The sequence below is a fragment of the Accipiter gentilis genome, chromosome 13 (genome assembly GCF_929443795.1).
Source record: "Accipiter gentilis chromosome 13, bAccGen1.1, whole genome shotgun sequence".
In the NCBI taxonomy this organism is placed as follows: Eukaryota; Metazoa; Chordata; class Aves; order Accipitriformes; family Accipitridae; genus Astur; species Astur gentilis.
In genome coordinates, this window is record NC_064892.1 from 2,829,178 (window position 1) to 2,969,987 (window position 140,810).

At 41.9% G+C, this 140,810-nt stretch overlaps 5 protein-coding genes across 10 annotated transcripts; 1 reads left to right on the plus strand and 4 right to left on the minus strand.

Moving 5' to 3' along the window:
- Positions 1-36,842: 36,842 nt before the first annotated feature.
- On the minus strand, positions 36,843-55,931 carry LOC126045076 (protein-lysine methyltransferase METTL21E-like). The gene is made up of 7 exons (XM_049815661.1): positions 55,444-55,931; positions 54,144-54,174; positions 53,354-53,462; positions 52,380-52,461; positions 41,840-42,003; positions 39,183-39,300; positions 36,843-38,291 (listed from the first exon to the last, which is right to left on the minus strand). The coding sequence occupies exons 1-7, from the start codon at positions 55,547-55,549 to the stop codon at positions 37,867-37,869; spliced, it is 1,035 nt and encodes a 344-aa protein (XP_049671618.1). The 5' UTR covers positions 55,550-55,931; the 3' UTR covers positions 36,843-37,866.
- An 84-nt stretch (positions 55,932-56,015) lies between these two features.
- ERCC5 (ERCC excision repair 5, endonuclease) lies at positions 56,016-73,065 on the minus strand. Its single transcript, XM_049815687.1, has 16 exons — positions 72,764-73,065; positions 72,478-72,598; positions 71,678-71,853; positions 71,058-71,173; positions 70,871-70,963; positions 70,006-70,066; positions 68,937-69,080; positions 67,228-67,435; positions 66,003-66,953; positions 65,364-65,596; positions 63,802-63,921; positions 61,865-62,078; positions 60,029-60,173; positions 59,010-59,212; positions 58,013-58,095; positions 56,016-56,683 (listed from the first exon to the last, which is right to left on the minus strand). The coding sequence occupies exons 2-16, from the start codon at positions 72,563-72,565 to the stop codon at positions 56,126-56,128; spliced, it is 3,393 nt and encodes a 1,130-aa protein (XP_049671644.1). The 5' UTR covers positions 72,566-72,598; positions 72,764-73,065; the 3' UTR covers positions 56,016-56,125.
- A 1,785-nt stretch (positions 73,066-74,850) lies between these two features.
- Positions 74,851-92,645, minus strand: BIVM (basic, immunoglobulin-like variable motif containing). Of its 3 annotated transcripts, none has more exons than XM_049815689.1 (11): positions 92,538-92,645; positions 90,766-91,369; positions 89,146-89,272; positions 88,152-88,247; positions 87,958-88,062; positions 86,014-86,108; positions 84,569-84,701; positions 82,246-82,317; positions 81,288-81,371; positions 77,835-77,931; positions 74,851-76,361 (listed from the first exon to the last, which is right to left on the minus strand). In XM_049815689.1, exons 2-11 carry the CDS (start codon positions 91,253-91,255, stop codon positions 76,071-76,073), a joined length of 1,590 nt encoding a protein of 529 aa, XP_049671646.1. In that variant the 5' UTR covers positions 91,256-91,369; positions 92,538-92,645; the 3' UTR covers positions 74,851-76,070. The 3 variants fall into 3 exon arrangements, with proteins under 3 accessions (XP_049671646.1, XP_049671645.1, XP_049671647.1); XM_049815688.1 differs by having other exon boundaries at positions 91,849-92,612; XM_049815690.1 differs by lacking the exon at positions 82,246-82,317 and having other exon boundaries at positions 91,849-92,612.
- Positions 92,646-95,285: 2,640 nt separating this feature from the next.
- On the plus strand, positions 95,286-107,051 carry POGLUT2 (protein O-glucosyltransferase 2). 4 transcript variants are annotated; one of them, XM_049815676.1, is made up of 10 exons: positions 95,286-95,405; positions 97,732-97,937; positions 98,354-98,559; positions 99,319-99,396; positions 103,176-103,348; positions 104,338-104,575; positions 105,160-105,369; positions 105,738-105,827; positions 106,370-106,474; positions 106,691-107,050. In XM_049815676.1, exons 2-10 carry the CDS (start codon positions 97,856-97,858, stop codon positions 106,706-106,708), a joined length of 1,200 nt encoding a protein of 399 aa, XP_049671633.1. In that variant the 5' UTR covers positions 95,286-95,405; positions 97,732-97,855; the 3' UTR covers positions 106,709-107,050. The 4 variants fall into 4 exon arrangements, with proteins under 4 accessions (XP_049671633.1, XP_049671634.1, XP_049671631.1 ...); XM_049815677.1 differs by having other exon boundaries at positions 97,766-97,937; XM_049815674.1 differs by lacking the exon at positions 95,286-95,405 and adding an exon at positions 95,416-95,639 and having other exon boundaries at positions 106,691-107,051.
- A 59-nt stretch (positions 107,052-107,110) lies between these two features.
- On the minus strand, positions 107,111-115,332 carry TEX30 (testis expressed 30). The gene is made up of 5 exons (XM_049815681.1): positions 115,300-115,332; positions 113,002-113,232; positions 111,493-111,544; positions 109,775-110,016; positions 107,111-108,585 (listed from the first exon to the last, which is right to left on the minus strand). The coding sequence occupies exons 1-5, from the start codon at positions 115,315-115,317 to the stop codon at positions 108,412-108,414; spliced, it is 717 nt and encodes a 238-aa protein (XP_049671638.1). The 5' UTR covers positions 115,318-115,332; the 3' UTR covers positions 107,111-108,411.
- Positions 115,333-140,810: the final 25,478 nt, after the last annotated feature.

A 140,810-nucleotide genomic window follows, 5' to 3' on the forward strand; every position in this document is an offset into this window, starting at 1 on the left:
GTTTGTGTCCAAAGGCCTCTCAACAGAGACACCAAGACCTCTGAGCTTTTTCAAAATCACCTGCAACTGATCATATATGACAGACATCTTTTGGTCTTACTCTCCCCAAAAAAACATTTGTTAGACAGATAAAGGCACACGTTTTCATCTTAACTGCATCCTTACAACAAGACTGTACAATCTTCCATATGTGCAATTAACAGAAGAATTTGGCCCATTGCTTTCTGCCAATTTTAATGATGATCCTTGACCTGTAACAATCCTAATAAAACTATCATCTCATGAATTGTGTAAGGATATTCCCAAGAACAAAACAGCAAAATATTGCCAGACATACTTTATTGTATGTTATAAAATGAGTGAGAAAGAATTTACTAAACTACCGCAGCTCATCATAATCTTATCTGCTTAGACAGCTGGCACTGCTTTTCCTTAGAAACAGCAACGAAAAGCAGTGAGGAGCACAGAGATAAATTCTTCACTGGGTGATTTCCTTTGCAAATCTGTATTAAACTCAAAATTTTGAAACCTGGATATCTGAAATCAAGGGCTCACATCAATATGTAAGCCTCCTTGAGGAAGCGACCTGGTTTTTAAATTATATTGAGCATCCACAGCTTCTGTTGGTTTCTCTGAGCAGAAGTTAGGCACTTATCACTGATTTTGGTGCACAGTGCACATGTTAAACATATCTGAAAATCAGAACACTTATACCTAGAAGCATAAACTTTTGCCCCGAGATAACAAAACCATTATTGACAGGTACATAGTATAATTTCTGTCACATTGCTAATAATCTGCAGAGCACGAATAGTGATGTTACAAGTCCCCCACTACAGAGGGATTCCTCCTACTTTCTTTCTTCTAATTTGTCCTATAATCATTTCCCAAGGCAAAGCCTCTTTTTTTTTTTTCCTGGACCTTATTTCAAGATAAGTCATATATGGAAGACACCATCATCCTTTTCCTATGATCGCTATTGCATTTGGGGGGTTTGGGTTTAGGGTTTTTTTTAGTGGAAATTAAGTAGATCAGCAACCAAGATGGAGAAGATGTAAAAATGAACACAACATTTTTTTAAAAGAAATTGAATAAATGTATGATATCTAGGTAAAGAACTCCAACAGTTCTTGTTTTTGGTAAGAATTTTCTGTTGCATTGGTTGTTAAGAAATTTATCATCACTTACTACCACTGAAATTCTATGGCTTTCTTACAATCCTCACTTTTTTGTTCTCTACCAAATTCCTCCTGCACCTGACTGTACATTTCCCACAAGAAGCTGTGCTGGCGCTTCCTTGGTCTTGCATTCCCAGCAGCCAGAGGGACACTTTGTTACCTTTGCCAAAGCATTCTCTCTGCGCACAAGAAAAAGAGGGACAATGTCATTGCTGGTTGTGTTCAGCTGTTCCCACTCCCTTCTACAGCAGTGTCCCCTTCCTTCCACTACACTTAGCAAGGCTACAGCATGTAACCTTAAAGTAGAGGAAACAGTAGTTTTTTTCTTAGGAGGTGCCAGCAGATTCATTTTTAAAGCTCACATTTTCTCTCTCTTCAAAAAGAAGATGACTGGGCAGCATTCTCATCAAAGCATTTTCCTGACCCACGCTTCTTTTTATAACTTCTACAGGGCTAATTGTCTCTGTCTCAGAAGGCTTTCAAGGTGTCAGTACTGAAGTTTTTATCTTTCTGCCCATAAGCCTTAGAACTGGTGATCCTAATAAATCATCCTGAATTGTGCTGCAGTACTCTCAGAATGCTATATATAGTTCTTTTGAAACTTCCAGGACATTTTTAAGTCAAGTTCATTGTACTGAATTGTTTAATAACCAGTTTAGCTTTTCATACTGTACCCTTGAAACAAGTCCAAATGATCTTTCAAAATAATCTCCCAAATTAGTTACCTAGCTATTACAAATTCACCAAGGATTTTCTACGAAGCACAATGCAATGTACAATGTGCAAACACGTACTCTTGAATGCCTTGGAAAACACCTAATTCTATAAGACTTTGCAGATAATCTGCACCAGTCTTGAACTAAGAACAAACAGAATTCCTAAATTATTTCATTCATTGTTATATTTTTTTGTTATTTTATTTATTAAAAAAACAAAACAAAACAAAACAAAAAAAAAAAAAACAACCAAAAAACTTTCAGCTTGATTAGAATCATGTATGTATTGCAGGAGTAAAACATCTTTGTCCTTTTCTTCAGATGAAAATAAGAGTTATATTTAGACTTTCTGACCTCATACTTAACACTTTGCACAGAATCCTCTCTTAATTTTACCCATATAGTCCAAAAAAGTTGTTAAGCTTGGAAATTTTGGGGACTTTTCTGCTGGTCATTCATCTGGAGTAACATTCTTAAGCTTTTACATGATGAGTTCATTTTTCATTTCCAGTTTAAGACTTTCAAAATCATTTCTAGGAATTATTATTCCTTGCACCTTACTTTCTTCAAATCCTTTTTTTCACAGCTCTTGAATTTTACTATTACCAGGTATCTTTAAAATTCTATGTCCACTGCAAGAAACTTTGTGTCTAGTCTGCATTTCTTATTAAATGAAGTAACTGGGTTTTGAAGCCTAGAAGGCTCGGAGATATTTTTTAATAGTTGGTACAATATGAATTGTGAGGGCTTATGGTCTTCTTGTACTCTAGCTCTTCCTTCATGTCTCTTTTTGCCTATGAATAGTTTAATAATGAAAAAACCCACAGAAGCAAAAACAAGCATCAGAATAAATCCCATAAATTATTTGAGTCTAATTCCACTGTTCTTCTGTCACTAAAAACCTTTACCACTCAACTACTGGTTGAGCGGTACTGCTCATGATGGTACATTGTCACCATGAAAACCACTAGTAGTTTTTAAAAATACGCCGATCCTATATAAATAGGCTTTTACACATGTAAATGCAAGTCGAACGTTCAAAGAGCAACAAATAGCGACATCAATTTATGCAATTTAGATAACAGATTTGAAATTTCTGGCTGCAAGTCTAAAAAATGTTACCAGAATAAGACAGGCAGAGGAAGGAGCAAAAAGATAAATAAACAATTAAAAGGGAGAACTCCACCACTTGCTCTTCTCAGAGTGAAAGCATCTATCCGAAAGAAAGGCCATCACCACCTTCCTGCAAGGGTGGGATGAAGGCTGCGTGCCGGCTCTGGGCACCAAAAATCGGGGTCTGTGGCTCCCGGGGACCCCGCGCCCTCCTCCGTCCCATCCAGAGGTGTTGGATGACACCAGACGTCCGTGTCGGACCTCTGCACCATCGCTTTGCCCAATGACCTGTGGAAGGACAGAGAGGAAAGCCCCAAGGGACTTTGGGGTGAGGAGCTCGCCCCAAGCTCGCAGCAGGGTGGGCAGGGGGTGCCTCCAGAGACTGCTGTCACCCAGGAACCCACCGGGTGTTCCTGAGGGAACCGCTGAACTGTGAGTAGCACCTTTTATGGTTCTTAATTGTCAGGGAAGCAAAGAATTGCTTTTTCATGGTGCAGCGACATTTTGAAAGAAAAAAATGCATCGATTGCCACGTTCCCGCATCCCAGCCAAGAGCATGGGTCTGAATTAGCACAGTCCTGGCCCACTAAATAAGAGCATTTTAGCTTCTTTTGATTCCCAGTCTCGCATAAACTTTCCATTCTCTCTAGCGTGTTCTGGCACTTACCCACTTTTTGTGTTTTCTCCCATGCCTTGATATTTGCTGCTGTCCTATCAGGTGTGATGCGAAGATGTTTGCATATAACTCGGTGCAGCAGGTTGGCTTTCCCATAAACCTTCTTCCTTCATGCTCTTTCCCAAAATTGAATACATAGGATGTCCTTAAATACTAGTGAGACTGACATTATTTACACTAGTGTAAATAATGAATGCTAGTACTCAGAAGAAAGTTGTAGTACTAAACCATTTTTAACTTCATAAGACTTTCATGAAAGTATATTCACTTTCAAATAAAATACAAAAAAGTTGAAGACTAACCTTTAATGTACTATTAGTACATACGTTTATGTGCCAAAAAAAAGGAAAATCAGATAGCGGTATTAATGCAGAAAAAACATGCCAGATTTAATCTTGATCTCCTACTGGTATGAAAGAGAAGCCTATGTAACTATGTTTAAAACTGAAACCTTCAGCTGCTATACCTCTATCTCACAGTAATTGTAACAGTTTATGTCATCCCCCAAAATATTCCATGTCATAAAGATGACTAGATGTAGCCATCTGGTTTTCTACAAAAAAGAGGGCAAAGTGATTACAATAGGCTGGAGTTTCATTCGGTGGGTATTGCCGCTCCTTTTAAAACTTGTACAGGGATGCATGAAGCATCAGATACTGGCAAAACAGGCACGGTACAAACAATTACCTTGTCATTCTGGAAAATCAATGACCAACAACAAACACGGTGGAGCCTTTCCCACTACCTGCTTTTAAGCCCTCACTTAGCATTTCCAACTAAGCCTGGTTTCCCTAAGCTCCCTATACGCTCCCTATATGGGGAGGTAAAGGTATTGCCACATTGAAGCTCGCCCAGTTTCACCCCAGAGCCCTGGTCGGTGGGAGAAATACCTGCATTGCTGATGGACGCAGGCTTTGATTTGTACGTGCCAAGTGGCTCCCTTGCTGAGGAAACAAGCCATGGCGAGATACCATGAGACAGCTGTGTTCCTCTATGCAGTCACAGAGCACTCAAAATTATATTTCTGCTTTAAATCACCCCCTTAAGTAGCCTCTCTCTCTCTAAAAGGAGTTTATATTTAGACTAAGAGGGAGACTACTTCCTAAGCTAGGCTGAGTACCTAAAGTTTTAGTACCCAAAGTTAGAAAGTGTGAACTATCGCTGAGTTTCTAGAGATGTTTTCAGAGCCCACTCAGAAATTATAGAGAGAAAGTATAGAATTAATCTGAAGCTTCATTTCACGAACTTATTCTTTACTTATTATTACTTCTTCCTCTCATGGATGCATGAAAAAAAGGGATAAATTTTGGAGTAAATGTCTGCCGTTCACTTTAAGGATATGTTGTCAAGCTAATCATTACGTGAGTTCCAGCAATACTCCTGCATTGTACTATTCTGATTTCATCAACTCCTAACTCTATAAAATCAAAAAGGGATAAAGTTCAAGATAATCACTGATAAATGAGTACTGCATCGTGAAATAAAACACTACTATAGCTACTGTCCATTGGAATTTAGAGAATCTAGAGGTCATAACTGCCCAAGGTTTACATTCCCAAATACATTGCAGGCATTGCCTTTGATTCAAATAAAACGCTTAGGGACCGTGTCAGTTTGTACTATTCACAGCGGTGAGTAGTTAAAAAGCATGAGAATCTTAATTTAGCCTCACTGCACATCAGGTAGTTACGAGCACAGCACCCCAGTACCCTAACCTCATCCAAAAGTGCTTTATATGAGCTACTTAAAAAGAACGGTCCTACCTCATTTGTTGGCTTTCACACCCATGAGATCTGGAACTTGATGCATCAGCCCCTGGGATGAAAACTAACATTTTGTTGGGGTGATGCGTTTAGACACAGCTGATGCCTGGGTCAGCTTGGAGCAGAACAAGGGAAGAGGAGACAGGCTCTGGGTTCCTGGGTAACCACGGTGCAGGTATATTAGCATACAACGAGAGGAACTAACAAGGACCCTGTAATATTATGGTATTTCCAAATTAGTAAGAATAGGAGAAGATCGTTTTTGCATAAGGCTTAAATGAGATGATCTGGAGTTTCTAGGGAAGTCATCCTCCTGCCTATTGACCATGGACCTTAACGAAGAAGCTGCTAGGTCTAGAAGCAAGCTTCAAAGCTCCTTCAAATTAAAAACTCGGACTTTGGATTAGATCTGAGGTTTTACAGAAAGCCATACAGAGTGTCCAAGGCATCTCTGATTTGCTGAGGAGTCAGGAGTCCAAGTTTTCATTTGGACTGTGGTAAGCAGCAACCTTAGCATGTCAGAAATGTTTCTCTTCCTATAGGGCCTTCATATTCCTTCTTGTGGCTTTCTTGACTTTTACTTTGAACCCAGATACTCAGACAGTAAGTTTTGGGTAATAAGACAGACAGGTCTATGCTTGAGCTCCAACTCTTCTTTCGCCCCTGTAGTTTTTTATTACCACAGTAAGAACACCTAACTGTAACTGATGCCTATCAGACACTCACTGGTAGCCAATTCAGAGGTCTGTGACCCATACAAATTGTAAATCTGGCTATAGTGAATATTAACTTGCCTTGATTATGAATATAAGCACTAAAATCATATAACCGGCAACAGTATTTAAGCGTTTTGTAACATGGCGATGGCACAGCCAGACACAATATACAACCATTTTACCTCAAGTACACCAGCAAGATCACCCCAGGGACAAAGACAGACGGGGGTTGTTGCATGTAGGATGAATAGGTGACAAAAAGCTGCTAGACAAGGGACAAGATAAGCACAAGGGACAGCAAGTAGGCAGGACATCCAAATACACAAGAAGGACGACTGGCAAAATCAAAACCAAGATAAATGGTATCAGGAACAGAGAAGACTCCTTTGTGGGGGGGAGAGAGGGGGCAACGATAGAAAAATACAAGGCATAAGCAAGGTAAATTGTAGAAGACAAGCCCGCTTCAGCCCTGACAACTGTCATGGAGAGCTTTCAAGCCTGATCACTTCAACCTTGGTGACGAAGGACCATCAGCGACCGTAGCCATACACGCTAACTACACGGCATCAGCTCCCTGATATAGCGTACTCACAGCTAATTCAGGATAAGGGCTAAAGACTAACAGGTTTGTATACAAAACGGTGATGATGAATACTGTGTAAGATTTAGCCATTGTTGAGAAGTATGATGTTAATTAATTAATTTAGTAAAGTTAAGTTTTAATGCTTAAAGCTGGCCCAATTTTTCAGTCTTCTAACTAAACACTCCTGTCATTGTGATGTTTAATTCCCTAATGGATATCTGTTCATTTGCAATGCTGTCTTTGCCTTTGGCTTTATCCTATTCCATGAAGTAGGCAGGAGTGTTACCACTAAACTAAATGGAAGCAGAGCCAGAGTGAGATTGCTCTCTAGTATGTTAGGTAACATTCATTTTTTTCTTCACTTTAGCCACCTTCTCTCTCTCACACACACATACTGATTCTCATGCCTCTTTTTTCCTCACTTTTGAAAAGGATGTTCTTTTTCTGTCACTCAAGTGAAAAAAACTTCTCCATTTCTCTTTCTTTTTATTTTTTTTGTGAACATTTCTTCTTCATGAAAGACTGCAAAGGAGCCACCCATACACACGAGTATATTGATGTCTTTTGTTTAGCCACAGAGCCCGTAGAAACAGGTAAGTGGAGTGCAAGCCCCAGCCAAGATGTCTAAACCAGCAGAGATGAATCACACCGTGAAAGCAGCAATTTCTCTTCATTAACTGGAGAGGGAGTCCAGGCATTTAACTTTGAGGTGATTCAAGTCAGCAAAACAAGTGCTGCCCAGAGCAAACAACTGATGAACATTGCTTCATAATGCTGTCAGGAGTTCAAGGCCCCTGTTTAAGTGCAGGATAATGCAGGAACTGGAGTGAACTGCGGAGGCTTATGATGGATCTCTTCATTTTCTCCCCACGCTTCTTGCTTCCAGGAAATACTGGAGACTTGAGCTTTGGAGTCCTCACATAATTGGTGCTGGAAAATATGAGACACTGAGAGTGATAGATTGCATAACACTGATGATAGCGTGAAACAAAATTATTTCCTGTTGGGTGAAAATGCCCTGATATCTTGTATGCAACAAAAATTGATCGGGCCATATGATCTTTCTATCATCGCTACAGAAATGGCATCCGAATTGCTTTGAGACTGCTCTGCTTTCATTACAAAGAGATTTGTCTATTGTAACAAAAACACACGTCTTCGTAGCAGAAGGATCTAAACTTCCTAGTAGGGTTGTATATTGCCTCCTCTAATTATATTTTTGTAGCTTGCCACAAAACCACATTTCACCTGACTTGAGAAACTAAGGATTTCAGCAAGATTCAATCCTTTTTTAGCTCTAAAGATGTAGAAACATATATCTAGCTGAGAAAAGCAGTAAACAGTACAGCATTTGTGTACCTGATAAACAGTAAGTAGGTGAACTAATTTCTTTTATTCTCCTTCAGCAGCATAATGACATAACAAATGTGGTATATGGTTTCCACTGAAATGCTAAACCATCTCATATTTCATGACCCTCAACTCTGCATAAAGTATGCTCTATAAAACAAGCTTTTGCTGATACACACATCTAGAAGTGTAATGAAATGAAATTCTACACTGTATGCTCAGTTCTCTCCTCAAGGAAAATGACAAATTTTGATGCAGTAAGGGACAACACTGGAATGGTGCAACATTTATCTACTTAAAGTAGACTCAAAACAGAAAAGCTACATGTATGCCTACCTCAGCAGAAAAGACAGGGCCAGAAGCAAATAACTTTTGGGACTGATCAAAAGCACCTAGAGCAGTAAGTATTGCCGTAAAGTACCTACTCGGAAAAACTAGAACTCAGGCGTAGTGAGATTCATCCTCACCTGATTTTTTCCAACGTCTACAGTCTACATCTAAGCTAGTCATCCCAAGTGCCTAGTTAGCAGATGTATTTTCAGATACGGTTTGTCCAATCTATGCTTGACATCTTATTTAGGATGCGAGATGCTTGTTCCTCCCTTGTTTAGCCTAGTGATGCTTGTTGCTCCCTGTTGCCTATAGAGGAGGTTGACCTGAGGAACCCAGCCATAGACATCTCCACGGTACACGTGTGTACCTGCTCCCCTCATGACGCTCAATTTAAGTCACTCTGTGTGTTTTGATTCATCATTCTTGCCTTCTCACAGGCAGTATTCTTGAAATTATGCAAAGCACAGTTTGGGAAGACATTTCATCTTGGGTCATTGGTGACAATTTGCCAGTGACGCAGTCTGTCAGTGCAGAGTGGTTTACAGGACCACAGATCTCATCTTTACATGCACTGCCCTCCAAGGATAGTGGAGGACCTGGAGCTCAGTGATGCTTACCATATCTTCACCCAAAGTGAAGTTCAGCATAACCATAAAACTATCCCGCCCTCTTTGGTGTTACCACAGTGCTAAAATTAGTGCTGAGTTTCATCTTAGTAAACGTGTAAATATTTATACACACATCCTCAGCATTTTTATCACATCTGAAATTTTCTCTAAATGGCTTTTAGGTCACTTTTAAATACAATATTGCATTTCAAGGGCTGTCTCATATTAGAAATACATTAGCAAACAATTTGAGTGCTGTCCCTGTTCCACTGGTACTAGGTGAGAATTGATCTATTAATACACAATACACTAAGCCCAATTTAACTTTTAATTTGCCTTGTTCCTTAACAGGTAGAAGACCACTCTGGAAGTGCCCACTAATTGATGCATTTTATACTCACCAACAAAGACAAGAAGGCATATGAATAAGAGACTTTTCAATTTCTAGAATTAGAGCTAACGCCTCAGAGCTTCCAACCTCTGAGAGTTGGTTTGTAGATCTGAAGCTCACGATTCACCTCCATCCTAGGTACTACTAGGTACCTCATAGTACTTACTAGGTACTGCTAGTTGCTACTTACTAGTGGTACTACCTGGGTACTACTTACTGCCGGTAAGAACTGCAGAAAACTGGGGGAGGCAACGTTACATTGGATCAGAGAGCTGGAAGATAAGTGGCATTTTGCAAGGGCAGAAGAAATTGCTCTGACAGGACTCTGGGAAGGGTCTGATGACCATATGAAGTCATCAAGTCTGAAGAACAGCAGTGGAGGACATTTTGTTTGGGAATGGTGTCCTCTTTTTGCAGAGGGTACTCTATCGAGTTCTTCAGGGGGACTGGCGTCAGAGTAAAGCCTGGGACAAGAAAGTATGGCTTGCTAGGATGAAAATTCCAACACACAAGAGAGAAGTGAGACAGAAGAAAGAACACCTCAGCAGTCATTATCTCTTCCCTTTTATGCACTCTGCGTGGACTTTTTCTGTGTTCAACTTTTTCTTTTCCTGGCTTTTTTTTTTTTTTTTTAATGAAAAGACTATGAACTGAAGCTTCTGTCTGCATTTAGCTAGCATTACAGTGTCTACCAAGAGGGAATGGAGTACCAAAAGTTAATTTATCATTGGCCCAAGGTTTCTTCCCCTGTTGTATGCAGTGGACTGACCTTTCACAGAAGCTTACTTGACTTGTGCCTGGCCTGTTGTTACCACCTCCTTGATTTTCTAGTTTTTCTTGCTGCTGTTGTATTTTTCACCACATTTCTGGTTCCAGCAGCAGGCTCACCCTCCACATTAAATTCACAAGCAGTACCTTAGCGCTCAGAAGGGTAAAGCATGAACATCGGGTTGTTAGATAAAGTCAATAAATGCTTGCTGTTCAGCAGCATAGGGCAGCCACGTAGGCAGAACCTCAGTGGGTAATGTCTACTGTAACACCCTTCATCTTGGGATCATGTCAGGCCAGGGCAAGGCTCAGCCCCCAGAACACTGCGGTCGTGAGGATGCTGCTTGCTAGAGCACAGGAGAAGGTTTCCTTTGCCAGGACACTGGTAAAGGACCATTAGTTTGCACGTACCTCTCAATCATCGTGCAATCAGACTATAACCGCGCCACACGTTCAAGTTGGCCAGTAACACCAAAGTCACAGATAATTGTGTCTTAAGGACAACAGCACGATCAAAGTGCTTAAACAGAAATATGTTGATATCATGGGCCACCATGAAACAGCTCCCATGCAGAGCGCACTAACTCGGTCTAGCTCCAGTTAAAGGATGGCTTCAGGGCCCAATTTAGCAAGCTGGCACTAGCTCAGAGTTGCCTGAATGTTACCTTTTCAGTGCTAATTTATCCCAGCCACATGCTTGAAGACAAGGGGGTTAAAGTGTCAAAAGCCAGGGAACTTACAAATAATTTTGTAAATGTCATTGTAATGCAGACGTTTAAATATCTGACTATTCTTTAGCTATGACAACCTTCAAATAGCTAGTTCAACTTTGCACCAAACTGAGTTTTAGTGTCCATAATTTTGTATATAAATGTCTGTATGTCTATTTTACATTTCCGGTTATTTATATGTACTAATAATAAATCCATTATAAAAATAATTCAAAACACAGGGCAATTTCACAAGTGATGGTTAGGTGTCTCTTAATGATAAAATATCAACTGCATCAAAATTAATAAGGAAATTGTGAATATACAGTAATAAACAGATGTGTACATCAAAGTTAGAAGCTGATAGACTAGAAATTATTGAATATCTAAAATTAAAATGCTGAAGTTGGATCAGCTAAATAACGAGAAACTGATTGACTCAATTAACTCAGAGGAAATGAGTTCAGCAGTATAGAAATAAGCAACCAGGTCGATGGGTATCAAGTAGAATATTTTATAGATTTTTTGAGTAAGCGAGCAGTCTTTCAGATGAGGAGTATATCATGGAGTAATGCACGGCCAATGAGATGAACATCTACATCTGTGATTTGTAAGATGAGTAAGCTAGAACCTCATTCAGAGTGACAGTTGTCCTGTTTAATTCATTAATCATGCATCAAAATCCTATCAGGTAGCTTAAAACAGGTCACAGATACACTAATTCATAGAGATCAGGTTGATTTCCTCCACGGCCAATTTATGGCTGATAATTTGTGTAAATTATCTAATTTAATACAGCGAGTAAATAAATTAAGCACCCCCTCTACAGCAAACCCTGTTGATACACAGAAAGCCTTTAAAAGGCAATTTACTTAAGTTCCCAAATTAATTGAATATCCAAGGTCTCTTACTAAGACTTTGTTACTATATTTTAATGTCACTGCATCTGCTTTTTCTAGCATTTGCCAATGCATGCAGCGAAGGCAGGAGGAGAGCATTCGGCCCTCCCTCCTTAGACATTTGTCTTGCAGCTAGAGAGGATCAGCAGTGAGGGAAGCAGTCCTTCCCCCCTGGACTCGTCCTTTATTCCCTGTGCAGCTAATGGGGAGAATTAGGTGCTTTTTCGAGCTTCGGCTGTCCTGGCTGCTCAGGCTGAGCTGTCTCGGGTTACCCCTGCCTTTTGTGCGTGGAGTTGGAAAGCTCTGCAATGACTGCTGCTCGTTATTTCGCACAGAGACACGTTCCCAGGGATGGAGCCGTGCTCTGCACCAATCCTTGTCAAAACAAGCCAGCAAAACAATGCCCCTGAAAAATGTGCTGTCATCCTGACATTTGCTTTCCGGAGAGGAAAAAAAAAAAAAAAAAAAAGGGAAAGGGAGTGAAAACAAACAGCTGGACTCGCAAACCTGTAGAAGGAGGCAGCACGTCTTGTGGCCAGCAGCCCGGCGGCTACAGCAGCCACGTAAGGGATACTTGGGTCCCACATAACGGGTCGCCCTGCTCCGGGAGAGATTCCCAATGACCAAGCTGTGGGCTGCTCTTGACGGTGTTGTAATCCCTCCCGTTGATGCCTCTCTGCCTTGTGTAATATTCTGAAATACTCAAAGCAGAACGGGAATGGCTCAGTAAGAGGGAAACTTAAGCCCCGGTCCCCTCTCTAAACCAGGTATTTCTTGTCTTACATTTACAAAGGCAGCGGTGTCAGCAGAAAGGGTTGAGGAAACATTGGCGGAGGACCCTTGTGTTCACCCCGCGTCCCTGGGGAGGACAAGAAGAAACAATCTTTAGGCAGGGGAAGAAGGTGAACCCTTGTCCACAGCACCATCCTGAGCGAGGCAGAGGGGCAGCCCCAGCACAGCCCCGTGTCCAGCAAGCCGACATCTGCTTAGAGGGAGCAAGTCATTAAAAACAAACCAGCAGCAAAGAGCAGCAGTGTTAAGTGGTACGATGACAGCTTCGTTCCACCAGACAACCCACCATCGTCATGGACTAGTGGGCTTCTAATGAGGATTTGAGGAATAAAGAGAATAAGGCTTTGAATGACTATCAGCAGGCAAACTGCAGGGTTATGAGGAAGAAGAGGGAGAACGTTTCTCCTCCTCTGGCAATGTGGTGTCCCTCCCCTTTTTGCTTGTGTCAGTACGAGAACCTCACCCAGCAGACAAATGTGGGAACAACCGTTTCAAAAAAGATTAAACTCCTCTGACTTTTCCTTACAGCTTGCTGTCACTTTTGTGTAACCCGGTCTTTTGGCAAAACTGAGACAAATATCATGAATTATTTTCAGCCACCTTGAAACGGTGGGGGTTTTTTTTTGTAAATATGTTATTCAGAGAAAAACACTTTGCCTGGGTCTAATCAGAAACTAATTAGAATCAGCATATGCTTTTCTGCACAGTTACCGTGTCATCTGGAACAGCTAGATGTACAAACCCAGATCTAATCAAACTGAGATGCTTAGCGTTCGGAGCATTATCATCTGAAGAGTCTTCTGCAGTCGACAGAAAAAGAAATAGCAGCATGATTCAACTTACCTCGTATCTTGAACCATCCTCTGAAAATGATTAGTGCTCCCCCTTGATTATAGAGGGGGTCCGGGAGTGTGATTTCATTGCCTGAGCACTGGTAGCCAGCTCTATTTCGGATGCCCCCGAGTACCCACCTGGCCTACACCTGCCCTTTTGGAAGAGCACAGACCTCTCGTAAGTCCTGTGGCATATCTGCCAGGCCCAGGCAGATGTCTCAGGTACCCTGGAGAATCCCAAATGGCCCCTATGAGTTGCACCGCAGCCACTTCTGCGCGCTTCAGGTAGGACCTGAAGTCATATCAGGAGAGCCCGGGCTGCGGGGATGCTGCTGTAGCCACGAGTGATGCTGCTGTAGCCACAAGTGAAGCAAAAGCTGAAGCCGCGACCCGGCGAAGGGAGAGCCGAGGAGGGAAGGAGCTGCCGCAGAGCCAGCCCTAAGCGCGGAGCTCCGTTTGCTCTCGAGCGAGGCACTGCTGTCTTATGGGGGGATCGTTCAGACGCCGTCCTTATAAAGGTTACGTGTCAAACTCTTTGCCTGAACCCGCTCCCAACGTATATGAAGCCATGAAGACATCATGCACATGTACGTGCAAATCTCACTTTTCTGCAGCGTTTTTTATTCTACACCTATGGACATTATCATAGTTATACAAATTACATTTAGAGAGACAAGCAACCGAAGCAGAAGCCAGAATTTGCAGAACTGCAATCTTTGGTCACCACAGAAGTCTTGTGTCTCAAATTTTCTTGCCCATTTGATGAACTTCCCAGTTGTCCTTTTGGTGTTTTCCTTTGGATAGAGCTAAATATTTTCCTGTATCATAAAAAAAATTCTTCAGTTTTATCATTAATCATAGAACTGTGACATTCATTTGAAACAATTCATTTTATGGCAACACACTAGGCTTTTAAAAGGAGATATGAGACGTTTTCCATCTTGTGAGGATCAATGTGGTTGTACAACCAAGAGAAATTTCAGTCCATTTTTCAAACCATCTGAAGTCCCATGTATTGAAGAAAAATCATTCAGCAAATACAGTTTCAATTCAAGCCGTAATTTATGGTTCTGTATGACTGCAATGATATTTGTAACACTGGCCACCAAAGTTTATCACCAAGACTTTGCCAAGCAAAATGCAACAGTATCCCATCCTAATTGCAGGTTTTCATTTAAACAAATGTGTAAGATAGGACAGATTATTTGCCCGACTGAAAACTGTTCACCTGATTTACGCTCAGTAGATAATGATGTACAGTTGAACACGTTAAACCACTGAACGATTTCAAAGCCTACAGTCAACAGCCCCATCCTGCTGCAACACAATCCGACTTCAAGAGTCTAAAGCAGGTTCCTGAGCTGGAAACCTAGGCTGTCTGCAGAGAGAAGCAGCATCTGAACTCTTTCCCTAGACTGTCTATGCTGATTCTTAATTTCGGCACCTATAGTAGGTACCTACAGTCAGATCCTGGAATAACCCCTACTTTGTGTAATTCTGAGGCTGAGCGAGAGGTGGATGGAGTGTTAGTACTGAAATACCTGTAGGAAATGGCTGGAGGGCTTCAAACAAGCAAGAATAGCAATAATTTAAAAGCATATAGTATGTCACTTAAGCATGCCAGGTTATAAAAACCCAAGATGCAGAGATCTTTCAAACCCTTTATCAAGACCAACCAAGATTGACAAGGAATTAAGAAGATGGACTTCAAAGGATTTCATTCATTTGTTTTATGAAAATATACGACTGGTTTGGTCTTCTACATTCAGGAATACCAAAACACCACCCAGGCATCCTGTTTAAAACAACAACATTATTCAAGAAATGCTCCAGCATGTACTACTTGTTAGAACCACTGCGGAGCTGATGAAGGTGAGCGTGCTTTGATCACAAGGCACACGGAAGATCGTCTGTGCGTGATACTGACCAGGCACAGTCTGTGGAATTGGCCAAAGACCAATGGGTTTGTGGAGGTCCAGTCATTTCAACCTTCAGCATGTGATAAGAGAAAGAGCTGCAGTGCACAACTGGTCGTAAACAACAGAACCACCGCTGGTAGGCTAAGAAAGAGAGTCACCCTTGGTAAGGATGAGGAAGAGAGACACTCTTGAGAAATCTCAGAAAGAGCAGCACTGTTGGAGGCCAAAAAAGAGGACATGATGTAAATCCTTGAAGGTGTCAGACTATAATCTGAAAAAAGAAAGGGTTTGCAGATATTCTTTGCATGTGCACCCACAAATCATCCAAGCACATTGGACAGAAGCCCAGCTCCACACCCCTCCAGGGCCTTGGCTAGCCACCAAGAAGCACTGTGGGCAACTGGATCGGGTTAACTGCAGAGGCTAAGAGAAAGTATGAGTGAATGTATCAGTGTCTGCTTGCGATGAAGTTTGAGCCAACCAGAACACCCATGCTCTTCCCCGTGCAACAGCCACACCTAAATAAGACAAGCCAAATATTACATATTCACCTGCTGAAATGTACGTATATAAAAATATATGTACTTAAAATATAACTGTATAAGATACCTTAATTTTCAGCTAGAGTATTTGTGCACCATGACATGAGATGGCCTGAGTAGATTTAGCTTTGTCTTTGTAAATGCTTGTAAAATTTTTCTAAAACTTGTCCCTCAGACAAACAAAAACTTAAAGAGAAGAAAGCAAGGTCAATCCAAAGCTAACAAGAGCACAGCAAAAAATCCTTTGAACAGACCTTAAAGCTGAATGATACGCTAGAGCTACTTACTAGTGAGATATGCAGTGCGTGCACTTGATGGCAATAATAATGCTGTTATCAACACGGAAACGCTGGGTTTAAACTTAATCTTTTCCCTGATAAACTCTCCCTTCATCCAGCCCAAGGATTTATAGCCTAGACTGCTAACAGTATTTCAGACTCAAACTCAGGACCAAACCGTGTATCCGTTTGTCCCATTTCTGAAAGGATTGGAAGACAGCACATTTTTGAGTGCAAATACTTAAAAGTCGAGACTTTTAAGTAGTCTCTGCTACTCTAGAAGCCAAGTCACAGAGCTGGCAGATCGGCGGAGGCCCGTGGGGAGCACGCAGTGAGGATGAACCCAGGGGCTCAGCACCACGCCATGCCAACGGCGCGGTCCCCGAGGCAGCAAAAGTGGGGGCAGCAGTACCCACCAGGCTGCAGCAAAGCGGGGGCATAAAAGTAATAAACAGATCCCTTGTGGTCGCACAATGGCTATAGGATTGCAAGGAAAATAAAAGTCTTGTGGTAAGAAGGCCAAGAATGACCCTTTATCTCTTGCTTTCAGCAGGATATGAAAAGCCTTTTTGCTCTTCCTTAAGATGTATGTTTATTTCTAAAATCACGGATAATAAATATATTTATGTTTCAAATTTTTAGTGTTGCAAAATTTTTGGCTAAAGGATCAGTAATTATTGTAAGCAGTCATAGAAAAGTCATTTTACTTTTGCTGATAGAGGACACATTCCAAACAGCTGAAATCAGAAGTGTGGGGTTTGTACACATCCTTTTCAGTAGCTTGTCCATCATTTCACAGCTTTCCTGGACTTACTGAAGTGATAGCTTCCTGTGACCAAAGCTGGTGATTGGCATGGGGTGACAAAAGTCTAAGTATGAGGTGAGCCAGAGCTATGGCAGGAGAAATGGAGGGAGAGAGACAACCCTGCTTTCCACAAACGGAGAGAGTCAGTCATCGAGGGATCAGTCAGTCTCATGCAATGGCCATTAATGCCTCAATATATGCTTTGCACAGAAGTACATGGGTACATGGAGTTTTCTCTAATGTCCAGGAAAAGAAATGGCGGTGCCTTTCTGGTCTACTACTTTTGACTAGCCTGTGATGAGGAGGAAAATTAGTATTAGAGCACAAAATTCATTTTCTGATGGTAAGAGCAGAATGTACAAATCATCACTTGGGTTTTGTTGTGGATTTGCCAGTAGTAACATTTGGGTTGCAACATACAGCTTTATAACACAACAAACTATATTTTGTACGGTATCTTTTATTGAAGAGGAGGCGAGGAAAAGAGTGTTTCAGTGCGGTTTGACCACCAGGGATGGCTTTTATCCTTCAGATGTTATAAGCGGGGTCTCCTTTTAGTACATTCCTGTCCACTAGCAAGCAATTAGGATGTGTTCATTGGAATAAAAAGAGTTTTCCAAAGAGAATTTTGCTCTCTGCGACATTTAATTTGCTTTGCTTCAAAACAGCAGCTGTCATGTGTTACCATCCACATAACTTGGTGCAGGACAGTCCTAGGGCACCAAGGAGGAATTTGGACCCCGCAGCTGGGGACAGCAAACCCTAGACTTATGTCAGCTGCCCAGAGTCCATCAGTAACAGGGTGAAGGGGGGAAGGATCAGTGCCTTCGTTCTGTATCACTGCCTGGCAGCTTGAGCACTTGCCCAAGGTGTGGGATATTTTTTCTCCAGGCCAAAGGGTTCAGAGGCGTATCCTCCCTGTTCTTCTAGTTAAATGAAAAAACTGAGCATTATCCCGCACTAATGCTTCTGGAGAGAACTTCCCCTGAAGTAGAGATAGCAGGAGTAATGTCACATCTCTTAAAAGAGCCCCCTGAAGTATACAGTATAAATCTATGCAAATATAAATATAATAAAAATCTCATGGAGCCGTTATGGACAGGTCAACAGATGTAACGATTCTTGTATAAACCGAAGAGACTTTCACCGTTACTCTCAAATTTGTCATTATACAATGCCTGCAGATATATGCGTAGAATTTTCAATATGCCTTTTCAAATTAAGGCAGAATCCCTGCTGCACCCAGTGCCAGTGATCCCAGTATTAATTACTGTTGCGCTAAGACAGAAAGCATCACGTCCCCTTCTGCTTACGCACACCTGCACAAGAAGAGGCATTGCCGCTACGAGCGGTAGCGGTAGGTAGCGAAAAGACAAACGAAGGCAGCAAACACGTGGGACCAAGAAGCACAAGAAAAGAAAGAGGTCCTTTTTTGACAAGTGACATGTTCTGCAACCAGAGCTTTAGAGAGACAATTTTTGTCCCAGAACCCCATCTTTCCAGATGCTTTTTTGCCCCTCTTCCACCCTGGGGAAGGGAGACCTTCTTCCCCATCTGCCTATGCTTCCTTTTGACCACGTTTTGCCACGGTCCTAGCCATGTACATGCTTAAAGAGTGTTTTCAGAAGAGATTTGGCACCAAGGATTACCTTTTAAAAGGTAATCTTTACAAGCAAAATAGGCAGCATGGGAGATAAAATTTGCTTAATGTCATGTCTTTCACAAAATAATATGTTTCAGAAAAATACCAGCAACATCCCCATTCAAGCCTATTCTTTTGGGGGGTTATAACCCTCCATGCTTTCTTGTTTTGTTTTGTTTTGTTTTGTTTTTTCCAGGGGGGGCAGAACCAACACAAAATTTAATAGAGCATAGTTTAGTTTTGTTTCAAGTGTGTAGTCCTAACAAGAGCCCATCATAAGCACTTCTCATTCCAGTTCCCCTTATAGGAATACCCTTGACACTCCCCATAGCAGCACATTAAAAACAAGCTAGGCAAGCACTATATGTGAACAACAGAGCGCTGTTTCTACATTGTAAAGCACCGAGGGATTCCTTACAACAAGGCTTAACATTGGAAACTGTTTATAAGGGTTCTTCATTTTCCCCTTTTTATTAAAAAATAATATACCTTAACGCATACATTGGGACTGCTAAGGAGAATAAAATTAAGCATTTGCACAAGCAGTCACAAAAGCAAGACCTCAGACTGTGAAGTCCTTGGACACATGCTCCTGATGCCCCTGCTAAGGCTAGCCTGCATTTTCTGATGCCAACCACAGCAAAACAAGAACTTACAGTAGGAATAAATGGCAAACACTGGAAGGATGGATTAATAGCTCTGTGGCACTTTGAAGTCTAGATCCAGGAGTGAAAATGAAGTGCAGTTAAACGCCGAGTATCATGAAAGTCACCAGACATAATTCTTTCCCAGTTCTCTTCAAAAGTGCGTTTAGAAGTTGAAGTGGGGAATTAACTTCAGACTGGAGGTCTGTATTTAGACCTAGCAAGAAATCATTGAAAAGAAAGAATGGCAACCCTGAGACACAAATGAAATGAGCTGCCAAGCAGATTTTTCACAGTCATAATTATTTTTGAAATCTCACAGCTTGCTTTTCTCCAAGTAGAAAGCAATTCTCCTCACTATTCTCTTTCATGACAACTTGGGCATCAGCTCTCTCAAAACTGATTTTCACTTGCAGTGGTATTGTTAATTATTATAATGAGATAGGCAAGAATCTAAGGTTTTAAAAAAAACCAAACCAAAACCAGATACGGTGCCTCATTGTCTATTTAATTAGAACACAATAAAGTGTAGAATTTATCCTTTTTAATGTTTTGCAGGCAATTTTCACACATGTGGTAAGTCTGTTAGAAATTTCATGCATAGTTAGGTTTAAAGCTTCCCTGATGTTTGTCAGATACAGCTGAAGCAGAGATTTTTGTGTTGTAGATATAATTAGGTGGCATATTGCCATGAGTTTCCCTTTCCCCCCCTTCTTTTTGCAACTCAGATGTCAGAGCAGATTATTGATCAGCTGTAAGATGTAAGGGGCCAGTTATAGGGAAAAAAAAAAAAAAAAGGCTAAATTATCATTAGTTTTTCATTGAAATTTGCACGTCTCTGAGGCATATTCTCATCTTGATGGACTGTCTCCCCCCAACTCCGCTCCTGTTGCTCTCTTATGCTAAGGCAGCTTGTCATTAAAATGTTCTCACCTGGGAAATACTCGCTTGATTCAATCACGGTCTTGGTGACCGCGTGTCCTCCTCACGAGAACTATCACCCCGGTTGGGCTTTTCTGATTCTCCTGATGACAGAGAAGCCAAGAACTGAAAGAAAGAGAAATACATCTGTACAGTGTTGGAGATCTGGTCCACTGCCACGCTAAACTGAGAGCCAAAGTCTGCATGGGCAGGAGCTGCCGGCGCTGCCTGGGTACAGGCGAAGGGCACCCCACGGCGAGAGGAGACCATGAGGTCCTCACCACCCCGGCGAGCTGCCCACCCGAAAGAATCACAGAATCATTTAGGTTGGAAAAGACCTTTAAGATCCAACCGTCAACACAACACCACCACGCCCACTAAACCATGTCCTGAAGTGCCTCGTCTACATGTTTTTTGGACACCTCCAGGGATGGTGACTCCACCGCTTCCCTGGGCAGCCTGTTCCAGGCAAAAGAGCAGGCAAAGCTTTTGGGCACCGATGGGCACCTTCTGCTGGCCAATGCTCTCACAGCTACTTGTCGGAGATCTCGTAGACCTTGTTGGAGAAATTGAATCTCCCTTTCTTTCTCTCCTTCTGCATAGCTTTTCCAACCCAAGGGCAGGAGGAAGCGGTAGGGTGCTTGGGAAACGTTCTGCTGCCGTTTCCAACCGTGGCCACGCTCTGGGGACTTGGACGAGAGATGGGGTGGGGTGTCTGAACTTGCCGTGTCAGTTCCCTTCACTGCCCACGGCGAGGAACACGACTCCTCTCATCCTTAGGTAGGCATTTAAAGCAGGACAGGTGAGCTGCATTTTCAAGTGTCTATTTTAAGGCGTTCAGGAAGTCTGTTATCTAGCAGAAAATGCAGAAGATGACAACATAAGTGTCTGAAACTATGCAAGATAAATCCCAGTCCAGAGTCCAGAGATAGTGATCTAACCTTTTCCTGCACACACTGTACAACTGTTTTGGGAAATATTCATTCATCAGTACCTCCCATAATGGCAGACACAAAATGGAAGTGAAAAATAATATACCTTTGCTTTCATTTTAAACCCCTTTGCTGTGTTGTTTAAAGCTTTTGTTCTTTCATGCAGAAGCTGAATTTCCCCTGGTGGTATAATTCTTTAAACTGCCCACTCAGCAGGGGAATTTTTAATTTCTTTTAATATCTAAATATGAAAATCTAAATGCTTCTTAATAAAAAAATCATATTGTATATTATATAATTATTCCTTTATGAAGCTAATTGCATCTATAATGTTAAATAATAATAATTCCCTTAGTAATATACACATTTCTGATTCCCAGCTCAGCATACAATTCCTTCAGCAATTCTGGTTGCATCTCAATCACGTGGAGAGTTACAGTATTGATAATTTGAAGATTTCAGCAGAGCTAAATCAAACCCTCACAATCTCGAGACTTGTCTAAAAAGCAAAAGTGTTGGCTCTTCTTGTTTTCTGCTTTTGAGCATATTGACTCAGACTTGAACTCCTTCGAGTCGTACTGGGCCAAGTGAACGCCTACCTGCCTCCTTTCTTTGCAGTACCCATTCCTCTGGTGTGTCTGTACTGACCAAATATCATACCTACTTTGCAAGGTGAAGGGCAGTGGCAAGTAAATGCTGAGAAAAAAAATCTTACCGCAAAGTTATGCGAGGTTTAAGCAGTTACAGTATGACAACACCACCACCTCCCTGAGCCACAGCTGTTATTTCCTTCTCTGAACACGAACAGACTAATGATTTTCCTCCTCACCTATTTCTTCATACCTCTGCGGCTTGCCAGTGACTCCCGTAACATTTCTAACATTACAGCCTTCTTGCTTTCGGTCTCCTGCCGAACAGCATGTCAGTAGGTGGCAGCCCATGGCTCATTAAGGCAGTTCTGCGGTGCTAAATTCATAGCCGAGTCTGGATTTACAGCTTTTTCAGTGGACAATTTATTATTTTAATGCCTTTTTCCACCGTCTGTTATACTGGGAATGATGGAGACTAGCAGTAATGTGTCTAAATCCAAATTTTACTGCAAATTGCCCAACTTTATGTTCTCTAAACTGTGGCCCACAGTCAGACGTTATTATTCACCATGTGCAATGTGTAGTGAAAGATGGGCTGGATATGTATGATCATGTGTTACTGTAGTATCTACCATGGGGAAGTGAGAATAGCAGTCCACGATACGGCCCTCAGCAATTTTTTAACAGAACATGGAAAGATGTCTTTTGTTTGTTTTGGAGAAGGAATAAAAATAAAAGATGAAATTGCTTTGTGATCTTTTAATTCCAAGAGAGGACTTTTCAGAAGCATGGCCAAAATTGTGCACGTTGCAACCAAAATCCCAACAGCCAGAAACAAGCCCTGCTCATTGCCCGCCTTCGGTGACTGAAGAACACACAGCTCCATGAGCAACCAGAGGAAAAGCCTCCATTGCCCATGCAAGATAAGTTGAGCAGGGAAGAGAGCTTCAACCAAAGCAGTGGTACACATGACATAAGCACATGAATGATTGCATGTAGGTGTCCATCTGTACCCTCTTTCTGGGTCTTTGTCACACCCACTGCCACACGGCCAAATTTTGCCAAGCTGAGCGACAATGATGTGTCTTCACTGGTGGATAGCTCAGACTGGACAAACTGTTCATTTGGGGGTGTTGGTTGCTTTGCTTTTTTTTTTTTTTTTAATTTATAATGTGCAAGTTGCCGCAGAGGATGGCCACATCTCCGAACTCCCAACAGAAACAAGTTCCAGCAGAGCAAGGTCCAAATGCAACAGAGCATTTGCTGGCTGGGAAAAAGCCCAGACCCTCAGGCCAGCCCCAGCAGGCAGGGAGAAGGGGGAGGACAGCTTATGCCACGGCTGTCAGGTATATGTCAAACGTATGGTTACAGGTCAAGCAGTGGTCCTGGAAAAACAGAGGGAGGAATTGGTAAACAGACTGGAAATACTGGAGTGCCTGAGAGAAGGCAGATGTCATAGCACCCGGCAAGAAAAACCCTATCTGACTGATAGGAAAACAGAGGCAGGAGCACAGAGGCTTGCCCAAAATCACTTAGGCAGTTACAGATAATTAGCGAAGGTACGTTGCCCTGAGTTTGGTCCTGCTTCCCCCAGAGATGCTGATGTGGTATCGAGGACAGACTGATGGATAATGTCTTTCAGATGCCAGGTCTTCTGTTTAAAGCATGGCTGGTTTTTTTAGAGTTGTCAGCCACACTTTCTAATCAGGAGCTAGAGAGCTGATTTTCCAAATTACGCTGGAGGTCAGGATCAGATATTAACTTTTCTTAAAAATTTCCCTTTGAGAAGTTGTCCTACAGTGAAATCCTTCCTGAAAATCCCTTGGAAACTACCTTCTTTTCCTCTGAAATCCTTCTCCCTGTCTGATATTCCAAATGAATGGTAGGAAAAGAATGTAAACACAAAACATTTTGAAAACTAACAAGTTGGCTGACGAGTTGGTAAGTGCATGATTTCCATTTTCTTTCCGAAAAGGAATGAAAGCGGTTTCTCAATAGCGAGCAGGGGCACCAGCACTCACCCCCCTCAGGACCCTCCCTTCTGCACATGTCCCCCAGACCCCTGCACAGACATGGTCCCCCTCGATCACTGCTGCTCCTGTCTGGGCTTCCTTCTCCCTTTTTCTCCAGGGAAACCCAGTTAGAGCATCCAGACCCAGCCTGCCCTCCGCATCCAGCCCGGAGCCCTTTTCCAGGCGCCTCTTGGCAAACCTGGGGCCACCGCTCTCTCCTTGTCTCTGATGGGACTCAAAGGTAGGCTCGCGCGGTGGAAGGAAAAATGCAGCCCCAATTAAGGTCTCTTCCCACACTTGACTTTCAAAGAAACAAACCCAGAAGGCCAGTAAATCAGATCAAATTTCAAAGTCAGCATTTTAAACTTCTCCAGTTTCTGCCAGCTGGAAGCAGCAGAGCACACACCTTGACCCTCACACGGTGGCCTTTGTACCAGCCTCTCCCTTCTGTCTATAATCCTGTCAAGACAAGCCTTGTGACAGGCAAGGATTTAGTAACCCCTTTGTGCCGGAGGGTCCGTACATCTCGTGACACCGTTGCCCAGCAATGACACCAGCCGTGAGCCTATTCCCCTGTTTTCCCGTTTTCCCCAGATGTCTTCATAGGCATTTTTACGCTGGGTCTCTTTTTTTTGTGCCTGGGACACATGCAGTGAAACTGTCCTGGAACAGCATTTCTTAATCCTCCTTCAAACTCCAGCTCAGGACTCAATTCTAATGACGTATTGATCGCATTTACGCACGTGGCGAAGTCAAATATGTCAATATTAATGTCCTAACAGCTCCTTAGACGAGCGAGAGGTGCTGTGTGAGTCCGTGAAGACACCGAACGACTCTAACAGATAAGATCAGCCTTAAAAATATATGGCCTAAGTGGCAATACTCCTAAGGGAGGGGCTGATGGGACACTCGTCAAGACCCCATTCACAATCATTTCGAGCATCTCTAACAGGAAACAAAGAGGCTCTTTTTTGGACATTCTCTCACCAAGGAAAGCGAGGCAACACAATGAGTTGAAATGGAAACATTGAAATCGCGAGCCCCTTCCAAATTTGTTGCCTTTTTATCGAGACGTGCTGTGACACAGACATAAAACCAGTAGCCGCGGTGCACCGACAGGCATATTTTACGTACCTACCCCACGTACCTTGCAGGGCTGCTGTTCTCTGCAGGTGCCCATTACACGTGTGACACGCTGACTGCACGCGGGCTAAGTAAAGATGCAGGCAGATGAATCCTTAGGCTTCTGTTCCACGATTTGGTCATCTTATCTTAATCTATAACATTCTTGTCTTCCAAACCTACTAGCCACACATTGCATTATCAGTATCCAGACGGGTGCAGGAGGGTTATCTGCATAAACTATCAGATGGCAATACACATAATGAACAACCAACACTTAAGCAGGCATGAATTCTCTATTAAACTGGCTTGTTACCACCTCCCTCAGAGAAAGCAATGCGGGCGACCCTGGCTTCTCTCTGCAATGCATCACATTTGCCACCTTTTCTGCCATTTGGTTTGCCAGCTTGCCTCATTTACAACAAGCCTCTCCATGGGGAAACAGGCGGATTGTTCCGTGCCAAGTTTCTTACGCTGCTGATAGCACATCTTACTCATCACCGGGCACGGCTGTCACCTAAAGGTGAGTCCTTCTGTACCGGGGAGGTGTCAGCCCTCGTCGACTCATGTGCTTTCTTCTGCGCAGCTCAAAGGAGGCAGAGGGGGAATCCCCTTGGAGCTAAATTATAGAAGGAAACGGAGGCTTGCACCTTGGGTAGGATGAACCCTGACCTCAGTGCTTGGAGGAGATGTGGATCTACTGGACCAGAACCTCATTTTCCCCTCACATGTGCTTTTCATATGCTGGGGTTTTTTTAGCTAAAGGCTTTTTTGAGGCAAGATCTATGTCTTCCTATAAGACATCTCCAAGGAGCAGCTGTTAGAGCACAAGAGACAGGAAGCTTCACAAGAACGTAACCGATTCTGTGTGTTTTTTAAAGTTTTTACATTCTCCAACCCCATTCTTATGCATCATTTGAAGTCAGGGGACATAGCTATGCCTGAGCATGAGCATATGCTAAAGCACTTTGCTGCAGGAAAGCACTTTCTGTACTACTGCCAAAATTTCATCCTTCCCAAGCTGGCTTTAAACTGGCTGGCTCAACAGCTGATGGCAGGACTGCTGCAGCAGCAAGGAGCTCAGGATAAAGGCCAGAAAGTCTAACCCCCTTTTCAGATAGGTTTTGCAGCCTTCCTTGCTGTCGCTGCTATACACGCAGCAGGTAACAAGTTTATGCCAAGGCAGTTCAGTGACACAGCAGCTGTAGGCGGTTGTAGCCACGCTTGCTTGTGCATCGATAACCAGGAGTAATGAGAGCTGGTTTGGGGTCCTGCCCCAAAATCCTGGGTGCCGTAGGGCTTGCTGTGGCTGAAAACATCACGTGCTTGCTGGAAGGCAGATGTGGCACTTCGCTGCCTGGAGAGGACAGAGAAGGACAAAGGCGCGATTCCAAGAAATTACAAAAAAACAATAATCTGTATTTCCTACATCCTCATGGTTTAGGTCTCCCAAAGAGGTGGCCAGCCAAGGGAAGCAAAGGAATCAGAAAAGAGTCACATGAGGCTGGAAATACTTCTTGATAAGAAAATCCCTTCCCTATGTAAAGATGAGAGGATGGGCACTAGCCTTGTGCCTCCTCTCTCAGACCGAGCACTTGAAAGCTTCACAGCATGTAGAAAAGGAGCGTGTGGGAAGTGGACTCCTACGCTATTTGCTCAAAATAAATCCTAAACATGCACAATTTAAAAAAATATGTACAAAATATGTCACATTTTGCAATAGGATTTTATTGGGTTTATCCCACAGTTTTCACACCATAAATACAGAAATTCCCAGAATGCTCAGTCTTTAAACCTTTCTCTAGTCAGTTGTTCATCAATAGGTTTTTTGGTTTTTTTTGTTTTTGTTTTTTTTTTTTTGTAGAGCTACAGTGACCTCCAGTGGCCACCATGAGCCTTTCACACTTCTAAACTTATTTTGGGAAAGGTAAAACTATCCCTGATTATTATCTATGTGTGACGGGTGGGTCTGGAAAGGGAGACAGAAATTGAATCCGTGTGTTTCTGGATCAAAGCTGAAGACTAACGAACTATGTTATCTCGAATTAAGTAACAAGAGAGAAGTTTAAAGAATTCATTGTCTGGCCATTTCTTTAGTTGGTATGCCTTTAATTAAACAAGGCTTGTTCATGAATCTATAAATCCTTCTGGTAGCGTCTCTGCATTTCGAGTTTAGTGGAACAAATTTCACGTTTCTTTATCAAACATGAAAACATCACAAGTTATTTTTAAAAAAGTCAAATATTGTAAAATATGGAAAAGTGAAATTCAAGTTAGAAGAATTAACAGCTAATGAGTGACAGAAGAAGAATGCAGAAATGTGTACACTAAGCAGCTATACACTTTCTGATACTGCAGTTCAACAACTTCATGTATTTCAGCTTCTGATGAGCGCAACAGCTTCGTCCAGGTGATAAACCTTCCCCATGCTGGACTGCTGAACTTCCGTGGGAGAAGGGATGTAATGGTGTAGTCCCTTATATAGTCCACAGTACGGCAAATCCTATTTGGTTAACGGCCCCTGCCACGTACTACGTGCACACACTTTGCCAAGCCAGTAAGTTCAACCTCCTCAAACTTGGCTTGAGATGGGAGCTACCAACTTATCCAGCACTAATTTTTGTAGGTGGCACTCTTCATTATGGTTTCCAAGCTACTAAAATACTATCAGGCTAATGGTTTTCAAGGACCTATGCCAGTACAGCCAGTAGTCTGTCTGCTAAAGGCAAAAATGAAAAAAGTGTGGTCTTAAGATGAGATCAAGTCATGGAAAAGCATCTCTAACTGATCCTTTTCAATGTGGTGCTACTGAGTTCACATACGTAGTCACAAGCAGAAGTAGCACAATTTTTTTTCTCTCTTCTGCAATACCTGTAGGGAGATCCACAGGCTCCCCCCTCCCCTCCACAGAAGTACCTGCAGCCATAAAAGCATTGTTTCATGTCCCTCCACCTCAACACCAGATTTCCAGGAAATCCTTCTGGGCCTTGATAGGACAAGTATCAAGAGTACGTACTGAGATTACATCTTTACAAGGGGTAAATATTACTTCTTTCTGCTTCAAGAGCTTGCCTACAGGTTCATTCACTGTGCAGGTGAGTCCCAGCATCGCACACCCCTGAGAGATGAGGGAGGTCTTTGTTGAAGAACGGACTGAAGGACAAATGCAACAGAGGCAGCATCAAACTGACACGTTCCGGTAATATCACAAAGCCCCTTGTAGCAGCCCATGAATGCCAAAATGGGAGGCAGTTAAGTAGCTTAAACAGTGACAGAGTCCACTTCTAATTCTCACAACTGGTTTTCCAAGGATCTTGTCCCACCTTTGCATCAAAACAGCCAGTCCTCGAGATCTTTCAGCTGTAGACAGGTACAACCAGGGTCTTCCTGAACAGTCTTATTCTCCCATTAGGAAAAGCCCACCTTACACCCAACGCTTGCAAGAGGTTATCACAACCTTTCCATTCACCATTCAGCCCCATCACAGCTGTGCTCTTGGCTTTGGGAAAATATACTGGTGACAGATGTAGCCACTGTTCAATGTACTGGTGTCCTGTAAGGATGGATCCCTGACCACTGGGAGGGAAGGCTTAGACTGTGCTGGTGCTGTGCATCTCCATTGACACAAGGTGGCCCTGAACATGCAAAAAAGATGGCACAATTCCCGTTTCTTACTTTCCGGAGCTTCAGCACATTTATATGGGTATCACATTTCACAGGAGAGCACAAGCTGTTAGCCGGTTGGAAAGAACTTTCTGGCTGAAGGAAGAGACACCTGCCACTGTCAACCTGGATGGCAAGGAACAGCAGAAGGGTGACATGAACTCCAAATACTGCGACAAGATCAAGCGAGACTTCTTGCACACCAAGGGAGGTATTGCCCTCCTGTTGCAGAGAGCCCTCGTAAGAAGAATCCCTGTAAAAATAGATGGGAGAACAGGGGTTTGGATTCAGCAGAGACACAAATGGCATTGTGCAACCTTGGGATGCTATGCCAAGTGTAGCATTTCACTGTGATAATTAGTTCTCAAGCATAGGAATACCTAGATGCTTGCACTCCAAAAAAACTGTATCACAGAAGATCAGAAAGAGGGACAGAGGAGAGGAGAGGAGAGGAGAGGAGAGAGGAGTTCACAACTCAATCTCTTAAAGAGCTTGCTTTGACCCAAATTACCTGTTGCTCAGGCAACACACCATTTTCAGTCTTTGTGGGAACCTCCTGGCTTTGGGAAGACAAAGATAAGGAAGCATAAAAGACCTGAGGTGGTCTAGGGATCAGGTCAGCTGAAGTAAAATAAGGATGTCTGGAGATACAAATGTTGAGTGGAAGTTTTCTGTGGAGCACAAGCTTTCCTCTTGTGAAAACTAAATGGGTTGCTTACTGAAAAATGAGTCGTTAGCTTCACACATTTTGGAAGACTGGAAGGATCCAGCCAAGAAAATTCAAGTATTACAGTAGGAGCAAATATGTAGACTGAAGGTGTTGGCTGCATCTAATGGGGCTTGCAGCACCACATGTAGTACTAGTTAATCAGCAGTTGCCATATATGCAAAGCCTATATGTAATGCAGTGAAAGCCTCACAAACATCACTAAGTAGTCAAAACACTTGTCTGTATGCTGGGAAAAAAAGCAGAACTGTGTTGATGTCAGAAACATCAACTGCCAAATGTACGTCAGGTTTCAAAGATGCTTTAACAACAGAATTGTTGGTACGTGCATCTTTGGAACGGCCGCAACTTCAAGGGATGATCTATTTTATATGAATAAGGAATCTGCAGCTCCTGTGGTGATCTGGTACTTCGCTTATGGATCGCAGCAGACTGAACTCCCTCTAATATCAGGGGCTTCTCTCTAAGCGCTGTGTCACCTGCAGAGAAGGTGCTTTGGGAAGAAAAGACTAATTATCAAAGGAACTGGTTAAGTAAATTCTTTTAAGGACCAAGAGAAATCTAACAAATAAAAACAAGGTGAAATTAAGTTCTCCTAACTTACATGCTTGACTTAGGCATTACTGAAAAATGGGCACTAGACTGAAAACAAGTATTGAATAAAGCTGGGCCATTTTACAGAGCTCAGTGTTAATTTCCGTATGATTTCTTATCTCTGCAACCTTCTGCACAGCTTTTTCAACAGATATTTTCCCACTGCATTTTCTTAACTGGAATTTGCTGGGACTTTTCTAACAAAGTTAGCCTATGGTATAAAACGCTGGTTTTGCAGAACATAGCAGTTTCAGCAAGCACACTTTAACCGAAATAATTTTTTTGCCTACCATGCTGCTAGGAAAACCAGATTTTGAAAGGCAAAGAGTCTCTATTCACCGTGTAGGCTGAGCCAAAGTCTTTTAGGCATCTGTGCTAGAGTTTTGGGTACCACCCATCTTGGGAGACAGGGCACTAACAGGGCTCCTCGGACATTCACTCTCACCACCCAGAGCCCAGATGACTCTCTGAAACTGTGAGGCTTTTCATCTTGATTCAGACCAAAACTCTCCCCAAAAACTTCCTTTCTGTGATGAAAGACTCCAATATGGAAAGAGGCAGACTGTGCTTATGGAGTGCACTTTAAAATATTTTTACAGTCATCCATATCAGGCAGAAATGGGCAAGCAAGTATTATTTCTGCTTGTAGTCTCTGATCCTCTAAATCAGACTTACCATCTATCTCCATCTCTGTCTTCCCATTGTAAATCAAAGCAACACTGTCCAAGATTCAATAACCTGGAATGGAGCCATGTGTCTTTCTTACCTTTTACAGCAGGACAACAGCAGAGCCTTCCAGGGTTTCACTGTCAGGTCATCGGGACCATGGTTTTTGATTGTTCAGGCCACTTGGGGAACATTGCTAACAATTTTCTCTTGAGAGATCAGTAGAAGAAATCATAAGACAACATGTGTTCCAAACAAAGATGGTGTCTGCCATCAAGAAATCTGTTCAGTTGCCCAGCGTGCCCATACACTTCCACCAATTAATACAGGAGTCCTAATGCTACTGTAAGCTGATTGACTCCTGGCAGGAACACAGCCAATATCTAATGACCCTTTTACTCTGCTGCCAAGGCCGAGCACCTCGGAGTGCAACAGCCGTTGCCGCACACATGAGTGTAATAATCACGGGCATCACGAGAGCAACAACATTTTCTGTTTTCATGAACTGCTTGCAAGCCTGAAAGGAATATGAGTAGAGTCAATAACACAGAGGATAGAAGGCCTATAGCTAATTTGTAATAATAATAATAATAATAATAATAATAATCTGATAATATATAATCTGGGTCATCCAATAATGCAATACTCTGATACTAGAGATTAATCATCTCTAACCATCGATGAATAATGTTCTGTAGAAAACTCATCTAATTATGGAGCTCCTAGAACATGAGCGCTCAGGATTTCAGTGCATTTGGACTTTATGTCTGGACAGCGACTAAGAGCCTGCAGCATCCCTTAAGTAATCCTGATTTACTTGTCTCTCAATTTCCAATTACCGTGCTTCCTCAGAGACAGTAATAGAGTCACATTGGTATATTTTAGAGCCTTTTCTTTCAGACAAATAGCACAACTGCAGTGCTGTCATCTCCAGGTCTTTCAGAAGGACAGGAAGAAAGGCCAAAGACGAGGGGGGATTTGCACTCTATGTGAGGAAGAGGTTCAAATGCCTGGCACCCTGCTATCGATGAGGCAATGGGCTAGCCAAAAGCTCATGCAGAAGATCAGAGGGGAGACCAACAGGGACATCTGCTACAGACAATCTGGTAGAGACAAGGTAGTAGGCAAGTCTTCTTTAAACAGTCTGAGGAACCATCGGGATCATGGTCCCTGGTTCTCACGAAGGACTTTAACCAACCTTGATGTATGTTGGAAGGACAACTTGCAACACTGCAAGCAATTCAGGAGGTTTCTGGAGTGCCTTGGGGTCATTTGTTTTTGATGCAGATGCTGGACTGGCCAGATAGGGAAAGTGCTCTGCTGAATCTGCTACTCATAAATAATGGTCAGCGATACGATAGCCTGTGGCTGCACTGACTACAGCAACCCTGAGATGGTGGTTGAAGATTCAGAGAAAAGTGAAGAGGCAAGTAGCAAAATAAAGATGTTAGATATCAAGAGAGGAAACTTGCAGTCTGCTCAAGGAACCAGTAGATGGGATCTCATTGTGGACTGCCCTGAAAAGCAAAGGGGCCAAGAGGCTGACTGATCTTCAGGAACAACCTCCTCAAAGAAGATAGGTCTATCCCATCACGCATAAAGTTGAGCAAGCTCTGCAGAAAACTAGCATGTATGAAAAGGGATATATCCTGACTGAGCTAAAACGGAAAAAAAGGAAGTACCCAGAAAGTGGTGGAGTTAGAAAAGCCAAGGCTCAGCTGGATTAGAAGATACAGACGTAAAGGGTTTTATAGGTACATCAACAGGAAAAGGAAGACCATAGAAAATGTGACTCCACTGCTGAACGGGCCAGGAAACTGAATGATAAAGGACATGAAAAAGGCTGAGCTAATCCCTTCCTTCTTCGCCTTGGTCTTTACTGGCAAGGTCAGCTCTCAGGATCTCCACCTCCCTCTGTTCAGTGACAGGATTTGGTGAAATAGGTAGTAGTAGGGTAGGACAATCAAGGTGGGGCCCACTTACGTAAACCGAGCATACAGAAGTCCATGGCACGGGGCAGAATGCTTCTGAGGATGCCAAGGGAGCTGGCTGATGCCACTCTAAGATTGCAGTAAGGACCTAAAAAAACTGTTAGCTATGACTGTTCCTGTGGATAAGCAGAGCACAATGGATATAATTTGCTTTTTCTTTGATAAATTTTATCACATTTTTTCCTATAGAGGCTTTGTAGCTCCATTGTAGAGAGGCGGAGGGGATGAATGGACTACGAAGTGGTTAAAAAACTGAGTGGACCATGAGATTCAAAAGGTAGTGAGCAAAAGTTCAAAGCCCAGCTAGCAGCCTGCAGGAGCGATGCAGATGACCTCAGGGCAGGGACTGATTAAACGTTTCCATCGGTGACCTGGACAACGGATTAAATACCTTGAAATGAAATGCTGTTAAGACACCAAACTGGGGTAAGGGCAGAGATGCTCAGATGGACTTTGACAGGCTGAAGGAATAGGCTACCAAAATCCACGTGAAGTCCAACAGAAGAACACCAAGCAATAGCACAGGCCATGAGCTGACTAGTGGAGCCACTAGTAAAAGGGATTTTAATAAACTACAGAGAATGAGGACTGAAATGGTTAAGGGGCTGGAGGAAGCAGAGGCTGAGAGTACTGGGTTGGTTTGGTCTGAAGGGAAGCTTAGGGTTGGATCTAATGGCCGTCTTCTACTACCCAACGAGAAGGTTCTGGAGATGAAACCAGAGGTGCACTGCAAAATGACAAAAGACAGATGCCCAGTTGCAGCAAGAGAAATTCCAGCTGGATATGGGGGCGAGACTGAAATTAACAGGCTGCTCAGATACGTTGTGGAATCTCCTTTCTTGGAGACTTTCATATACCAACTGGAGAATCTGAGCAATCTGTTCAGCCTTTGAATCTGACCAGGATCTGAGCAGGAGGTAGGACTAGGTAACCTTCAGAGGTGCCTTCCAACCTGAACAATTCTGAAATCCCACAGTAGCCAACGCAGTCTGTGTATTGTATGGTTGGTTGGCATAACTATGTGAAAGGGAAATTTGAGATTTTATTCTTGCCTGTTGCTGAGTGCTTATACTCTTAGGCATTTTATAATTTATTTACAGAGTGGCATGGAAATTTCTTTTTTTCTAATGAGATACTAAAATTAATTTAAATTTTTCCTTAATGTGAGCAAACTCAAACAAGATAGAGCACAGGAAATGTTATTTTTACTGTGAAGGAACTTCAGTACTGGACCCTCCACTGTGACTGAGGTTAAACCACTTGACATTTAGCTCAGTTCCCTCTTTGCTTTACACCTGTGTAACAGTATTTCCCTGACATCACAGAGCTATTATAAGAATGAACATATCCATTTCTGAAGTACAGCAGTGGAGCAATGACATCTTGACAGCATCTATCAGTCTTTCTTTCTCACTGAAGTTATCCGAGATCACCTCATGGTTACCAGTGCAGTATCGGTGGCTATGAGTGGGCAAAAATCCTGCACCTTTCAGGTCAAAGGGTGTTAGCTGAACCTGGGTCTTCTAAACCTAATCAAGCTTCAGGATCCTCTGTTGTTTGGTAAATGTACTATTTCTTCAGATGACTGCGTCGCCTGTGCTGACGTACTCAACGGATCTTTAATGGTAATCACCATTAAGGAGGACACGTGTGAGAGCTAGTCTTCTTTGCTCACCTAACACTGACTTGTGCTTAATAGCTAATATAAGTTGTTCATCATTCAACTGCCATTTGTGCCACAAGTAGTTATTGGAGTATTTTTTGGCAGTTGCATTTCTTAGGCCGGGCCTCCGCTACTGCTTCTAAATGAAAATGAAGTTTGCACAGTAGATCTGCACTGTCATTTGAATGCTTTTTCTAAATGTTCAGCAGCTACGGCTTTTTCTTACAGCTGTTAAAAGATGCAAAAGCCCAAATTGGTGGGTTTAATAATGCAGATGAAACCAAATCACTCAGAGCTGCAACATCACAATTCAACAAGACAGGGCCAAAATCTTGATATGACCATTTGGAAACCATACAGTGTTGAAGTGTTTGTTACTTTAATTCTGAGAAGGAAAAGCAATGATTTGTAAAAGACCTTGACGGAGATATTGTATAATAAGCAGCAAACTAAACCACTGTAATAATTTTACATATACTTTATACAAGAAGAACCCTTCCTGAAAACATACTGTTTGTGGAAAATCTAACAAGCTCTGTCAAGTTAGTTAAATATATTTTTGCTCAATAAATTATTTTTATGTTGGAATACGGAAAATCCAAGGAATTGATTGAATCCATACCATACAACCCAATTTCTCTCTTCAATGAGTCTGATTACCATAACACTGTAAGACACTGTAAAAGCCTACCAGCTTAGGCAGCCTCTCTGACATTCCTCATAGGTGGAGCTCTTTCACCCACAACTTTAACTGACCGTTTTTTCGCTCCGCCTTTCACAAACTACAGATACAAATGCCATGTGCATGAGCAACATAATGCAATGAATGACAACTTGGGTCTTTATTTGAAATATTAGAAGAAAGAATAAGTGATTATTAAAATTATGACTGACTTCAGGAGTCAGTAATACTTGACATTCGTGTGAGACATGTTCTTAAAGAGCAGAAATAAACTCCGTAGGCAAATGCCACATACAACCTCACCCTCCACTGGGCACGGCTAATAACCTGCCCATCATACCAGAGGACAAAAGGTGGCTGTACAATAGAGCAGCCAGTCACTGGAGCGTTCCCAGGCAGCTTCACACAGCGGTGCTAGACAAGACTTGTGAGAAAGAGGACTAATGTTACGTTACAGTAAATATTAACAAGCTGTTGGGCCTGAAGGGCCCAATCCTGAATACATTCTGCAAACACGTCTCCTGCTGACTTCAGCAGGAGCTCAGCAGGGGACAGCCTGCAGCTTAAATAGGAGGGCTAATCAGCAGAACTGCTATTTAAAAGTGATCGCACTTAACTACTTTGCTGTAGTGTTCCTTTTCCTCTTTAGCCTTCATCACTTTGGGGTTCACAAGACTTTTTGCTGTTACCTGTTAATTACAGTGTCAATCCATTTATCCATGAAACATTTGTAAACAGAGATGCTCTTTGGGATGCAAGGATTAGAGTTTCAATTGCAGTGGATTTGACGGTTGCAAGCGAGTTAGGAGGAAGGAAGCAGGGAGAGGAAATCTAGAAATGGCACAGATCCATGTTTGTTCCTTTACTCACTTAAACTGAACTATTTCTATTACAGTGTGGAAAAAAATATTTCCATTCTGTATGTATGTTTTTCTACAGCTGTAATGATGTAAGGACATAAGCATAATAACATCTGTAAGTAGAGGCAATACCCGTACCAGCTGTCATAGAGGCTAATTTTCTCGCTATACTGGTCGATCCAATAAAAGATGGTACCTCTACCTACAAACCTTGTCACAGGAAAACAACTGATGAGGATCAGAAGATGTTCATTAATAATCTCCAAGCCAAAATCTCACATGTGATCTCCCAGCAGGAGAGCCTGAAAGTAGAGTCAATGTACTGGGCTTCCTTTCTTCTCATTTTGCTGTCCTGGGCTAAAACATACGGATTGCTCTAGCATTATCACAGAGTCATCCTCCACGGCTCACCAAGGATGCCCCCCTTACAGTCAGTAGCAAGAAAGATGGTCTATGCTTGTGCTATGTTTCCTAACCCTGTCTGAAGTCAGTCTCACTGTTGCTACCTCTTCTCTTTCTCCTCCTCCATCTCACCTTCTCCCTACAGCTACCTTTTCTCTGCAGTCCTCCCTCCAATTCCAGATCCCTCCTGCCACATCCTCATCCGTCCTCCCCCAAAATCCTCTTCACCACCTCCTTTCACACATAGGATCCCCAGCTCCCACTGGGAAAGCTTGGCAGCTCAGACTCTCCTCTCTGCAACACTTCATCTCTAACGCTCGGCACCTTTGTCCCAAGAAAACCAAATGTACGGCTGGGAGTAAAAGTACATTTCAGTTACACCAGTCATTTATCATAGTTCTGCCCCATACTTGTGCCAGGCAGCAGAGTAAGTAACACGCATCTGTCCTAAGAAGAGGTACAAGCACTACTATGTTCTGGAAGTAATCTCAAAAAAAAAGCTCAACTCTGACAATAAAACTGACAATTTCCTGACAAAAAAACTCCTGGAGAGAATACAAACAGGAGCTAAAAAGTTAAAGACTGACAGGTCCCAGAGCCCTCATTTGGCTAGAGCAATGGCCTGCTACAGCAGGGGTGGTAAAGCTCTGCCTGGATATCAGTCCATGAGCTGGGTTTTCTTCTCTAGCCTGCAAGGGACTTGAAGGTCTCTCATGCTCAATTACAAACAGAATCATAAAAAATGAGGTGTGCAAAGAATCATTTTATTAATCTTCCCAAGAGAAAGTTCTCTGATAGCCTTTCATGGACATTAATCCGACCACTGAAAACAGGAACACGCAGTACTGAGCAGCTAGGAGAAAAGTATTTTGTTTGCCCATACTACAAAACCAAAAAAAACATCTAAGCCTGCCCATGCCTCAGCCAGTCAGGCTGGCTTAGTCTTCTACCTCCAGCCACCACCAGCTGGCAGTGCAAAACTCCTCTCTTGATGGCCACTGTCGTTCTTCCATTGTTGTTCCCTGAGGTCCAGATAACCGTCTATTTTTGGAGGGGCAAACCTCCAAGAATGTAAGGTCTTTGCAAAGGGCAGCTGGTGATACGCTGTACTTTTCTTATCCAAGACCTTTGTTCAAGCAACAAAGCATTTAAGTCCCTCTTGCCTCATGTGTGCGGCTGTCTGTTGAAGAATCCCTGAATCTAAATAAGAAATGGAAGGCAAAGAAAGCATAATCATTAAATCAAAGGGTAACTAATATATTCTGTCACTTTATTATGACAGTCTATTTCCCAGGGAGGGGGCAGGTCAGCTAATTTAATGTCCTATAAAGTGTATTCAAAGGAAGGATTTACATGACAGTGAGAATGGGGAAAGATCAGATTTAACACCACAACTTTTAAATACAAAGATTTATCACAGTCTTAGGTTTTAAACGATTGGTTGATCTTATAAGATACCATTCAAGGCTGCAGTTGAAAGCTATTGGATATATTCATTACACGACCCATAACAATAATGGTAAGACTTGTGAAAGTTATCAGTGTTGTCAGCTTAGCACATAAAAGTCAAGAAAACGTCAAAGATACATTTCTTCTGTGTATAAAACTATCAGCAAGTTGAATTTAGGAATTTATTAGGGATGCACTAGGAATCTGATGTTTTGTTTTAGCTATCTCTTAAAATGTCATTCATGCAGGTGTTAGCAACTACTAACATGGAAATTATTAAAAAGAGAACAAGCTGCAGAACAGCTGAAACTGTCACCTCCCTGTATCTCTCTTTCAGACTGCCAGTTTGGAAGGTCTGGCTTTCATCTTGCCTTTCCTCATTGCCTTATACAACGTTATGTTCAAACTGGGGAAATTAGAAATCACCTCTAAGTCAAACAGCGTCTGAAATCTGCCCACGAATTGGTTCTCCTTGTCCAACCTAAACTTCATAGCCCACAGAATAACAGTGTCATTCTCACACAAGTGATCAAAAGTTAGGAGGAGTTCATCCAAGAAGGGATGGTGGTAAACTACATCAGCAGCCATAATGTAGTCAAAGTGACAGGAAGACCTAGGGAAGTTCTTTTCCAGATCAATTCCCCAAGATAATTCCTTAACACGAGGCTGGTGCTTGCATTTCAGCTTTGTATTTTGGAGAACATTGTGCTGAAGGTTTCCCAGCAGTTCTGGCAAATCAGTGGCAGTCACAAGTGCACCTGTGACAGGGAAAAAACAAACGTCATCTTTGAATATACTTCAAGACTTGAGTAAAAGTCCATTCACAAAAGCCACTGCACAAGGAACCGATTTTACCAGGTAGCTCTCACTGAGGGGAACAGAACAATGTAAATGCTCCCAACAGCTCTTAGCCATTGTGCTTAAAATAAATATTTGCTTCCCAGCAGTTCTACTCTATAGATTGCCATCTAAATGCAGCTGGGGATGGGTGGAGAAATCAGATATTTACTGCATCTTGATATCATATTGGTTAAAAGTACAAAGAGTGACTAGGGATTGAAGAATACCAGTTACTGACTCCAAGAAGTCAGCATGAGATTTAAGCATTGCCTCTGGTTCTTCCCTTTTCACGTAGGAAGAAGCGCTCTCAGACTATAGAAAGCTAAAATTGTGTTAAAATGCAGAAGTCACTGATCTGGAGAAAACACAACAGCGTCTATAGCAGAAAAAACAAGTTGCTGATCAATTGCTGAAAGAAAATGCTGAGCACAAATGGAAAGAAAGTGACCTGGCATCCAAGAGCTGTTTGGTCACTGGAAGGTGATGCATTGGTCATACCTACAACTGGTTTCAACTGGTTCCCACTGACATCCTGAGAGGCCACTAGTTCCTTATTTTGGTCCTCTGTTTAACACTGTTAATGACAACATCGTCTATTGGGACCTCCTTTATTGCATCAATACACTCACAGCTTTACAGAAAGAAAAAAAAGGAAGAGGTTTCTGAACAAGCCTGTTGGAATTTACATTTTCTTTCTCTTAGAAGCTTTCAAACAACAGTCTTTTAGAAGAACTGAACCACTTCCTTTGTCCTCCAGTATTCATCTGAGAGATGTTTCCAAGAGCATAAGAGCAATGGCATGTACTCACCCAGTAAACTGGCTACTATGGAGACCAACCCAGTTCCAGCTCCAATTTCAATCACATTTTTGTCAACCAAATTGTACTGTTTAGAATTAGTTTCCAAAAAATAACACAGAACAAGAGCCTGTAGGGGAGGGAATCCATGAACATACTGAACAAATGACATAAATCTCTTCACTAAATATGCACTGTCATTTAAAAGCATGCAAAAAAATTCTTGTCTGTTCAAAAATTCATGTCTGTTCAAATGAGCAATATTAATTCAAGTGCTGTCCCTAAAGGATCACAGTTCACCATGATCTTTGAGCTCTATAGGCTGACAACATAAATGCCACAACATGCCTCAATATAGGCTTGCAAAGCATTACAGCGAGAAGGAACAACTGCAATTATCTAATCTGTCATGCTGCATAACATGAGCTATAAAATTCCAGTCAGCAATTCCTGCTTATAACTGCACTTACTTCTGGTTGAGTTAAAATGTGTCCTTCACAAAGACATCTTGATATAAGGACTGCTTGTGAGAGAAAATCCACAACACCCCTTGTTAAACTCTTCCAATAGTCAATTACTTCTAACAATAATTAATGACCACAATGATTCAAAAGGGACCAATATATTTACCCCTTTTCTTCCCGTTCAGTTTTTCAGTTACTATGTGCTTACCTTGTTAAGCTTAGCAAACTTTTATAGCAAACAAAGCCACAAAGAGCCCTCTAAAACAGACTCTTTATATATGCATTTATAAACTCTGATCAAGAAGCTTCTTCAGCTTTTCTACCCTGTCTCGTACCGACCAGTGAGTTCTTGTTCACTGTTGAAATAGAAATTACTGATTTTATTTCTCTGGCAAAGATAGTTTCCAGCTTGTCTCCCACGTTTTTTCCCATATTTTGATAATTACATAGTATCCACTGAGAAATATGTATGATGGTTGCCACATCTTTTAGCAATACAGATGAGCATTTGGAAAGGCAATTATTAGTGGCTTAGTCTGGCGTAGTACAATTACGCTCTTAGTTTTGCTTTTAACCAATTAAGAAGTACAAGGAAAGGAACAGAAGGACTGTTGACCAATGTTAACATGCTAGCAATTCAAACAAAGGTTTTGCCTTCTACCTCTCAATTCAGAGCAAAAAGAGTAGGGTCTTTTATGCAAACTTCCATATACCTCAAAATCAACAAAGCTTTGATAAAGAAGTAAGTCTGTGAGCACCAGGACTAATTAAAGCCAGGTTCCTAAAGATTGTGTCTGATGTTTCACTGACATTTAAAAACATGATATTAAGATTTTCTGTTATATATATTTCTGTAATTTCTTCCCTCAGAGTTTTCCCATATTCTGTTGTAGAAACTGGCTGGCAGGATCAAAATTTCTGTGGGTTAAATTAGGAAAACTTTGAAATCTGCCTTCCTTTCCATGAAACATGCAGAAACTTTATTTTCCTTAAAGTTTCTGCCCTCTCGACAAATTTGGCTGACGTTTTTCGGAAGAGTTCAAATACTGCTGGATGGAACAGGAAGGGAGAACACGAAGAGACACAGACAGAAGGGTTGGCTTCCTTCCACAGCAAAACTGGCTAAACCCTTCCAGGGGAAAAAAAAAAAAAGTACAGCCCATGATTTTGTAAGAATAATTGGCCATCAGCCAACCTTTCCTTGAAGACGTGCACTGAGGCCACTAAGAGATATAGCATAAATGACTTGTCCAGGTCTGCTAAGACAAGGAAAAAAGTTTGGAGTTCAAAACAGCAGAGTATGCTAACTCTCCTCAGCTGAACTATGGCCTATTTGGCTATGTTCTATGGCTGAACTTCTTAAAAATAGTATGATCCTAGGAGGCTGATACTGTTGGGACAGAAATGGAGCCTCCTGGATTTTAGTCTTCTCCCTCCCATAGGGGCTCCTGGAGACGGTTCTGTTTCAGGGATGTTCTCTGACTGCCGCAACTGTCAATGGTGCATCGTGGCACCTCCCTGAACACAGTGGTTTCTTTCACTCTTAACTATTTCAAAACAGTCAGTTAGCTGCATTGCACAGATTCCAAACCTTGAAGAAGGCTCTTTGTATCATGGGTATATTGATGGTTCTTATATCAAGAGCCAAGGACAACAATTCTCTCCCACTAGATTTCTGGCTGTTTAAGAAACTGAAAGCTCCAGCTGAACCTTTTCCCATGTCTGCATATTTACAAGGTAGATTTGTTTCTCACATGAGCAGGTTGAGTAGCTTCCATGAGTGCTAATACCTTGTGAGCTTATATCACAGCTGTTTCTGCAACCTGGATCTGCCTGCTATACAGCCGTCTGTATTTTAAAATGTACAGAAATGTAATCGACTCAAGACTACCGTATATCCTTCAAGATATGCTTGTAATTGGCCGATAGGATCAAAAGTTACTGGTAAGTGAGGAGGGGACACAAGATCATAGATCTTGTGTGACAGGGGCACAAACAAGAAATACCATTTAAGCTTTGAGAACCAGGAATCCATACAAAATCAGGCTAAATTCAGCTTTGGGATTTGCAGAACGGAGACAGAGAAGCACAGAATGTTTTCCTTTGGTTTAGAACACACAACAAAACATATTTATAATGCAAAACAAATTAAAGTGCTAGCAGACTCCAAAACTAAAAAATAACAATGCTGCATAAATATTGTACCGATGGCCAGACGACTGCCCCGTAACAATCAGTGGCTTCTGTAATTCGTATTTCATGGCCAGCAAAGTGAAAGCCTTCCCAGGGTTTATGAGTTATAAGAGGAGGAAAAAAACGCCTTCTCATGATTTCTGCAACTATCTGTTCATCATCATCTTCTTTCCCCCCTGGAAGCAAAAGTATAAAAGGTCAAAGAGGCTGAGTGGACTGATAATGAAACAACCAATTTATATTGAAAAGCTGATTTGGAAGCAAGAATGTGAATTATGTCTGTGAATAAAAATACATTTCACCATTAATGGTTAGCATGATACATGGGATCCTGAATTCTAATTGAAGTTTTCAGTTTATGATGAAATAATTTCCTGTTTTGCTGAAGAAGCCAAGTTCATAAAAAGTAAAGAAGTGGAACGTTACCATATATTGCTTTCCATTTCAGCAATCCAAAAGAAATTTTTTAACTTCTTTTTCCCTTCAAGAGCAGCTGCCCTAGTATAGACACTCACGGCCTTACGTGTCCAGATTTTTTATTATTTTCCATATCTTTTACTGTTCACTTTCCCCACATTACGGTTCTTTTTGACAGTAAACAAAAGGAGCCACAGTATCATTTATAAGTCTGTCACAAAACTTGTGAAACAGATCCTAGCAACACAAATTATGACAGACAGGAGCGAAAGCACTAGTGTTGTCAGGAAAGCTTATCCACCCACCCCAACAGAGCCCTGTCAGAGAGATTCTTTCCAGTTGGCTTGATATCCTGAATGCCATCCCCGTTGCTAAGCAAAGGATATTTATGATAGCTAACATAATCCCAGATAACTCTTCTAACAGGAGAAGACTCGTTCTTTTTTAGCTGAATACCAAGCCAGTTTCAGTTTTGCTATCATCACACAAAGCAGCACCAAAATGTTACAAAAAAAAAATATGTAAGTAAAGCTGCCCAGAGCATTTTCTTAGCGAAGTCTAGAATCATTCCAAGTTTTCACAGGAAATTTGCTTTCACAGCCAACTACGATGTCTTGGCAAATTAGCTAAAGCAAAACATGTTTACAAGCTAGACCTCCTAGAAAGCATGCTAGATATTTAGATAACTGGGTTACCATCTTGTCCAAAGCAGAGCTTCTGTATCAAGCCTGCAGTTACCATCAAAATCACAGATACCAAGATCAGGATCTGCATGGAAACTGCAGGCCCAATGGCTATTAAAAATGAAAACATTTGTGTTTTCATCAGCATAAAACACATTGCTCTACCGAAGATTCTTCAAGTCTTCTTCCCCCTCAAATCACTGCTGTCACAGGACATGACAGCCTCAAGCGTTGTCATTTGCTCTGCCCTAACCTATTGACAAAGTCTCTCTCCCTTCCTTGTGATAGAACCACCAAGGAACAAAAGCAGGGATGAACAAAGAAAAAGATAATACCAAACAAAAACACATCAGGAAGATGCTCAGGCTCATTAGCCAGTGCTTTAAGTTTGCAACTCAAATTACTCTAAGCATCAGAGGAAACCAGAGAATAGCAACAAACAAGGAAAAAAACACAAAAATGTTCATGTTCAATCTTAGTGTGTTGACACTAAGACATAATCTAAAAGTAAAAAAAACAAAACAAACAAAAAAACCCCCACAACAAAAAACAACTAACCGACTCGCTGTACTCCAACAATTTATTGGGGGGGGAGGAGAGGGAACGAACCCTAATCGTGGCCTACAGCAAAATTAGAAATAATGTAATGCATATACTACTGGGAAAAAATATAAACAGTATAATTTTATAAAAGTAACTTAAATAAAATAGTCAACATTGAAACTATAATATTTTAAGATGTTAGGAAATAAGTAGTATGTGGCAGCCCAGTACACCTTCTGCAAGCCTCCAATGTTAAGTTGAGAGAAAACACATGCGTCACTGTGCCTGCAAGCAGGGAACTCTGCAAAACATGAGTTAAGTGCCAGAGAAATACTGCTCCAGGGCAAAATTAATCTTTTCTTATGAAAGAATTAATATGAAGCTGTCTTATTACACATATCATAAGTGTATTTAATATATCATCCTGTTTCCACACATACCAGATACAGCCTGCTTTTAATCTTCTTTGATTGCTTAGAGCAGTCTGAGCTTGTTCTGTGATCAGTACTAGCTGTGGAAGTAAAAAGCTATTCCTTCTATTACCTCCCAATTGCAACCATTTTTCTTGATTCTTCCTCCCTTGACATCTGTTTGGGATCCAATTTTATTGAGAAGCCGTAACTTACTAAGTCTTAACTTAAAAAGTTTCTGCCAGAAGATCTATAAAACTTCAGCAGTATTATAGCTACCCCTCTAGTACTCTATAAACATTTCCCACTTATTCCCTACATTATCAGCAATCTTTCTACTTAAGGCTTGCATAGCAGCTACACTAACAGAGTTTGTAGGCCACTGCTCCCTACCTGAGCTAAACTGTCCACACCCCTGAAAGAAGAAACCCAAATCTGCTGATTAATAACACTACATAAATCTTTGGCCATCTTATCCCTTAAGTAATCCTCCAGGTAGGTTATCTGCAGAAGTTTACATATTTTTTGTATTTTTGTCTTCCCCTTAAGAAGATCTTACTAGTGTGGAGAATCAAAAAGAGCATATGTTTCATCAGAGACATCATATGGTAGACAGGCTTCAACACCCTAATGGGAAATTTTATCAGGACCAGGATGCTAATGATTCTGACGAAGAGCGCTAACAAAACAAGGAGTGCAGACTTTTAGCCAGATTTGCTTACGTACATACAAGTTTCCCCTCATACTGCAAAAGGCACTTTTCTATTTTCTGCTTTATATCTTTCAGAATAACTAACTTCTGGTGGGACTGCAAAAAAGGCAAGAAGTTAATTTTTCTGTAACTGCCTTCAGAGCAGTCAGAACAGAAAAATAATGAACTAGCGGGAAATCTTTCAAGCAACAAGAGAATTGTTATCAGAGTAAGCAAAATCCAAGTGAGATGAAGTCTTTTAATACCTGCAAACATTGAGAAAGTTTTGTTGGTACTTTGACCAAACTAGTTTCTTGACAACAGATGTAAAAAGCTGATAGGAAGTTACTCTCCTGGAAGTGTTTATCTCTGTATTCGTCCATAGTTTCTTGCTCAGGAAGAAAAAATAATCTTGGAATTATGACTCAAGGAATGGATTTTAATGACATTTTAAAACAACAAGAGCTGACTCATCAGTAGAATAGCATCAGACAAGAGAAGAGGAGGCTTGACTGACCTGGCTTTCAATTCCTGGAAGAATGTAGGTGCCTAATGGGCATTTCCAGCAGTAGCACTCGAGCACCTACGCTAAAACTGTTAGAACTTAAAGGTCTGCTAGGACTGGTTCCTCCCCTCTTCATTTGCCTGGCTTTGACCAGGTGGGTTTGCCCTCACTCCTCTTCTGTGATTTGGAGAGGCATGGAAATGGTATATACATAGAATGACTTTCCTCAGTCTATTCATCTCTTTGCATGAGCATGTATACGCAGAACCCACTGGAGTTTCAGGTGCTGGAACCTTATTTACATTCAGATGGCACAGTCTGATCCTGTTCAGGCAACATATGAAAACTGAGACAATTTTTGTTGGTGAAACAGATAGTGCTCCTTTGGTCTTGAACTTGTGTTCACAAAGAAGTTCCCAGCCATAGATGCCCCAAAGTCTTCTTGAAACAGAGTTTGAATGTCTTTAAGTTTAAGAATTTCTGCTTAATATCTTAATTTCTTACAGCGTTCTTTGAAATATTTCAGGTAAAGGATTGTTTATCATAAAAGTCTAACGTCTCTGGAGCACATTCTTTGAACTCCCTTGATTTTAACTTAATATCAGGGCTGAGGGAGAAAAGTTGCATACTGCTGACACATCTTACACTATATCAACCACATTATTAAGAAAACAGCGTAAACATCATTCTCAAAGGAAAAGCAATCATCGTTATTACAACTGAAATGCGAACATAGTTTTCCAAAGAGACATACTAAATCATGTGGAAGACTGGAGTTGTGAAGTCAGTGGCAGGTTAGTTACAGAAACGCATGTCAAGCTGCAAAATCTTGCATAGGGAACCAGAGGCTTTTGCTGACACATTCAAACGTCAAACAGAATGTTTTATATTAGAACAAAACCTAAAGAAAGAAAAGGACGTGAGTTCTGCTGAGGCAGAGTTGAAGTCCTTCAAGTGGGGAAGGGAAGGCAGAAGGAAAATAACAGGAGATAGACTAGGTCAGAATGGACCAAGTTGCAAACTGCAGCATCTTTTTCTCTATCAATGAAGCAAATCACATGAATGGGCCTTAGGCTATCTTCATCTGCACACTTTTTGCTTAGAATCAGTAGAAATAGTACCTGTTTTGAAACATGCTACATGATCAGCTTTTCCCTTTACACCAATTGTCACATAAAATCATGCTTGGGAGCATACAGCTCCATCAGGAAACGGTAGCCTGAAAATTCAGTTGGGTATCTTCCATCAATTAATAGCATATGTTAAAACTCTCACTACATAACTAATGATACTACCTACATTAATGCATTCTCCACTGAATAAAAAGGGAACAGAGCCAGGCACTGTCAAACAGCACTTAAAATGCAGGAAAAGCAGCAAAGACAAGAGGGATGAATTAAAATTAATTTTTTTTAAAAAAATAGATACCATTATCTAGATACCTGAATTAAAATGTGGCTAAAAAAAGGAAGTAAAATGACCCTTCTGCATGAAAGCTGTGAAGAATATACTAACAGTCAATATCTCCATTTTCAGACTCATTCACAAATAGCACACAGAGTAACAAAGCATTCTCCAAGTACTTTGCTAATGGATTAGGACAGCATTAATTCAGAAACAATAGTTTCACCCAATGATTCATCAAAACAACCTACAGGGGAAAAATTACAGATTAGTCTCTTTCAAGTGCTGGCCTGACCCTACTTAATCTCTTGAGGTCAAATGGTGTCACAGCCCAAGGTGATAAGGAAATAAGACCCAGCTGCCTTCTGCTTCTCTCCTGCTTTGATGGATACTCTCCAACTGGCAAAAGGAATGAAATCCAAGCCTTCGGCACGGACTTGACCTGACAAAGTTCAGGCCTACAGCAACATATTCTCCCTTCTTCAGAAGCAGCATACTCTCACCTGTAGAATTTAGATTTACAATTTACCATTTAGACTTGTACTTACAAATATTTTAAGAACCATGTATCAACAGCTGTGAAAACATACATGGTTCCTCTAAGACTTCTCAGCAATTGCTTCTGAGTCTGATAATACAGGAGGACTACCTATACTGACATTACTGATTGAGTAATGCATGAGAGAAAGTTCCAAGAATTCATGATAGCCAGGACTCTTCAGATCTCCTCATTCTGGACACACAGAACTGAAATCATCCAAAGTAAAGATTCAAGGTGTGATTTATATATATCAAAGTAAAGATTCAATATGTATTTTATATATAATATACATTACATATATTATATACACACACACACATATATATATTAAAAAATTACCTATCTATATACCCCAACATCAAGAAGATACCTACAGAAAGGTCAGTAAGGGAACAGATCTGCAAGCAGTTCTTTAACTGTAAGAGATGACTGGAGAAGCGTTACATTACTAGACTGACAGGAATCATCAGAAGGTAGCCCTGTGAATCCATCAGGGTATTTCTAATGGTTCATAAGTTTACCCCAAATCTACAGGAGGTCCCAATTCTAAGGGACTCTGGAGTCTCACAGTTTCTACTGAGCTACTAACATTTCAGGATCAGAGCCCTGGTCTTGCAAGCATTACAGATGGCTCCATGGAAACATACACAATCCTGAATCACAGAAGAGTCCACAAATTCCAGGTGGTATCACTTTAGTACCTTTATTTCATTCCACTAATTTCTATTTCATTCCATTCGATTCCAACTTAAGGACCCTTAAAGGAAGAGGTTAGGATGGAAATCTAATCATGCCCTTGACTTTCCAGAAGTCAGATGTAACCTACACCTTTCTAAGAATATAAAGCAAAGTACTGTTCCAGTACTTATCTAAACTACACGGTTAATTTTTCCTTACTTCATCCCTACCTACAAAGAGGGAAATGATCATGTAACTGAGCGTAGACATTCTAGTACGCTCACTACAAGCTCAACCTGCTGAAGTGACGGCAATGACAAGGTATATTATATTGATTAATCTGAGATACTACGTCAGGGTAATATAACGCTTGAAACTTTATATTTTGAAATGCAGAAATACAAAACTGCCACCCACGAGCAGCCTCTTCTCAGCCAAGAGACAAGATGCACTTAGCCCGGAGCATCAGGAGACAAGAACAGGAGAGGGGTATGCTCACAATATCCAGTCTATGTATTTACCCAGGCTTGAGAGGTACATTTTCAATTTGAAATTCACACCACTGATATCCCAGCCCCATCCAAGTCACTGGTCATCAAAAACCAGTAGAAGGCTGAAAATGGAAACACCTAGTCAGATTATCTCATGAACACCTAATGAATTCAAATGTGCGAAGTACTTCCCTTATTAATTCATCATGTTTGTCTGTCACTGAAAACATCTTCAGGTCTAGGCTCAGCAGCTATTTAATCTCTAAAGATAATGAAATTACTTCCCTTTGACTACAAAAGCAGACTGTGTTCTTAAATCAGATGGTCTAATGTACATTATAAAAAGCCGACAACCAGTTTCCTGATGGATAGGACGGCTCTGGATGAGTAATTTAGACACTGTAAACCATTGTCTAGTCTAATCTTTCACATACATTACCTTGCCCAGTCAAGAGGGCTTTGTGCCATTGAAAGCTCTTACTTCCTTGTAACGACGTGCCAGAGCACGCCAGGTACCACAGCCAGCAGAACAGAAGGGACTCAACAAAATGCCTCCCAATTTTCGCCTACCAATAATTCTGGATTTCTAAAATATTTCTTTGAGCAAAGGACCTGAAAGTAACTTAACACAGCTAATCCATGCAAACCTACCACCTTTCTCATGTGGCAGTTGAGAAATATTTAATTTATTGTTGAAATGCAGCTACTGAAAAGGGGAAAGATGTGAAAACAGGAAAGACAGGCACATGGCTGAGAGGGAAGTATATGTTACAGACTTCTCTACAGAGTTAATCCATGCCTTGATTATTTGGGTATTGCCTCCAACTTCTGTTCCATCCATACACAAGAAGTTTCTATTTTAGTTTAGTAATGTCTTCAGCAAAAGCAGGTCTACTTGTTGGGGGGAGAGAAAAGGAACAGAGAAGTGTTAATTCAAATTAGTACACCTGATGTTTACTACAGTATTTGAATGCTGCCACTTTCAACAAAAGAGCTCAGAGAGAAGTTACTATAAGATAGCCAAGAGGTAAATTCAGAGAAGAGGTATTTTTGGACTATTCTGATTTGCTATGAAGGTGCTGTTTAGCTCTAGTCATTCCTTCGTTGGGTTATAATCAAGTCGTATTCCACACTACCTCTATTAGCTTTTTAGTATTTGGGGACAACTTGTTGCCTAAGAGGAGTAGAATTTGAGTTCTGGTATTTCAGGTCAATCCTGCAGTGAAGAAAAAAAAAGATGGGAAACTAATGGTGTGAATTCCATGAGTTTGGGGGTTTAATGCTTATAAGATAAGAATTAATGGAAGAGGTTGTTTGGTTGTCTCTTTTTTTAAAGATATAAGCATAAGTTAAAGCCAAGAAACAAAAAAAACAGGAAGATGAAAGAAGGGAAGGCAGGTGGTGGGAAGACACAGCAAAAGCATCATTTATACATAGTATAAATAGGCTCATTTTTTAACCAGCACTGTTAATTGCAAAGTCCACAATATAAAGAATGATTCAGCAATTTAAGCACTCAGAAAATGGAGGAACTGGGTGCTGGACCTTCCTCAGAAGGATTCAAATTCACAACTCACCCGAGGGGTGCTTCCCTTCCCCTCCATCACCAGAGGTGGGCCATCAGGAAACCAGGATTGCCAGAATCACATTAGAAGGACAACAAGCAAGGAAAAGCCCAGCTATTGGGCACTCAGTTGTAAAGAGGCAGACTCGGGCTCCACGCTCTGGTCCCAGGATGTTTTTCACATTTTATAGCAAAGTCTTTGAAGTCAGTGGGGAAGGGAGTGAGAAAGGTAAGAAGCGTCTTTAGAAGTAAACCAGGAAATCGGAATGAGACACTAAGTCACTCCCTCTTCCCAGCTGAATATCTTGACTTCTAAATTACAGGGTTAGGCTGGTTCTCCCTTGCCCCCATTCCAATTATGTCCCATTTAAGGAACCTTTCTGGACTCCACACAGAGACTTGAAATGATGGCAGGAGTTGTCATCAGTTAGGACATCTGTCAAACAGGGTGAGTAGAAGGAGTGTGTCCCTTCTAAAATGCTGGGAGATATGTGAAGGTTACCAGGTCAGCATTTTCTCAGATATTTATGGATTAAAAACTGAGCCCTGGCCAAGTGAAGTGAGACGATGGAGTGTCAAGGACAAGTATGCCTTGCAAACTTGCTCTCCTCCTTTTGTCTCAGGGATAAAATTATTCTGGAGTGAATTTTAATAATATTGACTGTGGTAATTTAGTATCCCAAGAAATTAAGATAGGAGTGACATCTCAGAAGAATTTAGCCAAGGAGAGTTAAAGATAATGATCAAGAAAAATCATGAAAGGAGAGAAGAGAGACATCTAACAATGCAGGTGTGATGGAGAACTGATTGGATAAAGACACCAGAGGAAAGATGAGACTGGGTGAGGATCTACCTGTGAGCTGAGAACCAGTAGTGATGGGAATCATGAACAAGAATAAGGAATTTTAACCTGGAGAACCTGTGACAAGCCAATTAAGAAGGAAAGGGGAAAGCACCAAATTTTAAGAGCTCAGACTGGAACTTGCAGAGAAACTCAGCTGGAGTAAGAACCCTGAGAAACAGAGACTGAGACTGGGTAGGTGAAGTTAATGAAATGGGAATGGGGAAGGTGGTAAAGGAAAAGAATGAGAACAAGAAAGGCACAGGCCCAGGGTGATGGAGCAGGTTAAGTCTCCGTGCAGCAGGTTTGGCATCCTTCACCTCCAGAACCTGGCATGGAATTTACTACGCCAAAGCCTAGTGTCAGATGAAACTGTAAAGATATCCCATTTTCCATCCATGTCTCCTCATCCTCTTAAACTAGTGTTTCTAGTTACTCTGTTAGCTAAGTGGAATATATTTCTGTATTTGATCTAAAGATTCTGCCCTACCAACTAATTTTGCATACATTGACATAATGTCCCAGAACTCAATTTATTTTCATAATGCAAAAGCTAAAAAAATTACATGCAGACTCACTCCTCCCCACCCTGAATTTTGCATGAAGAGAGGATCAATACTAGAGAGTCAAGCCCGCAGAAGCATAGAAATGCCTGTGCAACTTTACCCCAGCCCTCACGTAGTACAGAATACATAATGACAGTCATCAATATTTCAGTCTTTAGTAGTTCTATCTTTAATATTTATACTTCTAGATATTTCTTCCCCCAAGAATCATGCTTCATTGCATAGGATCAACTTGAGCTCTTTGTTCAAGTTAGAATTGCATAACAGGAAAGGGAATTGCATTAAAGAAAATCTCCAGATTAAGGCACTTGAACAGTGCTTTACGGAACAGCAATCTATACCAATTACTATCAGCCATCTTCTTGTGCAATGTCAGCTTTCCAGAGAAGGTCATCAATTCAGGGTACTTTAAAAAAAGTATTCAAAAGCAAAACAACAAACATTAGTTTCACTAAGCAGATAATTAGTTTTAAGTATTGCCATCATGCCCAAAGCTTCACCTTGCCTCACTGAACAGGTAGGAAAGCAAAGCTGGACACTAAGCTCTCTTGAAAAAGCAGAAGCCCAAAAGCCTGGCTCTACATGAACCAAGACTCAGCTGAGATTTTAAACAAAAATATTATGAAAAACTAAATTTTTTAAAAAAACTCCTTCCTTCACATTCAGCTGTACAACACAACTAGATCCCATCCCAAAACAACACACTTCCTAAAACCTTGTATACTCCTGGTGACCCCTAAAAAGGGGATTACTCATGACGCTTTAGGATCTTGAAAGATGTGCAGCCATGAGCTTGCTTAACAGAAAAAGCTGCCAACAGCCCCTGAAGGTATTCGAAGATTAAGTTTGAGGCTGTCTAGACAGAAACCAAGCTTGTAATAACCAATTCTCCCTAATTGACACCCCGCAAACAAACCTCTCCTGAATAGCTTGATCGTAGTCACAGCTTCATTCCCTGGAACCAGTTACAGGCAAGATGCCAGGCACTGGTAGGAAACTGCCAGGACCAGAGTATGCCGGCATAGCAGATACTTACTGCATAGCTAGAATACTACAACAGCGCTATCTGTTGTATTTTCTGTACAAGTGCCATAAACACAATTCTTCAGAAAAAAAATGAATGAGAAGATAGCTCATTGTCAGCAAGACACCTTGTTCCTTATACTTAACAATATTCCTAAGTGCAACAAGAAAACAGTGAAATAAGAAATATTTTACCTTCTTGTCTTTCCAATTCTCTTACCAGTTCATTTTGTAGATGACTGTGTTGCGATGTCAGATCCATACTATGCCACAAAACCTGTGACAGAGAAACACAAGCCTGCCTGAATAAAATTACTTTATTTCTTTTTCCCCACATAACACTTCTCAAAAAACTTGAAATTATTTTTACATGTATTATGCTATAATTTATTTCTATTGATAATAAAGACATGTAGACACATAAATATCAGTATTCAAAGCATAGAAAAACCAGAAGCAGCAAACTAGTTCAAGTGCTCTACTCTCAAAGAGGGGAAAAAAGCAAGCTGATTAAAAAAAAAAAAAAAAGCTTTGATAAATGCTTAAAACTATTTTATGATATTTTAAAATTAGAATCAATTCAAATCAGGGTTGGTGGGCTTATAAACAATTGAAAGAAAAGGTAGCAACAAATGTCTGAAACAAGAAAAAATGCACCAAAAGGATCTAATCTTGTTTGAATTAATTGGCTTGGAAGGAACAACCTTTTAGTAAAAGTTGCACATGAGAATAAGTAGGAAGCAGGAGCTATAGACGACATGCAGAATAGAATGTGTATGTGCCTATATAGACAGACACAGAACATGCAGACTTGGGAGAAAAAAAGTATGACAGAGGCCAATACAATCTTCATCTGTCTGCAGAAAAGCAGACAGACAACCAACAGTCTCCAATTCTTGATATTTTACAATCAGAAACACACTGAGTTCAAAGAAAAAAAAAGAAAAAAAAATCAGTGCTCTGATAATTTTTAAAGCTCTTGCATTGTTATATGGAAATTTGATTGATTTTTGCAGGAATGGTTACAGGCAGCATACAGTTAATAATCTACAGATGTCTAAACACCCAATAGGGATGGAATTAAATAAGGCAACGGGTGAAGGGGTATCTCTATCTAGTAAAAAAAGCAAAGTAAAAAGATATGCTAAATATCAAGAAAACTTCCTCACAGTGCAAAGCCTTAGGCAGGTTTTCCTCTCAAGGCTTCGGACGAAAGAGGACAGTACAGGACAGCCCTGTCTTCTTAGAGAGGATGCACCATATTCTCTTGACTTTACCCTACAAAAGGCATACAAGTTCAATGTTTAACCTTATCATCACAATGCCAGCAGCCATTAACCTATTTGAAGGTGGAAAATAACTTAGGGGGCTTCTACACATCACTGTAACTTGTAGAACAAAAATACTGCTATTATGTCTACCTATGAACTCAGCAACAGTAACATCATTACATGGGGAACAGAAAAGAGATTCAATGGGATTCAAAGTCTTTGTATGCATCTTCAGAGTAACAGGTAGCATTAGAAACTACTGTGACATTGAGCAGCAAGTGTTACACACATCCATCAGCTTGTCATCTACCTCAGAAGTATGAAAAAAAGATAAATTTTCTTCCCATTAGATGATAAAAATAACAAGTTAATAATCAATCCTTTTGCATTCTGAAGGACAAGCAATGTTGCACTATAAAATCATCCTTAAAGGGAAAACCTTTGTATTTTGTGGTCCTCTATGTTTTGGGGTTTTTTTTCCTTCTAAAAATATCCTTTGAGGTACACTGAATGACACAACAACCTGTCTGACTTCAACGTACGAAGTCAGGAGTACTACAAGCCACTAAACAGTGCAGAACAGCGCAGTTGCTGAGTTACACTGTTTAAAGTAAATGACAGAAAAGTAATTTAAAGACACAGACAAGCAAAATACCACTGGCATCGGCTGCATTTCAGTCAACATTACCTGAATTTCCTGCAGCTTCCCAAAGATGGTACTCAAACAGAAAAAATCCTTATCTGTCCCGTCACTTCCCTCCCAGGCAGAAGTGTGCTCTGAAGCGTGTTATCACGCGTTGCCAACATCCCCACACCAGAAGCAAGAATAAATCCCGACAGCTGCAGCCGGAACACAACACGGGCACCACACACCGCGTCCCTTACGTAAGGGAGCAGATTTCGTAACAGCAGCAGACACTCCGTCAAGGGTAAGTAACCAACTCTGTGTGGTTTTTACAAAAATAAGATACTGGCACAGCGTTAGCAACCACAGAGCTAAATATTAGTCTTGGGAGTCAAAAGGGTCTTCCAAGCACCGAGCGCCATTTACAAAGGGGCAGGGGGGCATTTGTGGCAGGGGTATATAAATGCACGCTCACGTTGGAATGCAGAGCTGTAACAAGGTACACAGCCCCCAAAATCCTAGCACACTTTATCCCACGAGACAGCCGTCAACATGCATAACCATACACATACCACTCCTCTTTTGTAAATACAAGATGTACATTCGCGCAACAGATCACAACCGCTTACTGCCATGGGAAAAAATACAGGTATCTTTTAAGACTTCTCTTATTTAGACTGTAACCAATTCAGGACGGGAACTGTCTCCTCCTTTATCCAGTTTTTAGCAAAATTAGGCTTCAACCTCAACTGGGGTTTCTAGGTGTCATTGAAAAATAATAAATTATTGTACAAAAATACTAAACAAGCCCTACAGAGAACTGAAGGTCTCTGTACTTTACCATACTTGGTAGAAGAAATTAATAGAAGCTCTTCTACATTCAGAAACTATCAAACAAATCACCAAGACCTGACCTACACTTTTAAAGCAAAATTGAGTAAGAGAGTGACTTACAAAACACTGCTGAAAAGTGGCTCTTCGGGCTGAGAATTTGCTTAAAAGAGTATCATCTTTTGTAAAAGTAGTATCAAAAGGGATCATTTTTGCCCAGTAAACACTGTACATGAAGAATTAGACTCCCAGCAACTAAGAGCTAAATCCTACCCAGTTCACCTCAGGCCTTCATCCTTTCGGGGGGCTAATGTTTCATATGGAACTTACCTGTATGGACTTGGACTTTCAAACAATGGAACAATGAGAAATGAAGTAGAAATAGTAAATGGGAAGACAAAAGAAGCAAGACAGAGGACTACAATGTAATGTAAGAACCCAAGTAGGACTGGCAGCATTCAGTGCTTTTCCATCTTAATCTACAGGAGCTATAAATAAATTCTACACATTGTTCCTCTCACAAATTAATGACGTGAGTGCTGCAACCAGCGGGTACCTCCGAACATCACTTCTGCAGCCAAATTCTGTCTTTGGACATGGTCACATAACTCCAAGTCTAGAAACACAACATTTAACATTCAGAACATGAACAATTATAGCACCTCAGATTATATAAGGACTTACTGTACTGTATGATTTTTACAAGGGCTTACATTGTCTCATGAATGGTTCAATAAGCAACATTACTTTGAGCACAAAACTTTCAGGACAGGCATAGTGAAGGGAATAAAGAAAACAACACTAACTGAACTAATCTTCCTTCTCTCAGCACCTAGAAATAATCCAAGTTTCTTTCAAAATTTCATTTAAGTTTGAAGTTAAGGAAGCAACAGATTGTGTGTGATTTTTAACAGCTATCTCACCTCAGTTAGAATACAAGTAAATGGGCATCACATTTTGGCTCAATTTTAAAATCTCAAAACAGAAAACTTATATCAAGTCCAATCTAGGTCTTCATGAGTAAATGTGATAAAATTATTTATTTCCATCATTTAAAATCCCTCCGATTTAAGTTCTGGACACAAAATGCATGAAAAATAGGTAACAAATAGGGATAATTTATTATTTATCAAAAATTCATTAGAATATTTACAAAGCTTAAGTCATAAAAAATCACGTGCACACAGTCTCCCTTTTTTAAGACTTTTTTTTCTTTAAGGCTTTTTCTTTTTTCGTCCTTTCTTACTCTGTGATTTCTTTTTTCTGCCCTCAAACACAGGTTTGGCAGTCACCATGGCTACGTTTCCCAGATCTTCATCCTCACCACTTGAGCTACTACACCCTTTCTTCTCTTTACAATCTGTTGCCTCCATTGCAGAGACATTTTTCCTCTTTCTGCTCTTGCCTAAATCTCTGCTTTCTGATTCCTCTACTGAGGATTCACTAGAAGTTTCTGAAAGATGCAAATTTCCAATAAAACCACCTCCATATATATGTGCTTTTCTGAAATCTGAATGTTTTCTTCTCTTTCCACTTTGGACTTCCATTGACACAGCTTGATGATTAGCACAGAGTGCAGTACCCTCCCCTTTCTTTTCCTCACGCTGTTTAAGTTCAATCTCCATAACAGCAGTGGCCTCCCGGATTTCATCAGCTTCTTCTTCTTCTTCCTTTCTCTTCAGACACGTCACAGCTCTGCGCAGTCTCTGACTTTTAATAGCTTGTTTTTCATGCTGTGCTAGTCTGAAGAATGAATCAATCCGAAGCTGAGTCTATCACAAATAAAACAGAGAAACACCTTTGGATGTTTTTGTGATGGGAATTCAGTTGTTATCTCAGCTATAACTATAAAGCATCCCGAATTAAAGCAGGACAAAGGACTAATGAAATTAATATGCATGCAAATAGATGTGAACAATAAAATGCATTATTATGCTAATACCTATACTTTATTATAAATTACACAAGAGCCTTCACAGAAACAAATAATAAGCAGACTGCAGTGAAATTTTATAAACATTGTGCTGCTGCTGCTTAGACATGTGTTGCTATTTTCAACCCTAATACAGAGAATCTCTGTAGTGCTCTTAAGTATGTCCTTACAAACACAACCTTAGCTTCAAGCTGCTAAAACAACAGAATGTTTACTAAGCAAATGTTGTAAGTTCACTTTACAGTTGCATATACTAGTGCAACAAAATGCGGTCAGTTGACTCAAGTTCATTTTAACACATGCTGCTACAGCATCAAGATTTAAGAGTAGAACTAGAAGTAGTCACACACAAGGGGTCTGTGTTACTCAACCACAGCTAGGCTTGCTGTATAGGCAAAGCTGGTCTTCTGTAGTCTCCCTAAAACTGTCTAAGAGAGGCAGACGCTTCTAAAGGATGTTCCTGTCAGCCTGAAAACATATGAATTTAACTACAGGTTTTGGTACTTTTCACTCCTTTGAATGATAGAGAGAAGCTAGAACACTGGTTTAGACTCCGTATCTAACTTGCTTACAGCAAAAGGAGAAAAGAATGTGACCTTAGGTGATCAGTTTTACAACTGACTTCCGCAGTATCACAGCATGCATCACTATTCACTTTTAAGTTTTATTAAAGTTGACAGAACACTTATTTGGAAATTAGAGTAATGTTATTAATGGGCACTTGCTCACAGGTTCAGTCTGCACTCCTCCTCAAAGGATATGTATGGTACCAAATGGTTGGTCTCACTTGACCAAAATCTCAGGGGCATTTTTATAAATCATTTTAGAGACAGCACACTGCCTTTTAAAAATACTGAAGGTGCTTGAGGTTCCTGTAGTTTCAGCTACATCCAGAACAAACAGCAACCTGGACTTGTGATAGGTGCTTGATAGATAAAATTTGAAACCAACAATTGAATTATATAAAGTGCCTCACAGCACACACAAATCATACAGAAATGAAGTCTAGAGAAGTTTAATGAGTTTTAAAAATATATATATCGAAAAAAATGGCCAAATGCCAGTTTCTGAGAAATATATTTTAGATTAAAGCCTTGCTGTTCATTTTAAAATGCTTCTCTTACAATTCTGCAGTTACCCTTAAACTATACATAGTTTTATTCTTTACCTGCTGCAAGTTCAGCTGTTTCACCACAGGCAGAAGGATTTCATCTATCTTTGTCCTCGTCCAGCCAAAGTGATCCTGACAGAATGTGCAGAAAGTTAAGGAACTGTACAAGGCTATTACTAGTATTTTGTAAACACATAAAATGAAAATTCCTCAAATAAACAATATCTGGAGGAAAGTTACTCCAAAGCTTTTTCTACTACAAAACCAGAGAAAATACTCTAAGTTATTACAGCTGACTTACGTGTATGGTTCCAGTATTACACTACATACCTTAATCATGCTGTTACATCTCTATTAGTTACAGAACTTTTTCTCCAATGTCAACATTTTCAAAAGCATGCCTCTGAAGACAGAACTCATTTTGGCTATATGGTACTGCCATAAGACAAAATACCTATAAGTAAACCTTATTTTTACACTTGCACACACTTGAAGTTTCATTTACTGTTTGAAATGCTATTAGCTCTGCACACTTTGTCATCTACTTTTCAACAATTCACTGCAGTTCAAGCTGCAATGGATGGAAGAAATAGCCATTATTGCAAGAAATGCAGTGAATAACTAGGAATAAAGTGCAGACTGAATCACTATTTCTAACTAGGTTTTGAAACTTATTTGTGAAAGATGCAAAGCATAATCAGGACTGTGCAAACAATCTCGCTCTAAGTCTAGAAATAGGCACAGCACAGTTACAGAAATGTAACAACACAACAAACTAGTCAGTCCAGCTACGAGACTCTCTTTGCATGCAAAGCAAAGCATCCCGCTCTTTCAGGAGGGCAGAGCAGCCCTGAGTGCCACAGATGCATGGCTGCATTCCCTTCCATTCCAGAGCTGGTATCATTGGAGGAGAGTGCATGCAGATGGGACAGGGGGCCCCTCACACCAATGAGATGTTAAGAATTTGACACTCCATTACTGACTCACTAGTGGGCCTTATGAACTTTAATTGGCATTCTTTTAGCTGTTAAGTCCTGCCATCCAGTAAAAGGATATTCTCTGATCTGCTCTACATCAGGCTTCCCCCAGGTGAATGAACCCCTTGTCTCATCCACCACAGGCTTCAAGTATGCTTCTGCCACTGCTGGATTTGGGAAACCCGAAGAAAGCTGTAGCTCCCGCAGTTTCTTCTTGACTTTGGTATCATGTGGATTAGGTCTCAGTTTCTTATTCTTCTGAGCCTCATTCCACCACTCACTGAAAAAGAGAGGAAAGTATTAATTTGCCTACATAAAATACGATTTGGAATATCAAGAGCCACCATGCTAATTTCAGTAGCCTTAGTCTCCCTACTTCAGTTACTATGTGAGATGAGGTAGGAAATTTCCAAATTAAAAAATGGCCAAAGGGACATATAATCTGAAAGTAGAAAAGTCAAAACATCCACAGTAAATGCAGCCATTGTAAGACACAGTAGCCAACATCGCCTGGATTCCCATAAGCTGCTGAACAGAAGGCCCTAAACTCAGCCTCACTTGTGGAGGATGTTCCACACATAATGATCATTTTTGGAGTTTTTTTGGTATGCAAGAAAAAAAAAAAAGAAAAAAAGACTTCTAACTATCCTCGCCATTGCCAATACATTGCCTCTTCAATTCTTGTTCTTCCCCACAGCCTACCTGTCTTTCTCTTTCCAGGTCATCCATTCCTCACTCAAGTCTCTTTTCTCTATGAGCAAGCTACAGCACCTTCTCACAAACTCAGAGAGAATAAACCTCCAGTCCACTGTGGATCCAACTCTGCAATGAACTCAGAGGCAGTTGCACAGTTCTACAGCTGTTCTATTGTCTTCATTAGTCTCACTGTAACTGCTGTATAAACATGTCACCTTATTTACCTGCCATTCCAAATAGTGATATAATAATGGAGTTATATATTTTACAGTCAGCTTAGTCTCCTTAATGATGGTCAGTGATGGTCATATGTTTTGTTGTATGCTTAAGCAGCAGAAAAGTATATTCACTAATATTCATTTTACTGAAACACAAAAAAGCAAAAGACGACGAAGCATACGCAAATTTTAAGAGAGGTTCCAAGCCATGCCCAGGAAATTCATTTAAAATCTCCATCGCTGTTACAAAGCCAACATTTGGGATGCCCTCAGTGTAGTCACTTCCAAGCAAGTATGCCAAATTAATTAGCTTGCTTCGATCCAACCCTGTAAAAGAAAGTGCGTAAACCAAATAAAACCAGGGGATTCAGCATCTGTCCTCTTACAAATTAAAAAAAAAATGTATTATCAGAAAGGCAAAACCAAAAAGGAACACAAAGGCATTAACTCTGTAAAATTACATTTACTTCAACATCAGAACTTGCTAAATTATATTCTGGAGCAGTGTCAATATGCTACTACTAGCTCAAGCACCAGTAGTTGTGCTAACTTGGCAAATACATCTTACCAAAATTAAAATGTTACAACGTAAAGATCAGTGGGAAATTCTGGGTTCCTAAGAGCTAAGAGATACTATTTTACATATATTTCTCCAGTTTTCATCTAATGCTGACCTGAATTTAATAACCCCCCCCGAATCACAAATAAAAACATTCAGTTTGAATTCTAGTCCATAATATCAATGCCTCTGCTTCTTAAAAGCGTACCTAAACTGGAAGCCTTTTGCTCTGTGCTAGTGCAGCTACTAAGTAGACCAAAAGGCCCTGCTAAACAGACAGAACGCAGGAAGAACTCAGCTGACCACTTCTACTTGGTATGCTGTAAGATCTGAGGCAACCTGACTGATTTTCACTTACTAGCTTCAGGAGTTTAGATTTAAAAAAAAAAAACAAACAAAAACAAACAACAAAACAAAACCAAAAAAACCAGTGGGGAAAAGGAGGGATGTGTGTCTAAGCACACAAAGCAAGACCATCGGCATGCTACTCAGGATATCCAACAACTGTGAAGAAATAAGACTTGTGCAATGCATGGAAAAGGAGAAGTACAAGACTGCAGAGGAATGTGACATGAAGACCAATGGTGACTACTTTTCCCCAATAAATAAATAAAAACCCTGGTTTATTACATTAATAACAGCTAAAAATCACACACATGCTTTTACAGCAATCCTTTCCAAGTAAGCTACAGTAGCATACCTAAGTAGGGGGAAAAAATATTTCACCCAATTTTCTGGGAGAAGAATCCAAAGACATATTTTTCACCACAAAAAAACGTTCTGAAATTTTACATGCTGAAGACATTAAAATATTATTTCAAAGTCTATAGCCTCTCACAACTTTGAAAATGTCAAAACTGATTTTAAAAGAGTTCTGCTTAAACAAAGCATAAGAAAGTTAAAATTGGCTCATATTTTCCTTAATACACTATGTGACACTGAAGTTTAGTAGTTCAACATAAGTAGCAACAATTTGATTAGACTGGTACAAGAGCAATCTGAAAGAAGAAAAAAAGCTGTCAGTATTAACTAAATGAAAAACCTTTTACAGACCATATACATATGCCAGATCCTCTTCTAATACATTACATGTCAGTATGTCCCAAATTAACTTTCATTTCCAGAAGACTATAAATCTGATGTGATCAGAATATAATTTTCCCACCATGACAGAAAAGTCATGCTGACATTTACCCAGAAACTGCTACCACAGTTCATACCTCCAGCCTTGATGACCATCACACTAATTCAGTGTATTAAATGCAGGTGTCTGCAAATTCAGGGGGGTCATCTGGCAGTAAAAACAGCAACCCAAATGAATGTCTTTAGACACTCTCCAAAGAACAGGCATTGTAATAACAGACACACAAAATTCTGTAGAAAATACAACTTCAAAGAGATACATGGGAGCGCTGTCTTATTAAAGACTGTGTTTAGTAAATCAATACCTGATGCTTACCTAGCTGGTTTTGAAAATCAACATACTGATAATATTCCACATATTTGTTTTGACTGAAGAAATTTTTGTAAACATGCCGTGCGCCAAACAACCAAACATCACTATCATCAGTGATTGTCCCAGAGGTCTGATCAGTAAGGTCCAATATAGCACACTGTGCCTCTGCCTCCATTGGAGCTTCAATATATGGAATGCCAAACAGACGGAGAAGCTCCTGTAGGATGGAAAGAAAACAGTTAATATTTCATCTGAAGAATGAACTTCTATTATACTTCTGCTTGACTTGGAACTGCTAGATTCACACTTGGGAGGTATTTAATATTTCACAGCAAATCTTAATTTCCACTAAAAAGTGGCAAGCACAGTTAAGTCAAGGTGGAAATCCCACTTACCTCAGGCAGATAGTGCCATGTAAGTCAAGCACTACTTGATCACACTATTACCACACAGTTTGAGAATCTGCTATCTTAATTACACAATCATACTTAAGTATTGTGCTTTCCATAACACAGAGAAAAGTCCATGCATTAGAATTATGTGGGCTCCATGAAAAAAAGATGCAGGTTCAGTAAAAAAATAATAAAAAAAAAATTAAAAAAAAAAATCAGCCGTCACCTTAGCTCACAAAATAGTATGAAAGCATATGAGAAACATTAATATCAAGCAGGAAAGAGTGGGCAGACTAATCATCCTTTGGATGGTGTTTTGATATATGTGTATTTTGATGCATTTTACACAATTTGCTTTTATTGAATACATTATTTAACCTCAGATAAATATCACACACACACTACTAGGTCTACAGGCTTGTGTTAGTTACACAATTCTGGATTACGTCATCTCCAGAAATTATGCTTTCCATTTACTCTCCTGCTTGCAAGCTGGATGTAATAATCACTGCAAAAACTAAGGTGTAAAAATTATTAAATATATATTTGATACACATACATATATCTGCACAAACACACACTATTTTTTTTCTCAGTGCAGCTGCCTTTCGTGCCCTAACAAAGTCAGTCTCAAGACTTCAAACTTTTACTGTAATAAAGAGAAAAAGCACAACATCAAAAGATTTACAACTATAATGGTGTACCGATCATTATATGGCATGTAATATTACAAAAGCACAATCTACTGGCCTTTAAAAAAAAATCTGAAAAAACAAGTATAAGCAAATGTTTAACAAAGGAAATAAAAATTTCAATCATTTTAAGACTATCGAAATTACCCCTTTTATATGCAAAGAACATAAGAGCATTTATATATTTCTCAGAATTAATTTGTTATAACAAGTTTATTACATCATAGATACTATCAGTAGCCTAATATATTATGAATATGTTAACCCCAACACATTGTATTGCACATAGTCCTTGTATTAGACTGCATTAATCTCTAAACACTAATACTGAAACAGAAGTTACAGGCTTATGCAGGTATTACTGGTGAGATTCTTTAAAAATCAGTTAACCAGGGTATAAACCTGGGTCACCATATCATTTTCTTGTAAACTTTTACCTTTTAATCCCTAGGGGAAATCACAATTTACCTAACACTCAGATTACACCAATTCCATACTGCTGAATGTAACTTCCTAATATTTTTTTTATTCAATTTGCACCTTTCACAGCAACAGGCAAAGATCAAACTGGCCCAACCTTAAAAAGCAGGTGCTTAAAAAAACCTGATGATTTATTCATGATTTTATTATTATTTTATAATGTTATAACAGTTATTTAACATTGCTGGAATTCAAGATTATCTCAATACTTTCAATATTTTAAATCAAGCAGACTGAAGAAAACAAGCTCCTAAGAGGAAAAAAATGTGACCTATAATTAAGCAAAATTACTAACACCTTTGAGAAAATGTTTGACTGGAGCAGAGGGGGGACCACATCATACTGTATCAAATCAAAATGATTCAACAAATGTTACCTGGCTTTCCAAGAACATCTGTCCTGTTACAGAAGAAGCAACACGTTCCTGCTGCTGTTTTTGAGCCTGAAGCACATTCTGCTCAGCAGAAAGGTCATTTTCTAATTCTTCTAGTTCCTCCTGAAAAATAAAACAAGATTTTCATTATTTCAACAGTTCAGGTATACTTAGTTAAGTAAGCTCTAAGTCTCCAACTATAATTATTCCAGTAGTATATGCTCCATTACTTCACACTTGGAAGTTGTCATAGCTTCTATAATACAGCAAATTGTAAGATCAGAGATGGGTCTATTCTTCAGAGTGCTAAAACCTAAAATTTCCCTCTAATTTTAGAGAGATTATGGTTAACCATCATCTTAAAAAAATAAAAAAATCAGTTCCCACAGAATTAGATACATATACAAGAAAGCAATGAAACACTAAGAAGCTGTGCAATAGTTTTCCTTAAAAACTACAAAGGGACAGAGCAATTCATAGAATCCTTTAGGTTAGAAAAGACCCTTAAGATCATCAAGTCCAACCATCATCCATGCCCACTAAACCATGTTCTGGAGTGCCTTGTCTATGCACTTTTTGAATATCTCCAGGGATGGTGACTCAACCACCTCCCTGGGCAGCCTGTTCCAATACCTGACAACCCTTTCAGTAAATAAATTTTTCCTAATATCCAACCTAAACATCCCCTGGCGCAACTTGAGGCCATTTCCTCTCGTCCTATCTCCAGTCGCCTGACAGAAGAGACCAGCACTCACCTCACCACAACCCTCCTTTCAGGCAGTTGTAGAGAGCGATCAGGTCTCCCCTCAGCCTCCTCTTTTCTAGACTAAACAACCCCTGTTCCCTCAGCTGCTCCTCATAAGACTTGTGCTCCAGACCCTTCACCAGCTTCGTTGCCCTTCTCTGGACACGCTCCAGCACCTCCATGTCCGTCTTGTCGTGAGGGGCCCAAAACTGAACACAGGACTCGAGGTGCGGCCTCACCAGTGCCCAGTACCGGGGGACAATCACGTCCCTGCTCCTGCTGGCCACACCATTTCTGATACAGGCCAGGATGGCGTTGGCCTTCTTGACCACCTGGGCACGCTACTGGCTCATATCCAGCCAGCTGTCGACCAGCACCCCCAGGTCCTTTTCCACCGGGCAGCTTTCCAGCCCCTCTTCCCCAAGCCTGTAGCGCTGCGTGGGGTTGCTGTGACCCAAGTGCAGGACCCGGCACTTGGCCTTGTTAAACCTCATACAATTGACCTTGGCCCATCGATCCAGCCTGTCCAGATCCCTCTGTAGAGCCTTCCTACCCTCCAGCAGATCAACACTCCCTCTCAACTTGGCATCGTCTGCAAACTTGCTGAGGCTGCACTCCATTCCTTCATCCAGATAGTTGATAAAGATATTAAACAGAACTGGCCCCAATACTGAGCCCTGGAGAACACCACTTGTGACCCACCACCAACTGGATTTAACTCTATTCACCACAATCCTCTGGGCTTGTCCATCCAGCCAGTCTTTTACCCAGCAAAGAGCACACTTTCATTATTAGCTCAAAACAAATAACAGTGAGTTACCAAACTGACGTCTTGCCACTCATCCGCTGCATCTTTACCATCATCTTCTCTTTCAACGCTCTGATCATTTGCCAACTGCACTTCGTCAGACTCCTTCAGCAAGCCCTGTGTGACAACTGCATGTCTGTCTGTCTCCACTTCTGGAAGTGCTGTTTCATCACCCAGTTTTTCATCATATTTAGTAGGAAACTCAGCCGCATTACTGATTTCAGTATCCACTTCAATAAAGCTTCCTATTGAAGGAAAACAAAGATTTCAACTTCCTGCTACTTGTTTAAAAAGAAGCATTTGTATGCATTTTTAACTTCAGCAGTGATTTTTTTTTTCCTATAAGCACTAAATAGATGTAAGTATTGTGAAATTACAGAAACCAAGTGGTTGACCATTAAAACACCAGTTAAGTTCAATGTATGCAACAGCATGCTTTTCTGACTCTCCGTATTGTATACTCAGGTTTCAGTGATAAAACATAACACAAAGGGGAAATATATAGCTCAGATTTTCTTCCTACCTCTTATATACACAGGAATAGATGTATTTTAAAGCATTCCTTACTAGGAGAAAAGGTTAACTTTGACTGACTGGAAATACAATAAGGCTGTATTTTCTTATCTTTTTACACAATTAAAAAGCACATACCATCAGAATCACTGTCTTCAGACTGTGATATCCCTTCTCTTTCCTCCTCAGGATCTTTTGCTTCCGGAAAAGGTCTAATATCCTTTTGTACCTCAGATACATTCTCTTCTGTTTGCGAAATTACCTCCTCTATATTTTCAGAAATTTTCAAGTTCTCCTCCTTTTTAGAATGGTCTGTTGTTTCAGCATGAATCAAATCCCCTATACTAGTTTGTACAGGGGAACAGCTTGGCTTCTGTGTGCACAAGTTCATGTCATTATCTCCCAAAGAATTTACGTCCGTTTTGGAACCATTTTCTTCTTTCTCTACATATTCCGTGCCTTTTCTCATATTGTCAATACAAGGATAATTTTCAGCTTTGGATATACTGGTGTCCTTAAGCGTAACATGACTTTTTTCCAACTCCAGACTCTTTTGTTCAAATTCAGCATCTTGCATAATCACTTGGTTTGACAAATGAATTGTAGATGTAGGTATTTTTCTTCCCTCCTTAACTTCAAGAATCTGATCTTCCTCATCTGAGCTACTAAGCAGAAAATCCTTCACTTCTGATCTTTCTGGTAGCACTCCATCCGTTCTAACAGTAACAACTTCCTCCCTTCTATCATCCTCACTCAGAACTTGCTGAATTGCCTCTAGTGTTCTTGGAGACACACCGCCGCCTTCTTTAACAGACTGGTCCACACTCCATCGTCCTGTATCTTCATCCCCCAGTTCTTCTTCTGAGCTGCTTTCCACCATAGCTGCCTGGATAGCAAGCAAAGTCCGAGGAGAGGGCGGTGCTGTCACCACACTGTTATCTTTCTCTGTCTGCAACTTGTCAGAAGCAACTAGCTTTGCATTATCAGGAGATTCATTGACTTTATTCGGTTTAATAAATTCAAGCATTTTTGATGAGGGTCCTGCAGTAGTTTCCATGTCTCTACTTGTAGCTTTTTTTGCTTGAATACCTGAAAGAAAGGTTTTTGTTGATTTATGGTTTTTTTAGTAAAAAACTGCTTTATATTAACATTCCATTTTACATAATGAACATCATTAAAGATTAATAAAGCAGTTTTCTACACATTTACAGATCACAGTTAATTATGTGCAACAGTAATGCACATTTCATACAAACTATTGGCTACATGTACCTGTGAACAATATTCAGTTTTTTCTTAAAACTGACAGCTGCAGATTGCAGACACCAAACAAGAGGTTTTACAAAATTAAGACCTGACATACCCTTTATTAGGATATAGTGAGAAGTATCTTCAGAGACTACCCTACTAGATTCCACTTCTTTCACAAAACCACCTTCATTTTCATATTGCGTTTGGATTTCACCCGAGTGCTGCTGATTCAATTCTTTTTGTACATTTTCTATGCACCGATTGAGGTTGCTTTTCTTAAGCAAACCCCTAAGCTGGTACTGGGAAAAGTCACTGGACTCCTTAAAAAAAAAAAAAAAGAAAAAAAAAGAAACAACCAAGTCCATTTAAATAAAATACCACTAGCTGCACTTTTTAAGCAAGTTCATTTACCATGCTCTGGAGAGCCTTTTAAGAGTTTCCTTTAAGCAGGTAACATCTGTCTTTTACTGACTGCTGCACTCCCAAGCAACAGCAACACTAGCCTGGTAACATGCAACAATTCTAAAAGGTCACATCAAGCAGTTCTGAATGCTGGCTAAACACAATGAGATCTCAGTGATGTGACCAACAAAACTTAGCTGGCTAACACAGCTGGTCCCCATCTTAAAAACAATGCAATGATAACAGAATCCACATGTGAATGGTTTTAAGATGACAGTTCTTAGCTTACACTTGGGCACAAGCTATCATTTGATCCGACATGTATTTGTCCTGGTTTTGGCTGGGATAGAGTTAATTTTCTTTCTAGTAGCTGGTACAGTGTAATGTCTTGGATTCGGTATGGAAGAATGTTGATAACACACTGAGGTTTTCAGTTGTTGCTAAGTAGCGTCCATACTAAATCAAGGATTTTTCTGCTTCTGATGCCCAGCCAGCGAGAAGGCTGGAGGGGCACAAGAAGTTGGGAGGGGACACAGCCAGGGCAGGTGACCCAAACTGGCCAAAGGGGTATTCCATACCATGGGACATCATGCCAAGTACAAAAACTGGGGGGAGTTGGCCTGGTGGGGGATTGCTGCTCAGGAACTAACTGGGCATCTGTCAGCGAGTGGCAAGCAATTGCATTGTGCATCAGTTGTTTTGTATATTCCAATCCTTTTATTATTATTATTGCCATTTTATTCTTATTATTATTTTCTTCCTTTCTGTTCTATTAAACTGTTCTTATCTCAACCCACGAGTTTTACCTTTTTTTTTCCCCTCCGATTCTCTCCCCCATCCCACTAGGTGTAGGGGAAGTGGCTGCGTGGTGCTTAGCTGCTGGCTGGGGTTAAACCACAACAAGATTGTACTTTTAAAATCTAACTGTGCTCTGAAAAGCTGTCATAGAAGTGGCACTACAGAATTCCCTGATTGTCTCTGAATGGCTTCAGTAACACATCTGCCAAAGCTACAAAAGCCTTTTCTCAGCTGCCAGCTCCCCTAGCAACCTGAGAGTTTGGTATTGAAGCTGCATTCATTCTGCCCGCTTTACCCACACCAGTAGTATGTTCTTGCAATTGAAATCTTGGGCATAATGCTGATGAGGCATGAGATGGCATGATTTTTTCCATTCTTGCCAAACTGAATTAGTTCTGCTAATTTTAGTGGAAATTAAGAGATAGGACTCTGAATAGACACACAGGAAGGCTCTGTTAAGAGTTGCTATCTCATCTGGGTTTTTTCCCCCTTCAGCGTAACATCTCTTATTAAATAGACTTGGGGGTAAAGATTTCCAGATGTGATACTTTCACATAGTCTTCATCTGCATTAATGGCAATAGCTCCATTCTGGTGGCTTGAAAACTATTTTAAGTATTACCTCTGGCATTGCTTCAAATAATGTTCTTTTTCGCTTTGTAAATTCTTTCATATCAGTCAAGATCTCATGTTTTATTTCTGGAGGCAGCTTGTTGAAATCTTCTGATTCAATATCTACAGAATGAGGATTTTCACATAACTCTTCCTATAAAAATGGAAAACAACATAAACACCTATTTTATATTACAGCACAACAAGAACAATGAAGTATTGAGAGCATTATTCCAAACAACAACAAAAAAAAGCCACAAAATCTTTGTTGCTACTTCCTATACCGTGAAGAAAACAGGTAAGAAAAAAAAAGGTAACTACTACCTAATAAAATCAAGTACATAATTATTGAGGTACACTATACAGAGAAATCTGAGTTTATTCTTTTTACAAAAAGATAGTATAAATCACAGAAGCAGGTCCTATAGCCTCAGCTAGTCTGATTTTATCCTTCTAAAGAGAGTCTCCTTCTGAATGTGAACTACTTCAAAGATAAACAGTATTTCCAAGAGTTTTTTCTTCCTTTTTTTCAAAAAACTTTGATGAAAGCAGACATAATTTTATTATTCATTATACCTTCCTCTTAGGTTATATATTTCTCTTCTCCTCATCCCATAGGATCAGCACATCAGAAGGGAATACAGAATTTATCTGTGAAAACTCAAGGACCGAAGTACTTCAACACCAATTCATATTTAGAAAAGCATGGGAATTTTGTTAAATATGCTGTCTTATATGTGCATAAACATGTGCACAAATGCATACATTTCACTTATATCTTTACAAAAAACAATTTCTTCTCCACATGTCCAGAGAAAGTAGTCGTCCCCCCCAAAAAAAGATAGCATAAGAAATTCCTATTCTGATGTATTCTAGTGGAGAAAATTACATTTGTATTTCCTCATTAGTAGGAATTCATAGAGTACTGAAAATTAACTTGTTTGCTTGATAAGTAATGCTACAGTGAGACCTATACCTCCAAGCACTTTTTTTTTTTTTAACCTTTTTGGTTGTCTTCTAAGCATAGCACATGAATGAGAAGATTGTTCACAGCCACACGGCAATTAGGATGCACTTACCTGCAACATCTTTTTTTGGCTCATTCTTGCTTCCCATTCTTTTTCATCTTCCTCCTCCGAGCTAAAAATCACAAAGAGAAAAAAAGATGTATATATTTACCTAGGAAAATAAAGTTCCTATTTTAAGCAAAAGGACATTAGTCATCCCTTCACTAGCAAGTACAAAAATTCACACACAATATCAAACTACACACATATATATATGCATATACATACAAATACATATACAAGTCAAAAAGATCTGAACAGAAAGCAAGAAGGCAGACATGGGTCAGTTAAAACTAGATTGAGACAACTTGCTGCTTAAATCATTACCCAATTCTTATTTGGTCATCACAAAGTATATAAAAGCATATATAAGATGTGCAAAGAGTAATCTAACCAACAGCTCCACATTCCCACCTAGTATTATTTAAGAAGATGTCACAAGTTTGACAAGTACATACAAAACCTACTTCTGCTGAACGCATCTATGCTACTGAATGAGGGGATGCAAACCAGAATCAAGCTGCCACACACCAGCTACCCAAGCTTCAACAATTAGTTCCCTGTAGTCGTAGACATGGCCACAGAGATTGAAGTAGCACTTTCATCCTTAAACATGAACCCAGTGTGGAAATTTAGTCTGTGGGCTGAAAGCTTCTTGTTACTTTCCCATAAATAACCAGAAAGTTCTGTATCCGGAGCTATAAACCAAGAAACTCTCCAAAAAGAAACTGAAATAAAATAGAAATTAAAGAAATATACTTTACGTATTATGGAGTCTCATGGGTCAAAGGCCTTTCAACAGTGTCAAAGAAAGTGTTTCATACTTTTATCTGAGTTTATTATAGCCATTTAAGCTATTTTTCTTAATTCTACCTACCTGTTCTTCTCTTCATCCTCTAAAGAAGGCAATACATACATATCATCAATTTCTTCTCTTCGAACTTGTGTAATACTGGGCAAAGCTTCATTGCTTAAGAAAAGAAAAAAAAAAAAAATAGTGATGAAGAGCTACATAAAAACTTACCTGCCCTTATAAACAAGGGGAAAATAATTTTTATTCTTGCCTTTTGCCTGTAAGAGCAGTTTTGATAACTTGTCTCTTCAAAAACGTTTTCAAGAGTTTCTCTGTAGTTTTCCTGGAATCACTGACAGCAACTTCCTTTCTTTGCCTTCGCTTAGCCTATGAAAATAAGATTAACACCATCAGAATTCTGCTGGATGCTGAAGATACATATCCAATGAATTAATGTTATAATTCTGTATGCCGAGCCTACAAGCAACTCCTAACTTATCCTACATCAACGGGGACACAGCCTTCAGATCCTCTAAATCTCTCTATGTCAGTTTCCTCTGTGGAACTTGGGAATAGTTTTCAGCTTCTGGCTACAAATACTTGCAAGAGTTCTGGTCAGGCCCATTCTGGAGCAAGACCCAGGATTATGGCATCGTCTACCTCTCTGCATTCTGGTTTCTATGCAAATCAAATGCAAATATATCAAAAGGGAACTGCTGCATGCTCCAACAGCTAAGACTGGGATTGCAAAGAACACGTGCACAGCAGTGCACGTCAAGCCCTCCAACCTCATGGCTCAGAAGCATAAGCAGAATAAGAGGGAAATGGCTACTTAATATCAGCAAACGTACATCCTATTTCGCATTGTAATGACTCAGCAAAGGTACTTACCAATGTTTGTCTCTTCAGAAGCGGTGCCTCTCCATCAAAAACAAAGACAGGCCGAATTCGAAAAAATAGTAACTTGCAGAGTCGATGAAACAGAGTGAGGAGGTGAGCATTCCGTATGGAATTACCACCACGATCTCTGGCTCCCTTTATTGCTTGGTTCAACCAAATACTGATATCTTAAAGAACGGTTAAGAGGAAAAAATGTGCTATCTTACACATATACCATATTAATAGTTTCTATGAAGTGCACATATTTGACTGAGTGGCTTTTGCCCACTGTTTCAGGCTTGGCTTGTCAAAGCCAAGGTTATCCAAATGCTTGTGAACTTCAGAGAATAAATTCTTGCCCCTATCACCCTTGACAAAAAGCAGAGTTAAAACAACTGTGCAGCATGTAACACCTTCCCAGTTATTTTTACAAATAAACGAAGGGTAACTTCTTTCCACATCTTTCCAGCATTTAACCAAGTATATATGATGGGGAAGTTGATGCAAAAGTATTTAAACTTTTTCATCTTATAGTCCTACTGAGAGCAGCACATTTATTTACAAAGCACAAAATCCTACAGCGCAACACTTGTGTAAGGAACCTATTAAAAGTCTCTTTTTTAAAAGATTAAAAAAATAATTAAAAAGCTTAGCATTCCACATATTAGAAAGCATAAAATCTACTTATCAAAATGTTGTTGTGATTTAAAATATAAAAACAAAATAAAAAGCTGATCATGTAGAAGTAAGATAAACAGTTAAAATAACCTCCCTCACAAACCTAGTTCCTCAGCTTTACTTTTAAAGGATACCAACAGCAAGAATTTTTCCTTCCAGCGTTTCTGGGTTTATAGGTCTCCCAGCGCATTCAAGCAGTTTCCAAAGTCCTTGAACTCCCATCGTCCTTCCTCAGCTACTCTGAGCGAGAAGAATCTACGAGGAACAAAACACGGAATAACCCAAAGATTACACGACCCGCGAAGGCGTTATTACCGCAAACAGAAATCGGGGGAGCTGGGGAAAGGAGGGAAGGGGGGGCCCGCCAGCCGCTCGGGCCGGATCCGGACGATTCCCCTCAGCTTTGGGTACGTGACAAACCTTTAAAAAACCCGGTCGAGTGCAGCGTTACAGCTCTCGGGCAGCCTCCCGCTCCCCTCTCTGCGGGGACCGCCACGGCTCCCACACAACCGCCCCTCACGCCGGGGCACCCGCCGAGGCGCTCCGCGGGGCGGCGACCGGCCCGAGGGAGAGGAGGGCAGGGCAGGGCAGGGGAGAGGAAGGCAGGGGAAGGGAAAGGAAAGGAAGGGAAGAAAGGTCGCCAAGTCGCGGCGGAGCTCGCCCGCGGCGGGGCAGGGGGCCCGGCCGCCTCAGGCCGAGCTGCCGCTCCGCCGCCTGCCCGCGCAGCGCCCGCCTGCACCGCCCTCGTCCTGCCCCGCTGCCCGCTGGGAAGCGCAGTTCGCGGGGCGGAGCCCGGCGCCATCTTGGGCGCCGGTGGCGGCCCGGCCAGGAGGCGGTTCCCTGCGGGGCTGCCGCCCGCTCGCCCCTCAGGCGGCCCGGCATCGTGCCCTGGGGGTGCCAGCTGCCATGGCGTTGGGGATCCCACCGCCCTTTCCGATGGACCCCCGCGGCCTGAGCCCCCCTCTCCCCGGGGGGGGAACCCCGGGCGGAGGCAGCGCAGCGTCGCGCTGTCGCCTGAGGCGGGCGGCAGCCACCCGCGGGGACCTCGGCTGCCCGCAGAAGAGCGAAATACCGAACATCCCGTCGCAAAACCGAAAAACAAACAAAAAAAACAACAAAACAACCCAAAAACTTTTTTCCCCCCCCCCAAGCATGATTTTCCCTGCAGCCGGTGTTCTCCCTGATAGCATATTTCCATACGTTCTGTATGGCACTTCTAAATATTTTGATGGTTTTAATATTTTGTACCAGCTGTGGAAACCGGTTTGCTGCTAGGTGACTGTAAAAGTGAGATTTGGTAAATAATTATTAGAAATTTTATACTAACACTATGATTGAAACAACAGACAAAAGTATAGCCAAGCAATTAACTAGCAGAGGTAGTTACTCCTAAGTTTTGCAGTTCTTCACTCTTAGGACTAGATATTCCTGTGCGCTAGATGAGAACAATGCTGAAACTGACCACATGGGATTGAAACTGCCTTAAGCTTCAAGATCAAAGAACAAGGACAAGAATAAAGACTTCAAGGACAGCCAGCAAGAACTTCAATGGGTCGGTGGTCGCAAAAGCAGCCCTTCGACTCAAAGGGATCCTTCATTGCGCATGATCGGATGTAGGCAGCACTATGATAGTCAGTTGCCATCATTTTTATGTATACTAATCTGATTAATATGCAATTAGTTATTCTATAAAACCTGTTTGTGCTAAAGCCGTGGCATGCATGCTAGATGGAACTATCCCCCGTGCATCCAGCGCTGCAATAAAGAATGCCTGCTTTCTAAAACTCCAAAAGGAGTCTTAGAGAGTTTCTTCGACGGGCTTTTCAGTATCATCCCCACTCCGCTCCCACCCCATCCCCAGTGCCTCTCACCGTACCCACTTCCCACCCGGGAGTGCTGAGGGAAAGCTCCCAGCAGCAGGTCCCCGAGGACGGGCAGCTTCCTTCTGCTAAGGCTGGAAGAATCGAATACACCACGTACTTCACTGATGAAGCATGACAGTCTCCAGCCCCAGAGCAAAATAAAGTACCCGTAAAAACGGGCGTCCATCACAACACACCTACTTAAGAATAGCAGCAGGCCACTGTCAGAGAGGAGACTCCCTGTTCCTCAGTGCAACTATCATTATTAAGCAAAATTTGGAGCAGTTTGTATGACTCCTTTAAGCCTGAAGTACCCTAAAGCTCAAGTACTCTAAAGAAATTTGAGGAATCAGCCCAAATTCAGCTTGCCAAAAAAAAAAAAAAAAGTCTGAAAATAGTTCATCTGGAAAATAAAATTTCAAAACCTATGGGTTTTGTTCAGTCATCAGCCTGCAGACTTTGGGAAATTAAATACTACAAGTTAAGTCACAGTGGCTGCACAGGCTTATGAGCAAAGTTATCCCACCTCCTGGATTACCTTGCTAAGCAGGGGCTGCAATTCTGATGCTTTGCTTACCTACTTTGCCGAAAGCCTTCGCTAAACATAGGGTCAGCATTCCCAGGACAAATGAAAAGCCAACGACAAAATAGAAAACAAATTTTATTGAATGAACAAAAGTCTAAAAGTCTCCCATTTTTGGTTAACAAAAGCAGCAACCTACAAAACCCCTGCATTCCATGACAAATCTTTTTATGTCAAAAAATTAATCCTTGAGCAGGTATGAACATTGGTATACAGAAAGTTACAACTGTTGAGATGTGTCTGGGCAAACAACTGCATGAATTTCAAACGAGGAGGGTGGGGAGGAAGAGACTGCATATGGTCACCTGAAAAAGCTTGAATTGTTTGCTGGCTGAGAGGTATATAATATCATCAGGGCTGCCAGCAGTTTTCGGCACTTGCATCCCCTTCATACAAAATGAAAAGAGCAGCAGAAAAATGACAGAGCTTTTAAGACTGAACAAGGAAAAGAACTGCCAACAGAATGCAGTGTTCAGCTAGCTCATTTGGCTAGTGGTAAATGCAGCTTTTTAATGCTGAATTTCACAAGCTTGTGTTAATCAAGTCCGTGCTCTCAAGAGGCTGCAGGGTAAGAATTCAGCTGCTGTACCCACAGAACAAAAGCAATGAAGAAAGTCCGTCCTCCAACTTACCCTGCCACAGGCAATTCCTCTCAGTCTACAAGAGGCATCCAGCTAAGGGAACAAACAGTAACTGAGAGCTGCTTGACAAAATCTGATTATCTGACTGACAGAAGTCTACTGGGAACTAAATGGAGAGTGTACATTCACTTTGTGAATCTGACAAGGTTTTCTAACCTATCTGGGTTTTTTCCTTTTCACTGGGTATGGACAGCCTTAATAAAATGGAGTGTTGAAAAGGAAGGCAATGGTTACTTTTATCCTTATTCCATTTGCAGAATAACCCTTTTTATAAAGCCGTATCATAAATTTTCATGCTTTTGAATACTAAGTATTTTCAGCGAAGTCTGTTTATTACATTGACTAATTTCAATCTGCTCTCATTTTCACAATCAGGACATGGTACAATTACTTCAAAAGAAATGATTGATTTTGCTGTCATATTTACTTTTGATTGCAAAAGTACAATAATCTGTGCTTATCTGTCAGTTTATACATCAGATCTCATCCATCGCAACCATGTCATCAGACTTATTTAATAATTATGAAGCTGTATCTTATACCATAGTTTCTATTCATATGTATTCTAGGACTAATAGATCCCTAATGTGTCTCGATTAAAACTAACTTTAATGTATCAACTGTATTATCTAAAGTTAATTTTAATCATTTCCATCATAATCATTATAACTCTGATACCCACTGTTCCTCCTCTCACGAAGATTAGCTTTCTTCCACGTAGATTCTTGATGAAAGCCAGCACTGAAAGATCGCCCCAGTCGTCCATGTTGTTTCTTAGAGATATTGTCTTCACTCTCAGATTTGGAAATTCCTTGTCCTTGTGTTTGGCATTGTTTATCCTGTCTAACATTTCCAAATGGAAAATTCCAAGGACCAAATCTTTGCCAGTTAAGTCTCTGAAAGGCAATGATGCAATGAAGATTTCCTCCAACCTAATCAAAGTAAAAAGGTTCTTTGTTAAATGCACACAAGCACATTTCTAACATACACAGATACTTGAAATAAACATCTTGGAGGGGAACAAATTATTTAGGAAAAAAAAAAAAAAAAAGCAAACAAAACCCCCCCTACAAAACCATATCCACAAACAAACAACTCACCTCAATCAATTTTGATTGTTTCCCAGAATCAATTACTGCGGCCTTTCTCATCTTTTTAAGTTACCCTTTTTATCTTCCATGGGCTAGTATAACTTATCTTCCGCTAATCTTTTTTACCCTCTAGCCACTTTCACACAAATTATCTGTTCTGGTCCCTTCTCATCTTGCTGACTGTCCTGGTTTCAGCTGGGATAGAGTTAACTGTCTTCCTAGTAGCTGGTACAGTGCTATGTTTTGAGTTCAGTATGCGAAGAATGTTGATAACACACTGATGCTTTCGTTTGTTGCTCAGTAGTGTTTAGACTATAGTCAAGGATTTTTCAGCTTCTCATGCCCAGCCAGGGCACAAGAAGTTGGCACAGGACACAGCCAGGGCACCTGACCCAAGCTGGCCAACGGTGTATTCCATAGCATGGGACATCCCATCCAGTATAGGAACCGGGAAGTGGGGGGACAGAGAATCGCCGCTCGGGGACTGGCAGGGTGTCGGTCGGCAGGTGGTGAGCAATTGCCCTGCATATCATTTGTACATTCCAATCCTTTTATTACTACTGTTGTCATTTTATTAGTGTTATCATTATTAGTTTCTTCTTTTCTGTTCTATTAAACCGTTCTTATCTCAACCCACGAGTTTTACTTCTTTTCCCGATTTTCTCCCCCATCCCACTGGATGGGGGGAGTGAGCGAGCGGCTGCGTGGTGCTTAGTTGCTGGCTGGGGTTAAACCACAACACTGACACAGTCTTCCATAGAAGCTCCACATCTGAAATCATCTCTTCAGCCTATTATTTCTCATAGGCTTCCAATCTCCAAATCAAAAATGCATTCCTCTCCCACAAGATATAGCTCTATCTATAGTAAAGAAAGCTGTATGTATTGACAGTAAGTCCACACAAGAGACACATGGATTCCTTTATGTGTCATCCTACTCAACTGTACTTTCTTTCCCACTTACACGTAGCTAGAAGGTCATGCACCAAAAGGATCTGTAATTTGTCTGTAGACTATTTCTACACTTGCTGCAGCTACATTTTAAGCCAACAAGGTTAAATGTTGTGACCAAATATACTGTATATGCAGATATCCTGGTTCATCCTAGCACATAGCACACTACTGCTGTATTGTATCTTGTCCTGCAAGTAAATATCAATGACTGTGGTATGTAAATACCCACATTTGACTCTTGTATTCAGCAACCCTTCATAACAAATTTCTTTTAGTGAAGTTATCTTGCACTGCTGAAGTATAAGTAAGTTTGTGAAAAATCCACCATGAATCTCCTCCCATCTTAGTAAGTTCATCTTACCTTCTTTGTTTTTCGATGCTGCAATCCTCTCTCTAGGTGTCGAATATCTAGATATTCTGGATTTTGGGTGTTTAGGTCAGTGACAATATCTGCCCACCTACAGAATAAGATTATTACTACTGAGATGACATTTATGAAACCTCACCACCACTAAGACTCATGTACACACGCATGCAAATACAGATCTGCAGCTTTAAGTAGTCTTACCAGTGATTTAAAGATAAGCAAACGTGTAAAGATATAAAAGCCTCAGTATTAAAGACATCAAGCTAGATATAAAAGCATCACTTTTAATCAAAGCATTCAGTGCTTATTCCTGCTCTTGGGAAACACCTTCCAAAATGAGTTACAGTGCCACGAGGCATTAGTTGCGTTGCTTACCCTTACCGATTCATCAGTTTGTGAAAGGAAGCAGCAAAGTGCGGTTTAGGCAAGGACAAACATTATCTTTTACTTTATTTAAACCTCTCTTACCCTTTTGTATTATTTTGTTCAAACACTTGGCTGTTTTTCTCACCTCCTAAGTCTGTTTTTACCAGAGAGCTCTCACCATAACTCACTCCTGCATTCTATTTAATTCCCATCTGTAATAAACTATCAATTCAATCATTCCCCAGTCACTCAGCTCTTCAGAGCTTCATAGCTCCTTCTAGCCCAACTGGAACAAATATCACAGAATCATTTACATTGGAAAGGAACTTTAAAATAATCAAGTCCAACTGTTAACCTGGCACTGCCAAGTCCACCACTAGCCCATGTCCCTAAGTGCCACATCTGTATGTCTTTCAAATACCTCCAGGGATGGTGACTCAACCACTTCCCTGGGCAGCCTGTTCCAATACCTGACAACCCTTTTGGTGAAGAAATTTTTCCTAATATCCAACCTAAACATCCCCTGGTGCAACTTGAGGCCATTTCCTCTCGTCCTATCTCCAGTCGCCTGACAGAAGAGACCAGCACTCACCTCACCACAACCCTCCTTTCAGGCAGTTGTAGAGAGCGATCAGGTCTCCCCTCAGCCTCCTCTTTTCTAGACTAAACAACCCCTGTTCCCTCAGCTGCTCCTCATAAGACTTGTGCTCCAGACCCTTCACCAGCTTCGTTGCCCTTCTCTGGACACGCTCCAGCACCTCCATGTCCATCTTGTCGTGAGGGGCCCAAAACTGAACACAGGACTCGAGGTGCGGCCTCACCAGTGCCCAGTACCGGGGGACAATCACGTCCCTGCTCCTGCTGGCCACACCATTTCTGATACAGGCCAGGATGGCGTTGGCCTTCTTGGCCACCTGGGCACGCTGCTGGCTCATATCCAGCCGGCTGTCGACCAGCACCCCCAGGTCCTTTTCCACCGGGCAGCCTTCCAGCCCCTCTTCCCCAAGCCTATAGCCCCGCATGGGGTTGTTGTGACCCAAGTGCAGGACCCGGCACTTGGCCTTGTTGAACCTCATACAATTGACCTTGGCCCATCGATCCAGCCTGTCCAGATCCCTCTGTAGAGCCTTCCTACCCTCCAGCAGATCAACACTCCCTCTCAACTTGGTATCGTCTGCAAACTTGCTGAGGGTGCACTCCATTCCTTCATCCAGATAGTTGATAAAGATATTAAACAGAACTGGCCCCAATACTGAGCCCTGGGGAACACCACTTGTGACCAGCCACCAACTGGATTTAACTCCATTCACCTCAACTCGCTGGGCTCATCCAGCCAGCCAGTTTTTTACCCAGCAAAGAGTACGCCTGTCCAAGCCATGAGCAGCCAGTTTCTCCAGGAGAATGCTGTGGGAAACGGTGTCAAAGGCTTTACTACAGTCTAGGTAGACAACATCCACAGCCTTTCCCTCATTCACTAAGTGGGTCACCTTGTCATAGAAGGAGATCAGGTTAGTCAAGCAGGACCTGCCTTTCACAAACCCATGCTGGCTGGGCCTGATCACCTGGTTGTCCTGTACATGACGAGTGATGGCACTCAGGATGATCTGCTCCATAACCTTCCCAGCACGGAGGTCAGGCTGACAGGCCTGTAGTTCCCCAGGTACCCCCTCTGACCCTTCCTGTACACAGGTGTCACATTTGCTAACCTCATGTGCCAGACCTCTTTAAGCCTACTCATCACCTTTTCATTTCTGTCAACATCTAATTACCTGCTTCTCTCTGACACCACCCTACAAGTTCAGAAGATCCACTTCTATCCCAACCTCGTACCTTAAGCACAGACATTTCTGCTAGCTCTCATTGGGACTGTAGCAGGAGGAAACATGTCTCCACAACCAAAAATAATATTACAAAGGTTTGTATTCTATATTCAGAAACCTTCTCCTGTGCCATTTGTAGCTTATATACCACAGGACAACATTCTGTCAGTGGCATGTATAATATACCATTTCTCAGCACAGCAACCACATGCATAACGCTATTTTTATTTTGTTGCACTTAAATTAGTCCAAAATATCCAGCAATTTACAGTTATTGACATAGTCACATCATTGACAAAGCAAAAAAAAAAAAAAGTATCTGGGTTTTAGGTACTGGGTTAGATCTGACTGGCTATGAAATCATCAGATAAGCGCTTTCAAACACTTTTTCAAAATAATTAGACAATAAAGAAGAGGAAACAAAGAAGTTGTGCAATTTCTCCTTCTTTTTTTTCCACAGCTCTTTTCCTAATGTATCAAGAAAAATCTTTCCATAATTAACTTGGGCCAGGCAGAGAAGCTATTCACTAAAACTTATGTTTTGGCCACAGAATTGGTTTCTTGAGAAATACTATTCTATTGCACTGTTCCCCCATTTCAAAAATTAATATTAACCATTACGAACTATTATGTCAAGTAAAGATGAGAAAGCTGTTCTATTAATTTATCATGACAAATAGAACTAATCGATGAAATTTCTACATAGCACCCTCTAGCTCTCCTAATCTGTACGGCTAATTTAGACACCAACTTCATATGAGCCAGACCTCATCATAAATGTAAGGTTTTACCGCATAGATAAGCTAATAGTGCAGCAGAGCACAGGCTGTACCTGCACCTGAGCTAGGAGAACCTTGGTAGCAGCAAAATACCCTGTGCACACACCAGACACAGCCTGTGTACATCCTCAATTGCAGCATAAACTCCCCCAAGGTTTGTACAGCCTGTAAGTCGCAATTAGCAATATCGCAGACAGCTGAGGTGTCTTTTCTTCATGACTAATGTGAGCTGTATCACACTCAAACAAGAGAAACAGGTTTTGGCTTTCAGCAGCCCACACGTGCCCTGCCACATGATATAAAACTGCAGAGCCAGCCCTGAGGTCAGAACATGAAGTTTCTCACTAAAGTGCCTGTTTCTGTTAGAACTACAGTATATTCATTCAAGAGAACTAAAAAGTTACTTGGTGACCCTTAGTAGAGAAATACAAATTTTTTCGAAAAAAACCCATATTGTTTTATATCCTTACCAAGTAACGTACCTTTTACAGTGTATTGTTGGATGTTTTCTGCTCGGCTCTCCAATTAAGATCCAATATTCTACTTCTTGCTGCAAGACACGACCTCTGTTCAATAGAAGATACAATCCTAGTAAGATTTATTGTGCATACTAAAAAGAAAAAGAGAGATTAACATTCTATTGTTCCTTTTACGATTTTCTAACATTTCCTCAGCCAAACTAAAAACCAGCTCCTGTGCCATAAATAGTGTTTGCCATTGCATACAGGGAAACTTTTTGTTTCACACAGCCTGCAAGCAAGATAGAAGCTACTGCTTATTATTTGGCAGAAAGACAGATCTTCATTAAAAATAGTGTTACTTGGATGAAAGGCAGTCTAGTATAAGATCCAAATATAAATATACAATAAATATATACGTAACAATAGAAATAAGAGTTGTGGAAAGCCACATGAAGGAGGGACAAACATCTTCCTCCCTATCTGTCATGTCTAACAGACTCACTAAAGAGCCCCTTCCACTATTTTTAAACGGTACCCCAGCTGACTGTTGTTACTGACAGCTGTAGGGTAACCTGTATGAAAACAACTGGTAACTTCAACTGCTTCCTCCTAAGCATCCAATACCACATATTAAAAAACAAAACCCTCAACCGATACTAGTTCAAGTTTGCGAGCAACTTCCAAAAAACTCAAAGCCTGCAGTAACCTTGTCTGGGAAAATTTGTGACAGACATCAAGGCAGACTGATGAGATACAGGTGATTGTTCTGTGACTTCCTGTGTATAATAATCCCGTGAAAAACTACTTCAGTTTCAACTGTGACAAAACCTGAGATTTTTCTGCCTTGGGTATTAGACAGCATATGGCCTTACTGCTTGCAATAATTTGTTTACTTATAAAAAATTCCCTGTAAAATAACCATGTATGCCATCATTCTACAGATGGGAAACCAAGACACAGGATAGATTAATTGACTTACCTAAAGTCACACTGGAAGTCTGTGGTTGAACTGGGAACTGAACCCAGGTCTCCCGAGTCCAAATCCAGCAACCTAAGATCATACAGGAAGTCTGTGGGTGACCTAAGAACTGTCTCCTAAACTCCACCTAGCAACCTATCTACCCTTTTCTTTTGGAACTTAAATGTTTCTTAGCTCGATTTTTAAAGAAAAGCTTTCCTTTGTAACTAGAATGCAAAAACAGGTAAACAAGAACTGCTGCAGAATCTATTGATAGTGCTTCTGGAACCTAGAATTTTTTTTTTCCCAGTAAGTTATTAGAAGATATCAAGAGAACAGGATGCTCTTCTGGTCTGACCTCCAGCCTAAACTAAGGCTATAAAAGTTCCTTGAACTCATTACTTCATGTTACATTGTTAGATGAGATGTGTCATTAGGAAGAAAATCTAATATTGACTTAAAAATAACATCACTAGTGATTGAGAAACCCTTTCAACCATGGGTAAAGTATTGAAACCATTGTTCTCATTTGTTACTAAACGATATAAATTTAAACTAGATATAAGGCACATTCAGTTTCTACACAGTGGACCATATTGTTTCTCAAACTGCATTTTTGACTTAGTGAATAATTTTTTCTTTTTTACTTTGGTCTTCCAGTGCAAATTCTTATTAACTGGTCAAGTAAGCAAGCCATTAACCTTTTGGTAAACTTAAGCAGACTGATGTGTTGCGACTTCTATTTGGGCCATATTTTCCACACTCTTCTCACTCACATGGCATGTCAGTGAATGCAGTGTTAATTAAAAACTTCTGTATTCTTTTGTTCACATACTAAAAGCTTTCATTAAACCTATGGTCAGACTCACACCAGGAACAAATTAGATTCAGATGATTATGCTTTATTACCTCCAAACAATTACCATTTTGAACTCTAAAAGTAGAGCTAGTATTCTCCATTCCTTGATGCAACTCTACATCTTCAACACAGCCAAAGGCAGACTGCTTGGTAAGCAAAGTGCAAGACTGAGGCTCCCCTTACACCAGGGAACTAGTCTTTTCATTGTTTGGCACTCCCCACTATTGGTTATCTGCTAATTTTGTCAGGGATTGTCTTCTTAGGCTCAATGATAATACTATTAAATACTGACCAACAGGTGAACCTTGAGAAAGTCCAACAGAAACATCCAATACATAATTTGTTTGCAACTACTTCGAGAGAGGAAAACCAGTTTAATATGGTTCTGTGAATGAAGTAAAACAAACTACTCTCAGCATATCATACTGCAGCAAGTGAAATGCCTTACAAAAGTTAAGATAAATTGCCTCAAGATAATGAAATTTTTTGAACTTAAAATTTGTGGGTTTAATGCAAGACTTTCCCTAAACTCAGTATGAATATCAATGCTGTTATCCTCTTTCAAAACCTATATTTAATTGAAACCTGTATCAACTATTCCATTATTTCATCCTTAGTAATATCACCCTGACAAACCTGAAATTATTCAGGTAATTGTATTTTTATTCTAAAACAACTGGCATATTAAGTTTCTCCTGGTCTTTGAGAAGTGCTCCAGCATTCCAAGTGTTGTGTAAAAAAGCCAAACATAGCAAAAGCAAAACTGTGACAGTCCAGAGATCTCTTCTACCTTCTCTCCCCACACCCCCGCCAATTCCTGGTAACAAATTATTCAGATATCTTTATTTTCTAAGCCTTATACTCCCATAGTTGCAGTTTAGCATCATTATTAGTCAACATTGCAAAAGTATGTAACCACCATCCTCCAATACCTACACATCCCCTGTTCTCACCGTACACAAACACTGGTTTCTGTAAGTGCAGATTTTATCATGTCCACTCCGTAATGGATCAACATCATTGTAGGCTTTTTGCTTCTAGTTTACAAGAAAAATCCCAACACACACACACACACACTTCCTTCTTTTGTTTCCCACCAAGTCCTCTGGGAACAGACTCTCCCCATAATTAGCTGGCTTTTTATTGTTTCCTTAAGAAACACCTGGTTTTATTTTTCAGGGTAATTACCTTCACTTGTCCTTCAAGAAAATAACTACCCTCTCCGTATCTGACTAAAATGTCTTTAACCTATTTCTTAGTACCACTCATAGTTTTCTGTTTAAGTTCTCTCAACCTAGTCTGCTTAGTTGTGTTTAATTTTAAGTCAATCCTTTCAAACCACACAGTAGCATTCAGCTAGTTCAGGCATAAATGCTTTTACAACACACGCTGAAAAGTTTTTTAGGGAGCAAAATGGTATCAACTTGCAGTAATTTTTTTCTGTACGTTTCCTCCACTAAAATAAGCATAAACACAGTATCTTACCTATAGGCTTTACTAGCTTTTACTGGGGTTGCTTCAAATCCAATTGGGCAGAAATAATGGTTTTGGCAATGGTAGATGTAGGCCATTGAGTCATCTTTCAGCCCACGTGTCAGCTTTGCAAGAGCCCCTGCAGCTACAAAGAAAGATCACATTAACAGTCCAGAGCGGTTTGAGTCCTGCCTTAACATATTCAGCAAAAAATACCTATTTGATAATATCAAAATAGTTACACTGCTTTTTAAATTAGAGGACATGACTTGACAGGCATGCATAAAATACAGTTTTGATTTCAAAGGTCTTAGTATTTAATTTCCTGCCTGATACAAAAAACCCCCAACATCTGCCACACAGTCTGTACTAGGGAAATGTGATATAAAGTAGGCATTGTACTTAGATCGAAGTCATATTAAAAATTACTTGTTCTGCCAAAAAAAAAAAAAAAAAAAAAAAAAAGAACCAGAAGCATCTCTTAACCTAGAAAATACACACTGCAACACAATGCAGTCCCACTGCCCCAAGTCAGATGTAGCACACATCAATGATACTACTGAAACCCCTGAAAGCTTTCAATCGTTTTGGTGTCATGAGCTTCTTGGAGCTTCCTAGTCTCAGGAACGCATTCCATATTTGGGCATACAATATTTTGTAATGTGACCGCAGTGCTCGGTTTCAAGAAAAGACTAGAAAAGGCACTGAAACATGACCGAATTCTCAAATGGGATGCCAAGAACAGAAAATGATTTCCACGTTAATAATCTCCCCGAAAACTTTTCAGCATGGCTTTTACCCTTTTAAGGAACCTTACAGTTAGAAGATAATTACCCAGACTATACCAAAGGCTAATAAACTGTGTATGAAAGTATAATTTTTCTTTAGGTAACACACTTAAAAGTACACATAAAAATGCAGCTTCACAAGCTAAATGAGAATAATCACCTAACTTTCAGAGACAGATGTTTGGGTAAAGTCAGGCAGAACGGATCAGTTCACTAACTTTAAAATTGCATTTTTTAAAAGTATAAAACATTTATTAAAGGAATTAATACTTTTGTGCCGTACATTCTAAATTTTTACACAACATAGATTTCTAAAATGCTGAAATACAACCGTGTTGCCCCCCCGCAGTGTATTATAGCACACGCATCTTCCAGGACACCAACACAGAACTGGAAGTGCAGTGTCCTCCCGGATACCTTAAAAATCTAGTTCTGTGATAGCAGAATATATAGCACAGAATATATTTTATCAAAATAAAAGTACAAATGAAAGTTTTGGCAAAATAAGAGAAAAAGTACAACCAGAAAAATCATGCAACTGGGAGCTATTTGACAGCTTATCTCAAACTGCAAGTACTACTTACAGAATTTGTCCTGTCAAATGCTACACATTGCAGGATTTTTCAGTTTATATACTGTGAGAAGAATGCTTTAGGATTAGCTACATACCAGTTTCTCCAGCTGTCTTGTTCTTCCCATGAGGTTTATACAGAACATATGAGCATCCCTTGATATGGAAGTGATCATTTATTTGCCTAAACCATCTGAAACAATAAGCTTAAAGACTGTAGTAACTCAAGAGTTATTAAATGCAATTGTCTTTCCTCCCACTTTCCCTCTGTTTGACAATTTAGAAAAAAGTCTCGCTGTGCTACTAGAGAACCTAGCATGCTAGGATATAGACTGTAGATGACCTAATACCCTAATACAAACAAAACGTGTCCTAGAGAGAGAAAGAAATACTCAAAGCCTTTTCCAACATGGTTCCATAATAACTAAAGGACTGGATATGAAATGTTGGTCCTATTGTGTTCAGTCCAGTCACGCCTAACTTTCAGTAACTCAGCCTTTAGAAAGGCACTCAAATTCTGAAGTGCCAAGCTTCAACCATGATTTGTAAGCTACATGAAGGAAACCTTCTAAGACACCAGAAGGCAGGACCCTTCAAGTGAGACTTTCTGCATATCATTTTGGGCTTCTGTCACATAAGCTTCACAATGCCCAAGCGTTACAGGAGTCCCATACTGCAACTCCTCACAGCAGCAGTAAGTGAGGACAGGTCTGCAAATAGTATTTTGTCTCAGATACTCACTTTTCCACCTTATAAGATTCAAATTCACATCTCTGAAGATATTCAATCATAAAGCTATGTTGGGTGATGGAGTTGGCTCTCAGCCCTCCTGTTTTCCAGTCTGCCAAGTACTTAAAAATTATTTGACCCAGCAGAAAAAAAAACCCTAATAAGGGTAACTTTTCTGCAGCACAAAGGGCACTCACAGGGCAAAAGGAAGAAGAATTACAAGTTTAATTTTTGTCTGCATTGACTGTTGACATGAAGAGACAGAACAATTTATCAGCTTCGTATACGAGAGTTGCTATACCCTAACATACTCCTAACGAGATACAAAATCTGGATCCAAGTCTCCTAAGGCAGAGAAGGAAGTTTTCACAACACTCTCTAATGATCTAGCCAGCATGCTACCATTAAAGAACAGACTGCTGCCACATTTTCAAATCCGGCACCCACATTCTGTGCCAAACCCTATACATTGCCTTCAAAAAATACTAACTAGATCAAATGCCACTCATGAAACAGGCAAGAACGCTGCAAAACTTTTAAATCTCAGAGCAGGGTAATACACCAAAGCCCTGTCAAGATGTTCAACACTCACGTACAAAACGCTCCTAGCCCTGTTTAATCCTAAAATTCCTTATGAGCTTAATAAAACAAACAAACAAAAGGACAAAGTCTTTAGACCCAACTCATCAAGATCAGGAAACTGAAGAGCAGAAGTGAAACAGAATTTGAAAGTTCAAGTGTTCTGTGACTCCAGCCCCATGTTTTCTGGTTGAGTTTTTTCTTCCCCTCCTCCTCCTGAACTGCTCCATTGCAGCAAAGGTGCAGCACTCACCATCTCATTTTCAATTCTTAAATTATATTTTACATAAAGCTACTAGTATATCAGTTGCCTTTCCAGGCTGTTTCAGTGACATTAAAAAGCATTTAACATGCGTTTTCAAAAACAGGAAAATGAGAGTAAAGAAAAAAATTTCCTAACCAGGAGACTCGATCCATTAGAGTATTATACAACCATTAAACAAACTGAACGAAAATCAAAGAGAATTTCATGTTCACCCGATCTGTGTAGCAGCATTGCGCTATACAAAATGGCTAGTGCGAAAAACTCTTTGAGAAGTTTCTTTGGGCACTGTCAGAGTACCCAGGTATGCTTCATTATTCTAAAACTTAAGACAACTAACTTGTGTATGCCACTTTTTTTTTTTTTTTTAACTAAATGAACTACTACTGTATTTTTAAAGGTCCTGTCTCTTAGTTTTATGTTATTTTTGCATACATTAACAATTTAGCTGCATCAAAAGAACCAAACGTACCTCATTAAAGTTGTATTTCCAGTGAAGGGACCAAACCTAATCTCCTCAAACGGGGGCTGAAAGCCCAGTATATGCAAAGCTTCTTCTTGAGTAATAGGTGGTAAACTGGAGGGGAGGGAAGGAAATATTGTTTAATAACGCAATTGGCAACATATTTTAGACTTTCTAGAGGCAAAGCTGTCTGTGTGACCTACCTTCCAGCTCCCAGTGTACTATATAAGAAATTCCAGCAAGACACTAAGGATGAAATTCCACAGGAAGTCTTGTATTGAGGTCGGCTAACACAATACCTAAAACAAACAAAAACCCAAACAGATAGGTAAGCATTCTTCATTTAGCTAGAGGAGCAATCTGAACTACTTTCCTGTGTGACATGCCACTGAAGTGCCATGTTATAGTAAATGTTTTTATGTCGCCTGTATTAAAAAAACAAAAGTGCATTCTTTTAAAAAAAAATACATAATGGGCCAAATATGTTAACCAATTTAAGCTTGTCAGATAGTATTACCCTATTTCAGACAAACCAGTTAAATTTCTAACAGCCCCATGGCAGTTCTGTACAAATGCTCCCGTAAGAAGAAATGGTTCTGTACTAACATAATGTACAGTTTGATCCAGTCTCTTCTAACACGTGAACTTGTAGGAAACTACATCTCTACCAATTTACTAACGAATGTCATTCCTGGTGGCAGATTCCCTAGACTAGCTCTAACCTTCTGATGTCATAGACATACAGTAAGAACCAGACAGAGTCATTAAACTAAGTGAATTTAGTGAACTATATTCATATGATATAGGTTGTACAGAACCGACAGATTCTGATCAAGTATTTCCCAGCAAAATGAAAAATCAGGAGTAAGACATATCAGTACTGTGTTCAAGGTTACTTTTTGCCTGAGCATGCTAATGAATTTGCATTTTTTTAAGCAATGAATCCCCAAATTTTCCTTATTGAAAGAAAAAAACATTTAGAAAGTGTTTTTAGAATTTCAACAGATCAGAGGGAAGCTCTCGTTCTTCTTGTAGAAAGTATGAGATTAAGTCTATGTATGCTTAACATATCCCCATTTCTACTAAAAAAAAAAAAAGTACGAAGACCTATTAAGAAGTTTGAAATCAGATAACCACCAACAGTGTTTACCGACAAACTACATGGGGATAATCTTAAATACAATTCATAAATACTACCATCTCCGGAGGTCCAACACTTTCCTCTCCTTCACATCTTCAAGAGCAGAACGTTGAGGACACTCCCTGTATTGTTTGCTTTTTTTGTCTACAGATTTTTTCTTTGTCACTTGTTTCTTCATGTTGCCTGCAAAACAGATTTTAGAAACAAATGAATGACTAGTTTACTTTTCATAACTCCCTCCTTAAATATTTTTAGTAACAGCATGCACCTCAAACAGAAGCACTGGTTGTGTTAGTAAGTGCAAATCAGGACTAAACATTAATTGAAGGAAAAAGCTCAAATACATAATCAATCAAGATTGTCAACAGGTTTGTAAAGCTGCCATTAGCTCCGTAAACAACATCGTATTTAGTTCGTGAACAGAAATAATGATGACCTGCTCAACCGTTTAGAGAGAGCAGCCAATCTGATTATTCTAATGCGTTAAATCGGCCATCCCAGAAATAGACTCCCAGACCAACATGGACTTCCATCTCCTAACATTAAATGCACAGGGAAATATAATGAAACACTCGCTCTTCACAGCCAAGTGCTGTAACCAGCTACACTTTCTGATGAAAATTTACATGCAAATTCAGTAAGAATAATACACCACCAAGGTCCTTTCTTTTTTATAACCTACTGAGGCAGTGGAAAATGAAGAGTTGAGCCACATGCTGGAGCAGGAGTATTTCTGTCCCATTTTGAAGCCATCATATCCAAATGAAATGTATCACATATTTTTTAGCAAAAATGACATCCTGTAAGATATTTTAATTTGTTTCTTATTTTTATTTAAGGACACTACCTATACACATAAAAGGGCAATGCCAACTTGCCAAATACGTTTTTAAGTTTTGCTAAACTAGTTTCATACTAAGGTAGAGAAAACAGCAATTTGACTAGCTAGCCAAGCATTAAGAAAAAAAATCAACAGCCCACTCTAGGTAAGCAGAGGGATTACAGGACAAAGAAAACCAAGTGAGTATGCAAGTGCTTGATTCACAGTTGCAATCTGTGACTAGGCAGAGAAAGAACATAGGAGGCAGCAAAGAAGCCAGTTTTAAAGAAATGAGCTCCCTGACACTGTATACATATAGCAAATCAAAATAAATAGAATTCTGTTACAGAAATCAACTGCTTTCCTAGAAAGCCGTAACGATTTCATTTACTACTTCACATAAATAAACCGCGTCTTTAATTTCAAAATACACCTCTGAAGTACCTTGAAACATTTCTGCAAGTGAAAAACCTGTACTTAACAGGTAAAAGTAATCACTGCACAATGCACTAGGTCCTACTAAAAGAAAAGAAAGAAAAAAACCACCCCCAAAGCCCCAGGAAAAAAAACCAAAACAACAAAAAACCAACAAACCAGAAGCCATCCCAAACAATACCTAAAAACCCCACACACTTAAGCAGAAGCCAGCCTTGTTTTAGAGCCACTTCCCCGGGCAGCTCCACCTGACTTTCACGCTAACTCAATCCCTCCTCTCCCAATGAGCTGGTTGTTTGAAATGATGTACAGGCTCTTCTACAGCACTTCCTCGAGAGGTACGTGTGCTGACCAGTCCCCTCCACAAGCAAGCTGTAAACAAGAAGCCTTTTCCTACCACATCCAATCTTCACCACCTCACCTGCTTTGTTCTTCAGATTTGTGGTCACGCCATTGAACTCCGATTTGTCAATTTCCCATGCCAGTGGAAGTTTTCCAAGATCGCCAGGCAAGCTTTCCAAGTTAGCATCTTCACTGTAGATGATCTCTGAAGCACCAGTTCGAATGCTGAGCAAGCTAGGTGTGTTATTGCCAACGTTTAAGGCAGCACCGCCTGACAGGCAGGCACTAACTGAAGCACTTGGGCTTTTACAAATAGATGTTACTCTGTTTAAAAAAGCATAGTCTGAGCAGATGGTGTAAAATTTCTCTCGTGTATGAGTCACAGGACATCCCCACGGATAATGCCCATCTCCCCTAGACACCAAGGGCGCAGTGGAGGCATCTGACATGCAGTATGGCTTCACGGGATCACAAAGAGAAGCTTCCGGGGATTCTTTCCCAGGTTTGTTTTCAGCGTTTCCATTATTTCCAGCACCATTCTCTTTTTCATCTTCTGAAATGTTAGGCATTGAATGATACTGAAAGAGTATTGTACGGCTAAGAATATTTTTTTCTTTACGTTTCAATTACAACAGAGTTTGCATCATTGCCTCCATTGCCTCTGCAACGTATTGACGAGGTACCTGAAAGAAAACGAGAAGTTAGTACAGGCATCTCAATCAACATAAAATATATGCAATGCTTAGCTTTGAACTCGCATCCAACAAAAGCTGAAACACTCTTCAAGATACATCACAACACACACCATGTCTTTTCCTAAGCATCTCTAGAATTCTACAAACAGCACTTTTTATTAATAGCGAGGTGTCAACAGCATACACCACAGTGATACCATGACAAAGACCTCAAAAGTAATTATGCTTGTAAACCAGCACGTGACTAACCAAAAATAAAGAAAATGAAAAGCTTCCCATGTTTACATAGTTGTGGTTGGTCACTTCTATTCCTTCCAGTCACAATACATTGCCTATGTGGAGTAAAAAATAATCCATACAAATAAACAGATCACAGCAACAGCAACTCAAGGTCACTTAATTCTGACGAAACCTGCATACTTGCGCAAGTGAGGCTCAAGCTTACAGAAAATTACAGTAGCTGTTACCTCTGTCGACTGTAAATTGACAACACTACCCTCAATCTGTTTCACTGCTTTCCTCATACGGCTGTTCAGGGTTCCCTTTTATTTTTACGTGCCTCCTATTCTTCAAGACGCAAGAAAAAAACGCAGGTTTTGTTTAGAGTATCTAAGAACTACCAAAAACAAATTTAGAAGCTTGGCTTGCTTCCAACCATCTTTTTTTTTTAAAAAAAAAAAAAAGCAAATTGACAGCACGTGTCATGTCATCTCAGCAGCGCGCCCATCCGTGGCGCGAAGAGGAGCAAAACCCAGCGGGCAGGAGGCCGGAGTTCCACTCGAGAGCAGACCCCCGCGACGCCCACTTCGGGTCGCCGAACCGAACCCACAGCGCGCGCCGTCCTCCTCTGCCAGAAGCGGGGTCTCTGCTCGAAAATAAAAACAAAAAAAACCAAAAAAAAACCCAAACCCACACGACAAGGAAACATCTAAACGCGCGCACGTAGGCGGGAAGCTGCCTGCGAGGAGCGCGGCCCCGCCAATCGGGCGCTGCCGCCAGTCGGTTCCAGAGTGAACAGCCCCGCGTTGGCGGAAGGGGCCGCGGCTGGGCGGCAGCGGGGCCCGCCGGGAGGGCGGGACGGCCCCGCTCGCTCAGCGAGGCAGCGGTGGAGAGGGGAGAGAGGGCGGCTGCTGGGCGGCCCGGCCCGGCCCGTTACCTGCGCGGCGGCGGCCGCCTGCGTCGCCTCCCCCGGCCGCGGCGGAGCGGGGACGCGAGCGCGCCGGAAACAGACGCGGCGGGTGCCGCGCCGCCGGCTCACCTGCGCCCCCGCCACCCCCGCCGCCGCCGGTCGGCACCAACTCTGGCAGCCGGCGGGGGGGGAGCCGCGCTGTGCCTGCGGGCTTTGGCGGCGCTGGGAGAGGCACCTCTGTGGCCCTGTGTGTCCCGTGTCCGTCCGTCCACCCCCCCGTGTGCGCCCTCATGGTCTCGTCCGCTGCGGGCGGGAGGGCGAGGGAGGAGAGGAGCGGCTCGGGGAATGGCGGCTGCGCTCCTCCTCGGCAGAGCCCTCGGCTGGACGCGGCCGGGAGGTGCGAGAGGGGCCAGAAGGGGAGCAGCGGGACCGGGGGCTTCACCGGCGGGCGAGGGCAGCGGGGCGCCCGGGTTTGCTGCTGGGTTCGGGGAGGCTCGGCTGACGCGGTAAGGCTGGGCTCCGCTGTGGTACCGCGCTTCCCAGCGCGGCTAACACCTTGACGCCCGGGGCGGGGAAGGGGTCGGGGTCGTACCCGGGAGCGTTGTGGTCCTCCGGGGGAAAACGAGGGACGGGCGTCCGGACCTCTCTGCCGCTGCACCGGGTCTCTCTCGGTTTCCCTCTGCCCGCAGTGGGACATGCGTGTGACAAAAACGCCGCCGGGGGACTCGGCAAAGGAACGGAAGATTTCGTAAGGTAAACGGTGTCTGGAACTGCTGACGGTATTTCTCATCTCGTCCCCACCACGGTGGGCGGATTATCAACATGAACAAACAGAGCGACGCCGAAGATGCGAGTGGAGCGCTTTTGGTACTGCTGCGCTTCTTTAAAACTGACTTATTTTTAAATGTTCAGGTTTGTAATATTGAGTGATTGCTTTTATAAGATCAAAAAGCTAGGTGGTGTCTGGCCGAGAGAAGATTCAATGCTAGCGATGATGGCATGGTGCCCTCAGACCACGGAGCCCCTACTCCCGGCAGCAGTTTCCGTGAGAGGTGCTGCAAGTAATGGAAAGAAGAATCCCATTTCTTCTTACTTGACAGCTTTCAGTGGTTAGGTAGAGCAGAGGTGCAAAAGTCCTCTAACGCTTGTTGGCACAGCTGCGTTTGCCATCCCCTGGACACGAGTAAGACAAGACCTCGATGAGGTTCAGAATGTGCTGTGGCTTCATCCCAAGGCAACCTGCCTCTCATCATGGAGAGCGTCCCTCCTGCCTTTGCCAGCTGGAAGCCTGTTGAGCCTTCGTCGGCCAACAGCCTTTGAAATAATTAAACAACTCTGCCTCCAAAGCATTTTTCTCTGAGCCAAATTATAGGCATTAGGATAGCAGCAACGTTGGCTTTGCCAGCCAGGACTAAAATTAGGTTGCATGATTTATTTTACAACTTGTTTGGGTGCTGACAAATAGTGCCAGATCTGTACGCAGATTCCCCAAGCTGCGCTTCTGTGGGGGAGAAAAGCTGGAGGAGATAACGGCAGGAGGGTAGAAGCGTGTCGCCTTTACTTCATCGCTGCTGTGCTGTTTTTACCATGCCGATGCTGCCCTGCTAGGAGGAGGAAGGACGTTCCATGAATTCTGTAGCTATGAAATTTCTTTTACAATAAAAACTTCTTTAAAGGTCTCTTCCACTAAAGGAGACTGACTCGTCTCGTGCAGCAAAACATAAGCTGAGAAGGAGCATGATTTCAGCTTGTGAAATGCATCAGGAGAGTAAGGATGGGGAAGGGAGAGGAGCTAAAGGGTCATGGATATAAAATAGGGCCTGCGTGAATTTTTCAGCTGGAGACTGCAATTCTAACTGCTGAATGTCCTGTAAAATCATGTCAACGGGAGCAGCGGGAGACAAAAGCTGTGCCTTTGAAAGTTGGAGCTTAGTAATTTTTTAAGACTTTTTGTAATGAGGTTTCTGGTTGGAAAAGGCTGTGTTCATTGACCCAAGCGGTCCTTTCTCAGCTTGCACTTTTATCAAAGCAAGTCATTTTTTGTGTGCTTTTCTCTAAAAATAGTTGCAGTGATTCAAAATGTGAAATACAAGGTCTCTTTGAAATCTGTGACTCCTTGATGGTGAGGTTCGATTTTTCCGTATTGTTTCCCTTAACAAGAGAAAAGCAATGAGCAGCAAAAGTGAAAGTTATCGTTTGGGATTGAAGCTCTCCCCCGAAGAAGCCTTAATTTGGGTGAGGTTTCTGTGGCTAAATGACAAAAGAAAAGCATTTGGGTGTGCGTGTGTACGTGCGTGGTTGAGAACGGCATCGGTGTCCCACGCTCTCTTGGATGGCACGCACCCCCTTCTTGCCGTTGTGGGGAGAGTTTTGAAAACCCGTTTTCCCGATCGTAAACCCTTTATTTCTCACCTTAATGTTACTGAAACGGAGAAAACTGGGGTGGAGGGGGGGGAACTCGTGCTCATGACACGGAGAAAACGTCCAAATGTCAGCGTGGGAGGCAGAACTGCCTCTACCCCCAGTGCCCTTCTTCTGAGGTAATCCAGCGGCAGGTCCCAGCCAAGAAGCCCCTGGAGCCGGCGGGCCGCTCCGGCGCTGAGGCAGTCTTGGGCTATCCCGGTACGGGCCACCAGCCGCCTTTCGACGCTCGCCAGCCGCCTTTCGACGGCCACCAGCCGCCGATCGCCGGCCGCCGGACTACAGCTCCCGGCAGCGCCGCTCTGCGCGGGAAGCGCGGTGCCGCCCGCCCCGCCCCGCTCCCCTCAGGCGCCGGGACACACACACACACACGCCCGGTTCCCTGAGGAGACGAGGCGGCGGCCCCGCGATCCGCCCCGCTCCATTCCCGCCCGATGCAGCCGCGCTGAGGGGGCGAGGCCGCCCGGTGCCGCGGTGAGGGAAGGAGGAAAGGCCTCGGCCGTGTTTCTCCGTCGGGGGGGGGGGGGGGGAGGCGCCGTAAATGCGTGTCCTGTGGCCGCTCTGCGTCGCCCTGGGAGCCGTCGCGGCGGGCGCCGGCGGCCGGCCGAGCGCCGAGCTCAGCGCGGTATGGGGGCCCGGGCTGCGGGCGGAGGCTGCCCTGCCCGCTCGCTATTTTTACGTGCAGGCCGTGGACGCCGAAGGGCAGAGGTAAGCGCGGCTGGGCGGGGAGCGGCGGAGCTTTCTGCGGGCCCTTCCCCAGGCGTCCCCGGGGGTGCGTGGCTTTACCCACGCTGGGCAGCCCCTTACATATTTGCGGGCCCGGGGTCCAAACCGCAACGGCTGGATTTCTTGTGAGGGAGCGAAGCGACCACCCCCCCCCACACACACACACACACACACCACCGCCGCCTTGAACCGCAGCCGTGCCCCCTCCTCGGCCAGGCCGACCTTCCCTGCGTCTGTCCCGGCTGAACGAGCCGCTGTCACCTCTGAGGCAGAAATTTACCTGGGATTTTCCTGTAGAAACGGAGGGCTGAAGGCTCACTGCGTGACTTTTTCTGTGTATCACTTAGAAAAAGCTTTTCAGGAGGATCAAATACCTGCACGAGGGGCTGAGACAAGAGGATTAAAATGTTAAACGGCAAAACACGCGTATTAGTCCAACCAACAATTATGGTTTATTCTGCTTTGTCAAAACCTTAACAATACCTAATATGTATAATTTATGATACATGTGCTCAGGTGTCCTGCTTGCTTCTACAGTTAGGAACATCCATATTTCCCCTAAACACGTAGGCACAAGATCAGTAGAGTCATTTAGGAATTACTGTATAGGCCATTAGGTAAACTTCATAGGAATGAAAGAGGTAAACTTAGTTTTCAGAGGATACTCGTGGCTTTCCATTTCTACAGGAAAGAAACCCTGACCATACAAGCTAGATGGGAGCTCAGAGTGCTCCGTCCAGGTTGTCCAGATTAGATGCACCGTGGCACGTGCAAGTCTGGAAGCTGCCAGTTCAGCTTGTCTTGAAGAGTAAATATTTCCTGCATTTAGTTGAACTGGCAGCTCTCTAGTATGTCTGGGCAAGTTTCAGGAAGGATGGCTGGGCTGCTGGGCTGTAATCTGTTAGTCCACCCGCTCCCACCACCTCCCTCTTTATCCCAAGCTCTCCCTACGTATTTGGGACCGCGTTTAAAGAGGTGGAAGAAAGTTGGCAAATGTAGCATTTTGACTGTGCCAACTTTGTTAATACCTCTATGATATGTGATAACTTAATGATTTTTCAAATTATTTTATTGGGTTTTATGGAGATTTTTCTATAATTGGTGTATGGTGAATTTTACCAAAATGTCGTAAGTACACAATGAATTACATGATCCCACTATAATGTTTTTCCCCTACCAAGAAACTAGCATTTGTAATATCCTTTTTTTCCCCTGTATGAGCTACCATAATGATAAAGAAGTTTAATTTTGTTCTTTACTTCCTTAAATAATACCTGGAAAACAAACTAATCTGGAAACGTTTTGCTCCTGTATGTAAAATAACAGACTTATTAAGCTGCTAAAGTGAAGTTTGTTCTAGTATTTTTTTTATAGGATAGAGTGGTTTGGGTCGGAAGGGTCCTTAAAGACCATCTAGTTCCAACCCCCCTGCCACGGGCAGGGACACCTTCCACTAGACCAGGTTGCTCAAAGCCCCATCCAGCCTGTCCTTGAACGCTGCCAGGGATGGGGCAGCCACAGCCTCTCTGGGCAACCTGTTCCAGTGCCTCACCACCCTCAGAGCAAAGAATTTTTTCCTTATATCCAATCCAAATCTGCCCTCTTACAGTTTAAAACCCTTGCCCCTTCTCCTGTCCTACAGGACAGGACACCAAGATATATCTACCAAGATCCACTTATCTGCGTGCTCTCTACCTTCCTATCATTTTACACTTGAACTACTACTAATCAAGATCTGTGCTGGATTTTTAAAGGTTCTCTATTCCCATATAATCAAAGACCGTATTTCCAACACTGTTCAACATATAGAGCACCAAGTGATGTTGGAGGTGTGTTCATGAGCATTGGAGTGGAACCTTCTTGATACCTAATGCTTCTAACAGCATGGGGTGTTTTAGGTAGCCTAACAAAATTCTCTTTGGAAAAATCGTGCCTTGTGAGCATTAGGATGTGTTTGTAAAGACCTGGTGTGGCTCGGTGAAGTCACTGGAAATCTGTCAACTTGAATGGATCAGACTAAGAAAGCTGTTGTGTGTTTCCTTTTTTGTTAAGCTCCCATTTATTCTCTGGGTAGGTTCACTTCATCACCGGGTGAAAATGCATTCCAGGTGAAGATCACTGCTCCTGATGAACAGTTCACTCGGGTTGGTGTGCAAGTATTAGACAGGAAAGATGGTTCCTTCCTTGTAAGGTATAGGATGTATGCAAGCTACAAAAACCTGAAGATAGAAGTTAAAACTGGAGATAAACATGTCGCAAAGTCTCCATATATTTTAAAAGGTAAGAAGCAGCACTACACACAGTTTTCCTATCATGGCTTCTTCTCACAAACTGTGTCCCAGAATGTCTTCTAGGATTAGCATAGAACTCTGCGGGACCTCAGTACTTCTCTGGACTATCAAATCCCATTGGAATTACAGATTCATTAAAAGTGTCCTGTGTGTACTATTCTAAATAATAAAAAGAAACAAATGCTTTGAAGTTGTTGCCTAGCAAATACATGTAGAGGGCTCATGCAGAAGCTGATGTAGCTTGGCCTGACTTCCTTGGAGTCAAAAAAAGTTCAAACGTGTCCAGTTAGAGTTGCTGAAGGTTTGGCCCTAAGCAATGAATGCTCAGTGCCTGACCCTCTTTTGTCATCTCAACAGCTCAGTAGTGTGACTTTAAAAATAAAATAATAATTGTGTTCCTGATAGGACCTATTTACCATGAAAACTGTGACTGCCCTCAGGAGGAGAGCAGTGCATGGCTGGAAGAGATGAACTGCCCTCAAATCATTCCACAGATTCAAAGAGACCTAGCAAATTTTCCCATAGTTGATCCAGATAAGATTGCAGAAGAAATTCCACAGAGGTTTGGACAAAGACAGAGTTTGTGTCACTACACCATCAAAGATAATGAGGTACGGAAAAGGTTGATCTGAAGTCTGTATGGGGATTTGGTGGGAAGTCCTACAGCTAGGCTGTTGGGCTGTTCCCAGTTGAAAGGCTTCTTGTAGTCTGTTCTTTAAGAAACTTCCTTTGCTTGCTTCTCTGTCCTGGAATACTTTGCAGTTTGTATATGAGCTCAGTAATATCTGTTCTACTTTGTAAAGTGCTTTTTGTACCTGTTACAGCTGAAGCACAGTGAAAGCAAATTACTTTCCAAGCAATCGATACAAGTACTGGGCACAGACCCCAGTCTCCTAAACGCTAATTCAGTTTCCTGTTCTCTGAGTAATATTGCTGTTGAGTGTTACGATTATCTAATTTGACATGCATCAATAAATTACGTTATGCATAATTCCAAGGTAAAGAAATGCCACTTTTGGCTCCACTGAGGATCAGAGCTACAGTTCTTTTTAACAAAATGGTACTGACTTCAGCAGAGCTTCATATGGAAATGAGAACAATGGAACACAACAGCAACAGGCAACCAGTTTCTGTTTCCATGAGACAGACCTAAAACATCTGCAAAAGCAAGCAAAGCTTGTCCTTTTTTTTTGGTCGCTTTTCTGCGATGAGTTAGAGAGGAGATTCTGAAGCTTCTTGACTGATTCATAAATCTATACAGCCATACAATCTGTCTGACTAGTTACTAAGTGATTAAAAGAGCTCTAAATTGTGCCAGCCGTTCTCTGAAATGAAAACACCAGACCAGTAAAACCTGTGTTTATTTTCAGGTTTATATAAAGACGTATGGGGAACATGTTGGCTTCAGAATTTTCATGGATGCCATACTGCTTTCCTTGACAAGAAAAGTGAGTACATCTATACAGTCATTTATTCTGTATGTCCTAATTTATGGAAGCCTGGGCTTAACAAATATACTTCAGCGTAATTGTTGCTATTTCCATTGAAAAGCTCTTCTTGTTCTTTGATTAATAATGGAAAGGTCAGATGGATTTTCCTTGTTTGAAGTTGGCATGTTCTAGAATGCTACCTGATCAGCATATTTTTCCATAGACTAAATAAATCATCCTGTAGCATCTAATAGAAAGTTCTGTCTCCCCTAGTACATTTTACAGGATGACTCAAAAAAAAAAAAAAAAAAGGGAATGTATATTGTTCCCTATTAAATTCCGTATGTTGAAAACAAGACAGGAGGGGTTCAGAAAGAGTACCAAAAGCTCAACAGGTGGCGTGTGGGGAAACTCGCTTCACGTACAAGCAAAAAGCACCATGTGGACTAGGGAAACTGTGGAAAAAAACTGACATTATGTACATAGTGACAGTATATAGCAGGGCTGAAGTTTCAGCACACACAAATAAGTGATTATTACATAAAGACAGTAGTAAGAGAAATACAAAGATACCCAAGTTAATATCTGTTTTTTGACTGTAGAAAGACAAAGCACTTTGTCTTTTAAAAAGGAAAGAAGGAAGAGAGAGGAGCTACTGAAGTGTGGAGTTGTTCACCTAAAAAAATTCCTTAAAAATCTAATATAAAATATACACACTATGTCTAAGCAGCTGAAAGATAACTGGTATGAAACAACATGGATTTAACCTAAAAAAAAGCCATAACTATATAATTTTTTTCTATAACAAGATAATAAACTTCCCGTATGGATGTCAGGTATCTTAATTTTAGTTAGGCTTTTGATCGTAAGTCTCACAAGTTTCTCATAAACAAGGTAGGAAGACTTTGCCTAGAAGAAACTACTGTAACCTGCTTGGAAAGCCTTACTTGGAGAATAGTTGCCAATGTTTCCAGAGGGGCGAAAGGCGTCCCAAATGTATTCTTCAGAGATTTATCCTAGGTTCAGTCCCCATTTAATAACTTAGTTATATTTTGACTGAGTGATGGACTGGAGAATATGCTTATTGAACTTTTCAGATAAGAAAAATGGAAGAACCTGCAAGCACTTCATGGTACAGTGTGATAAGTAAAGATTTTCTTAATAAGTAAGAGAAACTGTATGGAAAAATGGATAAAATAAAGTGACACGGGCTGGATAAGTCATTTAGTTCTGACACCTGTTTAAAATAGGGAGTGGTTATTTTCTGCAGAAAAATGTGAAGGTTACAGTATCACAAATTTAATGTGAGTCAGCAGTGGCATGCTGTTGCAAAAAGCTAAACACACACATTAACAGAACAAACACATGAAAGAAATGTAAAGTAACCTTTCCACTATACTCAGGATTAGTAATGGATCAGTTATGCTACTGTGTCTGCCTTTGGGTGTCATGCTTCAAGAAAGATTGTTCAATTACTGACATTGCACAGGAAAGTCGTAAGAACGACTAGACATACAAATGAAGATCCATTTAAAGTGGGGATTGTTTCATCTAACAGTGTCTAAGGGAAGACACCAACATAGCCTTTAATTATCTAAAAGATTGCTTTGTGGCAGATGGAAGTAAGCTGTTCTTGGTGCCGGTCATGTTGCACAAGGAATAATGGAATTAAATTGCATCAAAGTTATTTAGGCTAACTGTTGGAAAAGATTTGCTAACTCCTAAGACAGAAACTGTTTACAGATCTAGAAAACACAGTTTGTCTCATCCCCATTAAATACTTTAGGAATTTCTATTAAGACAGTGTCACTGAAAGACAATAGATCTACTGGGTTGGAGAAGAAGATTTAATCTGCTGAATGATTTTGCCATTGAGGATGTTTAATACAATGTGTAGCGTCTCTATGTCCATTACAACCATTAGATGGCACTGTACTAATAAAGTTTAGTGCTGAGGATCAGAACGTGTAGCCAAACCCCCTTTGAAATGAAGGTACACAAATAAAACCTTTCCTGTCTGTATACTGAAGACAAAAAGTACTGCTTTGGGTCTCTGCCTTTAGAATTTCTGGATGTTTCTGCCAAAGGTTTTCCTGTGTCGACAAGGTAGAGAAGAATATCTTCAGCCGTTTAGGAGGGTGTTTGATATTTGGCAAATTATAAATTTCTATCTCTGTCTATAAAGACAATTTAATCTAGAAACTTAATGAAACCTATCTGGGCCACAGAAGAATCCTGCAATGTTAGTCTCTGACCAGCTGTTCTGATCTGAAGAATAAAGGGGTTTGAGAGGAGAAATGCTTTGATGCCTATATATGATGAGTCATCAGCAATATGTTTAAACTCTATTTTTATGTGTATATGTATATTTTTGAGAATTATTAACATTTATAAATGTTCTTTCTTCAGAGAAGATATTTTCTCATGTAGGTATTAAGATAGTTGATGTTAACACTTGAGCAAAATGTCCTAATCACATACAACCATGATCTCTAAATTATCTGTTAGTAGTCAGGACAGAGATCTTGGAGTTATTCCAACAGTTTTCCACAAATGCCAGTATAATAATCACGTGTTTGTAATAGTCAAATACCCAGTTAAGACTTTTTAAGGAGGGAGGCAAAAACAAAAGAAAAAAAAAGATTATGGCACAGTATAAAACCTGTGACATGCTTATCTTGTGAAAAAGGTGCAGTTCTCATTTCACTTTCTCAAAAAGAACTACCTAGCAAGAAGGCTATTGGGGCATGCAAAGGCAAGCTAATTTGACTAGGATTCTTTTGCTTGGAAAGAGGCAGCTGAGGGTGATGTAGTGGAGATTTATATTTTAAAAAAAAATAATGTCACAAAGAGGGTGAACTAAGAACAGATACGACATCAGTTCTGCGCTGACATTATACATGCCTTCAGGGTTCTGTAAAACTCAACCATATGTTGCCGTCAGCTGTCCAAATTGAAACGTCCCACCATTTTCAGTTTCTTGTCACAAGGCAGCTGGTCCATCCCTATCATAGTAGCTGTCTTTCTTTGTACTTTCTCTTACTTCGTTTGCAAATACCAGAACCACACACAGTGCTCAAGATGGAGGCACATCAAAGTTTCATATAGCAGCAAAATTATGCCCTCTGTCATGTTGTTACAACATTTCCTGGCTGTCAACAGTATTTTACTTGAATTTTGGCTGCGACTGTGGTTTCAGATATGGTTCCATACTACAAACTATTTTAAGTAAGTGAGGATGTTATGCTTAATAATTAACTCCAGCACTGACTAAACGTGGCCTTCCCATCATGGCTTTTCATTTCTGTTACTTCTCTTCTGTTGGATTTAAGTCATCATGCAGACATGGGGTAAATCAGTTCACTGATGTGACACAAAACTAATTTACCACCCAAAAGCAATTTTCCATACAGTCAACAAGGTGGTTCAGCTTACCTTGCAACTATACGATTGCTTAGTAGATCCCAGTGCTAGCCTGGTACAAAGATTGTGTGACCAATTATGTAAAGCATAACAAGAAACCATCCTCTAAACTGGGGTGTTCCTATCCTTTAAAAAAAAGAGAGAACATTTATGTGACTTTGTGCAAATCTCAAAAAAAAAAATTACCTTCTAGGCTTTACTCTCAGTACTTATAACATGTTTTTAAACTTTAATGATTTATTATAGGTACATTAAGTATATTAGAGACCTGGCTATTTTTTCTCTTAGTGAGGTTGTTTTCAAAATACAAGATGCCAGCAGAAGAGTACTGCTTTGAATTAAAATGTATTTGTGCCTACTTTGCTTCTGTTTAGGTGAAAATGCCAGATGTAGAATTTTTTGTTAATCTGGGAGACTGGCCTCTGGAGAAAAGGAAGTCCCCACAGAACCTGCACCCCATCTTCTCATGGTGTGGGTCCAGCGAGTCAAAAGACATTGTCATGCCAACATATGACTTAACAGACTCAGTTTTGGAGACTATGGGACGGTAAGAAATTGCTTAAAATTTTCACAAAATTCACAGTGAATGGTCTTCCAAAAAGATATTTGTATTAACAGTATATTAACAGGTTTTATTTATTCATTGAGACATTGGCACCCTGCGGGTAGGCAATAACTGCGTAATCAATATCTTAACATTAACCAAGTTATGTATTATATAACATAAATGACATGCATTAAAATACTTAACCGTTTTATTTAAAAGATCAAAAGTAATCTAAACATGGTCAAGTCACTGAAAACAGCACTTAGAGGGAATGTTTCAAGGGTAGGTATTTTGTTTGTTTGCTTTGTTCCCCCCTCCCCGAACATGCTGGCAAATGGCCAGGTCTCTTTTTTCCTGATTTTCCAAGAATATTTTTTCTGTACCTTTTAAAGCCCAGCGTAGCCAGAATTCTCAAACTAGGACCAACCATCTCCCACTTTGATTACTGATCATAACTCGCCTTGGTAACTGCCCTGTTGCTGTATCAAAACACTACAACACCAGCTTCTAAAATGATCTTTGTAATCCATTTTGAACCTGTTTATCATTTCACTGCATTTAGATCAGGGTCCTTTGTCTTTATTAATCAAGACTTTTTCTAAATTTGCTTCCCCCTCCCCCCCCAGTTTATGTGTTTTAATTTAGCAAAGTTTTTAAGGAAGTGAAATACATTGTATTAAGCTACCCTCCATCACCTTCACTTGTCTGGCAACCATGTCCACTTCTGACTACTTTTTTTCCGTGACAGCTGACAGGTACTCTTTCCACACGCCACGTTGTTGATGAAGTGATGCTGTTGTGCCACAGGCCTGTGAACTTGATGTTCCTTATCTATTTTTATTGCTGCAAAATACCTATACGGGCGTGCTCATGACTGACTTACCTTCATCCTTGGTATTTGCCTGTTGGTACTGTAAGCTCTTATAAGTAATTGCACTCAAAAAGATTTCCAGTAGGCTTCACTATTAAATCACTTCTTTCTCCTCCAGAGTCAGTCTGGATATGATGTCAGTTCAAGCAAATACTGGCCCATCATGGGAAGACAAGAATACCACAGCATTCTGGAGAGGGCGTGACAGCCGCAAAGAGAGGCTTGAACTTGTAAAACTCAGCAGAAAATATCCAGAGATCATAGATGCTGCTTTCACAAACTTCTTTTTTTTTAAACATGATGAAAGCCTCTATGGTCCCATTGTTAAGCACATTTCATTTTTTGATTTTTTTAAGGTAAGCTACTAACCATTTTTCACAGAACTATGTTCTCAGTGTTTCCCATTATCAAATAACTTTGTATGTATTATTGATAATAAAGTGATTATTAGTTTTTCAGCACAACACCGGTAACAAGCATGAACAGGCATCCCTCCAGTGGGATTAACTGCTATGTAGCTCTTACACTGAGGATAATAATGTTTGATTTACATCTAAAGGTTCTGTAGAACCTTGTGTAATCTATATAACTCCAAGTTCCTTTTTATTTCTTTTTCCTGATTCAGCGATCAGGACTACTAACATAACTAACATAGTGGGAAAATCAGTGGATGAAGTGGCACATCTACCCTCACATCCAAGGATGAGCGTCCAAGAATATCCGGAGAACTTAATTGATGAAGAGGGCATCTCTGTGTTCCCTGCACTGTGATGAAATCCAAACTAAATAATAAAAGCTACTTAAACATTGATGCTTGCCTAGCCAATCCTACATTTCTCAATATCGGCAAGTCAGTAACCAGTGCCCTCAGAATAATATAACCTAACCAAGCTACCTGGATCTTCTGTTTGTTAATAACTTATGGTCATTTTCTTTCCAGTATAAATATCAAATTAATATTGATGGCACAGTGGCAGCATACAGATTGCCTTATCTACTAGCAGGAAACAGTGTGGTGCTCAAGCAAGACTCCATCTACTATGAGCATTTTTATAACGAGCTGCAGCCATGGAAACATTATATTCCATTTAAAGGTGACCTGAGTGATCTACTAGAAAAACTTCAGTGGGCAAAAGAGCATGATGAAGAGGTAAATATACATTTAGAATTACTCAGCAACGTTTCTAGGCAAAATAGAGCGAGCAAAAAGTGCATTTCTTTAAAACAAAAAAATCTATTGGGAAGATTTAAAAATTATTGTCATCAAACTCTACAAATAAGAAAAATACTTTTGAAAAAATACATAACACTGCCCTTAATTTGAAATTTAAAACTTTGGAAAAATTAAGTGTATTTTGATAAGAATGCCTTACTTTTAAAATTAAGAATGCTTAAATAAAAATAAGTAAGTTATCCTAAACTGTCAACTCTGTACTTAGCTCCAGAATCAATACTGGCATCCTGAAATAACTACTGTTTTTTGAGAATTTAAAAAAAACCTTTTATTTTCTTTGACAGGCAAAAAATATTGCAAAATCTGGACAAGAATTTGCAAGAAACAATCTCATGGGAGACCACATTTTTTGTTACTATTTCAAACTTTTCCAGGTTAGTATATATTTTTAACGGCTCCTACCACAAAAATAGAAATCCCACAAAAAGAATTCAGGGCAACGGAGCTGCTGGAAATTGGCCAGTCCAGTACTTGAAGCCACAAAGCGAGCAGCAGCCATTTGGAACTTCAGTTGGTTTACAAACTCTGCATGCAGTTATATCCTCTGAAACCCCTTAAGATTATGCTGGCGCTTCCAAGAGCAGCAGTCAGATCCCATAAATCTTGATCTAATCTGCAAGAATATGTTGCCCACAACGATCAAAGAATTCCACATCCGACAGATGCCCCGTGAACCACAGCTGCAAATATCTGTGCATTAGCACTGAGGTACCGAAAGTCCAGCGAGGCACCCGCAGGGGCTCCTTTCAGCAGTTAAGAATCCACTCGCCCTGTCCATGACACAGTGTGGAGTAACAGATTGTGTAGCCCTGCATTTTTTACAGAATTACTCGGCTGAGTTGGTGCAGTATTTACAACTGGGTGTACACACTTAACAAGTTTATGAATTAACACCGCCTTCCTCTTTTAAAACCAGGAATATGCCAGCTTGCAAGTGAGTGAGCCAAAAATCAGAGATGGGATGGAGAAAGTGCAGCAGCCTGATGATGACCTTTTTCCATGCACTTGCCACAGAAAAAAGGTACAGTACGTAGAGCATTAAACGTAAAGTGCTGGATGTCTTTCCTTCTTATTCAGCCAAACTGGAACAGGCATTGCCCAATAGCCCATGGTATTGGTTACCAGACCATTAATGCCTATCGAACTTAGAAACATTTTTTAATGTATTTGCAGGACTAGACAGTTAAAAATTGAGTTTCCAATTAACTGAAAACTGTTTCTTCTTTCATGACTGCAGGCCAAAGATGAACTCTGACAGAAGGAAATGAAATAACTTTTTTAATAATTTACCTACATTCAGACTGTCATCTTAAGGAAAGAAGAAAAATTTGGGTTAAAATGCCAATGCATAATGTCAATGGATATTATGAAGATTACTGTATCATGATCTACATCTGGAAGAAAACCAAGCACCCCCTATTTCCTTTGTTATCATGCAGTGGTTGCAGAGCCTTGCTCAAAAACATTTTTATAATTTTTTTTAAAATAAAAACCATGTTTGTATCAGTAATGTCTTACTGTCCTGAGATACATTGGAAATGCAGATACTTTTTACTCATGCTTGTTACACTGAGTCTATTCACAAGTGTTCTGCAAAAAAGGGTAGGTAAGAATTTTAAATCTAGCCCCCACCCCATGTATCCAACCAAAGTCATCTTTTTCAGACCATGACTTTGTTCCTCCTGAGAGAATTGGTATTCTCAAAGACAATGATGTGAGGTTTATAATACATCTTTTTAACCTGAAGGGAAAACGCAGCGCTATTGAACAGTTCAGGGATATTAGATAAAACTTTTAAGTTCCATATGAGTTTTCACAGCTGCTTTGTCTGTGAAACTCAGTCTCTTTGGCAATACGAAAAGAATTAGGTAGCATTGAACAGTGACTACTGAAACTAAACCAAGCATTGTTTCAACAGTCTAGTCGCTTTCCAGTGATACTAAGCAATTCAACTATTACTTTTGAGCATATCAACATAATCTCAAAATGATCTATAGGTGAATTTAAAGTCACGTCTAAATTCATCAAATCCTAAAGTTAACGCATATGTTTGCAGTCCACAGTGAGGATTTCTCTCCTCTGTAACACAACCAGACAATTTAAAATCCATACAGCTTTTTTCTTTGCAAACATTTAGATGTGTGCTATGCTTATGAACATTACTGCTGGGCCATCAGCATTCTTGAGGCATCTTGTGAGAAACAACAGAAGAATATTGTATCATCTGATTAACATTTTTAACTTTCACCTGCCTATTATTTTTACTAGAGCAAAAGCAAGCCTAAGGAACAGTTTGTTTCATCGTGTGGTAGACAATATATGGTACCATTTAACCATACTAACCTACAGTCTTGAACAGATTTTTTTTATACAAAATAAAGCTCTCCACTCTAAGCACCTTACCAAAACATGACAGAAACCCTCTCGGCTCACCAGGGCTGACCTGGCGTATGTTTACACAACAGCTCCTCGCAAGACCATGGGAGTGCCGGGGACGGCACCACGGCAGAGTAGCACAACCGATCGGGGCCAGCCTCGGGGACTGTGCTTGTGGAATTCTGCACAAGGGTAGGTTTTCATTTCGAACAAACAGCATCAGTAGTACACTCAGAAATGAAAGGCACCTAAAGATTTGCTGTTAAATAGATTTTGTTTCTAGTATATTACTTCAAGTATTAGTCAAAAGCATTTACTTAGTGCTCTCTATTACTAAGTGTTGTATACAGTTATTTGCAGAGAAACACAGGTAACAGTGCTGCCATATTAAATATTTTGTAAATTTTTTCCTTCCTTTAAGAAGTTCTTTATTGTTTTGCATAATTTTTTTTCATTCATACAAAAAAGTTTTATTTGCATTTACACTCAGACCTCTGAAAACACCTGTTTTAAAAAAACAACACCTCTCAGAAATAAACTAATCTGCCACATTTAGGAACAGCTAAATCAAGATACTGCAAATCATTCGCGCTCCAGTTCAATATTCTCTCTAAGCCAAGAAAAAACTTGGGCATTTATTTCTTCCATGACATCCTCTGTTGTCCGTCCTTTGACTGCCATACCATGGTTTGCTTTACCAACCCAATGGATTTTCTTAGGGGCTTTCATTTTGCTTGCCACACCTTCTAGCAATTGCTATGGAGAAAATAAGAACGAAAAAGTTAGATAATCTAACAACTGCCACAACTGTGCAACTCCTAGATGTCTCTTGCTTTGCCTGTGTAACGTGTAATAGGCAGCTCTTAAAAACAAGATGGATCTGCATGCACATTAAAAACACCTTGATAGAAAAGATGTGATGATAACTGTACTCAGTCATGGAATTTGCTCAAAGGTTTGTCCTCACTCAAACACATAAAAGCAGAAAATTAGAACTTCAAAAACTGCAAAGATCACAGCTACCTGCAGGCTCCTTCCCCACACTGACGAAGGAATCCACTTTGACTGCCAGTGGGTAGTACCAGCAATAAAATGACAGAACTTCTTAAGTAAGATTTGTCTACAGTGGCAGAGTAGCAATCCAATTCCCTAGAGACTGGCTTTGACTCCATTCAACTTTCTCAGCAAACAGATCTCAGAACCAGGTCAGAAAGCCTCAACAGTTTCCCCTTTAAGAGGGCACTCCAAGGATCTGCCAGTTGGTAGCCTGACTTATTTTCGTGACGACAACTCACAAAAGCATTATGAACTCCTCAGAAAGTGTCCAAGCATGGAAAATGCCAATTGCACGCACCCCCAAATTCAAGCTGAACTGTTCAAGAACAACAGATACCTATTTGCAAGAAAACAAGGCAGAAAAGCACTGTATTCTCATCTCTGCACACCTGTTCTTCATCTCTACAAAAATACCACTTTCTACCACAGAAGTCTGACTCGTGGATAAAACTGCTTTACTAGAAGAATTTGTCATGAAAATGTGATGAATGTGAAATTGGTAGCACAGTAGTGTTTGCGTTTTGTAACCTGAAATGGTTAAAACAGAATAGCAAATAACTCGCTCCTTCCATAGGCCACTTTTAATTTGTACAATCCTATCAAAAAAGACATTACATTTAAATCAGCAGTATTTTAGTGGCCCAAAGATGAGTTTACTAAAGTGGATGATAAAGCACGATGCAGAAGTTGTAAGCAATGAAAGAAAGCACCACCAGGCTTCCTCATGTCTGATGAAGTTTCCTACCCAAGGCTTCCTTCTGAAGATACATACATATTTAGAGAAGGCTGTCAATCAAAGTCACAGCTGTACATACCAGTGCAGACATCACTCACTCGTTTCTATTCCTCCATACTGCCCCTTCATAGCAGGATTTACAAGGGTACTCACTTTTTCACACATTTCATCTGCTGATCCCGAGACAAACAGCACTGGACACCTGATGAATAACAGATCTTCATCCCGTAGCTTGGACTGAAGTTTTGGTCGATGCAACGGGTAAGATAAACATATTAGACCTTGAATGAAGTCGTCATCATCATCCTGGCTAAGCTGACGTATCACAGAGGCAGCAGCTCGTGAGCCCATGGAACGGCCTTTCTCGCATGTTAAAATAAAGGAAAAAAGGGTATCTGCTTCTGTCACCTCGCCTACATTCTGTTCGAGTAAACAACTCCTAAAAACAATCGAACTGAGTGTATTTCAGTGTACCACTAGTACAAAATGCCAGGGATGCTTTTATTCATCTACTCCATGAAAAATATTAATCGAAATTTCAACATTTTCTGCTAAAATATTTGCCTGGTTATATTATGATTTCACATCCCCATTTAAAAAAGAAGGGGGAAAAAATAAACCAAACATAAACAGAGAGGGTTCCTTTGCAATACTGGAAGAACAACAGCCCATCCCGGGGGCAGGGGGAAGAAAGGGACAGGTCCTATGCTCCAGAGCCTTGAAATTCGAGATAGCAATGCTGTTATTATCTTGGATAATTTTTTTCATGCAACTTTAATCTGCTCAAATTAATAACAAAGTTTTATGCGCCTTACTCCCAAAACAAACCCAGCAGGTGTTTATGCACACCTCAAACTTCAGCCTGGGAGTAAAAGTAGAAGGGCAGAAAAAAAAAATCAACAAAGTGTGAACATGTAGCATGAGGTCAGCCAGTAACAGCAAGGGGATATCAAAATACCTCCTCAAAGAGGAGGCACATGAGTTGACAATGCTCTGTAATTGAGTGTTGGAAGTGGCCGATTCCAGTGGGATTAACTTGCATCAGCGCAGATTTTGTTTCACTTAGTCAGAGAACACTCAGAGTTTCCCGTATCAAGTTATTCCTAATCACACCCATCTACTTCCCTTTTCACATAACAGATCTGATTTTTTTATCTGCCACTAGGTTTTATCTACCAAAACCTGTTTGGGGAAAATGGTTTTCCATTTACCAGTAACCAGAACTCCTCAAGACCTGCAGTTAAAAAGCACACATGGATTATCACAGATCTCATGCCCCGTTACTTACAAGTGACAAGGAAGTTTTCTCCCAAAGTACCTGGAAAACAAGGTCTATTGCTCTTTCCTTCCTCCTTCTGGAGCGAGATCTGTGGCATCACAAGGAGGGCAAACAGGTCTAAACAGCTGTGCTCCCAAGAGAATCCGATGAAAGCGGCAGGCTGGGTGCTCCCATTTGCGACCCGAGCAGCAGTGCCACCGGAGAGCCGAGCTACGCACCCATCCAGCACAGCCACTGGCTACAGGGCTGGTCGCATTCAGACACCCAAATGTAGATCTCTAAGTGGGCTTGGCACCTACGTTCCCACAGCAGTCATGGACTGCTAATCAATTAATGAAGGTCACAGAGCATTCAACTGTCAGCAGATAGCTGAATTGCTCTCCCTAGGCAATACTGACTAGCGGGAGTTTATTCCGCTTGCTCCCACGTTAGACTGCAAACTTTCAGTGCCCACCTCAAACTGAAAGCTGTCATCCACATCTGTTCATTCATTTCTTACCAAAGTGGGACAGACTTCAAAAATGGAGTAATTACAGACTGCTATCATTAGAGGCAGTATAAGAGAGAAAATTATAGATAATAAAAACAATACCTGCAAGGAAGACACCCGAAAGTTTATAATCATCAGAAAGCTTTAAGTATTCCTAAAGAAATAAGATAAAGAGAAGCATTACAAGTCAGAATTAAGACAGCTGGGAGGGCGGGGTTTTTTTTGTTTATAGCTACCAAACACAAGATGGGAAGCTCTTTCAGTACTGCAGGTTAAACAAAAGAACAGATACATACAAGTTGCTCTCTTGTTTTTTCACACAAATGATTTCATAATATTTTGCAGCAACAACTTAATGAACACAAGCAATTTCACATTAGCTCTCAGCAAAATACCAGATGCCCTATCAAGTTACCAAAACATTAAAGATTACTGTGTATCCACTTAGTTATAGTGACAGACAGCTGCACTCTTAGCCCATCAAAAGGCAAAACAAGTTAGCGAAAATGCCCTTCACTGAGGTCACATATTCCCAACAAAAAGTTTAAGACAGTTATGTCTGACAGAAGACATAAAAGTCAGCAACGAATTTTTCAGTCTTGAGGAGATAACTAATCAGATGCTATCTTAGCAGAGGCCTTTACATTACCTTTACACAGCAGCATATTAACATAAACTCACAACATTATGCTTCTTCAAAAAAGAATGGAGAACAGATCCACATTAAAACTAGCAAAGTCTAGCTTCAAATTAATGTACATATAATCACAATAACATCATAAAAATTAATTCCTTAAGAACTGGCCTTAGTCCCCCTATAAAAATGTCTGATGCTCAATGCAAAGTGCTCAAGCTACCTTCACATGCCCCAGTAAAAGTAGCTAGATAATCAGAAGAAAATTTTCACTCCTTCCTACACACTCCAAAACAGGAAGATACTCTAAGCTGATACTATTATAACAAAAGGTTACTCATTTTAACAAAACCTAGGTACATAAGAACATCTTAAATAAAGTAGCAGCAGCAGAAAGAGATAAGCACAGGCATACAAGTTTAAACCGATTCTGAAATCAAAGACCGTTTTGATTCCAGGGGTCTCATATGCTACTCCCAATCTCTTTTCTTCAACTCCTCCTATGACCCAGAATCCCCTACTCTTTCCCCAAAGTCTTGTTCTCCCAGCTGCCAGAGACCCAGCACAATTCTCAGGTCAGCTGCTTTCCTCTCAAAACCACTCCCAAAGCTGTATCCCTTAATCCCTCTCCCCTCACCAAGCCCTCCCAGAACACCTACCTCTTGTTTCCATCCTAAATACTTCCATTTTTTCAAGCTGTAAGTTTTTCCACAAAACACCCTTGCTTTCTACACATCCTTCTCTCAAGCTTTTCTTTCTCTCCCTGAACTCAAACCCACATACTTGCTGCAGCTGTTCCAGCTACTGCCCATATAAAAATTGCTCCTGCGGTTTCTGTTCACAGACAGTGCTCCATTTCACTAACTGTCACTCCTAATTTTCCCATTGTTGCTTGACTAATCTGTGGTCACAATTCAAGAAACCCAGAAGAAGACATACATGGATCTAAGCTTTGGCAGAATTTGGTCACTTCTTACCACAACTGTTTTGAAGGCCTTAGTCCTATAGGCAATGTTAAGGCCTTTACAAGTAAACCGCAGGCACAGAACTCCATGGGATGCAAGATAAGCTGCCAAAGACACTAAATGAGGGAAATTCATATCTCCTCCAGCTCCATGGGTAAGAATCACTCCATATGTTGATTTCTTCTTTGGGACAGAAAAGATAGCATCAAGGTATTTGTTTCCAAAAGGTATTTTCACTTTAACCTAGTAATGAAACAGAAAACAATATAATAAAAAAAAAGTAAAGAAAGAAAGCATTTTCCCAGTCCACACCTTATGATGAAGACAAATCAGACAATTAAGAAACCAAAATTGCACGTCCACTTTTATTCCTTTTGTTTAAGAGTACTAAATGAGTAACTCTACCTCTGACTCAAAGATTTTCCATGCAATAATGGGCAAGACAACTTATTGGTCCACACCTTATTTTCTTCATTAGAAAATGAAGCGTCCCTAGCTTCAAAGGATGCTTCAAGGCATAAACTGATATGTTTCTTACCTTCTCTATATATCTATATCTAGCTATTTAAGAGCTAACTGCCATAATAGACTTGAGTATTGTCTTCCACAGTAAGAAAAATTAACTCTTCTGTAAGACTTGTTCCCCAGGGCTCGGTTTTGGGGCCAGTTCTGTTTAATATCTTTATCAATGATCTAGACGAGGGGATGGAGTGCACCCTCAGCAATTTTGCAAACAACACCAAGTTGGGAGGGAGTGTTGATCTGCTGGAGGGTAAGCAGGCTCTACAGAAGGATCTGGACAGGCTGGATCGATGGGCCGAGGCCAATTGTATGAGGTTCAACAAGGCCAAGTGCCAGGACCTACACTTGGGTCACAACAACCCCATGCAGTGCTACAGGCTTGGGGAAGAGGGGCTGGAAAGCTGCCCAGCAAAAAAGGACCTGGGGGTGCTGGTTGACAGCCGGCTGAATATGAGCCAGCAGCGTGCCCAGGTGGCCAAGAAGGCCAACGGCATCCTGGCCTGTATCAGAAATGGTGTGGCCAGCAGGAGCAGGGAGGTGATCGTCCCCCTGTACTGGGCACTGGTGAGGCCGCACCTCGAGTCCTGTGTTCAGTTTTGGGCCCCTCACCACAGGAAAGACATGGAGGTGCTGGAGCGTGTCCAGAGAAGGGCAACGAAACTGGTGAGGGGCCTGGAGCACAAGTCCCATGAGGAGCGGCTGAGGGAACAGGGGTTGTTCAGCCTGGAGAAGAGGAGGCTGAGGGGAGACCTGATGGCTCTCTACAACTGCCTGAAAGAGGGTTGTAGCGAGGTGGGGGTCGGTCTCTTTTCCCAAGTAACAAGTCATAGGATGAGGGGAAATGGCCTCAAGTTGCACCAGGGGAGGTCTAGATTGGATAATAGGAAAAATTTCGTCACCGAAAGGGTTGTCAAGCACTGGAAGAGGCTGCCCAGGGAAGTGGTTGAGTCACCATCCCTGGAGATATTCAAAAAGTGCATAGACGAGGCACTCCAGAATATGGTTTAGTGGGCATGGTTGATGGTTGGACTCGATGATCTTGAAGGTCTTTTCCAACCTAAATGATTCTGTGACTTAAAAATAAGTAAGAAATATGAACTCTTCTATAATTACAGTCTCCTATAGTGGAAATAGTATTTTTATCTCCCATCTGTCACAGACATTATTCAAATAAAATAATTAAGGAAGCCCCTAAACATTTATTACAACCAAATTACTTTGGGTCTGTAGAGCCATATGGAGTACACAGTATTAAGAGAAGCCCATGCTGGCAGCAACTGTTTAATCTTGCAGCTGTAGGATCCACGTACAAGCGTGATTACATAGCAGAAAGACCAAAATGGAGTATTGTGAAAAATGGATTTCAATACACTAGTTTTAGGTATTACGCGCAACTATAAGGGAAAACAAAACCCACAAGGACTTTTTTCATCAAGTGATGGCAGGTGTCACAAGACGCATATTTCCCCTATGTCTATAATCGATATAGCCGGCGTTGAGCTGGAGCCGCTGCCTCTACAGCCCCTGCCCAGCTGAAGCGAGCGGGGGACGCCAGGCAGGGGACGGCAGCCCCAGAACGGCCGGAGCCGCCTCAGCGCAGACAGCCGGCCAGAGGGAGGCTCAGCCGGACCAACGGCCGCCTTTCCACCTCTCCCGGCCGGCCCCCTCCCCACCTCCGGCGGCTCCTCACAGGGGAACGGCTGCCGCCGCGGCACCTCACGCGCCCAGGAGCAAAAAGCGCGGGCAGAGGGCAGAACGGGAGGGGGAGGGGGAGGAGGGCGGCCATACCTCTACCGGCCCGCTCATCCCGCCGCCGGCCCCGTGACGTCACGCGAGCGACAGCCCTCCGCTGGAGGAAACCTCCCCGGAGGAGCGGTGGGGGCGGGGTTTGCTGGCTGCCGCGGTGTTTGATTGGTCCACGGGAGGGGAGGGGCCCCGCCCCGAAGTGCGGGGCGCAGCGGACGGCTGCGCGGGGGCTTCAGGGAGAGAAAATGGCGGCGGCGGCGGGCGGGCGAGATGGCGCGGGGGAGGGGGGGCCTGTTCGCAGCCGGCTCGGTCTGGGCTACCGGTACCGGCAGGTGTTGGCTGAAGGCGGGAATTTTGAGCGGGAATTGGGTTGAGCCGTGTGGGGAGGCGGCGGGAGGCACCTCTGAAGTAGCCCTCAGAGGCCGCGTCCGGGCGGGGGGGGGGGGAAGCATCGGCAGCGGCCGAACCTCCCCGGCTTCTCCCCACTGGGGCGGTTAAGTGCTGCTGTCAGTGGGGTGTCCGGAGAGACAGCAGGCGGGTTCTGTGGCACACCGGGTCTGCGTGGTGTTCACAGAGAGGAGAGCGAGCCTGCGTGGCCCGGCATCCCCCGGGCCGTGCCTTACTGCACAATAATAAAACTTAGTGTGTTCAAAACACAGCCTTAAGCTGACGGACAGCGGCACCAATACTCCACAACAGCGCTTGCAGTATTTACATACCAGCTGTTCCACAGATAGGTCAAAAGAGTTTTTTCTAAAAGCCCCCGTGGCAAGGTATTTCGTCAGAGATCACATTTTCTTCCACTGTCAGCGTATAAGACTCATATAAATTAGGATACTCTATTACTTAGCTGACTGAGGATGCCATCACTGAGCGGAACTTTGTTTTTCTGGTGTTCACCTGCTGGAAAATAAGCACACGTGCCGGCTTGCGCTCCAAGCACCTCGCTGTCGCTCTGCCGGCTGGATATTGTCAAACGCTGGCATCCAAATACCGCAGCCTTCCAAAAAGCGAACCTGGCAGGCCAGCTCGGATGTACCCACCCAAATTCCCAGCCCAGGCATTGTTATCGTAAAATGTAACTGTTAAGGCCAGAAGCGGAGAAGTTCAGCTGTAGGCGAGCTGAAAAAGACAGCGTTATTTGTCTAAACTACTACCTTGCCTGAAAAATGTCGAGCTAAAGTGAGATGAGGAAGCCTGAAGCTGAGTGAAAGGCGCCAGCGCAGCCTGCGTGAGTTGTACGCCTTTCACTGGGAGCAGGCGGTGTTGAGGCAGCGGCTCCTCAAGCTGTAGCTCCCATTTGGGGAGTCCAGCAGGCAAGGGGAAAGCCAGTGCTTCAGAGTAATACCAGATTGACTTATCTTGGGTGGAGATCACACTATTCCAATTAATATATAAATGAGATGCTTAGCAAAAGAGAAGATTTGTTACCCTGAAGCAGTTACAACCCCAGCCCCAATTCAGAGCACAGGAATGCAAGGAAGAAGAAAGAGAGTTAAGAAAAACTTCATGTTAATTTTCTAGTTTTTTTCTTCTTCATTGCTTTCTTTCCTATACTTAATGGACGCTTACCTGCTCTGGTATAGTTTATATTTTTGGTGGTGGTCTGCTTCTTTCTGGGTGTGATTTTTGAATTATCTCCTTTTTTTTTTAAATTGTAGTGGCCCAAGTGTTGCTAATATGTCAAAGGCTAGGAACTTTGGATATAAATATACATATTAGATTCCAACTCATGGGTATATTTTTTATGATGGATAAATTCTGGTGTTATGAATTTCTGCATATGTAATGAAATCTGTTGTTTTAAGTGTGAAGGAATTGGGCTTTTTTATTTTGCAACATGAGGCAGCTCTGATCTCTAGCAACTCAAAATTAGGTTTCTGTGGTTTTAGGGGGACATTTAAGTAGATCTGGTTGATTTTCAAGTGTGCTGAGTAACTCTTCTGAAATCCAGAAGTATCCACTGCCAGGAGTCATTAAAAATCATAATGCTTTTCTTGACATGCTCAAATATGAATTAAGGCTCTAAGTTTAAGCTCCTGTCTCTGAAAATACTGTTTATAAATATTTTCTGAACTTCTGAGTTAATGTTTTTAATTAAACATCTAAGAAAACATGATTTCTTAAGATGCATGGCATAATTTATCACTTCAACCTTAAATCACTCTTGGAAGTAGAATTTTATTCTGGAAAAAAATATATGGTGCATAATAATCTCAATTTGTCATCAGTTATTAAAATTATGAAAGGCATGTGACCTGACATGTCTCAACAAGAATATATGTTTTGTGTTTTAACAACCTATACTCTGCTGTAAGCACCTCTGACAGATTTGATACGCCAAAGACAGCTGGGTTTGAAGAAACAGTGGCTGTTCATCAAAGAATGACATTACCCCCAATCTAAACTTGGGACCTGTTAACTTTCAGTAGCACATCAGACAATCCCTGTTCTTTTCCTTGGATTATAAATACAGCTTTTCATACCAGAGACTTAGATTTATATGCAATAGGAACAACAGAGATGACCTTTCCCACTAATCTTGTGTCAGAACAGATTTGTTTAGGAAAATGTATAAAAATAATTATAAAAGCATAAAGTAATACAGGTTTTTTTCCTGTATTTCAGTGCAAAATAACTAAAGACTGAAGGGCATGGAGATCAGAAACAGACAATTTTTTTCTTTTCTTAAACTTTTATTAAAAAGACCATCAAAATTTGTTTTGTTTTGTTTTAGGCTGGAGACATACATATTTGTTTTAAAAGTTCAGCTCTTACTCTAAATTAGAAACTTGTCTTTTGACCAAGACCCTTCATTTTTAATTTTCCTGAGGATGTGGATACACAGCAACACGTGCACATATTGTGTGCACAGGTATCAAAAGCACCTTTACTAGTTTTCTGAAAGTGACCAGCAGCAAGCTATTATTTGATAGCCAGTATAGTTTCCTGAGTTAAAAATTAGTGATATCCATAACGCTGGCTAATTTTTAACTATTGTATCATACTTCTTGAGGGTCTGAAAAGATTTTGAGGTCCTCTGTGAAAGAAGTGATGGGCAGGCGATAAGCAGCACCACTATAGCATGCAGAAAAACACAGGATTTTAGCATGGTGTGTGTAAATCCCCATGTCTTCATGATGAGCTGGAGAACTTGGCTGTTTGCATTGGATGACTTTCTCCAGGAAGGGTGAAGGAGCAAGCCAGATGCTCACATTCTGCAGATACAGACGTCGACCACCAGCGAGGTCAGAAACTCTTGGCTGTAGCTTCCCTTGGGACCTTAGGCTAGTCAGAAGGTGAATTACTCAAACCAAACTGAAACCATTTCTATCAGTGGTAATTCTGTCATTCAGTCTGATAAAATGTATTTATTAGGGGATCTGTTCATTTGACATTGATAACAGTGTTGTTGTTTTATTATTGTAGCTTTTCCTGTGGTCTCGGCTTTCTCACTGTGTCTGTCCATCATTAATTAGCCGATTCAGACTGCAGTATATCAGTAACACGCTTACTGTAATGTGTATTTGTTAGATACTGATTTTTATGAAACTGTGACATGTACAAAGAACTGGTGTCTTTTGTAGTGTTATATCGGTCACAAACTCTGGGAGCACAGATAACATCAGGTAACAAATGGACAATGCACAAAAACTTTCCCTTTCAAACTGCATGAGGGTCTTTGGGAACATTTCTGGCTTTGTAATTGTGGTGCTAAATGGAAGGTCCTTGCTTTAATTAAGGAAGGTGTCATCATAATGTGTGCTTCTGGATGGCAACTTTTGGATGCTATACATTTCTCAGGGTCTTTGTTAGGGATTTTGTATTCCCTCATTGTTCTGGATAAATGCAACTGCTTTTGTTTTCCAGTGGCAGCTGTTAGAATTCATTCGTGTGCTGGGATTGCACAGGGGACTGCTGGCAGGAGGTCGCTCTGGCTATTCTCTCCCCTTGGCTAATGGTGAACTGACCCGGCCAGGAGCCAGTGGAACAAACATTTCTGCTCCCACTGCTGCAAGGAAAGAATTAATAGTTTTGGCATGTTCGTACAGTCTTTGAGTGCTGAACTCAATTCCGTGTATGGTTTCACTCTGAAGGTTCACTCTGTTTCTATCTTTTGCTTCTTCAAAAGATTAGCGTGGTTAGGGATGATAAAGAACTTTATTGCCACTGCTAGGATTACCGTTATTGTGAACACTGTGTTAAGATCTGAGACTTTTTAACATTTAATTCTCAGTCTAAAACTGATACCCTCTGCCATCATGTTATCAGTCATCCAAGTGAGTTACTTACCTGGAGATTATTGCTATTTATAAACACAGTGTTACAGCCCCTAAATACGGGAACTCAGTACATTTTGCATCTTGTTGCAAGCTCCTAGGCCATTTTCACTTCCATTAATAAATTGATTCATTCTAAGATGCAGAAAATGACATTGCACCTCTCTTTACCTTTAACACACAGATTCACACAAATTAGAACATGAAGGCCTTTGTTTATCCATAAGTTGTCAGAGCATGGGCAACTGCAGAGTAACCCTGAGGCTCTGCAGATGTCTGTCCTACCTTCCTCAGTTATCATTCCTCCAGGTCATTTCTTTCATTTATGCAGATGTTTGCCTTTTAACCGTGTTCTCCAAAGCATTCCAGCAATCCCGCTCAGCCTGACATTACGTGTACGTTTAAGAAGTACATTATCTACTCTGTAATCCAAGATATTTCTAGACATAGTGAGTTTCAGAAAGGAGCACAAGGAACTCTCTTTGATTGATTCTTCTGTTCTGATAGAATACCACTGGCATCACTGAGAAGTGTTTTCTGGCCTTGTACATATGCTGTTGGAAGTTTAATTTACGTTACAATTCTCTAGTCCGACAGAAGCAGTGGCAAAGTTCACTAAAGCCAACATCTGCTGCTGCTGACAGAATGTGCTACACTGGGATAGGAGGAAAAATAATTTGGTTTGACACAATTTAGCAAATCCATTCTGGATACCGTTCATCTTTAAGTAGATTTCAGTGTACACAAAGAGTGTGTAAATAGTGCCTAGGAACTGAAGTTAAACTGAAAGGTCTGATTATTGGCTTCTCCTTATTTTCCTCTTTTAACTTACACATTGTCATGATTTTACATATGTAACAGAACCTAGTTTGCTACCAGCTATACACTTTTGAATATAAACATCCATACCCATCCATACACACATGCACGCTAAAAGTGTTAGCAAGCAAGGAAACAAATCGGTAAATGTCTGAGGACTGACGGATGTGGCCATGGGTGGCCCCAGGCAGAATTTTTAAAAGTACTGGTACTGCTCAGAGCCATCTTCTGGCTCACAGTGTGCCCAAAGGACAGTTCAGACATCACCTAACTGTGCTTGATGAGTCTTAGGTGGGGGAATGCTTACATGGCTATTGCCGGCTATTTTAAATCCTCCTGGTGCCATGCAAACCTACACTCACTGCTCTGCAAACTAGTGAATTCATCTGGGTGCGTGTGGTCCATACATCAGCGCTTTCAGGAGTTAGCATCTTGCTGCACTTGGTAATCCAAGTAGGTGGGCATTCTTGAAGTCTTGATTTTGGTGCCATAGCTAAAACAAATCTGAGCATATCTGGAGAGATGACATTTGTCTTGGACTCAAGTATCATTGGCACAAATCTCTTTATTTACCAGAACTGCTCCTCTGAGCGCAGGAGGAATCAACTGTAGAGAGATGATGTCCTGCCTTACGGCCCGCCTGTGTTCCCCCAGCTGTGTCGCTAGCTGAAAAGCCTTTCCTTTACCCTTTTCTTGGGTCCTTGTATCCATACTCTCTCAACTGAGCAGAAGCTCCGCACTTTCTGTTTCTGTATACTGTATTTTTTTCAATCATCTCAGCTGTCCTATATTCGCCCTCCTTTCTTTTCCTCAATCTCTCTCCCAAGGAAAGGCCAGCCAGAAACAATGTTGTTCAGGAGCTTCCAATCCCAATCAAGTGTACTGTCACCTCAGTTCTTGCATGTGTGCTCTGCAGTTTTGGCTGTAAAATTTACAAAAGGGATGCGTTGAAACTTGAACATATGATGACCAAACTAAGAACATTCTTTGAATAGGGCTGAAAGACCTGCTTTGACCATGCTGGTTTTTTTTCTTGTGCTGCAGTCAGTCAGCTGGAACTCAGCTGAACTTAATGGATCAGAGCTGTTATAAAATTGTATAGGAATGGCTCTTGCAGCCATTGCAAAGACTTTGATAGGCTGGAAGAGAAGATTTGGGAATGGTGCAGGTAGTAACACATTGTACATGTGACTCATTTAAAATCCAGATTTTAAATAAAGCTGAGCCTCATAAGAGCCTCTCTGATACACCATTAAATGTGTCCTGACCTATTTCTTCTCTGAGCTTCTTGCTACGTGGTTAACCATGTCAGGTATCCTGACCTCCACTTGAAGTTATGGGTTGCATGTTACAAAATCTGCCTTTCTTTTACAAGGACTCGTTTATTGCCAAGTGGAAAATCTTCCACAAGATGCTGCAAGGGCTACAAATTACCAGAGTCCATGTGACAGCCTTTAGCCTCAGACGCGTTTGGCACTTCTTTTCTCAGCACTTGTAAATCAATAGATTATATGGCGCAAATAAGTTTAGAAGAAAGATGAAGCACAGGACTTCATCCACGGTGAGTACTTCCAAGCTCCTGTAGGATTACATGGCTTTTATTTATGTGGGACTGGTCATCCCAGTTTTAACCTTTGAACTTCTGGACATGCAGCCTTGCCTTGATCACCTCCACAAGCAAAGCCCAATTGTTTATTTTGGAGATTGGATCTAAGATCACAGGTCTTTCACGTGTCTGTTCCTCGTTAGATGAAAAACAACCAATTAAAAAAAAAAAAAAAAAGCAGCTTATTGCACTTTAGCCTTCTGGGAAAACGCTAAGGATAGTAACATTATACTCAGAAGCTGGAGGACTCATTTCTGTAGGGAATTCGTAGGTCTTTGCCAACGGCAGCAAATCAGACTGAGGATGTCTGAGCAATGACATCAGGCACACCGCCCCTGGAGTCAAAGGCAAGTTGGTGATAACGTCAGAAGGAGACAGGCTTGGCAAAGTGCATCGCGCCTATGCCAGCTTGCGCCGGTGCCCGCGGCAAGGTTTTGGCCTTGAGCTTTATAGCATGATGGACAGGGGCAGGGCTAATGAAAGGGGTGGTGAAAAGGGGACCTAGGGAAAGATCATCTGCAGGATGGAATTTATGGTGCTATTTGTTTTGTGGTTTAATTGCTGCTTTCAGTCCTTCCAATTTTGTACACTCCAAAGGGAGTATTTGCTCCCTGTGGTTTTTTTCTGATTTTGGTTTTGGGCGTTGTTGGGCTTTGTTGTTTTTTGTTTTTGTTTGTTTGTTTGTTTGTTTTCCCAAAGGGAATAACTGCAGGGTTTCTGAGCAGTGAGTTTAGAATTTTGACCCTTATAATGAATCACTTCCAGATTAAGGGAGATCTATCAACCCTCAGTTTGGATGAAGATTAGATTTAGCCTAGTGTTGTACTCTGGCCAAATCAGTGTCAGGACCCAGTGGTGGCAAACTGTGTTTATAAACTTGTCATTCTCTTGGATGTTCCGTTTGCTTTGAGCTCTTGGCCTTGTCCAAATGCTGGACTGAGATTATATGCCCTCATGTGGTCTGTACCCTGTCAAAACCAAAAGTCAGGTATGAATTTGTATCAGCAAAGAAGGAAGTCAGATCAGTTGATCGGTGAGATCAGTCAGTTGATTTGTCAAAGAAGAGTTGAAAGAAACTCATGGGTTTGCATCAATTTTGTATCAATCCTTCAATCTATTAAAATTCTTAAAATCTTTCAGTATAGATTAGTGGGATCCCACAGATGGAGATGCAGCAGAAATGTATCTCAGCAGATGCTTTGACATCACTGCAGTTCAGTATCTTTTAAGTGGTAGGGCATTTTCCTAGGACCATAAAAATGAGAGAATCGGAAACCAAGCAGTGTCCTCTAGTCCTATCCCTGCCAGCACAACATTGTATGACATTCGCGGTGGTAGCTGTCGGGAACTTTGAAGACCACGTTATGGCACCAGTCCTTGTGTTTGCAGTGACACAGCCCCAAAGAGTGGAAGGAAGAGGCAGTGCCAGTACAAATGCACCAGGTGATCTGTTCAGTCCCTTCAGCCCTCTCACTCCCTGTAAATTTATACCTATATTAAAGAATATCATTAACATCAGATGTTTGTCCTCTCCCCCTCTGCCTAGGGCTAGTGTGCGACCAACCGTGTATCTTCTTCTGAAACGGATTGCTTGTTTTCTCTTCGCACACACAGTGCAGAATAGTGCGTGTTTATTTTAATGTTCATATGACAAAGTGTTTATGTGCAAAGTTCCAGTCCCAGGGCTTGCCTGTATAATCCTGAACACTGTCTCATAATGTTTCATACCGAACTGCCCTTACGGTTTCATACTGTGTTTATTCAACTCCCAAGACTGTTTCTCCTGTCTTTTGGCAGAGCAGGCCCATTTTCTGCAGACTGGCTACAGTTTGTGGGCAGCCCAAATGGCCTGGCCTGAGCAGATTGTGCTGACTTGTGACCAGGCAGGGCTCTCGCGTCTTCTTGATGGAGGTGAATCCATCAAGAAGAAGTTGGAGGATGTCACATGCCATTTTGGGACCTTCTCTTTCCTAGACTGACCTCTCTGTGTCCTTCTCTCTGTCCTCTTTCTGATTTGGTTCAGTGGAGCATTGCAGAGAAGAGTCTATTTTCTGCAACTCTACTGTTCTTCGACTCTTGCAGACTCAACTCCACATTTCAGGGTAGCAGAGATAGCGGTCAGAAATGCAGAAATGCACATTGTCATCTCTCAGATGTGTCCCAGCGTTGTTTGTTGCCAAAGTGGTGAGGCTGGATAGCTGGTAGTCGAACAATCAGCAGCCAAGCGTCTCTTCTGCCAGCCGGCTCTGCTGGATACACTCGTAACTGCGTGAAACCGAGTGGTGACTTGCAAGCCTTGCTGAGAGATCTCATCACCAGCCCGCTGGCCGAACACCCGGAGACTCCAGGGAACCTGCAGACAGAGACTTCACAGTTTTGTGAACACGTACTTTAAGTTCCTGTGTTCATGGGTTCTTGTTCTGGCCACCTTTCACAAGTTTTCTAGTTTATTGTTTGAGGCTGATAATATCTCAAATGCATCAAGTGTTGCTTATTCTCCTCCCTTTCTTTACCTTTCCAAGGACACTCTCCTCAACTTTCCTTCTTTCCTTTTCTTTTTTCCTTTCTTTCTTTCTGTTCTTCCAAAGGAGCCTTAAATCCTCCAGTGGCAGTTGCATTTTTTTTTTTTTTTGTTATCAGCTTGAGGAAGGTTTAGTCATGTGTTACTTGTGCTAACAGTTTCTCATACTAAATGCAGGCAGCTTGGCCTATACGGTACCTGCACTTACCACGACGTATTGGTTCAGCAGCAGGAGCACTGGGGCCACCGAAGTGGTAGCTGTGCTGGTAAAGCTAATACATGCTGCAAGTTAGGCATTGATCCATATGGATGAGCTGTTGCTGGCTCCGTGCGCTGAAGTACATGGTCCTCCTGGAGCCTAGTGAGGTCCTGTCTTAGCCAGAACTGCAGGAGCGTAGGAAGTATAGGCTTCCTCCTTCTGCATCTTAAGAGATGGTGAGAAACTGCTGAGAAAAGCAAGGGAAGAAAATGACAGAAATATTAATAAAAACGGTCTTCTATTTCACAGTTTACTTTTCCCAGTCCCAAAGCAGCTGTGAAAGTAACAGCACATCTTTGGAAGGTAGATGTACGTTTACTACACCATTTTATATGACAGCAGGTCTTTTAACTAACCTGCAGGCAATTGATAAAAGGATTTTCCAAGCCACAAGGACTGGTTAGAGCATCTTGAGCCTCAAGGGACCACAGATCATCGGTAACGCTTTCTGTTCTGTGCAGTGTGGGTACAGATGCAATATGTACAACATCAGTGGGCTACGTTCACAGTCTTGGAGCTTCTCATTCTTCATCTGCAGTGCTAATGTCATGCTTATTGCAGACAATAAAATATAGTGGACCCCCCCTCCCCCAGCTTTTCTCGTGTTTATATTTATACCATTTAATCTTTGGCCAGAAACTTCATGGGGTGCACTTTCAAATACCAGCACATGGGAATACCCACAAAAACATGCAGATATGCCTATGCAGATGTAAAACAGCACTCTTCTTTTTTTTTTTTTTTAAACTTATACCAGAGTTGCTTTCAAGTTCATGAATATTAGGCCTGCAGGATGATATAAACTTCCCTCTGGAAGGTCTAGCACAAACTCAGCATTTAAGCCCCATTAACGCCCTATTTTGAGAGCTTAAATAGTATTAAATGTTGCAGGAGCCTCATGCCACGTCTCTGCAAGGGGAGTGGGTAGAGTTTGTTTGCTGTGAAGTAATGCTTGTGTTAATAGATACAGGTAGGGTGACTAGGAATCCATGCCTGGAAAACCTGTGATCTTGCTGATTTCGCTGCCCTCTCTGGCATCCTGTGAAAAATCTCACATGACGGCTTTGAGGGCAGCTGGATCCCTTGCCGGTCAGCTGCTCCCTTCAGAAAATTCTTCTCCAGATATTCTCCAGATGGCAGAAATCCCCATCAAAACACCCATCAGAAGGGAAGGAGCGGTGGTGCTGTGAAAAAAGCCTGTAGCGCCCTTATTTCCGACAAACCCGTCAAAACCACTTCCAGGTCAGTAGTGTCGAACCAGTAAAACGTTGCAGCACGGAGCTTAGCGCGAGATGTTTTGTTCATTTGTGGGGTAGGGTTTGAAGCCTTAGACTGAACCCCATGCTGCTGCGGGAAGCTCGCCACCAGCGCTTAGGGTAACGAGCTTGAAGGTGCACCCACAGGGCAGAAACACCTATTGCATATCCCCCTGACATCCCGGTCCTTTGGGTTCGATCGGTCAGCAAGGATATAAATAAGTCTTTGCGCAAGGGACGCTACGTTTACGAAAGGCATCTGATGTGCGGCTTAGGCAAAAACGTCTGGTGACGGCAGCACCTCCCCGCCGGTGCCGCGGGCCTTTCGGGTGACTTTGGAAGATGCCCGTATCAGGGCAGGGACGCGTGCGTTGGCGGCAGCATCCTCCTCGCATTCAGCATTCAGGTGCTGCAAGATCGATGTTTCAAGGGAAGACAACTTTTTTTTAGCTATGCTCCTCAGGCCACGTTTGATATAGAGAGCATGAGTAGGCAGTCTGTCTGAGGCCGTATTTGGGACAGGAATGGCCTGGGTATAGCACAGAGCTCTTCTTGGGGCCCTCTTCCCTAACTGCTTCCAACATCCAGCTCTGGAGGACCCCCCACCCTACTGTCACCTCATCCCAAAGAGTCATTTCAGGCTGCCTGGTCTAACAGAGTGGCAGGCTTCGAAATAATGCCAGGGCATGATCAATAAATTGCCGCGCACCTGCAGTGAGGGCGAGGAAAGCAGTGCTGGGAACGGTCATGGAAGAGATTGCCGAAAGTGTGGGGTGACTTCCCTCGTGGCTGTGCCTGGGTGTCCCCCCTAGGCAGCGGAGAGGTACCCACAAAAGCCTGACTGGATCGTACCCCACGGTTCCGTCCCCTGGAGGACTCTCCTTTTCTGGGTGAGTGAGCACCACCATCTTGTCCTCGTCGGCCCAAAGTGCCATCAGCAGTTGGTCTCGGTGGCAGGAGGCAGCCCCGGCCAGCCTAGAGGCCTCGGGGATGGGCTGTGGGGGACGTGGTGGTGGCGGCTGGTTTTGTCTTTGTTTCCATCGCAGGAGAGGAAGGATGCTCTGCCTGCATCCTCCTGGGGAACTGGGCAGTGAGTTCACAGGGGGGCTGTGAGCAAGTCTTCGAAGGTTCGTCTTCTTTCCTTTTATCCTCTGACTGCCAGAAGTCACGAGGACGTGGCTTAGCCCCTGCTATGAGGCAAGATGTCCACGTCCCTTTGGAAGGTGGACATGCAAGGTGGTACTCCCTTTAACTTCGACCCTTCCCCATCAATGTCCGCCCAGCCCTCCTCCCGCGCTCTCCCATATTCGTTCGGCAAGTTGCTTTACGATGCTCCCCTAGAAAGTCTTGCTGCCTGGAGGGAACCGAACGGGCACCGAGCTAGAGAAAATCATTCCCCATTTTGCCCCTGTAAGGTTATATTTTTCCAGCCGCTCTGTTTTCTGCATCCCCCGTGGGGTGAGAGGTGTGAGAGGGAGCAGCAAGGCAGGGCATCTCCCTGTCCCTCCCAGGGTGAGGGAAGGGACCCCAGGTCCCCGAGACGGGGACAACCCAAACCCGCCCAAGGGGAGTGCAGGGAGCAGCTATGGCTGCGGGTACGCGTGGCAGATTTTCTTTAATAAAATCGCTGCTTGTTAGGGGGAGTCGGGAAGCGGACTGTCTTCGGGGTATTTGTGACCGTGAAGGTCTTCTCGCTCAGCGGTAACCTAATCCCAGCAGAGGCAGAGGGATCCTAAATACTGATGTGCAGAGAGAGAGGGTAATGTCTGGTGCCGTGCTTTGCATCAGCCTTTTCATCTCACGTAACAGCTTGCCACAGACTCTGAAAACTGCAAGCATAAAAATCCATGCCAATAGACAAGTAAAACGAACAGAAGAAAAAAAGGAGAAGAGTAAATTCTGTTTCCAAAACCTAGGGAGGCCTCAGGTGTTGATCAAGACAACTTTAGTCTTTGGTAGCGCTGGAGAGTTTAACTTTCCCACCCTCATACATGGGCAAAATCTTTCTGTGTATAATGTCCCTCGTACTTTGGAAGAACAGCACACATTAATAGAAGCCCTCATTTTCAGTTTAATGCAAACGCATCTCATGGTGATTTTATTTATTTCATAGCTGACAAAAATACCCTCTCTCCCAGGAACAAAAATCTCCCGGCTTACCCAAAGGCAGAATCAGTTCTTCCCTTGGTTGCAGAGCTCATTTTTTCCTGTAATTGGATGTTAACACCTCTGACACTATGACAGATATCAGAGGCGAAGCTCTGGCACCATCCTGGCAGATGGGTAGTTGAGGCAACGGCAGGGCTGTAACACTTGCTTCTGACTTGAGGTTTCAGTTTCCCGGGGAAGGACCATGCCAGGATATTTCCTTTTTCCTCAGAGGTGAGGGGAGCAGAATCGGGAGAGCGCTGGCCCGATGGTGCCTGGCCGTGTCAGGCGTCCAGCTTCAGCATATTTCCCAGTGCAGGGAGCCAGCTGCAGAGTTAAAGATCCAGATGAGTTCGGGGGTGCTTGAAGTGAGACGCGTTCACCTGCGTTCAAAAAACTCACCGCACGTTTTTATATAGGTGTATGTCAAAGGCTTCGTCGGATTTTTTTTTAAAGAAATGTCTGTATGCCTGTACATGTGCAGAGTCCATGTACACACATATGGATATACGTATTTCAACCTCAGTTTCTCTTAGGTGTATGTATAGTCAGGCGCATTGAATAGGGTAGCAGGGCTGTTCCAGGAGGGTTATACATCTTAAGTGCATTGAGATAAGTGAACAGATTATTCCCAACACTTTCAGGAACCTTCTATACAGTAAAGTCAAAGGATTTTAGGAAAAGTCGCCGAGGGAGGCTGGGAAGGTCCAGGACGCAAAAATAATTGCTTGTGAAGAGTTGCACCCCCCGATAGAAATAAACACTCCCACGCTCTTTTAAAATAAGAAGTAATCTTACATATGAAGACCCCTAAATGCATCTGCAGCTTATTAAACAGCTGCTTTCCAGGCCGTATTTAACTGAAGAAGGAATTCCTCGCAATTGCATCACATCCACATCGGATCCAAAGGAGTTTACTGCTGGGGATCAAGGTCAAACATGAGCTCTTAAGCACATCCATAACTTGAGCACGCCATGCACTACTTGATGCTTAGAGCCACACATGCCAGAGCGATAGGCCACATCTGTGCCACCGTGAACTTTGCTGAATTAGAATTTGGGGCGCTGGCTTCATGAAATAAAACCATTGAATTAGGAGGCCTGGTTTGTATAGTGAACTTTATTCTAACAGGACTCAGTTTCCATTCCAGCACAAGCGAGTTGCATTGCGCTAGGCAGCTTTGAATCAGAGACGTTACAGCATGCGTATAGTAAAGTCTGTGATTCAAAGGATTCATTGCCTCCCTATTCTCCTTCCCTGTGTCTGAAAGAGGAGGTGAAATCCCTCTCCGGATGGGACATCTGCAACTGCTTGGGATAAAAGGACACCCGGCCATGGAAAGCTCGCTGTGCTGAGTGCTTTACAGGCAAACAGACACAGTCCCCACTCTGGAAAACTCAACACTACTTGAGTCAGTAAGAGAAGGTAACTGACAGTAGAAAGGTGAAAATAAATAATGTGATTGCTCCGGTACCACTTCAGCAGGCTTGGAAGGGCCAGAGTCTCTGGTCTGCTGAGGCCACGTTACACTGTAGATGGAATAAGCAGTGCACTTGGGCACTTCTTAGGTGTGTTTAAATTACATTGTGACTAGTTCTCGGTCACGGCTTTCCATCAGGGAACCACAGTTCCCTTTCCATAGGGAACCAATAATCCCGGTGCCTGGATTCTCGAGCCACCGGAGAGACGTGCCTGGGTGAGGTGGGGTGACTGCTTCTCTCCGTGGCCCAGCAGAAAAGGCAGCCTGAGCTAAAGAGTGTCCTCTTGAACTAGAAATGCCGTAATAGCCGTGACAACTAATTAGGCACAGAGGTCTAAGGGACCTGATCAGAGGTCTAAGTGCAGGTCTTTAAAGCAGGGAGAGGACAAGAGTAGAAAAGCTCCTGTTTCTGTGGAAGGAGTCTTTGCTCATGTAAAACTGTGCCAGTGGACTTTCCTAGGCAAGAAATGAGGAGAGTGTCCTGGAAACACAACAGGGTAAGAGGGAGGATGGGGAAAAAATGGGCGAGGGAGGCGACTTCCCAACATCTCTGTTGCTGTCCATGTACAACACACATGTGCTGGATCCGGGTACTCCTCGGTCTGGCTGGAGAAGGGGCTGCAGCACTTCTGCAGAGGACAAGCCCTCAAAACACAGGCTTCATTCCTGGTGTGCGAGTACCCCGTTGAACCGATTTAAATGAGTCACCTGCGGGGCTCGTGGCAGGGTGGGAGCCTCCGTCCCTGCACAGAGCAGTGAATGGAAGCGAGAATGTGGCTCCTCTTCCTTCTCCTTGACTTCTGTTCCTCTTTCCCTCACTTCCCACCACAGAGGGCCACTGGCTCCTTGCCCTCCCTCAGGTGCCGCTTGGCCACCGTGGCACATAGAATCACAGAATCATTTAGGTTGGAAAAAACCTTCAAGATCGAGTCCAACCATCCATCATCCATGCCCGCTAAACCATGTTCTGGAGTGCCTCGTCTACACGCTTTTTGAATATCTCCAGGGATGGCGACTCAACCACTTCCATGCAAACCTTCTCCAGCAGAGGAAGTCGCCCAGTCCCGTGGGGTGAGGGTTACAAAGCTCAGTTGCCCGTGCAGGCTGTCCCCTCCCACCTCACGGAGGGTTGAGTAGGTCAGACCTAGGATCAAGTGATCAGCGTTGACTCAGGAGGGTGTCACGGCTCATTTGAAACTAAGCCTGAGCTAATTAGGCCTTGAAGACAGTAGGTCAGAAGTCTCCTGTCTGGCTGCGGGTGGGATGGCGGGTGACCAGGACCGGGAGAGCGCACCTCTCCCCAATCTGCGCTCGGGCAGCTCCCCACCCGGCGCACGCTGCGAAGTTTGCGTTGGCTGGCTTGAACTCCAAGGGTTTCCTGAATGCTTTTGCCCGATTTATTTTGGCTCTGCCAAAGGGCCCCTTTGCTTTGTGTTTGGCTCCCGTCATTGTTCATCTGGACTAACCACCGGAGCAAGTTCTCCCTGCACGTGCTGGGCACCGTTTGGGTTAACCCCACGTGCTCAGCCAAGTCAGCTCCGGCAGTGGGGTCACAGCCTTGTCCTTCATATCACCAACAGGGACGCAAAGCCAGACAGCCCCTGGCCTTCGCTTCTCTTCTGTCCCGCCTTTCTGCAATGCTGCAGAGCCCAAATGATACCAAAGGGACCCTTCTGGAGACAGGGGTCATTTAAATGTTTATGATAAAGTGGCAAGAATTGGTACTCACAATGGAAAAAATTAACACCACATTTATATTCCGAGATCAGAGCAATGGAACAAGCACAGAAGCTCTCTTACTAAACAATCGTCAGCCCAATGTTATAAATAGTAGTGTATATATATTATAGAAAACATTATACATACATATCATTATTTCCCTCTTATACTTAACAGTTATTTTCTGATTTTTCCTCCTCTGGATCAGGCAGGCTGTTGCTATCATGCTATCTTTATGATTTCTAACTTGGCTTCTGCAATGAAATAAAAAACCTGTCCTCACTTTGCAAACATGTGGTCATGCTTCTTAAATGAAATGGTGTGATGCTCAGAGTACCAAGGCTGTAATTCAAGTTGCTGCTCACAGACTGCCAAAGTCATTTTTCTTTCAGGATATTGCCTTGCACTGAGCCTGAAGATTGACTTACAATTTGCTGGACCATGCAGGATATCTGTTACTGTTAGGAAGAGTGATTAGCAAACACTGGCAAGGCATTCTCCTAAATAATATGTCACTATTACTCACTGGTGAATTTAAACAAAAAGATAAATATTACACACAACAAGCTTAGCTGTATGCATGTTTCTCCTCTGTTATTACATATTTCTTAGATAAGAATTTTGATGTTTTGTGAACTGTAATTTAAAACCAACAAATCGAAGATCCTTATTAAAGGAGCTTCTGAGCATAGAAGCACGTCTTCTCCTATTCACAGCAGCATAGCCAGATGTTAAAATTAGAAGTGCAGAAGTAAACGTTTAAAACACTCTAAGTAGCACATTTGCAGAAATTGTCCCCTTCAACTGAGGCTATATTTGTTTTGTCAATCATATACAAAATTGAAAGTGCTGGGTTTTTCAAGGGATTTTATGCTATTTCGGCTACTTCCAGTTGACTCTGGTGGCTTTGGCTATTACTGTTCTGGTCTCAGATAGCCACTGGCTGAAAAGAGCTCTGCTACAATGCTTGAAATAATCATGCCAGCATCGCTCTTTGAAGATGCATTATATCACCAAGAACTAAGGCAACAACTAACCGGTCCCACATTCTCCCATCAGTCGAGCAGCAGAGAAATGTTTGAGAAATGTTTTTCTACTCAGACATCACACGAACCGGTGATATAGATTTCTACGGAAGAAGAGTGGCAGATGCCACAGAGAACACTTTTAGGCAAGTCTTCTTGCTTTTCCAGGTGTGCACAAGAGACCCACTCGATGGTAATCTTTAGAAAAGAGCCCTTAGCAGTTGGGTGTTGAAGGGGAGGGCTTGAAATGGTGGAATAGCTTGAATGTGCATGGCGGAGTTGACAAGTGGGAGTGGAGGCAACCTTACCCTCATTAGAAACATCTTAAACCACAGAGGAAGAATGTCCTTTCTCATATTTCTTGCACAGATGCTGGAAATAATTCTGAGTCTATAAAACTTTGCTGGATATAGCTCCGTTTGCAGGATCTCATTCCAGGTTCGAGGAGTGAGTACCTTCTTGTCCGGTCTTCAGACTGATGCAGTTTGGAGGAAAAAAAAAAAAGCCAAAGTGAAGTTTCCTTCCATGTGGTCCTCTGTCAGCATAGATGTCTGTACCAGTGGGTAATATACACACTCTTCAGTTTAGAAATCATGCTAAAATTTAGTGGGGGCAGGAGTAGTGTATCTGTCTACCTATGATATTTATTCTCTTTAAATGAGCATTTGCCCTGTAATCTCGCAAAGAAGCACAGTTTAACTCAGAGGACGCTCAACACTTACTGTTCCTTGTGAAACCTGTTGGCTCGGAAGGGGTTGGAGCGACTTCTTGCCGCGCAAGTCTCAGTCTAGTGAGGCACCAAGTGATGCAGTAAGGTGGCAAGTAACCCCAACTCACGTTCAAATGCATTTGCAGTTATCATTCAGCAAAGCGCTTACGTACATTTTTCAATTTCATCTTATTGGCTCTAATGGGATTTGGGATGTCCTCAACGACTGCGCTACAGCTGAGCGATCTTCTGACTTGGAGCTTCAACCAGAGGCTGTACAAAAACAAACCGGGCAAACCTGCTCTCACCCTTGCACCCAGGCCCTGCACCTGCAATCTGCGGCTCGTCATGGACCTCAGTAAAACGAAGACTGCAACTCTCTGGTCATCTTGAAAAGCAGGTTAGGCAAACATCTGCCAGGAATGGTTTAGGTGTAGTTGCTCCTGCCTTGGGCTGGTTGAATGGCCTTCTACAAGCAATTGCGACTCAATTTTCTGAGACTTCCAGGAAATTATGCTACATGATGGTTAGACTATTACATGGATGACAACTGCAGCTACTAGTTAGTAGTCAAAATTAAACCCAGTCATATTAATTACACAGATTTTTGTGTAGCTGTAAAACCTTTTCAAGTTTACCCAAATAACTTCCCCAGGAAGAGAACATTGGAGGAAAGAGAACGTTTACCTGTTAGGAAGAGAATCCTGTTCAACTTACTGATTGAGAGAACATGCTTTCCACCCCATTTTACCTGGTTATTTCTCCCCAGGGCTGACACGGACAGAAAAAAGTCTACATCACAAATGGCAATCGTAAGCCTCACTTGGGCAGCTAAGTCCAAAACATACATCCTGGGAATCCCACCCTAAGCTGCTGCCTGGCTCTGGAAAAATCTACCCTCTAGCTCCGTTTCCATGGTAAAATCTCCATCTTGTCATAGTTAGAATCTTGGCACAGAACTACGGCCATAGTTAGAATTAGTCAAATCCAAATGCTTTCGTCCGAGCGCAAGACCTGGTGGATTTCCCAGAGACGCTTTCCCATCTATTTCACTTTTCAAGGGGAAGACCTAAGTTCAAGTCTATCCCTTGCCTCATGTCATACCTTGCTGCTGACTGCCTAGTTGAAGATGTCTATGGCATCCTTCTCGAGGTAGTAGAGAAGCTCAAGCTTTTTCATACCGGGGGCACAGTTACAACAGCAGGGACTTTGAAAAACTGACTTAAAAACAACCGTCGGCTTGTAAGCTGGACTGCCATTTTGGGAGGTAAGAGAAAGGAGGTATAGAGACAGCTGCACCCATAAATCACCTAACTGTGGATTAAAAGGGGCTTTCAGTGTCCCAAATCTTGTGATTTTGTCAGTGAGTTAGCTTTATTTGGGGGAGTCAGGCTTATATCGTCTCTTAAAATTTAGTATCTTGGCTGCTACTATAATCAGCAGAGATCTGGTTGATGCAGTCAAGGGAGCCTGGAGGGCGATTCAGATGTCCTACCAGCACGGGTTGTCTTCAGTTCCCTTAACGTTGGCTCCTCCTGCCATTTGATACGCCAGGGCAGATGAGATGTCTGCACGGGACCAGCAGACATGATGCAAGACAGAGGAAACCCACATTCTTTTTGGTGCAGCAACAGGATGCCAACCGGGATACACCATAGCACTTAAAATAGCATTAGACACCTGCTTTCAGGCAACTGAATCCTGGTTTTAGAGAGATTAATTATTTCTAGATTCATCGATTATACAGACTATCTCTCCATGGAGCGAACCAAACTCCCACGTTGATGACTGAATTGAGGTGTTCTCACCCGGAATCGAATCTCCTCCCCCAGAAGGATTGAGTGCCCTAAATACGGGTGTCTAGTACAGTCTCAGGTACCCCACTGGGACTCCCACTGCTGCTGCAGGGGGGTGAGGGTCTCCCAGCAGCGCCTCGTCTTCTCTGTCAGCCCCACGGAATTACTCCGGACACGCCGAGGTGTCTTAGAGGGCTTTGGGCATCTGGATTTAGGCCACCGCATCCTGCCCGTAGCGTCTGGAAGATGGCTGGGAGAAGGCTGTCGGTACAGTCAGGGACACTGACGTCTCTGGGAAAGTCTGTACTGATGTTCTCCACACAACTTCTGTCACGTCTGCTGGCTGCGGCAGTAGCGCCGATTTGCTGATTTTGCACTGCGTGCTGCTTTCTGGCTTGAAAAGCGTTTTGGAGGCTGATGCTGAAATTTTTTATCCTACAGTTCTCTGACCTGGTGAGCCCAGCAAAGCGAGACAAGCTGTGCCCTCTCACACTAACATCGCGGATCCCTCAGAGCCTTCTCGCTAGTTAGAGCTGTGCTGCTGGTTTTTGTATTTTTACTGCCAACCCAGTCTCTCCAAGAGAGATTTATGAATTTTAGTTCAATATTCAGCGGTTTGAAATTATTTTTCAGTATCGGCGTAGACTTCAAAGAGTGGCACTGCGCACCAAGAATCTGAATAATTCAGATAAAATTTATTACTTGAGTACACAGGCTTTGTCTGCCAGCCTTTTTGGGCGAGAAGAAACTTCATCCTCTGTGCACAGTAATAAAGGGGTAGGGACAGCGAGAGAAATCTTGACCTGCACTGAAGCCTGTCATGGAGGGACTAAACTAAGAAATTAATGGGGATCATCTCCAGGCTAAGGAGGAGAGAGTGAACGCCTGGACATATTTAGTTGTTTATGGTGTCTTCTCCAACTTTGCAAAGAGATTTACTTGGTGAACATACAGAATTGTCTTTGCGTGTAAGTACTCTTAGATACTCTTTTGCTTATTAGCAAGTCTTTCCATTACAAGACAGCAATTCACATAGATCCAATCTCCTATTTTATCTCGGTGAGCAGGTGCAAGGATAACAAACTCCCTTCCAACGAACCCATAATGCCACGTTGCCATTTCGTGTCAGGCAAGGAGCAGCAGGGATAAAAGGAAACCTTGGTGCCGATATGATGAAGGGTTTCCATTCTCAGCTCGACACAACCATACGAGTAATACAGGAGAGCAAAGATGACAGTAATAATATTTAACTTAAGGGGATAAGTTCTGCTCCCCCCTCAGCCAGCTTTCAAACTCAACTCACCATGTATAAGCCAAGGGATCCCCTGGCATCAAAATTCAGAAGTGTCATTTAAAAAAACAACAAAACAAAATAAAGTGGGTTTAGTGCAAGTCAGGAGGCTAAAAGCACAGAAACACCCTGCATACGTGCAGGCTTTCCAGTACAGCAAATTGTCTTTCCCTGGTACTTGATTCAGTTAAGCCCGTTCACAAGTTAACACTGGTTGGGGAAGAAGGAAGTAGCAACTCCTTTAGATTAAAAAAAATAAATACCCTTCATGTGGTGTTTCAGAAACTATAGCTCCAATGAGATTCTTGTGAAGGGCTCCCTTTTCCCTTTGAGTTGTAAAAAGGGGATGGGGACAGAAGAGTTTGTACACTGAGGGCATAAGGGTATGGATGGTCCGGGCCATCCTCATTCCCCGGCTCTCAGCTTCTCACCAACACTGAACTGTCCATGTTCAGCATGTACTTGACTTCCAGTGGGATGAGTCTGCTCGCAGCATTAATATATTGAATTTCTTTGTTGGTGGTGCTTAAATATAGGTTTAAGAAATGAGAGCACCATGTATTGCCCTGAAGCCAATTGGGGTGGTCCCTGAAGAGCATCCAGTTCCTCCTGTCTCTGTTGAGTTACCAACAAATGCCAAAAAAAAAAAAAAAAAAAAAAAAGCCCTGCAGGAGGAGACAACATAAGCAGCCACTCCTGTCGCCAACCTGCAAACCTGGCACAGAGTCAGCAAAGTGTGAACATCACTATGCTCTGGCATCCTCCCCAGCACCTGCGTGACATTGCAGGATCTGGTCGGCAAGGACTGAAAAAAAAATATATCAATACATAAAAATAATTAAAAAAGTCACCAAGTGCCTTTGCGATCAATACCTCTGCAAGTACATGGCGGGAGGACCAAGAGCTGGGCAAGAACTGCGTCCATCAGCAATGGGCAGGCACACTGGGCTCGTCACTGCCTCCCGAAACCCACAGATGCAGGAGGAAGCCTCAGCTTCCAGCAGAGGAGGAGCTTTACCGATGGGGACGTGCAGGGTCCAGCACCGACCACGTTCGACCAGGGGTAAATCAACGATGCCCCAAGCAGCCGCCTGCAAACATCTCACTCAGCACGGGAACAACAGGAGAGTGTAATGAAAGAGGGCACGGCTGCCTTAATTCGCACAGACACCAGGTATACCCGCAGTCATTACTGAAATCACGTATTGAAAAGCCAGTGTTACCACACAGAGTTGTGCAAGTTACAAGTACACATTTTGCAAAATGTTGAGCCATATTAATTACAAAACCAAGTCTGGTTCATAGTAGACGATGTCTCTTGTCTCTGCTCCTACTTGTCACTGCTCCTGTCTTTTTCTTTTGGCTAGATCACGTTTTAGACTTTGCTGAAGATTGAGCTGCTACCAACTGAACCAAGATGACTGTCTGGAGTGCCTGAAATGTTAGATGAAGGACCTGGGCCAAAGAAGACATGTTATCATCAACGAGTCTAATACAGCAAAGCTCAGGTCTTGTTTATGTATTTTTTAAAGTCTTTGTAGTTGGCAGTTGTTGCAGGGAAAAACAGCTTAGCTCACATGGTACTACCACTAACCACGTTCTTTAGAAGAGCTGCATTGCAGAAGAGATGAAAATTAAAACCAAAATAAGACTATTATTCTTCTAATTGAGTTTCATAACTCACGCATAGATAACTGCATAGGAAAGCATATAGCAGCCACAATAACTGTTTCATGGGAACCAGCTGGAGAGGGCTCCTTGCAATCTGAGCAATACATTTCAGTACTTGACCAGAAAGAGAAATAAAGTAAAAGCATCCATCCGTAACAATTTCCCTGCAGAACGGCATTGCTCAGAGCAGCGACACTTAAGCAGATCACCTCCATTCACACAGGGGCGAGCATCACCCAAGCATGTGGGAGCAGAAAGGCAGCGTGCCTGCCAGCGACAGCCAGCTCGCAGGCGGGCAGGTTAGAGCTCCGGGACAGAGGAGGGAATGAGTAAGGGACACAAAACCAGGTTTGCAACACCAGATGTAATTGCCCGGGATTGCTACCGCCGTAGCTAGATGAGCTCGCGCTCCGTGGCGGGATACTGTTACTCATGGTAGACATTTCACTTGATGGTAATTTCCTACACAGCGCAGCCACCCCCCCTCTGAGCTTCTGTCTGCGCTGAAATGCTGCAATCGTGGTCCTTCAGCAGCTTTTCAAATAATTGTCTTTTTTTCCCCAAGTAGGCTCGCATACCGAGACCCTGGCGCTCTGCCTGGGACCGCATCCTCGGAGGGGAGCGGGCCAACAGAGTATTCGCGGGGCCCATCGCTGGCTAAAAATGCATGAAGTGACCCCTCTTCTTTTTGGTGGTGCCGGCGGGGAATAGTTCTAACCCTGCCATAATAGTCATCCCAAAATATCTTTTCTGAATAGCCTGACAAAAGCTGCCAGGCAAATCTTTCACAGCTTTAAGTGTTACTGGTACTTTCCAGATAACGTAATTCTGCCTTCTCTGGGCCATTCCTAACACATTACACACACGCTGCCTGACTGCAGAGGCAGCAGGACAACAAAAGGTTTGCCAAAACCGACTGCCTTCCTGGAGATCAGCTCCTGGGACTTCTCGCCTCTCACCTCCATGAAATACGACGATATGGTAGGCAAAGCAGAGGACAACGTACCAAGATTCAAGCATCCCTCTGATACAAAAATGCCAAAACTCTCCCTTCAAACACTCAAACTTTGCTTTATATCCCCAAAAGGCAGCAAACCCCAACCTGGGCTTCTGCAGACCAAAACCAGGAACAATTTTTGATGTCCTGAAGAAATCACGAGGGGTAGGTTGCCAGCAGCTCCGTCTTTAGTGAGCTAGGAAGGGCTTAATGATGACTCCCAACTGGAAGCAAGCTATTAGACATCCAGACCGTAATCCTTTTAGACTTTTATAGAGCAAAGTAGGCATCGTGTTCCTACTTAAGAGACAGCCGGCACAGATTTGCCTGTGAAGCAGGGGCATACCAAGATATAGCAGGTAAGTCAGTACTGAATTTACAGCCCATTTATAGCTCTGGACAGCAGTTACAAAGATGTGATGATAGATGCACAGAAGCTTAACAGATTTTTTGTAAAAATAAGTATTACTAGTGACTCAGGATTCAATTCTGCAGTTTTCGCTTTGACAAACTTGCTGAGCTTTCCTACATATTGAATACTGCAGCATGCAGATGTTGAAGTGAAACCGGAAGCTTCAAACTATCTCTTTTGCCCCGAAACTCATTCTGTACATGCAAAAAAAAAAAAAGAAAAAAAAGAAAAAGCACAATACCGAATGCACAAGAGCCCTCTTACACCTAAACCTGAGGAAATGAGATATTATATTTCTGGCAGTCTAAGGCAAAAATCCCGCTGGTTCCAATGACACAGAAATTTACCTTCTGGTCAGCATCTGACATTTTAACTATAGTTTCAATAGTGTCATCAAGAGTCTGTGGACTAATTCAGGCATGGTGCTGCTTTGACTTGCATTAGATTTTTGATCTGCATGCACAACAGTTAAGGAAACAGACTTTGTATTGCCCTCTTTATTTGTACAGTTAAGCTCATACAAGGCCAGGTTTGTTAAAAACTGCATGGTTTACCGGTGGACTTGGCAGTGCCAGGCTAACGGTTGGACTCAGTGATCTTAAGGGTCTTTTCCAACCTAAGTGATTCTGTGATTCTAAAGTGTCTGCCAAGTCAATAGACTCTTCCAGCTGATGTTTTTTTAATAAGGTCAAGTTACTTCTAATAATTGCCTGCAAAAACTAATTTCTTAATATTTACTTCCTGTTGCAAAACTAATTGCTTAATTGCAATATTGCTTGAACTACTCATTAGTCATTCATTTGAAATGACTCCAAATCAATTTTTATCTTCCTCCTAGAGAAACACCAGATTCTTCACAAGTGGAAGAAAAGCAAGGAGTCTCTTTAGTTGGATACCGTTAATCGCATCTTACATTCTTGTTATTCAGCCATTTCGTCATACCTCACCATGACAAAACTCCCCTGGGCTTCAGCAGCTTTACCTGAATAAGAACTTGCAGAATTTAATCCTAGGCAGATGCTATTACAACAGGGGATAAGTACGCTCCCCACCAAAAGAAAAAAAAAAAAAGCTGTTAAAGCCCTGCCATTTTTATCTCTGTATGGTGGTAACTGTAGTCAACCAAAGCGTGTAGCAGTGAGAGTGGTGTGTTCATCCTGAACACAGCCAGCTTAAGTTGGTCCCTCATTTGTGTGTATAGTAACCAGCCCCAAAACAGATCAAGTAAAGTCAGCCCTGCTGTAAAACTTCCAGTTCGGTAAATTAAGACCATCACACTCTTTGCTCTATAAAAAGCCCCATGGAATTAGTTCGAGATCTCTTTCCTTGCCATAAGGAAAAAATAGCAGATGGCATTGAGTCCTTCTCTGAGCAACCGGCTGAGAAATGGCAGAGGGACCACGGGAGGTAAGACAACACCCCGTGGCAGGGCAGAGGGCTCCTCAGCGAAGAGGTAAAATTCTTCCCAAGCTTTGAGAGTTCAGATGAAAGTTCAGCTTTAATGACTTCTTTTCCCAGGGAGCAGCAGACCTCCAAGCAGGTGGGGTGAATAAGCAGGTGAGA

Coding starts and splice junctions, on each gene's coding strand:
- LOC126045076 (XM_049815661.1), bottom strand. CDS start 55,549: ATGTTAAATGTTGTGTTTCTAGACTTGGAGTTATGTGACCATGTCCAA. Junction 53,463..54,143: donor GGAAGCTGCAGGAAATTCAG/GTAATGTTGACT, acceptor TGCCTTTTGTAG/GGTAAAGTCAAGAGAATATG. Junction 42,004..52,379: donor AGAATTGGAAAGACAAGAAG/GTAAAATATTTC, acceptor TTTTGCTTCCAG/GGGGGAAAGAAGATGATGAT.
- ERCC5 (XM_049815687.1), bottom strand. CDS start 72,565: ATGGGAGTTCAAGGACTTTGGAAACTGCTTGAATGCGCTGGGAGACCT. Junction 65,597..66,002: donor TGAAGACAGTGATTCTGATG/GTATGTGCTTTT, acceptor TTCCTTCAATAG/GAAGCTTTATTGAAGTGGAT. Junction 62,079..63,801: donor AGATGTTCTTGGAAAGCCAG/GTAACATTTGTT, acceptor TCCATCCTACAG/GAGCTTCTCCGTCTGTTTGG.
- BIVM (XM_049815689.1), bottom strand. CDS start 91,255: ATGCCTAACATTTCAGAAGATGAAAAAGAGAATGGTGCTGGAAATAAT. Junction 82,318..84,568: donor AAAGCTAGTAAAGCCTATAG/GTAAGATACTGT, acceptor GTATGATCTTAG/GTTGCTGGATTTGGACTCGG. Junction 77,932..81,287: donor CCAACAATACACTGTAAAAG/GTACGTTACTTG, acceptor CTTATTCTGTAG/GTGGGCAGATATTGTCACTG.
- POGLUT2 (XM_049815674.1), top strand. CDS start 95,473: ATGCGTGTCCTGTGGCCGCTCTGCGTCGCCCTGGGAGCCGTCGCGGCG. Junction 99,397..103,175: donor TGCTTTCCTTGACAAGAAAA/GTGAGTACATCT, acceptor GCTTCTGTTTAG/GTGAAAATGCCAGATGTAGA. Junction 103,349..104,337: donor GTTTTGGAGACTATGGGACG/GTAAGAAATTGC, acceptor TTTCTCCTCCAG/AGTCAGTCTGGATATGATGT.
- TEX30 (XM_049815681.1), bottom strand. Junction 111,545..113,001: donor AGGCCTTCAAAACAGTTGTG/GTAAGAAGTGAC, acceptor TTATTTCTTTAG/GAATACTTAAAGCTTTCTGA. Junction 110,017..111,492: donor TTCGGGTGTCTTCCTTGCAG/GTATTGTTTTTA, acceptor TGACAGAAGCAG/ATACCCTTTTTTCCTTTATT.